The sequence below is a fragment of the Antechinus flavipes genome, chromosome 1 (assembly GCF_016432865.1).
Source record: "Antechinus flavipes isolate AdamAnt ecotype Samford, QLD, Australia chromosome 1, AdamAnt_v2, whole genome shotgun sequence".
NCBI lineage: Eukaryota > Metazoa > Chordata > Mammalia > Dasyuromorphia > Dasyuridae > Antechinus > Antechinus flavipes.
This window is the reverse complement of record NC_067398.1, coordinates 654,372,582-654,512,559: the sequence shown is the minus strand read 5'-3', so window position 1 is coordinate 654,512,559 and position 139,978 is coordinate 654,372,582. Positions and strand designations below refer to the sequence as shown.

Here is a 139,978-nt window from a genome sequence, read left to right as displayed (position 1 = left end):
ATTCCTGTAGCTTCTCTAACTTTCGCCCAGCTACCCTGACCGTTACTAACTTCTTCAAACAGGTAGGGGTGATCCTTAGGCCGAAGTGAAGCCTGGAGCCTTGGGAGCTTAGTAGGACAGATTCTCCAGTCCTTGATGGGAGGGCTAGAATGAGAGTCCAGAGAAGGCGGGGTGGGCCTGGGATGCCCAGCAGGGCAGCAGCCAGGGCAGCCTGTTCTTGGCCCATGTTGCAGGAGGGAGACCGCCTGAGCGATGAAGATTTGTACAAGTTCCTGGCAGATATGAAGAGACCGTCCTCTGTGCTACGGAGGCTTCGGCCTGTCACAGGTACTGCTTGCCTCGTTATTTCCTCTACTGTCCCCTGCCTCCTTTCTCTGTTTCTAGACCTGCATAGTTTCCCATCTTCAGACACCTTTATCCTTATCTAATAATTGGCAGATACTGTCCCTTATCCCCCTATTCCCAAGCTCCTCTTTCTCTCTCTTCATCCCCTGACATCCCAGTCCCCAGCAGTCTCAATCCCAGTGACTTTTGTCACTGTTGTGAAACCCTCTCCCCCACGTACATGCACATATTCCCATGACACCAGCTGGACTGCCGCAAGCGAAGGAGTTGTTTCTGACGCAGATGTGGGGCCTTCTGGCTAACTCTGATCCCCTCAATCCCCCAAGGCTTTTGGATCTGTTGTGTTCTCTTTGGGCCAAAAGAGTATAAAAGCAATTTTTAAGATTTTATTGGGGGAGTTCCTGAAAACTACTGCTGACTATCCCTATGCTGACTCCTTTTCTCCCTATTTTGTTACTTTTTTGAATAAAATATTTTTTAAAAATTATTACTTGTTTTGTTTTGTTTTTGCAAAGTAGTCAGGGCTAAGTAACTTGCTGAGGTGACGTAGCTAGTGTCAAGTTTCTGAGGCCAAATTTGAACTCAGGTGCTCCTGACTCCGGAGCCAATCCACTGCACCGCCTTACTGCCCCTATGTTTATTATTCTTTATCATTCTTTTCTTTTAAATTTCAACTTCCAGGTTTATCTTCTCCCTGCTTTTAACCTCTTTGCCAAGAGTACTTATTTATCTTTATCTTTCTGGACTGATTTTTAGGCTCCTAGAGAATTGCTTCTTTTTGCAGATAAACCAGGGTTTATGATTGTAGTAAAATGTTAACCAGCATCTTTGGGGTCTAGATCATCCACAACATTAACCCTGACTGCTTTGCCAAAAAATAAAATAAAATAAGAGTAATATTTTAAAAAGTAATAGGATGGGGAGCGAAATAGTCAGCAATAGTTTTCAGGAGCTTCCCCAACAAAATCTTAAAAATTACTCTTATATCCTTTTGGTCCACAGAGAACACAATAGGTCCCAAACCTAGCACTGACCCTCTTCCTCAGATACCTCTGTCCCTGGGCCTTCACCCCAGGAATCAGCACATCCAGACACCCTGTCCCCAGGTCTGGTTTGAGGCAGCTTAGGTAGAGCCATTAGCATCCAGAGAAAGCCCTCTGTGGGGCAAGGTGGTCAGGGAAAGCTTCCTTGGTCAGGAGGAGGCCTTCCCAGATGAAGGTAAAATGTTGGCAAGGACCTAACCCTTCCCTCTCCCTTGTTCCCTGCAGCCCAGCTTAAGATCGACATCTCTCCAGCCCCTGAGAACCCCCACTTCTGCCTGTCCCCAGAGCTGCTGCATGTGAAGCCATACCCCGACCCCCGTGGTCGCCCCACCAAAGAGATCCTGGAGTTTCCAGCCCGGGAGGTCTATGCCCCCTTCACCAGCTACAGGTGGGTTCCAGTGGTGAGTCCTGAGGGCTTCGCTTTATTCTGGGGGTATTTCCTATCCTAGGCCTTTCCATCCCCTTCTTGGGCAGGGCTCAGAAGCAGGTTTGGGGCATTCAGGGGAGCCTGGGCTAAGAGGTCCCAGTGAAAGCCTTGGGATCGCGCAGGTCCCCTCCCATCCCCAAGAAATGGGTCCAGGTGGCTACAGACCAAAACAATGGTTTAATGTCAGCTTTGCAGCCTGCCCGAGGGCTCTGGCCCCCCAGCGACCTCTCCTCTGGCCGCTTCCCCGCGTGCTCGGCTCCTTCGGCCTCCCGAGCTCTTCAGCCGGGGCCCTGCCGCAGAGGCCCCTCGGGGAGGGAGCTCCGGGGGCCGAACGGTCCGTCCCCGCCTCCTGAGGTCTCGGGAAGTTGTGACTTGACCAAGATTACACAGACAGTCAGTGGCGTCCGGCCTCCAAACTCGGGTCCCCCGAGCGCGCTCTCCAGCCGTCCGGTCAGCCAGGACCCGAACGCTCTCCCCTGCTGGGCCCTCGTCCAGGGCCGTCCTACTTGGGCTCAGTCTTCTCCCGAGGCGAGCTCAGGATGGGAGTGCTACAGCTTGGAGCCTGGGAGGGGAGGGAGCCGTCGGTCACCGGGGCTCTCGGGGGAGGCCTCCAGGCTGCCCCGCTGCCCCCCGCCCTCGCCGGCCCCTTCCTCACCTGGCCCGAATGTGAGACAGCTGCTGCCGCTGCTGGGCCAGCTCTCGCTGCTGCCGCTGCACGTGACCCATCAGGGACCAGATGATCTGGCTTTGTTTGTCCACGTAGAGCTGTGGGGGCGAGGTTGGCCGTTGGCTCCCCCAGCCCTGGCAGGCCGACCTGGGCCGGCAGCCGCCCTCCCGCCCTCCCTCCATCTCCCCTTCTCTGGGGTCAGCCACGGCTGCGGGGGGATTAGTGCCCCCCCTCCTCCTGCCTCCGTGGGCCCCTCTAAACTGCCTTCTCCTAGTGGGGGGCCGCGTGGCAGAGACTGAGCTGTGGCCCCCCGTTGTCCAGGGCGTCGGCGCCACGGGGATGCTCCGGCACCGCAGGCTTTCCGGAGCCGTCCTGGCGATGGGGAGCGCCCTGGCCCCAAGCCCCTTCTTAACCCTGGGGGAAGCCGTCTGAGAGCGCAGGACGGAGCTCTAGCATGTCCCTCCCCATCCCCAGGGCACTCCCAGGGGCTTTACCTTGAGGTCTTCAAGCTCCTTCTGGGGGCGGCGGGGCGCTGCGGCAGCCAAGGCCCCCTGGAGCTTCTCCACCCTTTGCTGAAGATCCCGGTGCCCCTCCAGCACTTGGCTGAGGGCAATCCCAGCCCCCTGAGCTTGCAGCTCCAAGGTCTTCCCTTCCGCCTGTGGGGGCAAGGCAGCTGTTAGAAGGCTGCGGGCAGGTGAGCTAGGGAGAAGTCCCGCCGAGGGCCCGAGCCGTGGGAGTGCCAGGAGCTGCGGCTGCCCCGGGGCCCGCCTCCCCCACGCTCAGCTACCTGGATCTCCCCCAGGCTCCTCTGCAGCTCCTGCGTCCCTGCCCGGGCACTGCCCAGGTCCTGCTGCATCATCAGCACGGTCTGCTCGTACAGGCCCAGGCTGCGGCCGGCCTCGGCCAGCTGGGCCTCCGTGGCTTTGTAGATGTGCTTGAGGGCCTGGCCGAACTGCAGGACGCCGTGGAGGAGGATGCTGACTTCCTCTTGCAGCGCCAGCTCCGGGCTCGGCTTGGGGCGCGTGGGCATAGTCAGGGCCAGGCTGGGCATCAGGAGCAGGCACAAGAGGAGGGACATGGCTGCGGCGCAGAGGAGGCCGGAGTCTGGAGGCTGAGCCGGGACTGGGTCTGGGAGCCGCCGGCCTTTCCCTTTTATGCCCTGGGCACTGCCCGCTGGCCGGCTGCCAGCTTCAGCTCTCCCTCTCTTTCCTCTCCCCAGAGATCAATCGTTAACTTGTAGCATAGGGAGGAGGCGGATCCAGCCTCAGCCTCCTCCTCCTCATCAAGCAAGCCCTGAATTGTGCAAGGCCGGCATGGGGTGAGAGGAATTGCATCAGGGGCCGGGGCCACGGGATCTGGGCCAGCTGGATCCTTCCCTAACAGCTGGTCCGGGGTGGAGGTCAGGCTGCGCGCCAGGGGGCACGGACCGAGCCACACTCCCCCTCTGGCCCTCCTGGGGCCCTGGGCAACAAGGGCCCCTCAAGGCTCTCCCTCCTCCCATCCCCACCCCCAGTGAGAGGCACTGGTCAGGGAAAGGGGGGAAGGGGCTGCCCAAGCAGCTGCCCCCCGGTCACGTGTGCCCGTCCTGCAGCCCGTGACCCGGCTCTCGCCAGCCCTCAAGTCGCTGAGGAAGGTGCCCTCGAATCCTCTCCCTCTGCTCCTCGGGACCAGGGCAGATCCCAGGGCTGGGGGCGCGAGGGAGGCAGGACTTCATGCACACTTTTTGAGTGAGAGGCAGCGCGGCAAAGCCGGTGGCCATTGAGCACTGACTGACTAAGCTAAACGCTGAGGACTTGAGTTTTAAAGACAAAACCATCATCCCTGCCCTCAAAGGAGGGGGAGCGGAATGGAGTGGGGGGTGATGAGGAAGGGAGTGAGCATTTGTGAAGCTCCTACTGCGTGCCGGACACTGCTTAGCAGAGTACAAATTCTGCCTTCCTTGGTCCTCAACCACCCTACGGAGTAGATTATGGTCCCCATTTTACAATTGAGTAAACTGAGGCAGGCAGCTTAAGCGTTTGGCCGGAGTTACGCAGCTGGTAAGTGTCGGGCTGGATTCGAACTCCATGCACTAGGCCCTATGCTGGCTGCATGACTGTGGGCCATCGCGCAAGGCCGGAGCGCTCTAGACCACGGGTCACAGAGAAACCACAGACTTGCACTGTGAGAGAGATTTTCTCACTCGCCATTCGAGACAGTTCCTCATACCGATGAAATCACAGGTCTGGTCCCTGTTTCTATCCCTGTTCCTGAATAACTTATCCTTTAGTCATTCTTTTTGTTATTCCTGAGGAATACAAGTCCCTTATCTGGAACTCGCTCTACTTTGTCCTCACCTGGCTCAGGTGTTGGGCCTCTAATTAGCTTCTGAAAAGACTTTTGGCAGTTTTCTAGTTTTTGAGAATGATTTCTGCAGTCTAAGTGTTATTCCTTCAAGTCTGCTCAGATCCCGCTGTAACTCCCTCTAGACTGGGCTGCTTCCTTCTCTGGGAGGGAAGTTTTTCCCCTGCCCGAGCCTCAGTTTCCCCATTTATCTGACGCAGACACTAGTCCCCAGCCTGCCTGCTGAGGGGAGAGGATTATTCTCTCGGGACATGGCGTGGAAGGTTCCAGTAAATTCTGGTTTCAGTAGGAGACGGAGCACAGTCTGAGAATCAGGACCCTCCCCCCGGGTCACCCAGGAGCCTACCCCCCACCAGGCGACACGGCGGGTGGGCGTGGGCCCCACCCAGGCCCCTCTGGGGGAGTCTGTGGCCCCATGAAGCTGCACCGTGCTGGCTCTTCTGTCTGGCTCTGGGCACAGGCCAGGGCCACCCCCTGCAACCCTGGCCCGGCCCAGGGCCTCTTTCCCTCTTGCCTGGACTATTGCAACAGCCTTTTCACCACTCTCCCTGCCCCCCTCAGTCCCCTCTGATTTCATCCTGGCCTGGCTGCCAGTTAACCTTCCAGGCCAGAATTTGTCACGTCCCTCTCTCCGGATCCTTCGGGCTTGCCTTCAGAATCCCTGGAGCTCTGTCAGTAGAGACCACATGGCTACTTATTGGGGTCAGCGTAGGGATTTCTGTTGGGTAAAGGGGGGACTAATTGGCCCTGAAGCCCCTTCCATTGGTGATCTGGTGACGGAAAAGCCACATTCCCGACTCATTCGAGATTTCTTATGTTTCTAGGCCTAGTATCATATTTCCCTTTTTTTTTTTAATTTAATTTTTTCAATCAATAAGCATTTTTTCCTGCTTATTTCTCCCTACCCCAACCCAGAAACTTTGTAAATATGTTTCTAGTCAAGCAAAACAAATTCCACATTGGCTGTGCCCAAAAAAGGAGAAATCCTCTTCAGCTGGAGTCTGTCCCCTCTCTTTTGGGTGGTGGGTGACAGCTTGGTCGTTGCTTAGTCCCTGCCCTGATCGGCACTCTTAAGGCTTGTGAAGCTGCTTGTGTCCAGCCTCACTGGCCCCCGAGCCTTCTCCAGTGCAGCCCATCCAGTCTTCTCACTCCCTCCGTCTCCCGGCCTCTGTCTTAGAAAGTCTGAGAGGTTTGAATCCCAGCTCGGCTGCTTAGGACTGCGGACAAGTCCCTTCTTTGGGACTCGTCTCCGCCCGGGTAAGCAGGGGCTAGGCCGCGCAGGCCCCAAGGACCCTCGCGCTACAGCGGGAAGAATGGCCACCTGGATTCAGAGGACCAAACCCCACCCCTTTTGGTGGCTATCTGTTGGCCCTTGCTCAGGTCACTCAATTCTGAATTCAATAATCAAGCTAACTATACGCACGCTGTGTAACTATAAATCTGTGTCCTCTTAGCTCCAAGTTGAAGGATTTTTCGGAACTCCCCCATGTGTCCTTCAAGGCCTAGTTCCAGCCCCCTTGGGGGGGTGAGGTGCTCTCTGACAAGCCCCCTCCCTAGTTCCTCAAGCAGGCTGCATTGGAGGCCTTAGTCAGGCCCCTTTCTGTCCTCCCCTGGAGGGCCTGACCCAGAGCACAACTGAGCCCAACATGGACTGCCCCTTTGGGCAGGGCCCTCTCTTGCTTACAAGTGTCAGTGAAATAAGGAAGCTGGACTGGGTCATCTCTGAGATACATTCCCTGCTGACAATCCCCTCGACTCCTTTATCCCTGAGTGAGTGTTGGAGTTAGGGTCAGAGGGACGTGGACTGAAATTTGGGCTAAAGTCCTGCTGAAAAAAGGGAATGGGGAAATTGGACAATTAGTTCTTCTTTCCCGCTAAATGCCTTTTGCTTCTCATTACAAAGTGCTTTGCTAATATATCTTGTGTTGTGAATGTCTCACAATTCCTGCTAATTGAATTAAACCCAAATCCCTGTAAATAAACTCAGAGTGCTGTTAATCAAAGGAAAAAAAAGACCTGAATTCAGCTATTTCCCCAGCACTTAACCTCACTGAGCCTTGATTTTCTCATCTGTAAAATGGGGACAAGACTATCTAAAGTAACCTGCCTTATAGGCTTGTGAGACCCAGGGGAGATCTGTCCGACTGGAGAATGCAGTGGGAACGTTTGTCCATTGTCACCTCCTGCCGCAAGAAGAGCCGAAGGCACCCACCTCTGACCGCTTTCTCCTCTCTCCCCACAGAAACCTGCTATATATCTACCCCCACAACCTCAACTTCAGCAGCCGCCAGGGCTCGGTCAGGAACATCGCCATCAAAGTGCAGTACATGGCAGGGGAGGACCCCGGCCAGGCTCTGCCGGTCAGCATCTCTGTGTGTGTCTGTGCCCCGTGGGAGGCAGCCGGGCCATGAACGAGCCCGGGGCCCCATTAGAGGGGCCCGTTCCAAGTCTCAGCCTTGCTCTCTGCAGGTGGATCTGGGCGAGCCTGAGAAATCCCTCCCCTCCCTGCTCTCCCAAGTCTGATTCATTATGATCCCCTGGATCGTGTCCAAGTCCAGAAACGCCATTCGGGAGGGCCGCAGGAGGGGTTCCTCGGGGATGGGGGGCGGGGATGCTCGGGGTCCCGGCCTAGCCCCAGCCGTGGGCAGAACTGCCCCTCCGGTCCTCCGAGGCCCTCGCCGCCCTAAGCCCCTCTGCTCCCCACCCCCAGGTGATATTTGGGAAGTCCAGCTGCAGCGAGTTTTCCCGAGAGGCCTACACAGCCGTGGTGTATCACAGCAAGTATGGGGGGCCAACAAGTGGGGGGCTCTGGTAATAGGGCTGGGAAGCTCGATGGGGTGACAGGGAGTGGACGTGAGGGGCCCACCTCGGCGGTGAAGAGCCCGGGTCAGAACAGGCTCCCGGCTCGGGGCTGGCCGGCCTAGGGCAATACAGGGGGGGGGCCGGGGCCCCTCGGGGCTCACAGCCCATCCCCCCCAGGTGCCCCGAGTTCTACGAGGAGTTCAAGGTGCAGCTCCCAGCCAACGTGACCGAGAACCACCATCTGCTGTTCACATTCTATCACATCAGCTGCCAGCCCCGGCCCAGCACCCCTCTGGAAACCCCCGTGGGCTACACCGTAAGGCGCGGGGCCCCTTCTCCCCGGCCCCCTCTGCCGGCTCTGCGGCCCCTCTGTCCTGAGCCCCCGCGGGTGGGGTGGCGTTGGGGTGGGGGCCGGCCCGTTCTCGAGGGGCTCACTGCTCGCTCGTGTCCCTCCCACAGTGGATTCCCCTCCTGCAGCACAGCCGCTTGAGGACGGGCCCCTTCTGTCTGCCTGTGTCCGTGGATCGGCCGCCCCCCAGCTACTCGGTGCTCACCCCCGATGTGAGTGACTCTCCTGAGCCCCCCCGACCGGCCTGGGGGCCCCGCGGCCCAGGCGGGCCCTTTTACCCCCGCCCTCCCACCCCCACCCCTGTGGCCCTGACTCGGGCCAGGTAGGCCGGACCCATCGGATGTTGCAACAGCAGCGGGGGGAGGGCGCGGTGGGGTTGCCCAGAGCGTGATCAGGCCCAAGGAGCTGGCAGCGGGAGTTCTGGGGGAAAGAGCCTCCCCCCCCCAGTCCGGCTGAGCGCCCCTCTCCCTCTGCCAGGTCGCCCTCCCCGGCATGCGGTGGGTGGATGGCCACAAGGGCGTGTTCAGCGTGGAGCTGGCGGCCGTGTCCTCCGTGCACCCGCAGGTACCCTGGCTGGGGGGCAGCGGCCGTCTCCGCCCTCGCGGGAGGTCCCCTCCCCCACCCTCGCATCTCTGGGGACTCATGTGGCCCAGAGGCCCTTGGCTCAGGCCCAGCCTTAGGAAATTGGCCCGGGGGCCCGGCTGCCTCCAAAAGTGCCAGTGACCGGAGGTAGCCCCCACCCCCAGGAGCTATTTCTGACTTGGCTGCTGACTCGGGCCCTGGCTCAGGGGGGTGGGGGGCGGGGCTCGTGGAGAGTCGCTCTGTTGGGTCGGTGAGACAGTGCCAGCCCCCTGCCCACTGCCCAGCACGGGGAGCCCGAGGGAGGCCGGGGGGGACCCCAGAGCGGGGCTTGGGCCCCGGGGGGCTCTCTGACTCGGCCCTCCCCCTCCAGGACCCCCACCTGGACAAGTTCTTCACACTGGTCCACGTCTTAGAGGAGGCGTCCTTCCCCTTCCGCCTGAAGGACGTGATCCTGAGCGAGAACAACGTGGAGGCGGAGCTGAAGAGCAGCGTGGGGGCCCTGCGGCTGGCCAGCCCCGAGCCCCTCGTCGCCTTCTCCCACCACGTGCTGGACAAGCTCATCCACCTCATCGTGCGGCCCCCCGTCATCGGCGGCCAGATCGGTGAGGGCCGGGGCCGGCCGGGCGCGGGCCTGCACAAGGCCGAGGGCAAGGGGCCGACCGTGGTCTCCCTCGCCCTCTAGTGAACCTGGGCCGCGGGGCCTTCGAAGCCATGGCCCTCGTGGTCAGCCTTATCCACAAGAGCCTGGAGGGAGCCCAGGACCAGAGGGGCCACAGCCAGCTGCTGGCCGCCTACATCCACTACGCCTTCCGCCTGCCGGGCCCTGAGCCGGGCCCCCCGGGGGGTGAGTGAGCCGCGCCCTGTCCCACTGGGGGTCCCCGTCGTCCCCCGCTGCAGCGCCCCCGCCTGGGGAGTCAGAGAACAGCGCGTTGGAGGCCAGTGGGGGCCGGGGGGGGGGGGACAGGAGGGGGCCTGGGAGCCCGGCAGCCTCACGGCCCCGTCCTCCCCCAGTGCCGCCTCCGCCCCCCGTGCAGTGTGCTACCCTGTCCCGGGCCCCGGGCCGGCCCTCCAGCCTCCACCTGTCACGCTCCAAGAGCATCAGCAGCAGCAACCCGGATCTGGCCTCCTCCCCCTGCTCTCCGGACGAGGAGGTCACCCGCATCCTGGCCTGCAAGGTGGGGGATGGGGCAGGGACGGGGGCGGGCACCCCACCCGGCCTGGGAGGGGGCGGGGGGGCAGCGGGCTGAGGGTGGGATGGGGCCGGGGAAGGGTGAAGAGAAGCGGGCGCTCCGCGTCCTTTTGTGGAGGGTGGGGGCCGGTGGGAGGCCGAGACCCCAGACCTGGGTCGGCTATTTCCTCCTCTGTCACGTGACGGCTCAGACCCCAGCGCACCCCAGGCTCCTTCCTGTTAGCTCTGCCGTTGCCCCCCACGCCCCCAGCCAAGGCTACAGCCTCGCCGAGCGGGCCTCGGGGGGCGTGCGGGCGCCCAGGGCTGGGTTTCACCCCCGTTTTCCTCTCTCCGGTGTCCCCTCCCCGCACCCCTCTCCCCGCACCTCCTCACCCCCAACCCGCTCTAGGGTGTGGACCGCTCTCACTCCTGGGTGAATTCTGCTTATGCCCCCGGGGGCAGCAAGGCCGTCCTGCGGCGGATTCACCCCCACTACAGCGCTGACCTCAAACAGGTGCCCCCCGCCTGCCCGTGCATGCCCCTGACCCGGCCCCGCTTTGGCACGAGCTCTGCTCCCCACTAACACGAGGGCGGCCCGGGAAGGCAGCAAAGGAAGTCGGGGGGACGGGGCAGCCGCTTCCTGAGGAGGGTCAGGGCTAGGCAGCTCATCTCCGCGGGGGCCTTCTCGGGGTCAAGGTCAGAGACGGCAGCTGGAGGGCAGAGTAGGGGCGGGGGCTCAGGGCCGGCCTCCAAGCACATCCGGGTCACGGGGGTCTTTCTTACTACTCTTCCCTTACCTGGAATGCCCCGCACCCCCCCACCCCCGCCCTTACCCACCTGTCACTCGGGGCCTGGACCTCCCCCGACCTCTCGAACACCCCTTCCCCCCTGGCCCTGGCCATGCTCAGTCTCATCCTGCGATCTCGCCTCAGGGGTCTGTCCCTCCGGCCACTAACAAGCCTCTCTCCAGCCCCTGCCGTGTGGGGCCGGGCTCGGTGTTAGGGGCAGAGACAAAGTGCAGCCCACCTCCCAAGGAGTCAGGAGGCCACGTCCGTGCAGGAAAAGTGCCGCGGGGGGCCCAGGGGGGCGCCAGCAGGGGGGGCTTCGGGCAGGGCCAGTTCTGAGGAGGGGGCTCGGCCAGGAGATAATGATAGCTAGCTTTTATACACCCACGCGCTCTGTACGGAGTCTGAATACACTTTAAGGTGGCAGAGTAGTTTGCGGGCAGGCCCCGGCGGGGCCGCTGTCGCTCTCCTGACTTCGGGGTGCGGGCCCGGGTCACGGCGGGCAGTGCCGCCCCCGGCGCTCCTCCGTGGAGCCGGGCCGCAGACGAGCGCCCGCACCTGCTCCCGCAGAGACGGGGAGCCCCAGAAGCCGGTTGAGGAAAGGAGCGACGCGGGGGCTCGGAGCTGCGGGATGGCTTCCGGGGCTGTGGGAAGGACGTGGGAAGGGGGAGAGAGGAGTTAGGGCCTGGGGGAGTCGGGGAGACAGAAACAGAAAGTGCGGCTCCCTGGGTCACAGTGACGCGTGGGGGTCAGTGGCCCAGCCTGGAGGTCAGGAGTCCATTTTGCGCATGAGGAAATGGAGATCCAGAAAGCTGGCTCTCCCGGGGAAGGCCCGGTCTCCTCTCGGCGGCTCCATCCGGGCTGGGAGCAGTCCGCAGGCCGCCTGGGGAGATGCCCCACCTCCATGGGGGGGACAGTGACACCTAGTGGTCGGCCGGGGCTCTGTCGGGGCAGGCGTCGCATCCCTCCCCCTGCACTGGCTGGTCTGGTTCGGGGAGGGGGCCTGGAGCCGGCCCTCGGGGAGCACCCAGTTCGGGGAGCACTTAACCCTCCCAAGGGGGCCGCTTTCTTGAGGGCGCATCTGAACCCTGGTGGTTTCTCATCCTTGTTGCCTGAGTCCCAACGAGGCAGCGGGAAGCAAAATTTTGGACCTGAAGTCAGACCCGAGTTCCAACTCAGCCTCACTTACTAGCTGAGTGACTCTGCCCGCCTTCGGGGGCTCTGTAAATGCCGGGTGTCATCAGCCTTCCTCCCTCACCAGCCCCTCAGACTTCCCCAAATAGTCTTCTCTCCTCTGGAGATGGGAACACCCGGTGCCAGCTGGGGGCTGGGCTGCCCCTCCCTGCCTCAGGAGGAGACTGGGGGGATCGTCTGAAGGCTCCGAGAAAGGCCGGACAGTCTGAGTGGCCCCCAGGGACAGGGCTGTCACAGCCTGTGGATGCACCTGGGTCTTAGGTTCCGGCAGCAGGGGCTGCAGGAGAGAAGCCAGGGGGACTTCTGGCAGAGCCGGCACTCTGGCTGAGGATTTAGGGTACGGGGGGCTGTCGGAGCCTGCCGTCGGTGGGATGGGCCCGGTTCAGGGTCTTGGACTATAGGCCCGGGGGCTCTGGGCCCAGGTGGGGGGAAGGGCAGCAGGGGGCATTTGGCCCGAGGCAGCGAAGGTTAGAACCGAGCTTGTAGGGCCTGAGAAATCCCCTGCGAGGGGAGGCAGATGCTAGGCAGAAGGCAGAGCCGCCGGGCACGGTGAGGATGGGGGGTGGGGGAGGGCTGCAGCCCAGGTAAGGCTGCTTCTACACGGATCATCCCATCCATCGCTGCTCCTCCTCCTCCTCCGTCCTCCTTCCTGTGTTCTCTCCACACTAACCCTCGGCTCCATCATCTCTTCCTCCTCCTCTCCATCCCGCTCCATTCACAGGCCGTGGATCGAGGTCCTAACCGAGCTTCCTCCTATCTCGAGGGCTCCTCGTCCCTGCCGGCGACCTCCCAGCCAAGACCCACTGGGAGGAAGGTAGCTTGGCGACGAGGCCCCGAGCCCCCCGGGTGGGGAAAGAAGGCCCGCCTCCTCCCGTCTCCCTCTCCGGCCTCGCTCTCCCTGAGCCTCTTGCTCGAACCCAGCCGGCACCTCAGCCTGTCCGGGGGCAGGGGCGTGGGTGCCAGAGGGCAGGAGCTGGCCGGAGGCGGACAGCAGCGAGGGGGTAGGGCCTGAGCTAGAGAGGGAGGGGCGGAGGCTGCCCCCATACCCCTAGGAGGAACGGGAGAGGGCGGAGAGGCGCTTTGGCTGGGATTCTCCCTGAATGGGGGGGGGGGGCACAGCCTGGGCGCCCACTGAGCCCTCCCCTCGCGCCCGCCCCCCGCAGCTGCTGCACGAGGAGCTGGCCCTGCAGTGGGTGGTGAGCGGCAGCGCCGTCCGGGAGGCCGTCCTGCAGCATGCCTGGTTCTTCTTCCAGCTCATGGTGAGCCCCGGGTGCGGGGGGCGTCTGCCCGAGTTGGAAGAATTGGGGTGGGCCGTGAAAGGGAGCTTTCAGAACTGGAAGGCGGTTAGACGTGAATCCAGTGGTTTCTTAATAGGGGATAAGGGGGAGACTGGAGCCCAAAAGTTTAAAAAATGGTTTTAGGGTTAGCTGGGGAGAATGTTAAGTGAATAAATGCGGTCAGACCCCGCTCTGATCAGAGGCTGCCTGTGGGACCAGACTTCGGTGGCCGTCCGGCCCCCCTCCATTTCACAGAGGAGCACAGTGATTTGTCCCGTTACTGGGGGTAGGCGACCAGCCGGGGTGTCACCTGGGCCTTCTAACCCAGAACTAGGGATGCCGGGAGGCAGCTTCAAAAAAGCAAACTGAGACTCAACAAAGTCTGGGAAACTAAACGGCGACCTGATGGGCCACCCGCTGGCTCTGTTCTGGGGAGAGTCTCTGGGCCGTGGGCTGGTCACCGAGGTCCCTCCTTCCTCTGAAACCGAATCCCCCAGAGCGTCATCTGCCCCCGATCTCAGCCTCCTCCCCTCCCCCAGGTAAAAAGCATGTCCTTGCACTTGGTGCTGAGTGAGCGTCTGGACACTCCGCGGAAGCTGCGCTTCCCAGGCCGTTTCATGGACGACATCTCCGCTCTGGTCAACTCGGTGGGGCTGGAGGTCACCGCCCGCAGCCACAAGGTGGGGCACGGCCGGCCTTCATCGCGTCGGCACTGGCCCGTCATCGGGTACCTTGGGGAGCCCTCCGCAGGGGGCAAACGCTGCCCGTCCCCTCTGGCTGGCGCCCCCATCGCTGCCCTGGGATGAGACGGAGGGAGCGGACCCAGGCCCGCAGTCTAGGGAGGGGGAGAGCAGACCCAGGCCCCCCCGAGGAGGCCCCAGAATCACCCCCACGGTGACAGCTCCCAAAGCATGCTCAGAGCAGAGATCAGTGCAGGGTGGTCCCGGGGGGCTTCCTGGGAGCCAGGAGAGAGGCAACAGGGACGGCCTTGGGGCCTGTGGCCACAGTGGGGAGCCATCGGAGGGGGGAGACCGTCGGGGAGGGGAGGCCATCGGGGAGGGGAGGCCGTCGGCGGGGGGGAGGCCGTCAGGGAGGGGAGCTCTCTTGCTCAGAACAACAAGTTCTAGGAGTCACCAGGATGCGCAGGGTCTAATGTCCAGCAGGAAGTTGGAGAAGGGCAGTCTAGGACTGGAGGGGAGGGTCCAGGGTCACCACGCAGGGGATGAGTAGAAGGCCTTAGTAGGGCCAGAAAGGTCGGGCTCTGAAGCTGAGACCCGGCCCGGCTTCTGCAGGACTCGGAGCTGGCGGAGCGGCTCAACGCCAGCCTGGCCTTCTTCCTCAGTGACCTCCTGTCCCTGGCGGACCGGGGCTTTGTATTCCTCCTCATCAGGGCCTATTACAAGCAGGTGTGTGCAGGGGGCCGGGCGGGCAGCTGGGGGGCCGCGGAGGGAGGAGATGGCCCAGGGCAGCCCTCCCCGCCGGCCCCACTGACCTCGGCCTTGGGCAGGTGGCCACTCGCCTGCAGACCTCCCCCAACCCCAACGGGCTGATCACCCTGCGCATGGACTTCACCAGGATCCTCTGCAGCCACGAGCACTACGTGACCCTGAACCTGCCCTGCAGCCCCATCTCCCCCCCGGCCTCCCCCTCGCCCTCCGTCTCCTCAGCCACCTCCCAGGTAAAGCCGGCCTTGACCCCGACCCCCTCCCACCCCCCCAAGGGGGGCCCAGCTCCAGCTTCGCCCTCCCGGGGGGCGAGCCCTGACCTCCCCTCCCCCCCCAGAGCTCGGCCTTCTCCAGCCACGTCCAGGACCCCAAGGTGATCAGCATGTTCGAGCTCTCGGGCTCCTTTCGGCAGCAGCACTTCCTGGCCGGGCTTCTGCTGACCGAGCTGGCCCTGATTCTGGAGCCCGAGGCCGAGGGGTGAGTGAGGGGCCGGGCCGCGGGCTGAGGGGGCCGAGGGCCTGGGGCCGCCCGCTCACCCCCAGCCCCCCCCAGGGTGTTCTTCCTGCACAAGAAGGCCATCAGCGCCGTGCACAGCCTGCTGTGCAGCCACGACGCCGACGCCCGCTACGCCGAGCCCGAGGTCAAGGCCCGCGTGGCCCAGCTCTACCTGCCGCTGCTCACCCTGGTCCTGGACACGCTCCCCCAGCTGCATGACTTCTCAGGTCAGCCGGGCCCGCCGCCGGGGGGGTGGGTGTGCTGGGCGCACCGAGGGGCCGCCCACCAGGCGCTGCAGAGCCCTTGACAATCGCCCTCGAGGCAGGAGCTCGCTCCAAGCCCCGCCCCAGACACTCACTAGGTGTGGGGTCCCGGGGAGGTCCCGGCCGGCGGCCTCTGTTTCCTCATCTGTGAAGCAGGGATGAGAATCAGTGCCTGGCTCAGACTGTGCCCAACCAGAACGTGGGAGCCTCCCCGGGCAGTGCCCAGCCTCAGCAGCTGGGGGGGAGATGGGGGCTGTTCCCTCCCAGGCCCACAGAGGCCCGAGCGTTCCTGGCCAGCCCCCCCGAGAACGTCCGGCTCCTCCCTGCCTCCCCCTCCCAGCCCCCAGTAACAGCCCTCCCGGCCTCCGCAGAGAGCAGCGGGCAGCGCTCCCGGCTGGCCTCCATGGCCGAGGTGGACACGGACATGGATGGGAGCAGCACCATCAGCCCCTCCGTGGCCATGGCGATCGCGGGGAACCCCCTCCCCCCGGGTCCGCGACCCAGCCTCCCCCTGGGGCCTCCGGCTGTGAGTACGAGGGGGCTCTGAGACGCCAGAGTGGGGGTGGGGAGCTAAGGGAGGACCCCCTTTCGGAGAAGGAGAAGGCTCCAGAAACAGCCTCAGTCTTCCTGGGAGCCGGCCTGGCAGATGGAGGGTGGAGGTCTCCCTGCGCTTTAGTCCATGACCTATTGTCTGAGCCAGGACAGGGACAGCCAGGCCCATCCACAGCTCAGCTTCTCCCCTCCAACTCCCCCCAGCCCCCCTGCAGTTAGCCCTCTCTCCCCCCCAGCCCCCCCACAGTTAGCCCTCTCTCCCCCCCAGCCCCCCCGCACAGTTAGCCCTCTCCCCCCCAGCCCCCCCGCAGTTAGCCCTCTCTTTCCCCCCCAGCCCCCCCACAGTTAGCCCTCTCTCCCCCCCAGCCCCCGCACAGTTAGCCCTTTCTCCCCCCCCAGCCCCCCCACAGTTAGCCCTCTCTCCCCCCCAGCCCCCCCACAGTTAGCCCTCTCTTCCCCCTCAGCCCCCCCACAGTTAGCCCTCTCTCCCCCCTCAGCCCCCCCACAGTTAGCCCTCTCCCCCCCAGCCCCCCCACAGTTAGCCTCTCTCCCCCCCAGCCCCCCCACAGTTAGCCCTCTCCCCCCCAGCCTCCCTGCAGTTAGCCCTCTCTCCCCCCCAGCCCCCCCGCACAGTTAGCCCCCTGGCAGCAGACACGAGCCGGACCCTGCTGATCTGTGCGCTGTGGGTGCTGAAGAACGCCGAGCGTGGACTCCTGCAGCACTGGACCAGTGACCTGGGGCCCGCACAGCTGGTCCGCCTGCTGGACCTCCTGCACCTTTGCACATCCTGCTTTGAATACAAGGTCGGCCTCCTCCCGTGTGATTTCCCCGCAGCCACTTCCCCTTCAGTTTCCTCCCTTGAAATGACCAGGTTCCGCTCAGTGACCTCCAAGCCTGGTCCCCTGAATGCTCTGGGCGGGCCCACGAGTCCCCCCCACCCCCACCCCGTGCTGCCGTCGAAGGCAGGGGCCGCTCTAGGCCTCTGATAGTGGCCGGCCCACACACTGTCTCTTGTTTTCCCCAGGGACTGGGCCCACCACCCACTCTGCCACCTGAGTTCTCCCTGTCAATCAGCCAAGCATGTATTAAGTGCCTACTGTATTCTAGGCACTGGGGATACAAAGAAGGACAATAACAGCCTCTGCTCTCAAAGAGCTCCTAGTCCAGTGGGCAAGACAACATTGTAAACAGCTGTCGCAGACTAAAAGGATTTGGTGGAAGTGGGAGGGAACTTCAGAGAGAAGGCACGGGGAGCTGGGAGGAGAGCAAGAAAGGCCTCTGGCGGAAGGGGGCGTTTGACTTGAGTGTTTGGAGGATTTAGAAGCCAAGAGGAAGGGTCGGGGAGGGATGGCATTCTAGGCATAAGGCACAGCCAGGGCACGGGCTCAGAGATGAGAGATGTACTGAAAACATAGGCCCGTGTGGCTTGGTCGCTGAGTATGTGCAAAGGAATAAATAACTGGAAAAGGAGGGACCAAGAGAAGAAGAGCTTGAGATGCCAAGGGAGGTTTTCTGTTTGATCCTGGAGATTATCAATGATTGGGCACGTGACTAAAAAAGCTAGAAAAAGAACAAATTAAAAACCCCCAATTAGATACCAAATTTGAAATTCTGAAAATAAAAGGGGAGATTAACAAAATGAAAATAAGAAAGCTACTGAACTAAACAAAACTTACGAGTTGGTTTTATGATCCTGGAGATAAAAGAAGGCCATGTTTGATTTGTGCAGCGAGTGCAGGGGGAGGTGCCTCGAGGTTGTGAATCTGGAGGACTGGGAGTACCACATTTATATGCTTGACAGTGACAGAGAGTGGGGAAGGCTTGGAGGGATGATGACGTCTGTTGCGTGTTGTTTAAGCTTAATTTCTTCCATACTGATAAACAATTTTCTCAGCCATTCGTAGCCAATAAAAAGTTCTTTCTCAGGTAAAAAAAATAATAGAAAGAAAGAAAGGTGAGAAGAGGGGCAGAGCTTGGAAGAGAGTGTAAGTTCTGATTGGATAATAGTGAATTTGAGCTACCCATTGGACATTCAATTCAAAATAAACGTGAAGCAGGTGATGATAGGAGACTGGAGCTCAGGACCTTAGGGGTAGATAAAGAGAACTGTGAATCCTTTACATAGAGGTGATCATTGAACCCTCCTAGTCTTCTCGTGGGGAGTTAAGGAGATCACCTAGCAATAGAGTGACCAGTAAGCACCAGTAGAATAAAATGAAACTGTTCGAGGACTATGGAGAGACCTTTGGTGGGGGACACTCATGTGGTAAATGTGACCTGAAGACCCAGAAAGTGGTTAGAAAAATAGCAGAACTTGAAGAGAACAATGTCCTAAAGACCTGGAGAGGAGGATGTAGCCAGGGGCCAGTGATCAGCAGTATTGAGAACTGCATAGGGATCTCTGGCACCTTTGGAACTGAAAGTCCTCTTCCCCTGCCCCGGACAATCTGTTTCCACAGTCTGTGTTAGAGACCCTCACAGGAGCTTGGGAGTGGGGGAGGGCCCAGGCAGAAAGAATTTTTTGGGGGGGTGAGCCTATCAGCCCAGGTCCCCTTTTTTTTGAGACAGTCTCCATCCTTTAACCACCACCCTGCAGGGGAAGAAGGCCTTTGAACGGATCAACAGCCTCACTTTCAAGAAGTCACTGGATATGAAAGCTCGCCTAGAGGAGGCTATTCTGGGAAACATTGGGGCCCGGCAAGAGATGGTGCGTCGCAGTCGGGGTAAGCTATGATGCTAGAAGGAGAAGGAATGGTGGTGGAAGCAGTCATTCGGGGGAATGCTACATCAGGGCCTCCAATCATTAGTGGTGCCAGTCAGTTACCAAAGCCTCCAATCACAATTATTACTATGAAGAAAATTATTATGAAGGCATGGGCTGTGACGATTACGGCTGCCCGAGAAGCCAGCCAGACCCCACCTGTTCCCCGGCTCCCAGCCATGGCTTCCGTGGGACAGTCCCCTCTACCCACCACGGAGGGGGCCCAGTGAGTCCTATACGCACCCGGCCCTTTCCCCGGCTCCCAGCCATGGCCTCCGCAGGATAGTCCCCTCTGCCCGCCACGGAAGGGGCCCAGTGAGTCCTATACGCACCCGGCCCTTTCCCCGGCTCCCGGCCATGGCCTCTGCAGGATAGTCCCCTCTGCCCGCCACGGAAGGGGCCCAGTGAGTCCTATACGCACCCGGCCCTTTCCCCGGCTCCCAGCCATGGCCTCCGCAGGATAGTCCCCTCTGCCCGCCATGGAGGGGGCCCAGTGAGTCCTATACGCACCCGGCCCTTTCCCCGGCCGTGGCCTCCGCAGGATAGTCCCCTCTGCCCGCCACGGAGGGGGCCCAGTGAGTCCTATACGCACCCGGCCCTTTCCCCGGCTCCCAGCCATGGCCTCCGCAGGATAGTCCCCTCTGCCCGCCACGGAGGGGGCCCAGTGAGTCCTATTCGCACCCGGCCCTTTCCCCGGCTCCCAGCCATGGCCTCCGCAGGATAGTCCCCTCTGCCCGCCACGGAAGGGGCCCAGTGAGTCCTATACGCACCCGGCCCTTTCCCCAGCTCCCAGCCATGGCCTCCGCAGGATAGTCCCCTCTGCCCGCCACGGAGGGGGCCCAGTGAGTCCTATACGCACCCGGCCCTTTCCCCGGCTCCCGGCCATGGCCTCCGCAGGATAGTCCCCTCTGCCCGCCACGGAGGGGGCCCAGTGAGTCCTATACGCACCCGGCCCTTTCCCCGGCTCCCGGCCATGGCCTCCGCAGGACAGCCCTCTCTGCCCACCACGGAGGGGGCTCCACGCACATCTGGCCATGGGAGGCCCCCAGTGACTGTGGGACTGTGTCCATCCCTCCGTGTTTCAGAGAGAAGCCCATTCGGGAACCAGGAGAACGTGAGGTGGAGAAAGAACGTCACACACTGGAAGCAGACCTCAGACAGGGTGGACAAGTGAGTGGCACAGAAAGGGCTGGAGGGCAGTGGACGAAGAGCCAGGGCTGGGGAGGGATGGGGATTCTGGACCTGGCCCCCCAAACTCACCCAGGAACCAGGGGCAGAGTGTTCCCGTAACCCCCCCCCCCCACTTCTCTACAGAACCAAGGATGAGATGGAGCACGAAGCCCTCGTCGATGGGAACCTGGCCACGGAGGCCAACCTCATCGTCCTGGACACCCTGGAGGTCATAGTGCAGGTAGGGCCCGGGAGCATGGCGACTGCCGCGGCCCTCTCCCCCAACTCGTCCATCTACAAATCTCCTCCTCCCTCTTTCCCCCAGACAGTGATCTTGTCAGAGGCCAAGGAGGGCCTCCTGGGGGCCGTGCTGAAGGTCCTCCTGCACAGCCTGGGCTGCACCCAGAGCGCCCTCTTCCTGCAACATGGCCTGGCCACCCAGAGGGCCCTCGTGTCCAAGGTGAGGGGGACCCGGGCAGGCCCCTAAATGCCCCTGCCCCTTGGCCCAGCGTCCAGGCCCCTGCTCGTTCCCAGGTGTGGGAGAGGGGCTGCAGAATCAGCCCGGGACCCTGGGGCAGGGGGGAGGGACTGGGGAGAAGCTTGGCCCTTCGGCCCCCAGGGGGAGGGTGCCCGGGGTCCCGGGCCCAGTGTCTCTCTGCGGCCCCCGGGGGGAGGGTGCCCAGGACCCCGGGGCAGGGGGCCTGACTTGTGCCTGGGCTTGGGGCAGTTCCCCGAGCTGCTGTTTGAGGAGGACACGGAGCTGTGCGCAGACCTCTGCCTCAGGCTGCTTCGCCACTGCAGCAGCCGGGTCACCGCCATCCGCACCCACGCCAGCGCCTCCCTCTACCTCCTCATGCGCCAGAATTACGAGATCGGAAACGTGAGCGGGCGGGCGGGTCGGCGAGGGGGGAGGGGAGGGGGCCTCGGCCGGCGCTCGCGGGACTCCCGCCCCGTCCCTGCTCCCCACAGAACTTTGCCCGGGTGAAGATGCAGGTGACGATGTCCTTATCGTCCCTCGTGGGGACGACGCAGAATTTCAACGAGGAGCACCTGCGGCGCTCACTGAAGACCATCCTCACCTACGCCGAGGAGGACCTGGAGCTGCGGGACAGCACCTTCGCCGAGCAGGTACCGGAGGCCCGCCCTCCCCCGCCCCTCGGCCGCCCTCGGCCGCCTCCAACCCCCGCAATTGCTCCCAGGTCCAGGATCTTATGTTCAACCTGCACATGATACTGACGGACACCGTGAAAATGAAGGAGCACCAGGAAGACCCGGAGATGCTCATTGATCTCATGTACAGGTGAGGGGGAGGGAGACGGGTGGTCGGGGGCTGGGGGGAGGTCCCGGTGGGGACGGACAGATGGTCAGGAAACTGCTGGGGGTGGACAGATGGTCCAGTTGGAGGGTGGGGATGGACAAGTGGTCAGGAAACAGTTTGATTCTGGGGGGAGAAGGAACAAATGATCAGGAAGCTGGGGCGTGGTGAGCTGGTGCTCCTAGTTAGGGGTGGGGATGGACAGGGGAGCCGGAGGCTGGGGGGGTGGACGGGGGGGTCGGAGGCTGGGGGGGGGCGGACGGGCGGGGGGGGCCAGTGGCTGGGGGGATGGACAGATGAGGGGGATGAGACTGACCAGGTACCTCCTGCTTGGTGCTAGGATTGCCCGTGGGTACCAGGGCTCCCCAGACCTTCGCCTAACGTGGCTTCAGAACATGGCCGGCAAGCACGCGGAAAGGGGGAACCACGCCGAGGCGGCGCAGTGCTTCGTCCACGCGGCAGCCCTGGTGGCCGAGTACCTGGCCCTGCTGGAGGACAGCCGCCACCTGCCCGTGGGCTGCGTCACCTTCCAGGTGGGCAGAGGCAGCGGGCGCGGGGGCAGGCTGGAGGCGGAGGGTGAGGAAGGACACCTCCGGCCCGAGCCCCCAACGGACGGCGGGTCGCCTTTTTGCCTAGAGCATCTCGTCCAATGTCCTGGAGGAGTCGGCGATCTCCGATGACATCCTTTCCCCCGACGAGGAGGGCATCTGCTCCGGCAAGCACTTCACGGAGCTGGGGCTGGTGGGGCTGCTGGAGCAGGCGGCCACCTCCTTCACCATGGTCAGCTGGGGCCCAGGGGAGCGGGCGGGTGGGAGGGGAGGCAGGACCCGAGGAGTCCCCCCGGTAGGGCAAGCCCAGGAATTCGCTTTTCTCCGCGGCCCAGGGTGGGCTGTACGAGGCGGTGAATGAGGTCTACAAGATCCTCATCCCCATCCTGGAGGCCCATCGAGACTATAAGAAGCTGGCCGTGGTCCACGGGAAGCTGCAGGAGGCCTTTACCAAGATCATCCACCAGGTTAGAGGGAGCCCCCTTCTCCAGCCCCGGCTGACCCAGGCCCTCTGGGCCCCCAGGACACCCTGCCCGCCTGCACAGCCAGGGGCTCCCCCTCCTCCGGCCCCCCGACCCAGGCTGCTCCCTGGGGTTCGGGGGCCAGGGCAGGTTTGGGGAGACCAGGGGGGCAGGGAGCTGCAGGCAGTGGCCTTCAGCACCTTTCACTCACTTTGTTTCTCTCTTCAGAGCTCTGGTTGGGAGGTAAGCGGAGTCTGGGTCTCTGCCTGAGATAGTCACCCCATTGTGGAGCCTGCTGGGACAGCCCTGCAACCGCCAGGGGGAGCTCACGGACCTCCGCACCCGCCCCCCACTCCCCAGGAGCAGCAGCAGCTGTGGCTTGGCAGGGGAAGGGAGGCATTAAACCCTATCCAGTCTCCACCCCCCGCCTGGCACAGCTGTGGGGTGGCCACTGCCAGGGTCATGATCCCCCTCCCCCCAAGTCCCGTGGGCAGCGCCTGAGCCCAGATGACTCACCAGGCTCTCGCTGCTGCCTCTGGGGAGTCCCCGAGTGCTGGGGGAGGGGGGCCTCCCCGGGCATCCTCCTCATGTGGGCAGTCACCCCCCCCCTCGGCCTGGCTCCGGCACTGTGGCTGCGTAATCCGGAGAGGGGGATGGAGAACAATGCCAGTATCCTGGCAGTGCCCGCCAGGGCCGGGGCTGCTGGCACCATCAGAGCAGCCCTCCCCCCAGACACCCCCAACTCTGAGCAGCCCCCAGAAACCAGGTAGCCAGTAGCCTGAGCCTCTCTCCTCGCATTATCTCACCCGTCGGCCCCCTGGCAAGGGCTATTTTTAGTCCTCTCTGGGGTTCTGAGAGAAGTTTCAGTCCTAACATGGTTTGGGGGCCACCTGGATGCCCTGGGCCTGCCCCTCCCCCGTCCTTTCTCAGAACTCCCCGCCCGCGGCTCTTTGTTGAATGGCTGCTTCCCGGGCCCCTGGGCTTGGGGTCCCCTACGTGTAAGTCCAGGCTACGAGGAAAGCACATTTGACTTCTTTCCCTTTTCTCCATGCTCCCTGCGACTCGATCTCCCCCATCTGGATGTGCCATTGGTGAGTGAATTACTCCCAGATAGCCCCCTCCCAGAAAAAACGAGCGGGGACCTCCCTGTGCCTATTTGCCCCTTCTGTGGTCCACACCCCTTGGAGGGAGGAAAGGCCGGGAAGCCTCGAGTCCGGAGGGCTAGGTTTGGGGGGCTGGCCTTGAGGAACCAGGAGGGTCTCCTTGGGGCAAGGGAAGGATCAGCTAGTGTCCATTTCTCCCTCTCCCCGTCTCTGTTTCCGGTTATCTCAGATCCCATCCTCCCCAATATTCCCATCTGTGGGCTGTTGCTGAGAGGGGGTCCCTCTCCCAGTCTGGGGGATTGCCTCCTTAACTAGGGAAGGGCCCCTGGTAACTTGGTGCCCTGGGGGAAGGGAGATCAGGCTCCCTGGGGCAGCTTCATGGTCCTCTTCTCCCAGCTGACCCCAGGACCGAGGCCAAAACCCAGGGGAAGCCACTTTCCCCAAGGAGGTGAGCCCTTCTGAACCTCCCTCCTGACCCCCAGGTCCCAGCGCATGTTTGGAACCTATTTCCGCGTTGGCTTCTACGGCTCCCGTTTTGGGGATTTAGATGAGCAGGAGTTTGTATACAAGGAGCCATCGATCACCAAACTTGCTGAGATTTCCCACCGGCTTGAGGTGACTGGGCAGTTGGGGGGGGGGAATGGTCAGGGCCCGCCCTTCCCAGAGGCAGGAGCATGGACTGAATGGCCCCATCCTGGAGGCCCCGATCCCTTCCATGCCCCGCTTCCCCCTCCCCCGTCCCATCCTCTGCAGCTCATTAGTAAGGGAACTTAACAAGGTGCGGGTGATGAGATCCAGGGGCCAGTGGGGCCTGGGCAGGCCCTGGACCCCAGTCAACAGCTTTGTACTCTGTTCCCCAGGAAGGGAGGGGGAGAAGGAAGGGGTGGTACCAGCCCGGGGCTGGGAGGAGACTGCCAAAGCTGAGGACGGAGGGGGCCGGGCGCAGACATTTGTTATCAATTTAGCGGTGGATTCCAGGGCCCAGGCAAGGTTGGGCTGCCCATGTGACGAGGGAGGGGAAGGGGGGCGATATGGTGACTCAGGGGAAGGGGGGATGCTGTGGGCTGCGGCTGGGCCGGCCGGAGCCGGGCTCGTTAACTGTCTGACCAGTCATGAAGCAGGAAATTGGGAGTTGGGGAGAAATGCTAGGTCCTCTTTGGCCCCCTGCCTTTCCCAGGCCCAGTCCGGTCCCACTCCCCAAAGTGACTCCCACACTCTGCCCCCACAGGAATTCTACTCGGAGCGTTTTGGGGATGATGTGGTTGAGATCATCAAAGATTCTAACCCTGTGGACAAAGCCAAGCTGGAGCCCCACAAAGTAAGAAGGGTCCCCTAAACACAAAGCCCGGGGCGTCCAGGAGGTGTCGCCTCTGGGGCATTGGGGGGCCTCGGCTCGGGGCAGCAGTCCCGGGGCACTGAGGGACTTTGGGGGCCATGTGGCCCCCCCGCCCCTCCCAGGCCTACATCCAGATCACCTACGTGGAGCCCTACTTTGACACTTACGAGCTGAAAGACCGAGTGACCTACTTCGACAAGAACTACGACCTCCGCACCTTCCTGTTCTGCACGCCCTTCACGGCCGACGGCCGGGCCCACGGGGAGCTCCGCGAGCAGCGCAAGCGCAAGACGCTCCTGAGCACGGCCCACGCCTTCCCCTACATCAAGACCCGAATCAATGTCGTCCACAAGGAGGAGGTGCGGGCCACGAGGGGCTGGGCCGGGACCCACCGGGGCAGGACGCGCCCGGTCCCGAGGCCCACCCAGGCCCTTGTCACGCTAAAACCGCCCCCGTGTGTCCCCAGACCGTGCTGACACCCGTGGAGGTGGCCATCGAGGACATGCAGAAGAAAACGAGGGAGCTCGCCTTCGCCACCGAGCAGGAGCCGCCCGACGCCAAGATGCTCCAGATGGTGCTCCAGGGCTCCGTGGGGCCCACTGTGAACCAGGCACGGCTGTCACCGGCGGGAACCCTGGGCTGGCGGGCACAGACACAGAGCGAAGGGGCCGGCTCAGAGACCCGGACGGAAGGGGTCTCACTGGGCCAGACACAGGGCGAAGGGGGTCTTACTGGGCCAGACACAGACTGAAAGGGGTCTCACTGGGCCAGACACAGGGCGAAGGGGGTCTCACTGGGCCAGACACAGGGCGAAGGGGGTCTCACTGGGACAGAGAACCAAGCATAAGCGTGGATGGGCGGGCCAGGGGAGAGACCAAGGCTAGAGAACATCGCGGCAAAATGAGAAGGGTGGTCTCTGGCAGGCCTCTGGGTTGGGGCTGGAGGTTGGAGATGATGGTAGAAGTCTAGGGGGTGGGGGGAGTACCGAGACGGTACCCAGGCAAGGCCCCAAGTTGGGATATTACCTCTCAGCTCCCTCTCTTCAACCTCAAACAGGGTCCCCTGGAAGTAGCCCAAGTGTTTCTGGCTGAGATCCCTGAGGACCCCAAACTCTTTCGGCACCACAACAAGCTCCGTCTTTGTTTTAAGGACTTCTGCAAGAAGTAGGTCCCCCAGTGCCCCCTGCTCCCACCTCCTGCTCTGGGCCTTCCCGGCCTCCCCTGGAGCCTGAATCCTGAACCCCCCTCCTGGCCCCAGGTGTGAGGACGCTCTGCGGAAGAACAAGTCCCTGATTGGCCCTGACCAAAAGGAGTACCACCGGGAGCTGGAGAGGAACTACAGCCGCCTGAAGGAGGCCTTGCAGCCTTTGCTGACTCAGCGCATCCCCCAGCTGTTCGCCCCCCTGGCCTCGGGCCCCAGCCCCAGGTGAGGAGGCAGCAGGGAGGCTCACCATACTTGTTCGCTCAGCTCGGAGCTCCTCGGGATGGTTCCTGATGAGGAAACCAAGTTGGGTGGGGGGTTAAGTCCCAACTCCCCCAGCTTTTTATGAGAATTAAAAGGGATAATACAGAGAAGGGGCTTTGCCAACCCTGGAGCAGATTGTTATCATAGGGCTGTACAGCTACCGAGCCCCTGTTCTTCCTGACCCCCAGACGCTGTGTCCAGTACCTTCCAGGATGTCCTCCATGGTCTGGGGGGCCGGGAGGGCAGAAAACTTAGAAAAGGCTGAAGGGAGGATAAATGGGCAAATGAATTTAGTCACTTTTACCTTTCATTGTATGCCCAGCCTGGCACTAAATGTTAGGAGCTTAATAAATGTTTATTGATGAACTGCCAGTGAAGGAATAACCCTAATGATATGGGGAGGGGGCTCCCTGGAGGGCGGAGGAACTCGGGGGTTTTTCTAAAAGGAAACCTTGGAAAGCTTCCTTCCAAGGAAGGAAGGGGGGACACTGTTACTCTGATGTATCTCTCCCCCCCCTCTTCCCACCTTAGGAACTCTTTGAACAGAACAAGTTTCAGAAAATTTGAAGGCTGATTGAAAAGGATGCCAAAGGACTGTAGCCAGCCCAGTGGGTCTGGGACCCTTGCACACACAGTGGAGGCCTGGCCTGGGGTGGCTCCCCTCCCCCCCATCCGGCCACTCTGGTGCTTTTGTCTTCCATGCCCCTCACCCTGGTCCCCTCTGGCACTGTGCCCAGTTGGGGGAGAAGGGGTCTACACTTGTGTTTACGTTTTCCTTTTTTTTTTTTTTTTTAATTTAAAGTGACTTTTCAAAAAAAATCATCCAGTGAGCATGATTCCTCTCTTAAAAGGGGTTGGTTCGGGGGCAGCTTCTTGCCGGGGAGACTACTTGTATGTCACACCTTCAGCTCCAAGCGCCCAGCCGGGAGGGGGGGGGAGCGGGTCCAAGTCGGTGGGGGGTTGGGGCGGGAGGCAGGCGCCCCTTCCTGCCAGCTGGACCCGGCTTGGAGAAAAGAAGAGGGGCACAGTGGGGCACTGGGCCCTCCCTCCGGTTGGGTTGGGATGTTTGGAGATGTTTTGGTAACTGTCTCAACGCCGCCTTCCCCACCCTGACAGCTGGCCCGCTGTGGATAAGGAAGGAGAGAGATGCACGAGTACGAGGGTGTTATCGCCCTTTGGAGAGGGTGCAAGTTCTGGCAGAACCCCAAGATGCCCCGACATTACGCCCTACACCCTCCAGGAAGGGCTAGCGGCGGAGGGGCCCCTCGGCTTGTATCCCGGCCGGCGGGCTCCTTGCGGGGGGGTGGGGGGTGGGAAGGAGAGACACCCGGAGGCGGCCGCGGCGGCAGCAGTCCTTCCCTTCCACTGGGGCAAGGTGCCGGGAGCCCCTCCCACACACACCTGTTCCGCAGGTGGAGCCCGCACCTGCCCCCCCCCCCGGGCGCAGACCCCTCCAACTCCCGCCCCACCCCCAGCCCTGGGCTCTAAAGTTAGTGGACTTGGGCTTCGAGAGGGCGGTGTTACAAGGGGACGGGAGCGAGGGGCGGGGCCGGGGAGGGGAGGGGAGGGGGGATCTCGCGCCGCCCCTCCAGCGGCCGCAGCCGGGCAGGGGGAAGAGGAGGTGGCTGCCGAGGCTGCGAGCCGAGCGAAGCCCGCGCAGAGCAGACGGGCCGGGACGGGGTCGGGGCTGGAGAAGGAAGCGAGGGGCCGAGCCAGGTACGGGGCGGGAGGAAGGAACGGGAAACATCTGGAGCTCGGAGCGAGGGCCCGGCGTCTCGAGCCTGTGTGTCTCGGACTGTCTCTCTGTGGAGGGTCTCTCCCTCTCTGTGTCTCCTCTCTATCCTTTTCATGTCTATTTCTCTGTCTCTTTTTCATCTCTATTTCTTTCTGATTTTGACTCTTATCTGCTATTTCGAAGTTTCCTTCTTTCTCTCCCTCTGTCTCTCTCTTTCATTTCTATTTCTTTCTGATTTTGACTCTCATCTGCTATTTCAAAGTTTCCTTCTTTCTCTCCCTCTGTCTCTCTTATTTCTATTTCTTTCTGATTTTGACTCTCATCTATTCTGACGTTTCCTTCCTTCTCTCCCTCTCTTTTTCATCTCTATTTCTTTGTTTTTGACTCTCAGCTGTTATTTCAAAGTTTCCTTCCTTCTCTCTGTCCCTCTGTCTCTCACTTCTATTTTTCCTGATCTTGACTCTCATCTGTTATTTCAAAGTTTCCTTCCTTCTCTCTGTCCCTCTCTTTTTCATCTCTATTTCTCTCGATTTTTGACTCTCATCTGCTACTTTGAAATTTCTTTCCTTCTCTCTTCTACATTGTGTCTCACATTTGCCTCAGTCTCTGGGACCCTCCTAGTCCTCTTTCCTGTCTCCCTGTTTCTTCCTAAGTCTCCACTCGGGTCTCCTTTCCAGCTTTCTGTCTCTATTCTACCTCGTGTCTAAGTCTCTTCCTTACGTGCTCTGTGCTCCAAAAACCAGTCTCTCTCTGTCCCGGACAGAGAGGCTGCTGGATGTGGGGCTGAGAGGCAATGAGGAGGCCAGAGGCCTCCCTGTGGCCTGGGCTGGGCTGGGGCCGGAATTGGGGAGGGAGTAAGATCCAGCTGTTTGCTATTAGCTGAGGCTGGCTAGGAGGCCCTGAAACTCCATCCTGTCTCATAGCCCCTGGTTGTCCCCACTCAGGCCTTGATCTGTGTCCTCCAATCCCTTCAAGGGGCCCAGCCCTTCTTTCTATCTTCTAGTCCCTGGTCAGGTTGGGTCCCCCAGGACCCTGGAAGCTTGGGCTGGGTAAAGAAGAAACAGGACCAAGTGCTCCCTCCAATACATACAAGCTGAAGCTCCCTCTCCATCACCCTCATCCCTAGAAAGAACTAGTTTGAGACCCAGGGTGGGCTTGTTATCCAAGGGAGGAAAACGGGAAGAAGAAACTGTCTTGTGACTGAGAACTGAACTCTGATATTCTGCTCTAAAGCTTGCAATCTGTCCTTTCCTCCTTATCTCTCCACTCAAATTTAGCAGGAGACTCCCTCTGAAAAGTTTAGATGGCCTCCTGCCAGGAAGTAGGGGGATAGAATGTGTCCCAGTGCCCATCTCTAATATTGGAGGATGGGGCAAGATTCAGGTCAGAGGGAGGTGTCCTGGCTTAGGGAGAGGACAATTTGCCAGAGAGAAAGTATCTGTGTTCTGGGAGGGTGTGTCAAACTAGGAACGCCAGTGTCTGAGCCAAGGAGAGGTTTGGGGGCCGGGGAAGCTGACATCTTGATTTGAGGGAAAACAGTCCAGCAAGAAGGGGGCATCCCTGCCCAGGTAACACAGCATCTGGATAAGAATGGGCTATTTGGCTAACAGGGAAAAGGGATATTCTGTGAACAGGCAGTCTTTGGGTCTGGGAAAGGGTTACCTACTCAAAAAGGGGGTGTGGGGATCAGGGAAGGAGGTGCAGCTTGGCCCTTAGAGGGGGCATCCAGTTCAGGTACTATCAAGTAACAATTTGCTAGGGAGGAGTTCTGATAGAGGAAAGGGCATCCAGTAGGAAGAAGTGTCTGGCCAGAGAGGGAGTGTCCAGCGTTAGGGAGGGGGAGCCACAGTTAAGGAGAGAATGGGGGCCAGGCAAAGGACATTGGACTGGAAAAAGAGAGCTTGGGAAGGGGGTGTCCAACAGTTCTGGGGCGGGGTGTCCGTCCGGCTCAGACTGAATGACCCCATTGAGGGAGGGGGCGGGCGGGACCAGTGACTGGACAATTGTTGCTTTCAGGCTCCTGTAGGAGATTTCCTCCCCCTGAGCCCCTAACCCCTGCCCCTCCTTTGCTTAATTCTGTTTGTCTCTCTCCCCCAGTGTCTCTCTTCTCCTCTTGCCACTCTGTTTCTCTCTCTCTGTAGGACTGAGGGCTCCAAAGGAGAGTTCCCACTCCCCTCCTCCTCCTTCCCTCCCCATCTGCCCCATATCCATTAGGGTAGGGCAGGAAATGGTGGTTCTGTAGATCAGAAGGCTGACCTAGCCTTTAGACCCCCTCCCCTTGGCTCCTACAAGCCCCTTCCCCCTCCAACATCTGGTTTCTGTTCCCATCACACCATCCATCTGGGGGTCTGAGTCACTGGCCACTAGGTGGGGGAAGGGAAAGCTAAAGGGGCCCCTGCTTTAGTTGCCAGAACCCTGTCCCATCCGAGTGCCTAGACCTTGACTTCCCAGGGGGGACTGAGGAGATGGGAGAAGGAAAGGTGATGGGGCTGGGGAGGCAGACTAGCGATTCTTCTCTAGCCCCCAAGCAGTGGGAAATGTGGTGGAAGCAGGAACAGTCTGTTCCCCCATATTCCAGGAACAAGAGGGACTGGAGGATGTAGACAGAAAGCCAGAGAGAGAGAGAGAAAGAGAGAGAGAGACAGAAATCGACAGAGCCGGAGAGACAGAGCGACTCGGAGAGACAAAGTGGCTGAGGAGAGGACGCCCGGCCCCGGCCCCTCAGGCCTGTCCGCCTTCCCCTTCTGTCCCAGGTAGGGGCCTGCATCGGGCGGACCTGGTGGGGTCACGGGCTTGGATATCAGGAAGTAAACCTCTGCCCGAGGGCCGTGCTCCCTGCCAGCCAATCTGAGCCTTGTCCCAAAGCCCTGGGCAGCTAGAGTGGGCCTGGGACAGGGGCAGGGGCGAGTGCACTGCCCCTCACAGCCAGGCCTGAGCAGGCTGCCTGAGCCACCCACATGGCATGGGAGGCCATGGCCCCCCACTGACCTCCCAGGGCTCCCTTGGTCTTGGGGTCCCAGGAACCGCCTCTGGTCAGGAAGGACGATGTCCTGGGCCAAGGGCCAAGGCCCTTCTCCACCCATGGCCCGAATTTTCCCTTCTCCTTCTTTTCCTTCCCTCCTCCCAGTCTGTGTCTCTTCCCTCTGCCCCCCTCCCCAGCTGCCCGCCCACCAGGCCCCCCAGTCCCTGCTTTCCCCTGGGGTGGGTGTGGCTGAGCCTTGAGCCAAGACTTGTTCTGTGGTGGCAGGAAGTTCTCATGTAGCCGAGGCAGCGAAACTGTTTATTTTTAGAGAAAATTGTTTCCATATAGGGGAAAGGCCTCATTCCTTCTCACCCTCGCTCCCTCACTTCTCTCCTGCCCTCCTCACCCACTGGCTCTGCCTCCTGGGACCGTGATCCGTCCTCCTCTTATCTCCCAGTCTTTCCTTATCCCCCTGTAAGAGTGCCCCTCTCGATGCCCCTTCTACCACCACCTTCTTCCCGATGCCCCCAGGGGGCAGCATGGGTGTCTGGGACCCCTCGAGGGGCAGGTTGGGGGCTCCAGCCTTCCCTGGAGGGCAGGATCGGGGGCATTGTTGGGAGTGGGAGCGCATTTGAGGGACTGGGCAGGGAGAAGTGCCGGATGAGGTGCTTCCCCATAGATGGGCATCTCTAGGATCTGGAGAAGGAGGCCCTTGTGTGGGGAGTAGGGTGGATGGGAATTGTGGGAGCGACTGGAATCTGTCCAGGAAAGGCTAAACAGGACAGATTTGAGGGAGGTAGAAGCAGGCAGGGCTGGTTAGCCGGGAAGTTTATGTTTCTTAGGAGATGTCCTATCATCTTCTGGCCTCTTGTCCCCATGTCTGTCCCTGTGGAATATGGCGAGCGGGTGTTTTCAGGGCGGCGAGGTGGCAAGAACTGGTTGTTCATCCGCTTCTAATTTGTTTTTTGTTTGCCCGTGCCCACCCTGATCTGTCCCACCCGAGCCAGAACAAACACCAGTTCCATGAGACCTGTGGAAAACAAGCTTCGGGTCCAACCCCCCGGGAGGGCTTATCAGACCAGCTGTTGGAATGTTCCTCCTCCAGCTAGAGATGGGCTTAGGGGGTCCCCTACCCCACAGCACCCAGGGAACCCCTGACTCATTCATCCCCTCCACACCAGGCTCCCCACACCAGACCCCACCCAGACACTGAGACAACTCCTGGGATCAGAGGATTTGGGCCTTGGAAGGATCTTAGAAATTGTCTCATTGGACTCGCTCATCATGACTAAAAAGGAACCTGAGACTCCAAGAGTCGCAGAGCTGGCAAGTAGCAGGGACAAAGCTGTAGAGTCCGAGCCCTCCACTCTCTGCTGTAGAATTGGCCATATGCCTCTGTCCCTGCCAACGGCTCGGACCACTTGCCCCCCTTTCCCCTCCCCCCGTGGCCTAAGACTTCCCTTAAAGACTCAGGGGAGAGAATCCTCATCCTCACGCCCCTCCTGTGCCCCAGGGTCAGTGCTTGCCAACCAGCCCTTCACCCCATACACGGCCTGCCGCCAGGTGGAGGGGATGTTGAGCATCCTCCCTCCCCCCACCCAGCATGGCTCAGGAGCTGCAGCTGGGCGTCCTCGCTGAAGTCCCAGGGGCAGAGGCCCAGCCTTCTCTCTGCCCGCTCCCCTCAGTGTGTACGCACTCACACACACACACACACACACTCACACGTCTCATGATTGTCCCGAAAGGAGAAAGGGGAATCAGAGGCATGGGAAGAATGTCAAGTGACCCTTGTCAGGCAGAGGGAGTGCTGCCAGCCTGGATTTCTGTCCTCCTCCCGGGGCCCTGAGGGACACTCGTGGTCTCTGACTCCCCACTGTTTGTCCTTCCACAGGAGGCTCTTGGTGCCAGAAGCTAACTCCGTGCTAACCTGCTGACCCCTGAAAAAGGCTGAAGGAGAGGAGATGGCCCAAATTCTGCACATGGAAGCTGCCTTCCCAGGTCAGAGCCCCCTCGCCCCCACCCCCATTCGTACTTTCTGGGATTCTCAAGCAGGGGTTTGGGATGAGGGAGAGAGAAGATGACTGTTCCCAGGCTGAAGGGCTCAAGCCCAGGCTGGAGGGCTCAGGCCCAGGTTCGAGGGCTCAGTCCTAGGCTCGAGGGCTCAGGTCCAGGCTGGAGGGCCCAGGCCCAGGATAGAGGGCCCAGGCCCAGGCTGGAGGGCTCAGTCCTAGGCTCAAAGGGCTCAGTCCTAGGCTGCAGGATTCAGGTCCAGGTTCGAGGGCCCAGGCCCAGGCTCAAGGGCTCAGGCCCAGGCTAGAGGGCCCAGGCCCAGGCTGGAGGGCTCAGTCCTAGGCTCAAAGGGCTCAGTCCTAGGCTCGAGGGCTCAGGCCCAGGCTGCAGGACTCAGGTCCAGGTTCGAGGGCCCAGGCCCAGGCTCAAAGGCTCAGGCCCAGGCTGGAGGGCTCAGGCCCAGGCTGGAGGGCTCAGGCCCAGGTTCGAGGGCTCAGGTCCAGGCTGGAGGGCCCAGGCCCAGGCTGGAGGGCCCAGGCCCAGGCTGGAGGGCTCAGTCCTAGGCTCGAGGACTCAGTCCTAGGCTCGAGGGCTCAGGCCCAGGCTGCAGGGCTCAGGTTCAGGTTCGAGGACCCAGGCCCAGGCTGCAGGACTCAAGTCCAAGTTTGAGGGCCCAGGCCCAGGCTGGAGGGCTCAGGCCCAGGCTCGAGGGCCCAGGCCCAGGCTGCAGGGCTCAGTCCTAGGCTGGAGGGCTCAATCCTAGGCTGGAGGGCTCAAGCCCAGGCTGGAGGGCTCAGATCCAGGTTCGAGGGCTCAGGCCCAGGCTGGAGGGCTCAGGCCCAGGCTGGAGGGCTCAGGCCCAGGCTGGAGGGCTGAGTCTACTTTCTCTGGATCAGCTCTTTAGAGCTCCAGACACTGACCAAGAACAAAGCTGCTCTAAGTGTGCTTCCGGGGAGCAAAGGTAGACAAAGCCACCTACCCAGCATGTGAAGATAAATTTGGGTCTGTGTCCATAAGTCCCAGGGCTAGATGAGACTAACCAAGGAGGGCTTCTAGGGAGAGGAAAATTCTGGGGGCGGGGGAAGGGCCACTGGAGAAGTCAGGGTCTCTGAGCCTGAGGATAGGAAATAAATAACACCCCACCATCCTTTCATACCCCTTCAGGGAAGCATGGACCCACATCACCCACAACTTTCCCAGGGAAGGATCCAGAGCCCCCCTACTCAGTCGAGACTCCCTATGGCTACCGGCTAGACCTGGACTTTCTCAAATATGTGGATGACATTGAGAAGGGCCATACCATGAAGCGGGTGGCTGTGCACCGGCGCCCTCGACTCGGCTCCCTGCCCCGAGGGACGGGCTCCTGGTGGACCTCAACTGAGTCCTTGTGTTCAAATGCCAGTGTGGACAGTCGCCACTCTGCCTACTCGTACTGTGGCAGAGGCTTTTACCCCCAGTATGGAGCCCTTGAGACTCGAGGGGGCTTCAACCCCCGTGTGGAGAGGACCCTATTGGACGCCCGCCGGAAGCTGGAGGACCAGGCAGGTGGCGAGTACAGTAGGCCGCAGGCAGGTGGGCTGGGCAGCCTGACCCCCAGTGCGGCTGGCTCCACGGGCTCCCTGGCTGGGGCCGGGCTCCCCCCACGCCTCTTGTCCACTCACAATGGTGGCACACCACTGAGCACCTCCGGGCTGTCCACGCCTGTGTCGCCCACGCCGGGCCACCTGCAGCACGTGCGGGAGCAGATGGCGGCTGCCCTGAGGAAGCTGCGTCACCTGGAGGAGCAGGTGAAACTCATCCCCATTCTTCAAGTTAAGGTGTCCGTGCTGCAGGAGGAGAAACGGCAGCTCAGTGTCCAGTTGAAAAGCCAGAAGTTTCTAGGTCACCCCGGGGCCCGGGCTGGGGTGGGAGGCCATGGCCGAGGGGAGCTCCATCTGGACCTGCCGGACCCTGCTGATCCCTTCTCCGACCTGGACGTGGATGGGGAAAAGAAGGAAAGTCGCTCTGTGGGCGTGGGGCCAGAGGACGCCAGCAGCCAGAGAAGTGTGGGGACGTGGGTCCGAGAGAGGGACCTTGGGGCGCCCGAGGGCCAGGCTGCCCTGAACGCCAAGATCGCCGTGCTGGAGACGCAGCTGAAGAAGGCCCTGCACGAACTGCAGCTGGCCCAAGGGCAGCAGGCGTCAGCCCCGAACCTCACTCCCGCCCCTGGGCTCACCCAGGAAGGCCCTGAGCTTCCCGAGGGGACAGGAGCCCCTTCTGGCCAGTATCCCCCCAGTGACTCCCGGACCTGGCCACCACCAGATGGGCCCATCAGGGTCGACACGGTGAAGGTGGTTCAGGTACAAGGGGAGCCCAAGATTGCCGCCAGCACGGCCACAGGCACCCCAGCCCAACGGGCCCAAAGCTTGGAGCCGTCTGGCCCCGGAGGGCTCCGGGCCCTGGTGACACGAAGTCCCGAGGGGAATACCTGGAAGCAGCCCTCTGCAGCTGCGCACTGCACCCGGGAAGTGGTGGAGACCACCTTCCCAGGTCCGGTCATTCCCGTCGTCCCTGCCAGCCTGACACCCAGCACCTTCCACGTGGCCAAGAAAATCAGCATTACCAGTGAGCCCTACCGAGTCGAGGAGAAAGAGCAGGAGACCGCCCCCAGCCTGGGCCCTGGCTGCAATGGGCTGGCAGGTGAGCCCCGGGCAGGCGGAGGAGGGGCGGGGGGCATCTGCGTTCTGCCTTCGTCGTCATAGCGTCACAGTTTGGCGGTCAGTCTGGAAAAGGCACTGGGGCGGTCGCGGCTTCAGGGGAGGCTGGGCCACCAGCGAGGACTCGGGTGTCTGCCGCCTGGCCCAGCCTACGGTCACCCCAGTGGAGCGTACTGGAAGGATAGGTCGAGGGGCTGTCGGGCAGGAAACCACGTTACCGACCTCTTGGGACCCCCACATGACCCAGACAGCTTCCGCTAAGCTTGAATTGTGAGGAAAGCGTGAGAGACACGGAGGCAAGTTTAAAACTGGCATAAGGAAAACCTTTTTTTTTCTTAAACAAGTAGAATTGTCTAACAAAGGTAGAATGGGTTAACTCAGAAGAGGAGCTCCCTATCTCTAGAGGACTTCAGACAGAGCTGCTGGCCGATCCCTGCTTAGGGATGCTGTTGAAAGGGATTTGTCCTCGGATGCGGGTTGGCCCAGAGACCTCTGAGGCCCATTTTTAGCTCTGAGCTTCTGTGTTGGACCCGCATGTTGAAAGGGAGGACAGCCGTGGATCGGTAGATAGTAAGAACAAGGATGAATTTGGCCGAGGGGCCGCACTTTATGGAGAGTGACGGGGGGCCCACCCTGACCCCGTCTTCCAGGCCCTGGATCCGATGCGACTTTGTCTCCCGGTCCCATTATCAGAATCTTTGACTCAGTGGATGGGAAGGGCCGTGGCCCCCCCTGCCCTGATCCAAGTCTCAGGCAAGAGCTAAAGTCACCGTTTAAAGAGGGCGTGCCGAGGGGGAGGAGGCCACAGCTGTGTTTATTTATCTTACTTCTGGGTGTGTTTATCCCAGTCTCCCCCAATTCCAGTATTTTTCCTGATGGCCTCCTAGGGCTCAGGCGGCTGTGTTCTAGGTCCATCCCAAACAGGGCCAGACATAGCTGCCTCTCTTGGGTTACAGCTCCTGCTGGCCAGCTCCTTGGATTAAAGACTCCCTGTCCCTTAGTTTCTAGGTCAGCCCCTTCCCCAGATGGGAGTATGTGGGGAGATAGCTCTTCTGGAGACAGCCCCCTCCTAAGTAATTCAGATCCCATTTCATGCAGGATGAGAGGATAACTCCAAAAAGGGAAAGACCCAGTTGGGAAGAAGGAATATACCAGTGGAGAGGATTTAAGGGTATAAATTAGGGGTCTTGGCTATAAATGCAAATGAAGTAATAATGGGGGGAGTCTGGATGGAGGCAAGGAAGGGGGTTAGGGGAATGACACACACAGAGCCCAAAGTGGTGGCAAACAGGAACAGCTGGGTTCAGCTCAAACTTCCGAGGAGTTTGGGATTTTTCCCTCCCCCTGACTGCGTTCTTCTTGCACCATGACTAATGGGAGCAGGCAGTGGTCTGGAGGAGGTGGGGGGAGCCTACAGAGTTCTTGAGGCTTCCAGGGATGGGGGGGCTAGAAGGTCGGGGGCCAGGGGGTTCTCAAAGAGCTAAGCTCTCCCCAGGGTCTCCTTGGCGCCAGCAGCCTTTTTGGGCTTGGAGCAGGAGGAGGAGGAGAAGGGGGGACCATTGCTGGGAGGGCTAGGCCATACTAGGCTTCTTTCCCAGAATGCCAGGCAGAAAAGGCAGGCAGCAGGCCAGGGCTGATCCGGCCCTGTCCCCCCCCTCCTTCCCTCCTAAGTCCTGGCCTCCGCCTCCTGCTGGACAGAAGGGGAAATCTGAGCCCATTTTTTTGTTGTTGTTCAGAGACGACCAGAGCCTTTGTCTTGGGCCTGATTTAAGATCCCGTCTCCTACTGAATGTCTTTGGGCCCTGTCTCTGTGAATGCTCATCTTTGTGGGGGAATGGGGGAAGGTGTGCGATGGGGCAGGGGCACGGAACAGAAATAATCACAGAACCTCAGGATGCCGGACCTGGAAGAGCTCCTATTTTGTTCACTCCCCTTCGTTTGCGAATAGAGATGTGGGGACCCAGAGAGAGCACTGACTTAGCCCAGCTCACCCAGGAAGTAACAGAGCCTGAGATTTGAACCTGTGGCTTCTGGCTCTCAAGCCAGCGCTCTCACACTGTCCCTCACAAATCTAAACCAACACCCCCCTCCCCTTATTTTGCAGATAAGGAAACAGAAAGGGAAGACTTCCCCAGAATCCCACAGTTAACCAGCAGGCATTTATTAATCATTTACAAAGCACCAGGCATTGAGCTAAGCATTAGGGATGCAAAACACAAGCCACCGGCCCCTGCCCCAGAGGAGGGGAGATCATCCAGCCACCACATGGGGGTGCATGTAAATACGAGGGCTACGTACAAGATATATGCAGAATAGATAGAAATTAACCTGAGAGAAGATGCTAGCCACTAAGGAGCTCCTTGCCCCCTTCCAATACAGGTCCACTGGGACAGGTCTGGGAAAGGCTTCCTACATCAGCTGAGACTGGAGCTATATCTTAAAGAAAGGCAATGAAACTCAATGGTCTAGGAGAAGGGGCACAAAAAGTGAGGATTGGAACTCAGGTCCTTGAATTTTGGTCTCAGGATTTATTTCACTATCACATTATCTAAACAGTACCAGGCTTCCTGCCCTAGCAGATGACAGAGATTTATTATTTTTTAAAATACTAATAGCTTTTTTATTTTTCAAAATACTTGCAAAGATAGTTTTCAGCATTCACCTTTGCAAAACCTTGGGTTCCAAACGTTTCTCCCTCCCCCTTCCCTTAGACATCAAGTAATCCAATATAAATTAAACATGCAATTCTTCTAAACATATTTCCACATTTATCATGTTGCACAAGAAAAATCAGATCAAAAAAGGAAAAAATGAGAAAGAATCAAAACAAGCAAGCAAACAAATACTATGGAAATATATTGTGATCCACATTCAGCCTTCTCTCTGGATGCAGATGTTCTCTCCATCACAAATATTGGAACTGGCCTGAATCACCTCATTGTTGAAAAGCGCCAAGTCAGATGGCAGAGATTTAAAGAGAAAATTATTTTTCTTGTAACTAATGCATCTGGATTTTATGGGGATGGGAGGAAGGTCACCCCACTGTAGTCAGAAAAAAGAGGTCCTAGTGATATAGATGACTTTAAGGGATCCTAACTGCTTTCCTCAGAACAACTGAGGGGCCACACATTTACTCTTCTGCATATTTTGTGACAGAGGAGACTTGGTCTTTGAGTGGTTAAATGACTTAAGAGTCATAAATGAGAGTTACAAAGGGGCTGCTGGGTCTCCAAGCCTGGAGGTCAAAAAGCCTGGGCAAGTCATTTAATCCTAATTGCCTCAGTTTCCTCATGTGTAAAATGAGCTGGAGAAGGAAATGGCAAACCATGTCAGTATCTTTGCCAAGAAAACCCCCCAAATGGGTCCATGAAGAATCAGACACAACCAAACCACAAAGTCCAAACTCTTTTTCTCTACAGAGAAAAAAATTAAGACCCAGGGGGGTGATTATTTGATCGGGATCACACCAATGCTAAATAACAAGAGACTAGCAGCCAGCAGCCAGTATTGTGTGGTCAGTAAGTGGCAGGGCTAGCATTTGAAATCAGCTCTCTGAAACAAGTCCAAACCCAATGTTCTTTTCACTGCATTTCACAATATAATTGTGAAATCTTAATGACTTCTTTGAAATGTAATTGATAGACTGTTTCTAGATGAATTATGGTGAGTTATTAAAGTTAAAAAGTATTGCTGTTCAGGTGTTTTCAGTCACATCCAACCTCATTTGGAGTTTTCTTGGCAGAGATACTGGAGTGGTTTGCCATTTATTTCTCCAGTTTATTTGTACTGAGGCGCATAGGGTTAAATGACTTGCCCAGCATCACATCACTAGTAAATGTCTCCTGAATATGGTCCAGCATTCACTACCAGGAGTTTCAGTAGAGGAAAGATAGCATAGGATCATAGGCCAAGGTTGAAAGAGACCTAAGAAATTATCTAATTATCAAACTTTATGGTCTTACAATTCCTTTATACACTTAAAAATTATTGAGGATCTTATATCCTTTTAAAAAAAAAAAGCTTTTTATTTTCAAAAAATGCAAAAATAGTTTTCAACATTCACCTTGCAGAGCCTTATATTCCAAATTTTTTCTCCTCCTTTTCCCTTGCCCCCTTCCCCTAGACAATAATTAATCCAATACAGGTTAAACATATGCAATTCTTCTATACACATCTCAACATTTACCATGCTTTATTCTTCTATATTATTAAAAAATGATTGAGGACTCCAAAGATCTTTTGTTTATATAGGTTATATCTGTCAATATTTATCCTGTTTAAATATTAAAACTATATTTTATATGAGATTTTAAATATTCATTTTAATTAATAAATCACTGCATATTATCATAAGCAGTGTTTTAATGAAAAAATTTATATATTCCAAAATGAAAAAAATTAGGGAGAATTGCATTGTTTTAAGCACTTTTTGCAAATCTCTTTAATGTCAAATATAATTTAAAACTGCTGGATTTTTAGATCTTCTTCTTAATGCCGCCTGTTTTGACATGTTCTTTGAGTAGGAATATATTAAGAAAATCCAAAAAACCAAATACAAAAATTAAAAAAAAAAAGAAAAAGAAAAAGAAAATTCAGCTTCCCACGGTTATGTGGAAAAGGAGGAAGAGTATTTTAATAGGCATATTTGACTTAATATTATTAAAATGCTAAAAGAGAGTTTTTTGGCTTTTTTAATTTATGTGTTAGTTTTTGACATTTATAAGATTTTGATTTCTACTTTTTCTTCTTCCCTCCTTCCCCCCTTCCAAGATAGCAAGCAATCTAATACAGATTATACATGTGCAATCATATACATGTGCATATACATGTGCAAAAAAGTGAAAATAGTATGCTTCAATCTGCATTCAAGCTCCATAGTTCTTTCTCTGATTGTGGATGGCATTTTCTATCATAAGTCTTTTAGAATTGTCTTAGATTATTGTAATGCTGAGAAAAGCTAAGTCTGTCATAATTGATCATCGTACAATGTTGTTATAACTGTGTATGATGTTCTGGTTCTGCTCAATTCACTCAGCACCAGTCCACCAGGCTTTTCACTAAAATAGTTTTGACTGCGGCAGCTGGGTGGCCCAGTGGATAGAGCACCAGCTTTGGAGTCAGGAGGACCTGAATTCAAATCTGGTCTCAGACACTTAACACTTCCTAGTTGTATGACTCTGGGCAAATCACTTAAGCCCAACTGCTTTAGCAAATGATAATAATAATAATAAAATAGTTTTGACTTTGATAGCCTTGGGGTCCACAAGAGTACAGACCACATTTGGAGAAGCAGCTTCCTAAGAAGAAGAAGGAGAATGAGAGAAATAGTGACTTGTTCACAGTCACACAAGGGGTAAACATCAGAGAGAAGGAAAGAAACATTTATTTGTTTCAGGCGCTGTGCTAAGCACTTTGCAGATCATGGAGGTAGAATAGAGTAGAGTGATGTCTCAGGGCTAGAGGAAAATGGCTTCTTCTTTTCAAAGAGAAATTGGAGAGAATTGAATGAGTCTTTTCATGATAGAACCTTACTTTTCTCCTTCATTTCTTAACCATTTTTGACTTCCTCCTTTACTTTCTTTGTCCCTCCCTTTTCCAGCTCCCTTTAGGGGCCTCATTAAGCCTTCAGAGATACCCCCAGTGCCAACAGCTACCCTTCCTACTCAGGCCTTGGGAGAGCCAAGAACAGTATCTACCACCCACAGCTTTTCCAGGGAACAGAGCGGGAATGTAACACTGTGTGGGAAGGAGGAAGCTGAGGAGGATTCAGGTAAGGAGGATGGGAAGGGCCTGGGAAGGAGTAGGGGGGCACCCCTGGCATCATGAAGGGCCAAGCTCAGGTACCAGAGCAGCCTGCTCCCCTGGCTCTGTGGTGGCCCACCTTGCACTTCCCATCCTCTCATCCCTGTTGCAAAGTCGGTTAGGGAGGGTATCTAACCTTGACTTTTCCCATTTCCCAGCAGCCCTACTGCAAGCGGGAATCAAGTCCATCATGAAGAGGAAGGAGACCAGCACAGACCCTGTGTCCAATAGGAAGAATCTCCAGTTCATAGGTGTCAATGGCGGGTAAGAAGAACTAGGAATGATAGTTCCTCGGCTCCCTCCCTGACCTATGAGGTGCCACTTGCTTCCAGAAGCTTCAGATCTGGCCTCAGACACTCACTAGCTGTGTGATCCTGATTGCCTCCCAAAATCCCAGCCCCATTAGGGCTATCTGGGGGGAGTGATGAATTGGGGTAATCATGGGTGCAGGCAGGGGAAGGATCATCACCTGGTATTCCCAAAGACCTCATGTTCCTGTGAACAGGGCGACAACCCATAATGGGAGACACTGGCTCTCTCCTGCGTGGTACATTCTCCCAATTTAGCATTGTTGATTTGTGATGTTCCTTCTCCTTTGCAACTGCCCCTTATGGGCACTTCCACTACAGTTTACCTGGACACCCCTATTAGGGGAGGCAAACCCAGTCCCATGTGGCTTACTACCTCCACTGTCCCCAGAGGTGACCAGTTTCAGTTAGCTTGATGATCCATTCATTCACTAAACCTAATCCTTAGGTAAGCTTAGATAAGACAGAGTCCCTGTCCTCATGTATCTTATAATTGAATAAAGGTCAAGACCCAACCGTCACTGTAATATGTAACATTCTATTCCAAGTAGGTTAGGGAGCTACAAGGTTTACAATTCTATCCAAGGTGGTTAGGGAGATAGAAGGTACAGAACTTTTTATTTTTTAAAATACATGCAAAGATAGTTTTTAGCCTTGTGTTCCTTTCAAAACCTTATGTTCTACATTTTTCTCCCTCCTTCCTCACCTCTTCCTTTTTCTAGATATCAGGTAATCCAATATAGGTTAAACATGTGCAGTTCTTATAAATATATTTCCACATTTATCATACTGGAAAAGAAAAATCAAATCAAAAAGGAAAAAAAATGAGAGGAAAAAAAAGCAAGCAAACAACAAAAGTAAAAATACTATGTTGTGATCCACATTCGATCCCCATAGTCTTCTCTCTGGATGCAGATGACTCTCTGCATTACAGGTTTATCAGAATGGGCCCAAATCGTCTCATTGTTAAAAAGAGCCAAGTCCATCACAGTTGATCATCACAGTTGCTATATACAGTGATCTTTTGATTCTACTTACTTCACTTAGCATCAGTTCATACAAGTCTTTCCAAGCCTTTCTGAAATCATCCTGCTGGTCATTTTTTGTAGAACAGTAATATTCCATTACATTACTCTAACTTAATTTAGCCATTCCCCAGTTGATGGGCATCCACTTAGTTTCCAGCTTTTTGCCATTACAAAAAGGGCTGCTACAAGCATTTTTGCACATGTGGGTCCTTTCCCCATTTTTATGATCTCTTTGGGATCAAACCCAATAGAGACACGGCTGGATCAAAGGATATGCACAGTTTGATAGTCATTTGGGCATAGTTCCAAACTGCTCTCCAGAATGGTTGGATCAGTTCACCAGTAATGTCTCAATATTCTTACATCCCCTCCAACATTTATCATTTTCTTTTCCTGTCATCTTAGCCAATCTGAGAGGTGTGAAGTATACTTTACACTTCAGAATTGTCTTATTTTGCATTTCTGTAATCAATAGTGATTTAGAGCATTTTTTCATATGACGAGAAGTGACTTTAATTTCTTTATCTGAAAATTGTCTGTTCATATCCTTTGACCATTTATCAATTGGAGAATGACGTATTATAAATTTGAGTCAATTCTTTATATATTTTAGAAATGAGGTCTTTATCAGAACTCTTGGAGGTAAAAAAAAAAATCTCCAGTTTCCTGCTTCCCTTCTAATCTTAGCTACATTCATTTTGTTTGTACAAAACCTTTTTAATTTAATATAATCAAAATTATACATTTTGCATTTCATAATGTTCTCTTCTCTAGTGCTTCTTTGGCTGTAAATTCCTTCCTTCTACATAGATCTGAAAGGTAGACTATCCCTTGTTGTCCTAATTTGCTTATAATATCGCTCTTTATGTCTGAATCATGAACCTATTTTGACCTTATCTTGGTATAAAGTGTTAGGTATTGATCAATGCTTAGTTTCTGCCATATTGTTTTCTAATTTTCCCATCAATTTTTGTGAAATAGTGAGTTCTTATCCTAGAAGCTGGGGTCTTTGAGTTAATCAAACATTTGATTACTATAGTCATTGGTTATTTTGCTCTGCAAACCTAATCTATTCCACTGATCTACTACTCTTATTTCTAAACCAGTACCAACTAGTTTTGATGATCACTGCTTTATAATATAGTTTGAGGTCTGGTGCAGCTAAGCAGCAAGACTTGTAAAAGCAAAGTGTCCTAGGACCACAGGCTTCTGATTCTTTCTGTCCACAGATGACCCATTCCCGACCTGCCTTCCCTTTTCTCCAGGTATGAATCTACGTCATCTGAGGATTCCAGCACGGCTGAGAACTTCTCAGACAATGAGAGTACGGAGAGTGAATACCATGAAGCTAACGAAGGGCTCCCTGGGACCACAGATGGAGGCCGGCCTAGGGGGTTGGGCTCCGTGGCAGAACCCATCTGGGGAGGCAAGGCTGGAACTGTACAGAGAAAAGAGCCTGTGGCTGAGGCGGTCCCCAGCCCAAAGGCAGATGATGAGATCAGGTAAGTATAATACTTATACTCCACTGGGTTCAGGCTCTCTACCCGGGGCCAAGGCTGGTCAGGATGGGCCAGGCACAAACCTGGGTACCCCGGACACACACAGGGACTGAGACACTAATCCATTGATGGCATCTGTTCATAGGTAAAGTTTGTTTGAATGACATTAAGATAGCTCATACACACACAATCATTGTGGCCCTGGACATACTTTACTGCTCCAATAATCATTATTAGAAATTCAGGAGCTAAGAGTTGAGCCACTAAGCAGCTCCTTTTTAAAAACACAGACTCAGGAAGTAAACGTGAAGTAGTTTATCAGAAACTGTCTCTAAGACAGTTTTTAAAACAATATTTTATTTTTTCCCCCAATTACATGCAAAACCAATTTTTAGTATTTTTTTTTAAGTTTTTGGGTTCCAAATGCTATCCCTCCTTCCCTTCCCTCACCCCTGGGAGAGACAGTCCTGAAAGGACAAGGACTTAGACAAGTTTTTCCTGTACTTTCCCACCTTGTGGTGGGTGACAGCTCTTGGCTAAGGAGGAGTCAGAGCCAGCTACAGGGGCTGATGTTTGCTGTCAGCCATAGGCAGTTTGGTACAAATAGAAAGGGGGCTAGTCTGTTTGTGTGAAGGCCCAAGTTCAAGACTGCTTTGTCCCTTCCTAGCAGGGTGAGACTGGGGTCAGGCAGCCTCCCTGCAAAACAGAGATAACTAGCTCTGTTCTACCTTCCTCATAAGGTAGTTGTGCTCTCGCAATGTGAGCTCTATTTGTTATCATCCTATTTGGGCAGCTAGGTGATGTAGTGGATAGAGGGCCAGGTTGGTATCAGGAAGCGCTCCCTTCAAATCTGGTCTTACTGTATGACTCTGGACAAGTCATTTTCCTCATCTGTAAAATGAGCTGGCAAAGGAAATAGCAAAACCCCAGATGGGACCACAGAGAGTTGGAGGTGACTGAAGAGGCTAAACAGCAACTAAAATCCTGTGGGCTGAGCCCTCAGATGTCCAGTCCCTCATGGTCTTTCCCCCTTCTCTCCTCCAACTCCATCATGATCCTCTCAGTTCCATACTCCTCAGTCTAAATGTCTTTCTGTGACCTGGCCTTGAGGGAGGGATGGCAGGGATCACTGACCATCTGACCAGCTGAGGAGTCGAAGTCCTGGCTTTCGGTGACTGCCTCCATCTTTCAATCCTGCCAGGTTGGAACTGAGCTCAGAGCTCATCTCTGCCTGCCTGACCCTGCAGAAGTACCTGGAGAATCCAGATGCCCTCACTGAGAAGGAGATGGTACGGAGGGCCAGTGTGGGGGACGGTGTGGGGAAAGGACAAAAGCACCGGAGAACAAAAGCCCAGACAGGGAGATGGGGACCCCCTTAATGTTCTGCCACAGGTGGGGATCTCGTGCACTTCATCTGCATGTGGCCTTCTGAAGACCTCCGAGATCCCTCTCAGCTCTGAGGTGTTGTGATGCTGAGGAGGAAGGCAGTGGGGTGCAGTGGGAAGAGAGCTTTTGTGTTTGCTAACGAGGGAGAACAAGACTTGGTCTTGGAGCAAGTTTGATAATTGGGGCGAGGAGAGAAGCACGTTTCTAAAACAGTTTTGCTTTACTTTTGATCTTATAAGAATGTGCCTCTTGTTGTGGCAGTCCTAATGGTCAAGGCTGCTCCAGGATGGAGTCAGTCGTGCTTCTTTTCAGTGGAGAAGTCACTAAACTGTTTCTTCATCTGAAAAATGAGAGGGACAGATTGCACTCTGAATCCTGTATTCTTGGACCCTATGGAGGGAAAATGGAGGGGGGGGCAAAGTGGAAGTGAGGAGATGAAAGGGAGGGAGGCAGGTATCATGCACAGCTTTATTAAGTACTGAAGGGACCCAAGGAATCTGACCTAGCCTACCTAGCCCTGCTGGTGTCTGATGACAGAGATAAGAGTCTTAATTGGTCACTACGTGCTACTCCTTGCCTGGTCAAGTCCTTTCCATTCTCTGGGTCTTAGTTTTAACTGTATATAAATGAAAAATGTTAACTAAAACGCCTTTAAAGCCCTAAGGGACTCTTCCCTGGGCAAAGGCCCACCCCAGCACAGCTCTGGCCCAACCCCAGGGGCGTGACAGGGAGCCTGATCCCTGATCCCGCCACATTCCAACCATCCTCCTCCCCTTTCCCCCACTGTGACGCCAGAAAGCAGCATACAGCACAGTGCTACAGGACTGGCTGAGGCTCTCCTGTCACAAGGATGCCCACCCGGAGGTGGTCCGCAGGCACATGGTCACCTTCCGGGCCATGTCGCCCCAGCTGCTCCAGTTCATCGTCAACATGGCCGATGGCAATGGCAACACTGCCCTGCATTACACTGTGTCCCACTCCAACTTTCCTGTGGTCAAGCAGCTGCTGGACACCGGTGAGACCATTCATACCAGGGAGGAGATCGCACACTGTGAGCAGAGTCTTGTTCCAGGCTCTGTTTGAGGTGGGGGTGGGGGGAGTTGGAGATGAGGAATTCAGAAAAAAGGCACAGAGGTAGTCATTGACCACCCCCTTCCCCCCCCCCCCCCCCCAGAGCTCAGGCTGAGAGAGAAAGGAATAAAGAACAGGTTTGATAAGGATCACTGAACTCCAGATTTCATTTGATCCTTATGATAACTCTGATGTAAGTGCTATTTGTATTTAGAAAATACCATTCCTTAAGATTTAGACAAATTGAAGGTATAAAAATGCTTCAGAAATAAAGTTAATTGCAGATTACTAAGTTATCTGGAGAGGGGAGTGAGTTCAGTCCAATTTAACAAGAGTTTATTTATTAAGCATCTATTAAAATTCAATGAAGAAAGTCCCCTGGCGTTAAAGGAGCCAAGACTCTATTTTGTTCAGCAGTCCTAGGATGAGGTGGATAAAACAGGAAGGTTCTATGAAGGCCAGTTAGGAATGCCCTGGAGTCCTGCAAAAAGCAGGAGGTGGCGGGGAGGGATCTGTGCGGCCTGCCTAGGACAAGCAATGGCCTGGGCAGGAAATGGGCCAGAAGGTTCAATGACATTTTCCTCCCCGTAGGCCTCTGCAATGTGGACAAACAGAACCGAGCTGGCTACACAGCTATCATGCTGACTGCATTGGCAGCCTTTCGGGCAGAGGGAGACATGGACACCATCCTGCAGCTGCTCAGACTCGGGGATGTCAACTTCAAAGCCAGCCAGGTGCGTAGCCATCCTGCAGGAGTCTAGAGGATGAGGTGGGAGGTCTTGGGGGGTGGGTGATCAGGACCCCGATGGGAACCTTTGGGCTCTATCAGGCTACGTGGCAAAATCATAGTGTGCTTGAGCTGGAAGGGACCCGAGCCCCTCGTTTTACAGAGAAGGAAAGTGAGGGCAAGAGAGGGAAGCCTCACAGCAAGCTGGTGGTGCAACTGGGATTCCAATCCTTGTCTTTCCAACTTCCCATCTGTTACCCTTAGTTGCACCCCCATCTGGTCCATCTAGGTGGGATAGGGGATAAGAATGCTAGACTTGGACTAAGAAGATCTCCTTTAGATACTTACTAGCCAAGTGATCCCAAGCAAGAGGTTTCCTCATCTTAAAAATAAGGGAAGTTATAAGACCTACCTTTGTGGTGGTTGTGAGCATCAAATGAAATAATATACATAAAACAAAACTTTTGCGGTGTTAGGTAATGAAAGACTTTGAATGCCAAACAGAGGATTTTATATTTGATCCTAGAAGTCCTGTAGTCACTGGAGGCAAAGTTCTCTCTGGAGGCACCAGCCATCAGTTGAGTATAATGAGAGAGGGAGCCATGAGAAGTTTAAGAAAGGTTTGGAAGAGCCTTATGGAGAGCAGGGTAGTGAGTCGATAAGGATTGCCTAATAGCAATATGTCCATTGAGAACGTATAACGTGAATTTGCAGCATACCCAGAAAATGATTTCATTAATTCTCTTCATCTTTGTTTAGCAGTACATCTGTAGTAAGATGGAAGATGACAAATGGTGGGAGTCATCCAAGGCCAAGATTTGGCTGGTAATTGGCAGTTTGATAAGGCTAAAAATACAAAAGAGGATCATATAAAGTTGAATGGATTCACCAAGGAGATAGAGAAAAGAGAGAGTAGCTAGTGTAGGAAGATGGCCTGAAATGGAAAGATCAAGGGATTGGAAGTCATAGTGGGGATGGAGAACAGAATTTTGTAAGGGAATGATGAGAGTAGATTGAAAAATCAGCAAGTTACAGTCAGAAAATGAGATTTCAGAAATTTTGACATGGAGGTGATACATTTGTGGGATGATGATATGATCATCTTTGTGTGTGGCTGAGGTGGGGTGGAAGAATAGGTCATGGGAAATGAATAAATTGTGGAACTGTAATTAGATTAGAATGTTTGATAAAGTGTCAGTATATATGTTGAAGTACATTAGTATGAAGGCAAGAGTTGGGAGGGAAGAATGTGAGCCAAATACTGAATGTCAAGGAAGGCAGGAGAGTGCTCTGATGGTCAGGAGACAACTTACCAGGATTCTGACTGAGTGGAAAATGTGAATTGTATGGACTTCTACAGAGGAGAGGTTATTGAAGAATGGAAGGTGGGGGGAGAACCTGGAAGTAGTAATGGGAGCAACTCCCCTCAGTAAGTAAAGTAATGAGTGTAGCCAGTATTGGAAAGAGTAGCTAGGAAAATGCCACTTTCCTATCAGTTTTATCAGATAACTCTTCAAACTTCCTTGGCAGTTTTATCAGATAACTCACAAAGAAGTAAAATACAAGCAAAAAGCCAAAAATGTCTAATCCAGAGGTTTTTAATCTGAAGTCCATGGATTCTGAAGGAGTCTGAATAAATTTCAAGGGAACTGTGATTTTTTTAAAAAAATTAATAACTATTTCAATATAATTGCCTTCCTTTTATTTTATTTTTTGAATTTAAAAACATTCTAAGAAGGAGTCCATAGGCTTTTGCCAACTGCCAAAGGGTCTATTATTCTAAGAGGGTTAAGTACCTTGATCAGTTAGTTTGACTTCGGAGAAGGGACTTTTTTGTTTTGTTTTGTTTTCCTGAAGCAGTCCTTGGTTAGGATGTCCATAAGGAATGTACTAACCTTGGTCTTTTCATCTAAGAGACTGTCTTCCAAAGCCCTCTCCTCTGACCGGGAGTCCTCCCCTCACTCCCAGGGAAGGCTTCAGTGTGGTCCTCCTGAGAGCCAACATTAGTATTAGATGGAGTGCTGTCAGTTACCCAGTGCCATGGATTAGATGACCTGTAAGGTCATGCTTCTTTAACAATAGTGGAGCTGACAAAGCAAAAAAGATCAAGAAAGAGACCTTCAGCCTCCTCTGGGGAGCGGACTGACCAGCAGGACACATGGCAGGCGCTGCTTCTCCTCCTTCCCTTCCTGCACCCCCCCATCAGCATGGGTTTAGGCCCGTGCAGTAGGAGAGCATCAGGGAGGGAGAGTGGGGAAAACTAGGCCCAGACCCCAGAGGCCCGGGTTTGCATCCACACCAGCCACCAGTTACCTGTAGCAGCCAGAGCTAGTCCCATCGTTCCTCACCTGGACGTGACAGGATAATATATAAGATGCTCTCAGTTCTAAATGGGTGAGCCCTGATCCCGCCACCAGGGATGGTTTCTTGGGGAAGGAGCCCTTTCTTAGCCAGCACCTGGGCACCCAGCCACCTCCCAGAGGAGAGGGCCCCGAAATGCCCGGCACCCCACCCCCTGGGCCCCGGGGAGGCGTGCCCAGCTCACTCGGGGGCTCAGACTGCCGCCCCTCCTCCAGGCGGGACAGACGGCCCTCATGCTGGCCGTCAGCCACGGCCGGATCGACATGGTCAGGGCTCTGCTGGCCTGTGCTGCCGACGTCAACCTTCAGGACAACGATGGCTCTACCGCCCTGATGTGTGCCTGCGAGCACGGCCACGTGGAGATCGCCCGCCTGCTCCTGGCCGTGCCCGCCTGCAACGTAGCGCTCACCGACCACGTGAGTCCCGCGGCACGGTGGGGGGGAAGAGGGGCTGCTTAAAGACCCGCCGGGGGTGGGCAAAGACCCTCCGCAAGGTGCCAGGGGGAGTCTGCGCTCCCTCCGGCCGGCTCCCCCAGCCCAGCCGTTTGCCTTTCAGGATGGCAGCACGGCCCTCTCCATTGCTCTTGAAGCCGGCCAAAATGACATCGCTGAGATGCTGTACACACACATGCACTTGGCCAAGTCCTCGGTGAGTCGCAGGGCCGCGGTCCTTGTCCTCCTGCCTGGGGATCCACCTCTCACAGGAACTGATCTTCCAAACCCCCAGCAGCCTCTGGGATTTGGGCTTTCGGCCACGAGTCAGGGCGGAAGCGGACGGCCTGGCCATGAGGCGGGGCGAGGCGAAAAGGCCACCCCCAAACAGAGCCAGACCCCCAAGTCTTGTCCTTGTCTCATGGCTGTGTGCCCTGGGCAGCCCAGTTACCCCCGGAGCCCTCGGGCAGCTCTAAGACCATAAAGTACATTTGGATTTCTGGAATTGGTGAATGGAGTTTGCCCACGAGGGTGAAATAACAGATCCAAGACCCCACTTCCCCCCAACAGAGGGGGGACAGTTTAAGGAGAACGGCAGTTAATGGATAAGAGAATAATTGAAGTCTAAGGTTGTGAGAATGGTGTTATGGTGTTGAGTTAGCAACTACATCCACCCCCAAACAGATCCGACACCCCTTTCAGAGGCACTACAGGCCTGTATGCAGAACTGATGAGGGGCCACAAAGCATCGCTTAGGTTTTTTGAAAGCAGCTTAGATAAATGACATTTCTTAGCTTCTTAAAAGTAGAGTGGGAATAATAAAACCTCACGTTGAGAGAGGTCCTCTGTGCTGTCAGTGGATCCTGTTACTTGGTCACAAGCAACAGCTACACAATGACAACTCTACATCTTATTGAAATGGGTAAACTTCAGTAAAAGAACCTGAATTGTAGTTTGTGTGGTTCATAATAACCACTAATAACCAGAAAAAATTCACGTTCTCATTCTGAGCAAATTTGGCCTGTACCTCAATTTCCTGTAATCTGTTGGAGTTCTGAGAAAAGCAGATTGATACATTTATTTTACCCTCAAAAAAAAACCTTTAAAAAAAAAAAAACATAGTGGGGTCAGGGGCAGAGGGGGAAGGGCAGAGCAGGCCATGGTAGCTGTCCTCCTTCCTGTAGAAGGAGAGCCAGACTTCTGCTTGGGCCCAGAGGGCAGAACCAGAAACACCGGTGGAAGTTGCAGAGAAGCTCGTTTGGGCGGTATAAGGCAAAATGTCCTGATAATTCGAACTGTCTTTAAGTCTACCTTTGGGGATCATTGAGAGCATCACTAGAGCTCTTCAAGGAAAAGGTCATTTCTTAGGGATGTTATAGATGGGATTCCCGGTCAGGTAGGTGGATTGGATGAGACGGCTGCTGTCAGCTTCTGCAGAATGCCGAGGCCGCTAGGTAGCTTAAACTCAGCAGTGTAAGCTTAAAGGCAGTTAAGCATCTGTACTAAGTGCAGTGCCTCGATGGGGAGCATCGGGAAGTGGAGAGCCACCAAACTGCCTAAGGAGGGATAAGCCAGCCCAGGCCAGAAAAATGGAACAGAATAAAGCCTTCTTATGAATTGGGATTGGGATTCATCTCTTGGGGTGAAAAATGGCTATCGTCCCTTCCCACTCTATGCTGCCATGATTCTCTCCTTCCTCTGTATTTACGAGACTTAACTAAAAGGTTTCTAATGAAAACTCCTGGCTTCTCCTTTCAGGGTGCTCCGAAGCAAACAACCATCAAGAGTGCAGCTGTTTCATCGAGCAACACTCAGAAGTGATAGGACCTGCTGGCAGGACGGGGGACACAGGATCCACAGTACCTGCCCATCAGAGGGGAAAAAGGGAGGGTGTGGAGGAAATGTTTGGGGCCCCTCGCCTGCCCTTGGGCGGGGAGCTAGCACTGTGCCAGAGTCATCCTGTCCCATGTCCCTGAGCCTGACTCCTGGCTCTATAATGCCCGTGTCCAAAGGGCATTTGGATTTTTGGAGACCTCCTTCTTCAGCCACCGAGAGACCCTCGTGGCAGGCGGCAGGGTTTGCAATTTCTTAATGCTTTTTTTTTCCTTTTTTTCCCAAAATTTGCAAACTCAAGCCAAAGCAAAGATGTCTGTAATTGGAAATGGAGTTCTGCTCCCATTATGCGTGAATTAAGCAGAAAGGATCTAGGTCTGAGCATAGGGTGTTACCCCCAGGAACCAGCTTCATAGGCACAGGAGACATTGGAGTTTTATGTAAAGCTGTGAGGGAGGCCTCTTTCAGAGAAATAAGCTTGAAATAAGGGAGATGTTTGAGGAAGTTGTGAAAGATTATTTTTTTGTTTTTAAATAAGAAAAAAAGCACTATGTTAAAGCCTGACTTTTATATTAAGGATTAAGCTTGAGCTTTCTATTAGGGTTTTATGAAGTTGTGCATGGTTTGGAATGGGATTTTGCACATCTGGCTGGCATCCCCTCTGTCTGCCTGCACGCCTGTGGCCCGTCCACCATAGAAGTGTGTTTTACAAACTTCTTTTTGTATCTGTGTTTTTATGCTGAGCATAGTAGAGTCAGTCTGTATCAGACTGGGAGGAGAACTTAGTCCTTTTCTCCCAGTCCTTTTTGCCCTTTCCCTGTCAGACCCAGGAGACAAGCCCAGGATGCTACCAGAGACGAGGACGACAGAAGTTCTGCATTCAGGGTCACGTCGAATGTGCCGGAGCTCAGCAGAGGAGCCAGAGGTAGCAGAAAGAGCTGGGCATCTCGGCACAGCACTCCATTCCTTAGAGCACTAGGCAAGGGACCTTCGAGGTCCGCTTGTCCAATCTGACAGTTTTATAGATAGGAAGATGAAATTAGATCCAGTGGCAAGACCCAGGTCACAGATACCTCACTGGAAACATTGCCCGACCAGAAAGGCAGAGATGAGAGTAGATGAGCATCAGGCAAAAAATAATGCCTTAAAGGTAAAGAGCTGTTCTTAGGTCTGCTGGTCAGGGTTTACGTGTGACTAGTGACTGCCAGGGCCCAGTGGCTCGTGGGGCCAGCTTGCCAGGCCATTTGGACAGAAAGGTTTATAAAAGATGAACGCTTTTTAGTACCCCTGCTCCTTTGTCTGTGACTTGGGTAAAAGAAGTTTGAGAAAACTAATGTTGTGGAAGTATGTGCTCCTCCACCACTTGTCCTGCCTCTGGAACCACAAGCTACTCCTTCTTCCTTGGTGATTTCAGGGGAAAAGCCTTAAGCCAGGAAACAAATTCCTCATCTATGACTGTGCCTAGTGTACAGCAGATAAACTCCCAGCCCAGCATCTGTCCTGCCATTCACCTCAGCCAATTTGTATTGAGTTATTTCACTGCCTTGGGATTGAGAGATCTGAGGACAGAAACCTCTGCCAGTCTGTTTTGGGTTTTTTTTTTACACAGCATAGTAAAGAAAATAAACTGACCAGAAATGTTGGCCCCTTTCCCAGGATCAGAGTTTCTGTGCTAGATTTAACCTGAGTGGTTAGGATTTCAAACTGACCGTGTTAAACAAGAGGTTGCCATGTGCGAGGTGGAAAGGGTTTGGGCTTTGCTTGGCTTTTTAAATTAAAACTGAAAGGATGGGGAAGTGGGCAGCCTGATTCTTGTCCAGTGTTATCATGCCCTGATGGATGTCCAACAAAGGTGACAGCCCCTGGCTTTCACTTAAGAAATGGTACGTGTGTGTGTGTGTGTGTGTGTGTGTGTGAGAGAGAGAGAGAGAGAATTTGTGTTTGTGCCCACATGGTTGTTTTAAACTCTTAGAGACGGCAGACACTTGCCTTGCAGCATGTGCCACTCCCCGGACAAGTCCATATTTATCTGTTTTGTACAGTCCCAAACAACTGGCTTGGCCCAGTGTGCTGTGGAGGTTGGCATTTTGGTTTTGTGTTCCTGCACTCAGTTATATACATGGGTCTATTCTCACTATCCTGCATTGGTATTTCCATAAGACAGTATTACACATAAATAAAGTATTCATTTTATAATCTTAAAAAAGTAAATGAATAAAGCTTTCTAAAGTTACTGTGTGTATGTGAGTATATGCAATGCTGGTTTCTAGCTTGATCCATAAGAATTTTTGTAGCTGTTATGAAGATGACCAGAAAAAAAAAGAAAGTGGCCAGGATAGGAAGGGCTATGCCTTCCTGGTGTGTGGGATAGCAGCGACCCCAAAAACAGAGACTCGGAGTAAGAAAAAGCAAAAAGGAGTTTATTACAATCTCATAAGAAAGGGCATCTCCCAGATGACAAGGTATTTGTCAGTAAACAGAAGTGCCAAATAAAAACTTCAAAACACAAGATTAAATATACCTGAATACAGAAGTCCCTCTCCTCCAGTCTGGCTTTTTTTCCCATTGTTGGAGGGAGTCTGGCTTTACATTCTAAGGTAGAAACAAGAATAAATTGCCTTTAAAAGAGATACTTAAATGCTAATTAAGAGGTGGTGGGATACCTATAACTTTTTGAGCTATAACTCTACTTGTTATTATAAAATCTGAAGTCACAATAAAGGAATAGTTTCAGGCTATATTCCCAAGAGAGTGTCTTCTCTCAGTTAATCCACACACAGGCATGGAGGAAGAGCACTGAGGCAAGAATGTCTTCTCTGAGTCTAGGAAAATACACAAAAAAAAGGTAAAAGTTGCCCTTGCCCTCAGGCCTCCTTTTACCTTTTTTTGTGTATCTTCCTAGACTTGCCCTCAGGGAGTTCACAATCTAACTAGAGAATACATGCAAACAACTATGTACAAACAAGATTTTTAAAAAAATTTTTATTTTTTGCTGAAGCAATTGGGGTGACTTGCCCAGGATCACACAGCCAGGAAGCCAGATTTGAGCTCAGGTCCTCTTGACTTCAGGACTGGTGCTCCATGCACTTCACCACCTAGCTGCCCCCTACAGACAATCTTAGAGGGAAGGCACTGGCATTAAAGGCAAGGATTCTGGAAGAAGGGGGAATTTTAAGTGGGACTTAAAGGAAGCCAGGAGGCAGAGAAAAGCAAGAAAACTATTCTAGGCTAGGAGTGTAATGCCAAAGAAACTGAGCAAGACAGAGATTAGAGACCAATAATTCAATAGTTCATTAAATGGAGAAAGATACTGGGACCAATGACTCCATGGTTGGAGAGGAAGGTGGCAGTAGTTTGAGAAGCCAGGTTATGAAGAGCTTTTAAAGCCAAATGGGAGATTTTATATTTGATCTGCTGGTAATAAGGGAGACAAGAGTTTACTGAAAAGGGGAGTGAATGGTCAGACCTATACTTTGGGAAGATCAATTTGATTCCTAGGGGGAGGGTGGATTGGAATGGGGAGGAGACTGCAAGCAAAGAGACCACCTAGCAGGGTACTGAAATAACCAGGTGCAAGGCAAAGAGCACCTGAACTGGGGGAAGGTAATGTCTGAAAAAGTTTAAATTTTACATCAACCAGACTTGGCAACTGCTTGTGTTGTGAACTCTGATCAGGTCAGTTTGCCCAAACTCTACACAGAATAACCATAATGGGAGCTTAACTTCCCATACTATTACCATAGTGAAGGCGGCCATAATGTGCCCAGAGTGCCTTGTGACCATCTTTATAATAGTATAATATTCGTCCCTGACTTTATTTCATGTTCTCAACAGATTATTATCAATCAATGCTAAAGCCCCTGACCATATGTCTCAGGTTGAAGTCTATCCCATTCTAGCTGAACTTCCAACTAACAAAGATGTTTTGAATTCCATTTAGCTCCTATCTTGTGGCAAAGCACCTGGCGGTGATTCTATTCGAACTGAGACTAGAAAATGCAGGGGGATTCACTGATCACACAAAAACTGACGAAAATTTTCTATGTTATGTAGCAATGATGTAATAAGGACTCTGTGCCCTGATCTTTGTGGAGAATGGGCCACCTGGCTTGGGGAAATTCCTAAAAATGATCACTACCCACCTGAATCTCCCAGCTTTGAGAAAGCTACCTGGTTCTCGCAGGAACCTCCCACTTCCCAATTGATCTGGGAATCACTTTGGCCTAGGAAGCAATCTGCACCCTTTATTGATTTAGAAATTAGTGCCTAATCATTCCCTAGCCCCAAACCATAGGAGGCTAATAAAAACAAGATTCTGTATCCAAATCTTTACTATCTTCCTAAATAAGAAGCATCCGGCTGAGCAAATAGTTTCTCAGTGAAAATAAACCCTTTTTTTTTTTCTTTTTTTTTTTGCCAAAAAAAGTCTCACTTGCAAATCGGGACTGAATTTTTCACAAAAACCTGAAACACCATGGGATCCCATTGCTGTTAGGGTATCTCTCATCCTCAACATTTCTCACCCCTCAAAAGCAATAAACCTGGCAAACATTTTTACATTCAAAGGGACTGATAAAGGCCTCATTTCTAAAATATATAGAGAATTGACTCAAATTTATAAGAATTCAAGCCATTCTCCAATTGATAAATGGTCAAGGATATGAACAATTTTTTGATGAAGAAATTGAAATTATGGCCCCATGAAAAGGTGCTACAAATCACTATTAATCAGAGAAATGCAAATTAAGACAATTCTAAGATACCACTGCACACCCCTCAGATTGGCTAAGATGACAGAAAAAGTTAATGCGGAATGTTGGAGGGGATGTGGGAAAACAGAGACACTGATACATTGTTGGAGGAATTGTGAACACATCCAGCCATTCTGGAGAGCAATTTGGAACTATGCTCAAAGAGTTATCAAACTCTGCACACCCTTTGACCCAGCAGTGTAAGAGGGAAAGGGACCTGTATGTGCCAAAATGTTTGTGGCAGCCCTCTTTGTTGTGGCCAGGAACTGGAAACTGGGTGGAATCCCTTTTTTCTCCTCAGGATCCTGATGCAGCCATCCCTTTTAATCTCTGTCTCATGAGAGAAGCATCAGACTCTCAGGGAGAGACAGTCAAGGTACATGTGCCTTTTTCAATGTCAAATCTCTCCCAGATTAAGGATCTTTCCTGGGGAGATGTTAATATTAAGCAATCTGCCTCAGATAAACGGAGGAAGCTGCAGAAGCCAGCTTTGGGCCCTCAAACTTCTCCCACTCAGCCGTTAGAAACAGCTTTTGGAGTCTTTAATTAGGGACCAAACTGCAGCAGAGGAGGAAGACCGCAGAGTCAGAGCGAGAAACAAAGAACAGGCCCAACTTTTGGCTGCTTTTATATCCGGGAACCTTAGGGGTTCATGCTTCGGGTATCATGGACAGGGCCATTGGGCCCAGAACTGTCCTCCGAAGAAACTCCCCAGTCCTTGCCCTGAGGGACACTGGAGGAGAGACTGCCTCCAGGGGACCCAATGCCCCGCCCTCCAGCAGAGTTTGGGGCTTGGTCAGGCTCCCCCTCACTCCCCCATGACAGCCGAACCTCGGGGATCCTCGGATGTGGCTGATAAGACCACTCACTGAATTTCTTTTTGATACGGGTCTCACCCGCCCCTCCCCCCATATAAAGGGGATGAAGGGAAACTTAAGAATTGTTTGGAGACCTTCCCTCTGCCTTGCTAGTTTGGTGACCTGTTATTTAACATTCCTTTCTTATTATTCCCTCCTGTCCTGCTCCCTTTTTGGGGCGTGATTTGATGGTGAAATTGGGAACCCCATTCTCTCTTCTCAGACCTCCAGGTGGCCTTTTTGTGCTTCTTTCAAAGCTCTCCCATATTCCCTCTGAAATCTGGGAGGAAATCGATTCCTCTGTTTGAGACTCCCTGGGCGACCACCCACACTGCCCCAGCCTTAGTCAGGCTTCGGGACCCCAGTGTATTCTCCCATAAATGGCAACACCCAATAAAAGCAGAGGCTGGGGAGGGAGTGCAACCCCTGATTGAGAAATTCCTTAAGCACAAACTTCTAGCACTGGCTAAAGATTGAAGGGATTTGGAGCCGTTTAACAGCCGTCTCATCCAGTATGTGGATGGTATCTTGATCTGCAGCCCTACCCAAGAGAGACTTCCTTAGAAGCAGCCATAAAAACTCTTAATTTTCTGGCCTCTAGGAGCTACAGGGTCCCCTTATCCAAAGCCCACATTGCCGGCCAGTCTGTCAAATATTTGGGCCATAACCTAATCCCCACTCAAGACCCTGACAACCTTCCCCTTGACTGGGGCCCCAACCAGGCCAAGGCTTTTTAAGACCCTGAAAGCCAAACTGACTTCTGCCCCAGCCCTGGCTCTACCTAATTTAGAAGAGCCCTTTATTCTGTATGTAGATGAAAGGTGGGGCCAGGCCCTGGGGGTCTTAACTCTGGATCTTGGACCGGATACCAGACCCTTTGCCTTCGCTTTTCATACTTTGCATGTTCATGGGGCTATGTGGGAAAAAAGGGGGACTTTTGACAGTAAAGAATTCTCCCATTAAATATGAAAGAGAAATTCTACAGCTGTTGCAAGCTGTCCACAAACCCAGAGAGGTCTCAGTCATATTTTGTAAAGGACAGCAGAAGGGAGATTCACTTCAGGCCAAGGGGAATAGGTTTGCAGATTCAGCTGCTCACGCTGATGCCCATTTACCCCTGACTAGGACACCTTTAATCCCCCAGCTCCCTGATTCTTACACCCCTTTCTATAGTTCACAGGAACAAGCCCTTGCAGAAGAAAGGGGATACATCCTTTCTCCTTCTGGCTGGTTTCAAACACCCTCAAGCCAACTTTTAATCTCAGAGACAAGTCAATGGAAACTTATTTTTGGTCTTCACCAAGCTACCCCCTGGGGAGAAATGCTCTTCAGACCCTGGTGAAATGCATTTTTACTGGTCACAAGCTGGGAGAAACGATCAGGCAGGTCTGCCAGGCCTGCCCAGTTTGTGCCCAAGTGAATCCTGAAGGAGCTTAGACCTCCCCCTCTCCTGAAGCCCGTTCAGAGAAGGGGCCCGCACCCAGGGGGAGATTGGCAGCAGACTTTACACACTTGCCCCTTGCAGAGGCTTCAAGTTGCTTTTGGTCTTTGTTGGCACCTTTACTCATTGGGTAGAAGCTTTTCCCTGCAGTTCTGAGAAAGCTCAGGAGGTATCACAGAGCTTGCTAAAAGATCATACCTGGCTGTGGCTCGCCTAGCCCCTTGCAGAGGGACAACGGCCCGGCCTTCACTTCTCAGGTGACCCAAAATGTGGCTGAGGCACTCACAATCACTCACCACCTCCATTCTGCCTGGTCCTCAGGCCCTGGGAAGGAGGAGAAAATGAATCGCCCCCTCAAGCAAGTCCTGACTAAACTGTGCTTAGAGACTGGAGGGGATTGGGTGAAGAACCTCCCATTAGGGCTTCTAAGAGTCCACATTGCACCTGGGGAGAACATTAAGCTGAGCCCCTTTAAACTGTGTATGGGGGGCCTTTCCTAACCTCTGACACTCCTGTAGATCCAGAGCAGCCTCTGGTCACCCAGTTTGCCACAGCTCGGAGCAGTCCAGAAAGCCCTTTCTGAATATGCATCTCCCTAAACCTGCAGATGCTCATACTCAGACTGTCACCTCTGTAAATCCAGGGGACAGGGTATACCTGAAATCTTGTAACCTCAAGATACTGAGCCTCTGGGTGAAAAGTGGAAAGGACCATATGAGGTCATTCTGGCTACTCCAATGTCAGTCAAACTGGAAGAATTCCCCAGCTGGACTCATCTTTCTAGGATTAAAAATGCTGCTTCTGTTACTTCTCCCTCAGATATTTCAGAATATTCCTGTGAACCCAGAGAGGACCTGAAGCTCCTCTTCCACAGGACCCCTGAAACCACTCTGGAGAAAGAAGAGTGAAATTGTCTGTGACCTTCTTTCTCTCAGTATAATCTCCTTCCTTACTCTTTCTCACTCCAAGGATGAGAGCTTTGTTCCTGGCATTTTCCCTCCAGCTTTTCTTGATGTCATTCTGTGGTCCCTGCCAGTAGTTAACTCTTTTTTAACCTTTCATCTAGGGAATTCTGTGGGCAGTGGGGGCGTTCAGGATTGTTGGGTGGGCCATCAGCATCCTCAACGCAACCCACAGATGGAACCTGATGCATTATTTGCAAAGGCCCCATTCCCAAATGTCCCCATCTCCACCCTGGATGTCACCCCACTTTTAACCTGCTTGCGAGATTTGTTTCCTCCAGGCTCCAAGCTACAGACTTCCAGCTACTTGTTCAGTCTGAAGATCAGGGAAGAAGTGGTTTAGACACTCAGCATCCCCTAGATATTGCTGCTATCTTCAAATTGAACACTTCCCCTCCTGGCCTGAACATTGAGCATAGGGACAGCTCTATGGCCTTTGTCAGCTTGAAGCAGCTCCAGAAGATGAAACCTCTGTCCCTTTGCCCCAAATGAATTTGGGGTGACTGCTTGAGGGGGGAATGATGTAATATGACTCTGTGTTTCCCTGATCTTTGTGGAGAATGGGGCACCTGGCCTGGGGAAATTCCTAAAAATGATCTCCACCCACCTGAACCTCCCAGTGCTGAGAAAGCTACCTCGTTCCCATGGGAATCTCCCACTTCCCAGTTGATCTGGGAATCACTTTGGTCTGGGAAACAATCATCACCCTTTATTGGTTTGGAAATTAGCCTCTAAACTCTCCCTAGCCTCAAATCATAGAAAGCTAATAAAAAACAAGATTCTGTACCCAAACCTTTGCTATCTTCCTAATCAGGAAGCAGCCTGCTGGGGAAATAGTTTCTCAGCGAAAATAAACCCATTTTTTGCCAAAAAAAAAAAAACCCTCGTTTGCAGATTGGGACTGCAAATTCTTTCACAAAAACCTGTGACACTGGCTTGAGGACTCCTGTTGTGAAAGAGTGTCTCTTATCCATCAATATTTCTCACCCCTCAACAGCAAGAAGAGATTCTTCTAGGAGTTCAAGGATGCTTCCATTGTCTATCTCTATAAAGGTCAAAGAAATAGATTGTGCTATGACAATCAGAGAGAGGTGTCTCTCTTTTAGTCACTGCTGGCATGACTCTTGCCAGAGTCCAGATGGAAGGTGGTCATCTACCCAGGAGCCATTGGCTTCAGAATGGGTCAAGTAACATTTGACATGGAGTTTGTTACCCCATAACTCCAGGAGAAATTTCAGGGGCAGAACAGAGGTCAGTAAACATTTGCTGATTTGACCAAATCCTTTGATGCTGTCAGTTATGGGGAATTTTGGGTGTCCAGTGAAGTTCATCAGTACTGTACATGTTTCACAACAGCATGCTTGCCTGAGTTCTAGATAATGGACAACACTTTTGTGTTTTCCCATTCACCAATGGGATAAATCAGGGCTATGTGCTTCTTCCATGCTTTTTAGCATGATGTTTAATTATCTTCAACAAGGACAAAAATGGCAATCAAAGTCAATTACCACACTGATGGCAAATTATTTGACTTGAAAAGGTTATAAGCCAAGACTAAAATGGAGGAAGAATTGGTGTATGATTTTTGGTTCACAGATGATTGTGCACTCAATGCAGTCTCTGAGGCTAAGAAGCAACAAAGTATAGATCAGTTCTCTGCTCTGGTGATAATTTTTGCCTCACACAAGTTAAACACTCATATGAAGGTAAGAAGTGCTACAAGGACTTTCTCAAGGTCTCTCTGAAGAACTCAGAAAATATGGACAAAAGATCACCCAGCACAGCATGTCCATCAAGGAAGGCACTGTCTCTGAAAATTAAGTGCAAAAGAAAGTTTGAAAGGAAGACCCACCCGAAGCTATTGCAATAATTAAGGCTTGAGGTAATAAGAGCCTACACCAGAGGGGTAGCAATGTCAAAAGAGGGAAGGGAGCATATATAAGACATGTAAAAAAGGAAATCCACAAGCCTTAAGAGATTGGGTATTTATGATATATTTAACATATATAGGACCGCTTGCCACCTAGGGGAGGGGGTGGAGGGAGGGAGGGCAAAAATCAGAACAAAAGCGAGTACAAAGCATAATATTGTAAAAAAAAATTACCCTGGCATGGGTTCTGTCAATAAAAAGTTATTATAATAATAATAATAAAAAAAAGAGATTGGGTATTGAGTGTGAGAGACAGTAAAGAGTTAAGGATGACATTTAGGTTGGAAGTTTCCAGGATGGTGCCTCCCTTTACAATTATGACTCATAAAAAGGTTGAGACATAATTTCTGAGCAATTAATCATTTTATTAATTATGGCGAGCAAATGATTAATAAAAGGATGGTCATTTGGTTGTCTCTCATGAAACAAAAACAAATTAGGCTGGTCTATTGAGGCTTGCATGCCCTTGGAAGAGTGAGTACTCTCAACAGACCCCAATCAACTAGGATTGGTTCATAATTAATGAGAAGAATGAATACTATAAAGACAGGTAGACTTTTTCTAAAGAGGGGCTGAGGGAATGTGACTGATTCTGTCACTTTTCTTCCAGACCACCCCAAGTTCCTGGCAATACTATTCAACTATTCTATAATATATATATGTATATATATATATATACATATATATATATAAAACATATAATATATACTCTGCTATATACATGAGAGTCTGCTATAGCTCTAACCCCAACTACTCAAGCCCTAGTTGTCATCCTTCATTTTCGAAGAGCACCAAAATGACATCAGTATGTTAGAATTGAATTGCATTATGTCCAACTGTGGCTGATCAGACCAAAACAAGCGTCAGGTTGGACACAAATAGTTCCTATGAACTAACTTTGTGCATCTCCCATTTCTTCTCAGCCAATCCAATTCTGTTTTGCTCATAAAGCCCAGCATCTTCTCTGATAAGGGCACGCCACGCTGGGCGGTCCTGTGCCAGTGTCTCCCATGTCCTACAATTGAGTTCTTGAGAATGTCCTTGTATCGCTTTTTTTCTGACCACCTTGTGAGCACTTGCCCCATGTGAGCTCTCCATAAACCATTTTTTGGCAAGTTTACATTTGGCGTTTGAGTAACGTGGCTGGCCCAATGGAGTTGTGCTCTCTGCAGTACAGCTGAAATGCTTGGCAGTTTAGTTCAAGAAAGGACCTCTGGTATTTTATCCTGCCAGACGATCTTCAGAATCTTCCTAAGGCAATTCAAATGGAAGGGATTCCGTTTCCTGGCAGGGCACTGATACACTGCCCAGGTTTCACAGGCGTGCAACAATGAGATCAGTACAACTGCTCTGGAGACCTTTAGTTTGGGAGTCAGTCTAATACCTCTCCCTCTCACACTTGCCTTCAGAACCTCCCAAACACTGAGGTAGCTCTAGTAATAGTAATCTCATTGTCATTATGGACCTTCCTGAAAAGTGTACTGCCAAGGTAAGTGAACTCATCCACAGCATTCAAAACCATTTATTGTAACTGATGGTTCCACAGATGGATGATATGATAACAGCTGATGGATAACCTGTTAATTGTTTGGTGTTTCTTAGTGTTAATTGTTAGACCAAAGTTAGCACAAGCAGCAGAGAAGTGATCCATACTTTATTGCATCTCTGCTTTGTAGCCTTAGAAGAATACAACGGGCCTTTCCAGTTGTCTGGGATCTAAACAAGATTATAAAGAAGATTAATCCCATTTCATTATCAGCCCTATTTCTCAGGGGCTGATTTCTGAATGAGGAAATAGGAAAAACCTTAGTCCTAATTCAATAATTAGTTATTAAGAAATAATCATTTCTCTTATTATAATATGAAAGTTAAGAAGAAATAGCAGGTGTGTGGGGGGGGGAATAACGAGTTTTGTTTTAGACTTTTTTTCCCTCGGTAGTATTTTACTTTTTCAATTACATGTAAAGATAATTTTCAACATTCATTTCTGTAAGATTTTGAATTCTAAATTTTTTCTCCCTGCCTCCTTTTCCTCCCCCTACAGCAAGTAATCTGACCCAGGTTATACATGCACGATCATTTTAAATTTATTTCCATTATGGACATATTTATTTTAAGATATTACAGGACATCCAGTTCAAAATGTCTGAAATGAAATTGGAGAGGCAATCATTTCCAAAATATATAGAGAACTGACCCTAATCTATAAGAAATCAAACCATTCTCCAATTGATAAATGGTCAAAGGATATGAACAGACAATTCTCAGACGAAGCAATTGAAACTATTTATAGACATATGAAAATATGCTCCAAATCATTATTAATCAGAGAAATGCAAATTAAGACAACTCTGAGATACCACTACACACCTGTCAGATTGGCTAGAATGACAGGGAAAGATAATGGGGAATGTTGGAGGGGATGTGGGAAAACAGGGACACTGATACATTGTTGGTGGAATTGTGAACACATTCAGCCATTCTGGAGAGCAATTTGGAACTATGCTCAAAAAGTTATCAAGCTGTGCATACCCTTTGATCCAGCAGTGTTTCTACTGGGCTTATACCCCAAAGAGATACTAAAGAAGGGAAAGGGACCTGTATGTGCCAAAATGTTTGTGGCAGCCCTGTTTGTAGTGGCTAGAAGCTGGAAAATGAATGAATCCCATCAATTGGAGAATGGTTGAGTAAATTGTGGTATATGAATGTTATGGAATATTATTGTTCTGTAAGATATGACCAGCAGGATGAATACAGAGAGGCTTAGAGAGACTTACATGAACTGATGCTGAGTGAAATGAGCAGAACCAGGAGATCATTATATACCTCAACAACGATACTATTGGAGGATGTATTCTGATGGAAGTGGATCTCTTCGATAAAGAGAGCCCTAATTGATCAAAGATGGACAGAAGCAGCTACACCCAGAGAAAGAACACTGGGAAATGAATATAAACTGCTTGCATTTATGTTTTTCCTCCAGGGTTACTTATACTTTCTGAATCCAATTCTCCCTGTGCAACAAGAAAACTGTTTGGTTCTGCACACATATATTGTATCTTTTTTTTTTTTTTTAATTTTATTTTATTTAATAGTAACTTTGTATTGACAGAATCCATGCCAGGATAATTTTTACACGACATTATCCCTTGCAATCACTTATGTTTCGTTTTTTCCCCTCCTCCCTCCTCCCTCCCCCCCCCCCCAGGATGGCAAGCAGTCCTATATATGTTAAATATGTTGCAGTATATCCTAGATACAATACATATTTGCAGAACCGAACAGTTCTCTTGTTGCACAGGGAGAATTGGATTCAGAAGGTAAAAATAACTCGGGAAGAAAATCAAAAATGCAAATAGTTCACATTCATTTCCCAGTATTCCTTCTTTGGGTGTAGCTGTTTCTGTCCATCATTTCTCCAATGAAACTCAGTTAAGTCTCTTTGTCAGAGAAATCCACTTCCATCAGAATACATCCTCATACAATATCGTTGTCGAAGTGTATAATGATCTCCTGGTTCTGCTCATCTCACTTAGCATCAGTCCATGTAGGTCTCTCCAAGCCTCTCTGTATTCATCCTGCTGGTCATTCCTTACAGAGCAATAATATTCCATAACATTCATATACCACAATTTACCCAGCCATTCTCCAATTGATGGGCATCCATTCATTTTCCAGTTTCTAGCCACTACAAACAGGGCTGCCACAAACATTTTGGCACATACAGGTCCCCTTCCCTTTTTTAGTATCTCTTTGGGGTATAAGCCCAATAGAAACACTGCTGGATCAAAGGGTATGCACAGTTTGATAACTTTTTGGGCATAATTCCAGATCGCTCTCCAGAATGGCTGGATTCGTTCACAACTCCACCAACAATGCATCAGTGTCACATATATTGTATCTAGGATATACTGCAACCCATACAACATGTAAAGGACTCTTGCCATCTGGGGGAAGGGGTGGAGGGAGGGAGGGGTAAAATCGGAACAGAAGTGAATGCAAGGGATAATGCTGTAAAAAATTACCCTGGCATGGATTCTGTCAATAAAAAGTTATTTTTAAAAAAAAAAAAGAAGAAGAAATTGGAGAGGCAAGATGGGAGACTGGCAGAGAGATAAATTTGAACCACGGGCAAGTTTGAGAAGGAGTGAGGAGGTCTGGAAGAGTGGAGTTGATAAAAGATGTATTATTGTAGGACTGCCAGGCACTAGAGAGGGCCCAGTGAGCCCATGTAACATATTTGCAATAGACCTAGTCAGAATGGTTGCATTTTCTCCACCTCTGCTCAGTAGCATAAGTGGGCAAAGGCTGAGGTTAGGCTAAGCAGAAAGCATACGATGAGAGGGTGAGAAATTGGCTTTCCAAGGGGTCAAGAAGGGGCAAAAGAGAGCGGCTGGTTCAGGAATGACCCGGAAGGGGTTGGAGGTGAGGGTGGGCATGAAGGATAAGCTTTTGCAAGGGAAGGCAGGAGGAGAGGTGAAAAACCAATAGGTTACAGTTGGATAAGGAGTTTTTAATCAACAAGCATTTGTAAAGCGTCTGCTGCGTCGGGGTCTGGCGTCCAAAATACAAAGAAATGAAACGTGCCAGCCGTCAAAGAGCCGCGTTCTCTAAGGGAAGGAGACCCAGTTAGGAGGCTCCGGGCTAACTCGGGTGCGGAGAGGCTTATTTTCCCTCACAGAGGGGCGCAGAGCATTTGATTAGGGGGCTCGGGATGCAGAAGGTCCCACCAAGCGGACAGCAGCCGCACGATGCGGTCTCAACTATTCTGTCAGCTGGTGAGACCATGCCACGCATGCGCATCAAGAACAGTCCCCACCCTCCCAATAACGATTGGCTCTTTTGTGCGTCTGTGGCCCCGGAAAGCCAATAGAAAGCGAAGAAAACAAACGAGGTCGGCTCGGAGACCGTTTGAGTTTGGGCGGGCTTGGGAGCGGCGGTCATTTTTCGATTCTTCCTGCCCTGGCCATGGCGGTGTTTCGAGACATGGAGGAGGTGAGCCAGGGACTGCTCAGTCTGCTCAACCCCAACCGGGCCGCGGCGCGGGTGCGGCGGCTCCTGGGGCGGCAGGAGTGGATGATCGAGAGGCTGCTGGACACGAAGAAGAACACCCACCGGCTCCTCTCAGGTGCGGGAGCGGGGCGCGAGGGGCGTGGGTGGGAAGGGCGCAAGGCGCAGGCGCAGGGGACTCGGGCGCGGGGGCGGGCCTTTTCCATCGCCTCAGTTTGAACCCGCTACTCAGTCTTCGGCTTGTAAAACTTTAACGGTTTCGTTCCAGCCTCTCTTCCTTCCTAGCCTCGAGTCCCATTGATCTGCCCCGATCAGTCAGTCAGCAAATGTTAGTGAACCGCCTGCAGAGTGCATAGGTCCGTGCCAGGTGCACGGCATGAAACGATCTCAACGCAAAACGAGCTGCAGTTCCAACGAATCTGACAAGTGTATATGTGAAAATCAATCACGTAATAGTTAATACAGTCAGAGTAATTAAATACAAGGTTAATCTGGACGGGAGGACTTGCCGCGTGTGGGGAGAGCGAAGCGGGGAAATCGGGAAATGCCTTCATCCAGAATTCTCTAAAGCAGCAGTGGGGGGAGGGGGGGGGGCGCGTGCACGCCGGCCTGGGGAAACGTGTGAGGAACGCAGGAAGGCCAGATCGGGGGCATTATGGGTGTGACTGTAGGCAGGTCATTTAACTTCAATTTGCATCAGTTTCCTCAGGGGTAAAATGGGAATAAACGTAGCACTTAGGTGGCAGGGTTGTAAAGAGAACGAAATGAAATGTCTGCAGAGAGCTTTGCTTAAAGCCTGGCACTTGGGAGGTATTGGGTAAACGCCACCACATCACTTCCTACCTGTACTATTGCTTTAGATTTCAGATTGGTCTCCCTGACTCTGGTTTCTCTCCATAAGAAAATTGATCCTCATATCTTTTTTTTTTTTTTTTCCCTTAAACACAACCTGGTCCTAAGCTCTTTCTCCATCTCACTGAAGATCAAATGACATAATAACTGTTAAGTGTGAACCTGGCCCGCAGTGGGTGCTCTATAAACACTTAATCCTTTGCCTTCCCTCTTTGTGGCTTCAGACCTCAATCCCCCCCTTCTTGTTAAACTGTTAAGTAGTAGAGTAAGTGTTTTATGCATGCTTGTTGACTAAGTTTTTTTAATTATGTATTTACTTGTCTATTATCCAAGTGCCTAACATTGAATTAATACTTGTTGGAATTTGTCATAAATTTGTCATAAAACTTGGAGCTTGAGGACAAGGAAAGAGAAGGCTATATGTATAGCACCTGTTATCTATGCTAAGTGCTATATATATTACATAATATGTATTCCTTATGAAAAATGTATTACATATTATGATACATAGCATATATTACATACATTTGCATGTTATCTCATTTGATCTTCTCAACCATTTTGTGACATGAGTGCTGTTATTATTTCCATTTACAGTTAAATAAACCAGGGTATCAGGTGTCTGAGATTTTGAACTCAGGTTTCCTGACTCTGAGTCTCAGGATACCACTCAGCCACCTTTGTGTATCTTCCAGTCCAGACTCCTGACTTTACAGTGGGAGAAAGGCATCTGTGACAGGGACCTGCTTATGTCACCCCTCAGCCAGTCAGATCTTGGCAGAGCTGGGACATCCTGACTCCCAGCCTCGGGCTCTTTCTATCATATCACCAAAGTCTTTCCCCCTAGAGTCACAAAGTAACAAAGCTGGGAAGACTCATAGGCTTATATGCTCTGAGCTGGAATCCTCTGGTCCAAACTTATTCCACAAACAAGGATACTGAGGTCCAGAAAGATTAATTTGTTTGCACAAGGTCACACAGGTAATAGTGGCAGTGCTGAGATTTGAACACGGTTCTCTGACTCCAAACCTAAGGCTTTTTATACTCTTGTGAAAAAAGAATTTCAAAGACTTGTGGGAAATTATTATTTCCCACCAATATTATTACTACCAAGTAAAAGTGAATTTTTTATCCAGATGCCTGGTTTCCTATTTCTGCAACATTTGAAAATAATAGCTAATATTTATATAGCACTTTTAAGATTTGCAAAATGCTGTACATATGTTATCTCATTTGACCCTCTGACATAGTTGCTATTATTATCCCCATTTTGGTTGTGCCCTTCATTTAAAAAAGGACCAGAACAACATCACTGTTAAGAGTTAGTGTGTCCGACTGTGACTGCTCAGACCAATACGAGCTCACAATGCTCTGCCACAGGTCGGACACAAACAGTCCCTACGGACATTGGGGCAGCTTCCCCAACTTGCTCATCTCCCATTTCTCCTGAGCTGATTCAATGATGGTTTGCTCATAGAGCACAATACTCTCTCTGATGAGGGCCCGCCATGCTGGGGATCTTGTGCCAGTTTGTTTTTCCTGATAGCAGTTGGGATTAAGTAACCTGCCCAGGTCACACAGCTACTAGTAAGTGTTAAATGCCTGAAGTCCTGACTCCAGGACCAGTGCTCTGTCTAGCTGTCTCCTAAAGTTCTGACCACCCTGGGAGTGGCTCCCTTGTATGACTTCTTTTTTTTTAAGTGCCTTCTATATGCAAGGTAATGGAAATACCAAAGCAAAAGCAAAATGATGCATTCCTCTCTTGTTTTCTTCCACTTCCAGAGAAGGATGACATATATACACTTATTTGAGGAAATACAAATATGTACAAAGTAATTTGGGGAGAAGATCACTAATAACTAGGAACCATATAAGGAAGAGCATATAAGTCTATAGCTGTGAGACTCTGGGCAAGTTACCAATTACCTCATCAAAAAAAAATTTTTTTAATGTAGCATACACACACACACACACACACACACACACACACAAGCAGTCTATAGAAGTTGTTATACACACATGAGCAGTCTATAGAAGTTGTTATCTGACCTGAACCTTGAACCTTCAGCTTCAGCAACTTTAAATAGAATGAGAACATGTTAAGCACATAAAATTTCACCGAAAGCAGGTGGGGAAAATAAAAAGATACATGTCTGGAAACCAAGTAACAGCAGGGGGAAGAAAAGGACACCTGAGGTGGGTTAAAACAGAAACTGTAGCTTGTTTCTCTAACTTGATTGTACAGCTGGTATGCTCTTCTAACTTTCAGGAGCAGAGCCTGCAGCACTCTCTTGTCAGAGTGTTGGCAAGAAGCACAATCTTTCTCTTATCACAGTGACAGCAAGAAGCCTAAGCCAGAACTTCTCTTGGTGTAGAGGGATTCTGAGATTCCAAGAAGCAAAAAGAAAAGGAGAGCGCTCTAGGCATAGAGGACAAAAGAGCACTGGATGTTTCCAGTTTTATTAACTAACAAGTAGCACACAATTTGACTGAAAGGAAAAGCATATAAAGGGGAGTAATGTTATAAATAAATGAATGAATGAATGAATAAATTAATTAATCAATTAATTAATAAAATAAAATAAAACGAAGCAAAAACCAGGAAAGGGAGACTGAAATTTGTGAAGAGTTTTAAGGTAAAGACTTTGTCTTTGATCTTAAAGGAGGGAAAGGGACTCACGTGTGCAAAAATATTTGTGGCAGCCCTTATTGTAGTGGCTACAAACTGGAATGCCCATCAATTGGAGAATGGCTGAATAAGTTGCGGCATATGAATGTTATGGAATATTATTGTTCTATAAGAAACGACCAGCAGGATGATTTCAGAGAGGCCTTGAGAGACTTACATGAACTGATGCTGAGTGAAATGAACAGAGCCAGGAGATCAGTGTATACAGCAACAAGAAGATTATATGATGATCAATTCTGATAGAAATGGTTCTTTTCAATAATGAGATGATTCAGGCCAGTTCCAATGATCTTGTGATGAAGAGAGCCATCTGCAGCCAGAGATAGGACTGTGAGAACTGAGGGTGAATCACAACATAGCATTTTCACTCTTTTTGTTGTTTGCTTACATTTTGTTTTCTTACTCATTTTTTTCCTTTTTGATTTGATTTTTGTTGTGCAGCAAAATAATTGTATAAATATGTATGCATATATTGGATTTAACATATATTTTTACCATATTGGATTACTTGCCATCTAGGGGAAAGGCGAGAGGAAACTGGAACACAAAGTTTTGCAAGGGTTAATGTTGAAAATTTATCCATGCATATATTTTGAAAATAAAAAGCTTAAAAAAAAAAAAAAACATTTGTCTTTTATGGAGTCATTGAAGTTTCATTTCATCAAGAATGCTTGAAAGTTCTCTATTCAATTAAAAATCCATTTTTCTCTTGTATATATACTCAGCCTTTCAGGAAAAGCAATTAATCTTAGTTCTAGCCTATCTTTTTTTGCTTTTTTGAATATTGCATTCTAAGATTTTTTTATTGATAGTCAAGATGGAAAGACTGATTCTTTTTTCTTTCTTTCTTTCTTTCTTTTTTTTTTTTTTTTTGATTTGGAAATTCTGGATTTTGATTATGACATTCTTAGACTATTTTCTCCAAGAGGTGACAAGTAGATTTTCTATCTTTACTTTGTCTCATAGCTGTAATAAGTCTAAGCATTTTTTGTTTATTATTTCTTGAAACAGAATCCTCAGGTTTTGAGTTGTTGTTTTTGGTGTTCAGGGAATTCATTGATTCTTAAGTTATTTCTCCTTGACCTTTTTTCCAGAGTAATTTTTAAAATATTAGATATTTTAATTTCTTCTTTTTAAAGAATCTTTTTGTTTTAATATTCTTAATCTTATAGAGTCAGATTTCTGTTTGGCCTATTCTAATTTACAATGAATCTGTTACTTGATTAAGATTTGCCACTTTCTCTTCTAACCTATTTATTGTTCCAATTCTTTCCTCTGGGTTTTTTATTTCATTTTTTTAAAATCTCTTTCATTTCTTCTAGATATTCATATAGCCCTTATTTTTTTCCTCACTTAATAGTATTTTTTTTTCCAATTACATTTAAAACTAGTTTTTAACATTCATTTTTGTAGGATTTGTGAGTTCTAAATCTTTTTGTTACTCTTTTCCCTCTCCCCTTCCTCCCCACAGCAAACAATCTGATCTAGGTTATACATGTACAGTCATGTTAAACATATTTCCATATTAGTCATGTTGTAAAAGAAAAATCAGAATAAAAGATAAAAACCATGAGAAAGAAAAAAAGAGGTAAAAATAGTTTGCATCGATTCATATTCAGTTTCCATAGTTCTCTCTCTGAATGCGGATACCATTTTTCTATGCCAAGTCTATTGGAATCGTCCTGAATCACCACATTGCTGAGAAGAGCTAAGTCTGTCATAGTTGATCATCAGACAATCTTGTTACTGTTTGCAATGTTCTCCTGGTTCTGTTCATTTCACTCAGCATCATTTCATGTAAATCTTTCCAGGTTTTTCTGAAATCATCCTGCTCATCATTTCTTGCAGAACAATAATATTTCATTATGCTCATACACCATAACTTATTCAGCCATTCCCCAATTGAGGGGTGTCCCCTCAATTTCCTGTTCCTTGCCTCCATAAAAAGCTTTGGCACAAGCATTTTTCCACATGTGCACATTATTATTACCCTTTGGGATACAGGCCCAATAGTGTCATGCTTTCCTTATAGATAATCCATTTTTTGATTTGAGTCTCTCCTCGCAGTTGTTAAGAGTTGTTCTTTTGGAGGTTCTAGGATATTTTGGTATCTCTGGGTTTATAAATTTTTATAGTTGGTGTTTTCTATGTGGTCTAACTTCATTTCCTGAATTGGGACAGAGTGCCAGGGCCAGATTTTGCCACTGCTGTTGTTTTTTGGGTGAGTGTCTACCTTGCTCAGTCTCAGCCTGGGTCATCTGTAATTCTGCACTGACCCAGGGAGCATCTACTCTAAAAGCGTTGGCAAGCTTTAGGGCTCCTCTACATCCTGCCCCCAGGTCTTTGGTGTTCAAAAAGGGCTCGATCTTCAGAGCACTGTGGTGTCTCAGGGCAGAGGTCCCTGTTACAACATCTCTGGTCTTCCAGGTTATGCACTGAGGAAGGTTAACAACCTGGGCCTTTCTTGTGGAAGCTTTTGCTCTTCCCACCTCAAAATATAGAACATTTCAGGGTACAGGTGTCTCTCACCTGTCTTTGGTCATACTGGCTAAACTTCATCTTGTTTGCTGTCCCTGGCCTTTTCTATTACCTGTAGGTTTTTGTACAATTCTGAGATAGGTAAAGTAATTAATTGCAATTCTTAATGGGATTTATTGATCATTATTTGGTATAGTGTTTTGTTCAGGTTTTTCTGGAATAGATGTGTGAGAGCTTGTCTGCCTGTTTCTATGCAAATAGCTGTTTCTTCCATTCAATCCCTCCCTAAAGTTTCTCAGCTGGGAATGAATGTGGTCAAGCATGATGGTTTTTTTTTTTTTAATAACTTTATTGACAGAATCCATGCCACGGTAATTTTTTACAGCATTATCCCTTGCACTCACTTCTGTTCTGATTTTTCCCCTCCCTCCCTCCACCCCCTCCCCCAGATGGCAAGCAGTCCTTTACATGTTAAATAGGTTACAGTATATCCTAGATACAATATATGTGTGCAGAATCAAACAGTTCTCTTGTTGCACAGGGAGAATTGGATTCAGAAGGTATAAATAACCCGGGAAGAAAAACAAAAATGCAAGCAGTTTATATTCATTTCCCAGTGTTCTTTCTTTAGGTGTAGCTGCATCTGTCCATCCTTGATCAATTGAAACTGAATTAGCTCTCTTTATCAAAGAGATCCACTTCCATCAGAATACATCCTCAAACAGTATTGTTGTTGAGGTATATAATGATTTCCTGGTTCTGCTCATTTCACTTCGCATCAGTTCATGTAAATCTCGCCAGTCCTTTCTGTATTCATCCTGCTGTCATTTCTTACAGAACAATAATATTCCATAATGTTCATATACCACAATTTACTCAACCATTCTCCAATTGATGGGCATCCATTCATTTTCCAGCTTCTAGCCACTACAAACAGGGCTGCCACAAACATTTTGGCACTTACAGGTCCCTTTCCCTTCTTTAGTATCTCTTTGGGATATAAGCCCAGTAGTAGCACTGCTGGATCAAAGGGTATGCACAGTTTGATAATCAAGCATGATGTTTTAGCAACACTATTTTGACCGATAATAAAGGCAGCTTGAAATGAACCTCTTCACTAATGCACTGTTGGAGTTGTGAACTGATCCCACCATTCTGGAGAGCAATTTGGAACTGTGCCCAAAAGGCATACCCTTTGATCCAGCAATACCATTACTGCATATCCCAAAGAGATCATAAAAAGGGAAAAGGACCCACATGTACAAAAGTGTTTGTGGCAGCCCTTTTTGTAGTGGCAAGAAACTGGAAATTGAGTGGATGCCTATCAGTTGGAGAATGGCTGAATAAGTGATGGTATATGAGTGTAATAGAATATTATTATAAGAAATGATGAGCAGGCAGATTTCAGAAAAACTTGGAAAGATCTCTATGAACTGATAGTGAAATGAGTAGAACCAAAACACACTGATTGTTGTTGAACAATGATGATGTGTGATGAACTATATTTGACTTAGATCTACTCAACAATACAGTGATCCAAGACAGTTCCAATAGACTTGTGATGGGAAATGCCATCTACATCAAGAAAAAGAATGTGGAGATTGAATGTAAATCAACATATGCCATGTTCATTTCTTTCTTCTGTTTTTTTCCTCTCTCGTTATTTCTCCTTGTTTTAATTTTTCTCTCCCAACATGATTCATAAAGAAATATCTATTAAAATAAATAAATTTAAAGTTGGGGAAAAAAAGATTATAGATCTGGATTAGACGGGACTGTGGAAACCATCTAGACCAACCCTCTCATTTTGCATCTGGGGAAAATGAAGCTTATGATGGTCAATGATTTGTCAATGTAACAGGAAACTATCAGGTGTACAATTTGAACTCCAATACTCTGGAAAAAAATTTAAAAGTTAACTAAAATAGAAACTGTCACTATTTTCATGGAGTTTATAATACAATCAGAGGAATTGTTATGTACAAATATTTAAAATAAAAATAATATATAAGCTCAAAAGAAACCTTATATCAGATTGCTTGCTGTCTTGAGGAGAGATATGGTAAAGGAGGAAGGGAAAACAAATTTGGAATTTAAAATCTTACAAAAATGAATGTTGTAAACTTTATTTTCATGTAATTGGAAAAAATAAAATACTAATGCGGGGATGAACTTCTTTTCCCATTGTTCTATGTATCTACAAATGTTCATGATTGAAAATCAGGATAATAAAAGGAAGAGAAAAAATAAAGGAATATCAATTTAGTAGCTGGATGTAGTATGGTTTGAGGAGGAGAGAGTGTGGGAGTAATAACATCTAAGTGATATTAGGAGGCTATCAATTGAATTAGTACAGGGAAGAGGTGATGAGAGACTGGGATATAGTTGAGAGGAGGTGTTACCCGATCAGAATCACCAAAACTTGACAGCTGACTAGATATGAATAGTGAGAAGGCCAGGAAGACTCAAGGATTGCACGTCTGGTTGACTGGAAGGATGGTGATGAAGTGAGGTGAAGAAGTGGAGTAGACTTGGAGAGAATGTTTTGTACATGTTGCATTGGATATTCCTGTGGGTTATCTTGATAAAGAAATAGTATAGGCAGTTTTTCACATGAAAGAGACTTGAGAGATGTGGATTTGGTAGTCTTCTGCATAAAGATGACAATTAAATATTGAGGACTGTTGAGCTCCCTGAAAAAGACATAATAGAAGAGAATTAAAGAGGATGTAAGACAGAGCCCTGGAGTAAATAAATACCTTCAGAAAGAGGGGAGGTTGGATGTGGAGGTATCCTGTTGTTTGTCCTTGGTTCTGGAAGAGCATCATGACATCAGAGAGGCAATGCCCTGACATGCAGATGAATTGGATTTGGAGGGAGGGCTGGACAAAGTCACTTTCCTCTCCAGAGCCATCTGGGTCCAGCAGCCAGAGATAGATCAGGACGACTGGAGATGGCAGAACAGTGGGGGGCCAGCGGAGGCACCCAGGCTATCCCAGGGAAGTCGCTGGTTATCCTGTAAAGGAGAATGAGAAGAAATTGTCAGAGAAGGAACTATGGGGAGAAACAGGAAAAACTCAGGGAGAAAAGATTGTCCAAAGGAGGAGTTCCTTGGTTGTTAGAACAAACAGACCACTGGAAGTAGCAATTAAGAAATCATTGATAAACTTGGGAAAAGCAGCTTCAGTCAAGTGCTGCAGTTGAAAGCCAAAATGCAGGGAACTAAGTGGGAGATAAGTAAGTAGGAACAATCAGTGGGGACAGCTTTTTTCCCCCCAGGAACTTGTCTGTAATGAGAAGGGCAAGGTGAGGCAGAGAGAGACCAAGAGACGTGGGCATATTTGTAGGGAAGGACCCAGTCAATTAGAAGAGATTGAAATTTAGAATAAAGAGAAAACGTTTCCCATTACACCATACAGAAGCTTTTGGCACATGAATCCATCCCCAAAGCATTCCCCGATGGTGCCTAGAACTCAAAGAAGAATCCAATAAAATACTAAATTTTATAAAGCAAGTCGTCCTTCAACCTGTCACTTAGCTATCAGTTCCTTTCTCTCTTCCTTCCTTCCTTGCTAAGATCAGTAGAAGTGTGACATTATTACAGCCTCGAAAATGGGGATACTTTATAAATAGGGATGATTAAAGGGAAGGAAACACAGAATAGGTGAAGGGGGGAATAAGTTAGGATCTTAGAGATTCCAAAGTGCTAAACTGGGAGTTAAGAGAAAATTGGGTTCAGCTATTGGCTCTGATACTCCTTAACTCCCAGCTTCCCTCTCTCTAAAAGTGGAGATAGTGAGTCACTATCACAGTATTGTTAGAAGACTTAAAAGAGATAATGTATGTAATATCAATCAATATACATTTATTAAGTATACACTATGAAACATTTATTAAGTGCTACAATGTACTGCACTAAGTGCTAGTGATAGAAAAAGAGGCAAAAAAAAAATGGACTCTGCCCTCAAGTGGATCACAGTCTCATCATGCAAGCACATATATCCAAAGTAAGCTATATACAGAAGAAATAGAAGATAATTAACAGACATTTTACAAACCTTAAGAGTCATGTTTCAGGCGCAGTTGTTATTACTCTCTTGTCTCCTCTTAAGAACCTTGAATGTTGGAGAACTTCACTCTCTCATGAAGCAGTCTATCCTATTTTGGGACAGCTCTAATAATTAGAAAATTTTTCCTTCCCTCTAGCCAAATTTTCTGCTGTTTCCACCCATTATTACTAGCTCAGCCCTCCAGTCCAAGCAATAGCCTGACTCCTCTTCCAAGCATTAAACTTTTTATATGCTCGAAGACTTAGAGATTCACTTGCTCATAGCTATATGGCAAGTAGAAGTCAGGTCTCAAATGCAGATCTTTTCACTCCAAACTCAGTGTTCTTTCTTCTATAAAGAGCTGCTTACCCTGATCATAATTTGTATACTGCCAACTAAGTTCCACCCACAAGGCAGGCAAGCTGAAGCAGCAAGACACTCTGAGGGAAAATCAAGGAATAGGGGATGGTAATACATATTTATTAAATGCCTACTTACATGGTCTAGGCACTGTACTAAGCACATTATAAATGTTATCTTTACTAATATTCATTGTTTTAGTAGCACTTTAAGATTTGCAAATATGACTTCATTTGAGCCTCACAGCAACCTTGGAAGGCAGGTGTTACTATTATCACAATTTTACACTTCCGGAGACTGAAGTAGACAACAGTTAAGTTACTTGCCTAGAATCACACAGCTAGTAAGTATCTAAGGTTGAATTTGAAGTCAGGACTTTCTGACTCTAGGCCCAGGTCTTTATGCACTGTGTCACCTGCCAGAAGGGAGACAGCATGTGGCAGGAGATCAAGTCATTATCATCACCTTCACCATCATCTCCCCTCAGACCCTGAGGGAGGTAGCCAGAACCTGAGCCCAAGAGCCCTAGTAATAGTGACATTAAATAATGACATCAGAGAAAGACCATCTGCTGTTATTAAGGGCCATGGAACCTTTCTATCCAGTTTACAACTGGAACCTTCCCTATGTGTGATCTTTCCCATTAGAATGTGAACTCCATGTTCACTATGTTCAGAAAATTACTAAAATTCTAATATTCTTTGACCCAGAAATAATGCTACTACATCTTTACCTCCAAAGAGAGCAAAGAAAAAGGAAAATAATTCATATGTACAAAAATATTTATATTACATCTTTTTTATGTAGGGATGCTCATCAATTAGGGAATAGCTGAACAAATTGTAGCATATGATAGAATACTCTTGTGCTGTAGGAAATAATGAAGAGGATGATTTCAGAAAAAACATGGAAAGACTTCTATGAACTGATGCCAGATGAAGTGAACAGACGTAGAACATTGTACAGAAAAAGCAATATTGTAAAGATAACATTGAAAGACTTAGCTACTTTGAACAGTACAATAATTAAACATATTTCCAAAGAACTCATGATATAAAATGCTATACATCTCCAAATTATGAACTGATGGACTCAGAATGAAAATTGAAGCATTTTTTTCCTCTTTTTCTTTTTTTCTGGAACATAGCTAATGCAGACTTTTTGTGTGACTTCATTTTTTTTTATTATAGCTTTTTATTTACAAGATATGCATGGGTAATTTTTCAGCATTGACAATTGCCAAACCTTTTGTTCCAATTTTTCCCCTCCTTCCTTCCCCCCACCTCCTCCCCCAGAAGGCAGGTAGACCAATACATGTTAAATATGTTAAAGGATATGTTAAATACAATATATGTATACATGTCCATACAGTTATTTTGCTGCAGAAGAAGAACTGGACTTTGAAATAATGTACAATTAACCTGTGAAGGAAATAAAAAATGGAGGTGGACAAAAATAGAGGGATTGGGAATTCTATATAGTGGTTCATACTCATTTCCCTGAGTTCTTTCACTGGGTGTAGCTGGTTCAGTTCATTACTGCTCTATTGAAACTGATTTGGTTTATCTCATTGCTGAAGGTGGCCAGGTCTATCTGATCATCATATAGTATTGTTGTTGAAGTATATAATGATCTCCTGGTCCTGCTCATTTCACTCAGCATCAATTCATGTAGTGATTTCATTTTGTAATGGATCTTGTATTTCTCAGTGAAGGAATGGGAAAGGGAAAGAATTTGGAAGTGAAAATTAAATTAAATTAAATTAGAAAAAGAGAAAAAGGCCTCTTGTTTGTGCTGTGCATTTCCTGTACTTGTTTGCTGAGTATTTGTTTTCCCAGAAGGAAGGGCAACCTTAGCTATTTACTATTTTTCTTAATTAAGCATCTGATATTAAATATATCCTCTCTTGTCTGTCTGCAGAGGTCCTTTCTATGGAGGAAGATGTGGCCCAGAAACTTATCGATGAGGAAGAAACAGCACAACATGTTGAATCCAAGTTACAGAAAATTGAATCTGAGCTTCAGAAGACCATTGAGAAGGATGCCAGTTTAAAGACTGATCTCCAATATCCTTGTCATTTTTTCTTTTAAAATATTGTTTTCATTTTACTTTAAAATCACTGTACCTTTCTGTTAACTACTCTCATGCCTAGAGAATTTCCCTTATAACAAATAACTAGGAATAGGGACTAGACCTATGATTTCATTGATATAGGAAATTCCTTACTGAGAAAGCGCCCTCTACTGTTATGGGCCAGAACTTGAAACAAGCTACTAAGTGGAATTGAGGAGACAATGGTTAAATCTAGTTTAGCATTGATTTAATCCTACAACAAATAATGGTTTCCTAGTAATATAATGATTGGTTTGTACTCAGTGTGAAGGATATAAGCTAGAAGCCTCAACCAGAGAGATTCAGAGAAACAAGTGTACAGAAGGCTGGAGGCTGAAGGCTGGAAACAGATTCATCCCATCTCACACCACCTTAATGGCAGGCTCTCCTCCTTCACTTCTCCACTGAAACCAAGACTCTGAAAGGTTCCCAGAAAACTAGCCGAGCCCCAAGTGAAGGAGATAAGACTTTGAAGGATTTCAACATTACATTTTAGAGAGAATATTACACTCTACCAAAGCAGGTCAGCACCTCTCTGTAACTTACAGTCTTAGTTGCCTATAGTACTGAGAGGTAAGTGACCTGTTCAGGGTCACCTAGCCAGTATATGTCAAAGGCAGGTCTAGAATATGGGCCTTTCTGGCTCCAAAAGCCAGCTCTCCATCCACTACACTAAGCTGCTCCTCTAACACATAAATGAAGTCAGGGAAAAGCTAATTAAACCATTGACCATGTCTGAAAGTTCTACATCACTCCACACTTATAATCTGCTACCTTTACTGAGAAGCAGGGAAATGGTTTCATCATCCATCCTCAGAAGTCATGTTTAGCTGTCAGATCACTAAGGAGTTCCAGAGTTCTCTGCCATTTTTCTTTACATGATTATGGTCGTTGAGTCAGTTGTTCTACTGGTCACTCTTACTTTTCTCTGTATAATGTTCATATGTGTTTTCCTAAGAGTATAACTTCTTCGTACTCTTCAAACATCCTCCAAGTGACCTTATCTACATTCCTTCCAGTTCTTTGCTACTTCAGAAAGTACTGCTAAAATATTTTTAGAAATATGAAACTTTTCCCTTTGTCTTTGATCCCCTTGGAGTATATGCCTACTAGTAGAATTATTGGCTCAAATAACTTTAGTTAGATTTTTAAAGTATAATTCTCAAGTATTCTCCAAAAGGGTTGAAACATTTTAAAGTTCCATCAGTACAGTGGTGCACTCATTTTCACATAGCCCCTCCAACATTTATCATTTTCATCTTTTGTAATCTATATTAGTTTGGAAGTGAGGTGAAACCTCATTTGCATTTATTTTATTAGCAATTAGGAGGATTCATTCATATAGTTGCTGATAGCTTATATTTCTTCTTTTGAAGCCTGTCTGGTCAAACTCTGACCATTTATCTATTGGGATGACTTCTAATAGCCTTTCCCACAAGCTTGAATTCAGAGCCAATTTCCAGCAAAATTTCTTGTCCTTTGAAATATAGAGTTTCTTGTGGATTTTGGAGATAGTCCTCATATTAGATAACAATCTTGTGATTTTGATAAGATCAAGGGGAATATTCAGAAAATGAGTAGCTCTATGACAGATATGGAAATATGTTTAGGAGAATGCACATGTTTAACTTATATTGGATTTCTTGCTGTCTGAGGGAGGAGGGAAGGATGAAGGAGGGAGGGAGAAAAATTTGGAAACCCTGATTTTTCAAAGGTGAATGTTGGAAACTACCTTTGCATGTATTTGCTATTTAAAATGTTTTTTAAAAAGAAAATGAGACCTGGAAAAAAAAAAAAAGAGTACTCTTTAACTATCTGTTGTACTCTGTTGACAAAAGAGCTGGAAGAACTCAGAGAAATGGAACAAGACCTCATGAGGACAGAGGGAGAAATTGATGAAGATTCAACTGTTGTTATCCCTTCAGCTATGTAAGTCCCATAATGAACATCACCAGGAAGCTATAGTTAAGTTAAATGTGATGTGTTTGACCATAATAAAATGGCCTCCATTTTCAGCAGAGATTTTTTTTGTTTATATTATTCTTTTTAATTTTTTGATTTATGGAATAAAACAGACATTTTCTCAACCTAATACAATTAAAAAGATGATTGTATATGAAACTATAAATCTACTATGGACAACTTGTTATTCCTTTCAAACATATAACAAAATTATCTTGTAATTTCTTTTTATTCCCCCTCATGGCTATCATTAAACACAAATAATTCTGTATGTGTAAAATTATTCTATACATGCTTTTGGCTAGCACTTCTTTGTTTGGTTAGATGCAGCTAGCATCTTTCTTCACATGCTCTTTATACTTAATTTGGGCATTTATAATAGATAAAATAACCTGTTTGCTCAAAGTTGTTCCTAAAACAATATTGCTATTACTATATACAATGGGTTTTTTGTTTGTTTATTTTTTTGTTCTTCAGTAGAGATTCTTAACATTAAATCCCATTTTGGTGCCTCATCATTGTATGGAGGTGACTGTGGGTTCTCAGGGCCATTACCAGTGAAGCAGGGACTCTGTTGGATCTCACCAGGCTGGACCCCAGAGCCAGTCATCCAAAAGATTGGCTACCACGGCTCATGAAACTCTATTAACTTGGGAGGATCATAGCAGAGCGGAAGGAACCTCGGTGGCCATCCCATATGGTCCCTCTCATTTTATAGATGGCAAACCTGAGGGCCAGTAGGTTAAGGAATCGATGTCTTTCAGTGAGTGAAACTACACCACTCCTCATAGCTTAGAACTAAAATATTAACATTTCCAGTCACCAAACTTGTTCTGTTTTTCTTTTGCAGATACCTGTCTCAACTTTATCATCGAGTCAGTAAAATTGAGTGGGATTATGAATGTGAACCGACTATGATCAAAGGCAGTATCCTTCGCTGACTGTCAAGGGACCAAGGATCCCAGTGGGAAGGGTTATAAATAGAAATTTGTTTTCCTTTACTCTGGTTTCTCAGTTCATCATGGCCCCAACATTGCCCAGCCCATTCATTTGGACAGCACCCAGCACTCTAAGAAGTTTATCAGTGACTATCTCTGGAGCTTGGTGGACACACAGTGGTGACCATCCAGAGGCCTCATTGTGTGTGGTGGTGGGGGTGAGAAAGGGACACATGAAGTGGGAGGGTTTAGGATGGGTAATTGTAAAGTTTGTTTCAACAAGACGTGGTTTCCAACATTCCTTTAAATTAAATCTATTTTTGCTTTTGCTTTGTATAAGATCATGATTGTTACCTCTGCTTTTTTTTTTTTTTTTTTACTTCAGCTAAAGCATAATAGATCCTGCTTTAGCCCTTCTCCACTTCAAGTGTGTTTCTTGTAAACAATATATTGCAGGATTCAGGTTTTTAATCTATTCTACTATCTGCTTCTCTTTCCCATTCACAGTTATGATGACTGTATTTCTCTCCTTTCACTGTTTCCTTCTTCACCAGTGTTAGAGGAATTTAGGGAGGATTTGAACCCATGATTTCACTTATAGTCAAGATAGACCAACCTGTCAGCTCCCTGAAAATAAATGGCCATTTGAGACCTCAAGTGTCCAGATTAGGCTGCATAGAAAGGGCTACGCCAACATTGGAAGCACCATTAGCAAGGGCAGGTGCAGAATCATTTCTTAGTTTCTGCTTTGCTATCCACTACTGCCAGGAGATGGCACTAAGAACAAGGTCCTGGGTCTTCTGTTCTTTCAGGGATTTTAGGTAAAGCAGTAACTAGCACTTATTCAGCACCAGCTATATGCCAGATACCATGCAAACCTCCCGGGTCTGTTGTATTTCTGTCAGCCCCAACATGGGACTTAGAGTCCTGGAAGAATAGTAATGATTTAATTTCCCAAATGGCTCTCTGCCCCAACAGGGAAGCAAAGAATTCAAACCTATCCCAAGGGACTGGGTGTTACATTAAAAACTTAGCATTTAATGAGTCCATTTTTCCTTTAACTACCAGTTTGTGAGACTGTTTCTGCTGCTTGTAAGTCATCCATTTTTGGAGGAGTCACAAGATCATTCCCCCTTCCAAGAGGAATGTCTCCCTCTCACCTCAGTGTCTCCAGAAACCCTCCACCACTGAGAAACCAGATGTCTCTATGGCTATAATCCTGTTTTTCACTCCCACTAAACTGGGTCTTAACTGTATAGAAACCAAGCTTCAGGGTCCGTGACTACAGAAAGCCCTGGTCTCAATTTGTTTCGCAGCTGCGTGTGTTCTTAAATAGTTTGGATGAGACTTGTTTTTGTTATTCCATATTAACAGTAAGAAAAGAATTAAACCTAACCCAGGGGATGTGGCCCACAGAGATATTAGGCCGGTTCCCAAGGGATGAGTTTTTTTAAAAAAGTATTCAATGTTATCAGCCTCTGGAGCCTGACTTGAGTTATGGCTGGGGATTACCTGAGCCCAAAGAACTCATGCTTCAGACTCGCACGTCCCGGCCAGGTTCTACTCCATGGAGAGGAGGCGCGCCCATCGCCTGAAATCTGCTGACTGGAAGATCAAAGTCAGGGTCGCAGGACGTGCGCGGGGCCCAGACGTGCGGAAGGCGGGAGGGCCCGGAATGTACAAGCGGCTGAGGAATGGGGCTTGGTCTCCTCCCCGGCCCCAATCTGGGAGCTGCCTCGTCCCCAAGGACAGCCGAAAGGAGGGGCCGATGTGCGGGCTCTGACTCAGAGGGGGCTGCGGACTCCCGGACAGGCTGGGGCGGGCTCCCCCACCCCCTCCACGCCTGGCCCGGGATCTGGGACTGCCCTCACACGGGGGACAGAGGGAAACCCCTGGACCCCCAAACTGGCTTCCCAAAGCCTCACACGGAAGCAGAGTTGGGCTCTCAACGTCCCCAGGAAGCGCTGAATCAGGGCGCACCTTCGGCCTGGGCAGCTGCTTCCCTCTGACTAATGTTTGTTCTGTGTGAGTCACATCCCGTCCCCGGGGGTCGTGCTGGCTCCGCCCACATACTTCAGGAAACTCGCTCTTCCTGGGGCCTGGGCTCGAAAACAGCGGGTGTAGAACTGGAGGGCTCCTAGGGGGGGCCGCTCCGTTCCTGCAGGCGTGTGGAGGGCGTAGATTATGTGGATGAACGAACCGAGCCGATGATCCGTCGAGACCGAGCCGGAGCGGCCTCGAGCCCATCGCTCACTAGCCAGAGGCTCCCCTGGGGCTTAGGGTGGCCGAAAGGTGCTCCCACGTGGCTGAGTTAGAGCCAGCATTTGGGCTCGAGGCACTGGGACTTGGGGAACCCCTTCCTGGGGTGGAGCAGGGGCCCCACGACCAGCGTGGGGATGTCCTTGCCTTCATGTCCCGTGTCTGGCTGGGGGCTGGCCTCCGGCCTCTCTGAGCTAACCCTGGGCTTGGCCAGCCGGGGTGGGGCAGGGGGAGAGTCTGGTAGGAATGTGCAACCTGAAACCTGTTTGGGCCCTCAGGAGAGGACACCTGCTTCTCTCCCCCCTTCCTTCCCCCCCAGTGTCTCTTGTCCCGGCATCGGGCAGCAGCCCGTATCTTGTCTGTTTCTCCGGCATTACAAAAAAATCTCTCTTGTAACAGATCAATGTGGGCAAGCAAAGAGAATTATTGCTTTTTTGGAGAAGACCCTCTATTGGCAGAAGTTCCCCTATTGAACTGAAAATGTTAATGGGAGGGAAAGGTGCGGAGCATTGGGGAGGGGGAGGCCCGGAGCTCTGGTCAAAGAGTGACTAGAACAAGACTGAGACTGTCAGACTCCTCGTGCCCCCAGGACCCACCTAGGCCGGCTCTTCGAAGGATGGGGTACAGACCCGCCCCTGCCCTCCCTCCCCCTCCTCCCCCCCAGCCACTAGCGTTCTGTTGCCTCAGTAGTATGGAAAGGCAAAGCTTCTGAGGAAGTGGGAGAGTGACCCGCAGAGGCCTGGGCTGAAGGGACAGTGTAGTATTCAGGGCAAAAGAGAAGGAGAGGGGAAACATTTAAAGACTCGGGGGCCACAAACAAATTCTGAGTCATTTTCTTTCTGGGGGTTTTGGAGTCACTGAGTTCTACGATGAAAGAAAGTCAGTCACTAATAGCTCCTCTTCTCCCATCTTGCTACCTTCTCTTCCACCTGTGTCCCCCTCACTCCCACGCTGAGCTCAGCCAGGAGGGCATCGTCCTCGTTACTGGTCAGAAAGGCTCCCCTGGCAGGCGCTGCCCGTGCAGGGAGATGAGGGCTCGGGATCCTGCCTTTGGCTCCGACTGGGCCCAAGCCCAAGGCGTGGCCTCCACATGGAGAGGGCCTGTCGGGTGCCCTTGTGGACCTAGAATTCCCTCCCACCAAGCACCTTTTACCACCGTGAATGACTCACCAGGGCCGGCTCTCCACATGCTGCTTCAGGTTCTGGATTTATTTACTTGGCCCTGCCCAATCCCTCAGGCAGGCCCCATTCTACTGGAACTGAGGAACTCTCACTCTTTGACCAGAGCTCCGGGCCTCCCCCTCCCCAGTGCTCCACACCTTCCCCCCTCTCCCCCATTAACATTTTCAGTTCAATAGGGGACCTTCTGCCAATAGAAGGTCTTCTCCAAAAAAGCAATAATTCTTGCTTGCCCACATTGATCTGTTACAAGAGAGATTTTTTTGTAATGCCGGAGAAACAGGCAAGATAAAGATCAGACAGTTTTTAGTGTTTTATTTGAAAGGGAGAGATATACTGGGACCAAATTAGGATCCGTGGTTTGGTCCCAGGGCTGAATGAGACGATAGTCTCTAAGAACCCAGCCTCCAGCCAGCACCCAGCAGCCAATTCAAGTTCTCCATGACATATTTATATATGGTAGCTAAACAAAGGCAAGGGGGTGGAGTTCAAACTCTGGAGAGCGGGAATCTCCAGGCAGGAACCATCAACTCGGCTCTGACAGGTGGGGGTAGGACCATAAATTCCTACTAACAGGGAGGTAAGAAAGTGTCGGGACTCCAGACACACTGTCTGGAGTTCCCCTTTCTGAGTTTACACATTGATAATTTATAACCTTAGAGCAAATAGCCCCGAGTTATATTAGTCTTCATGAACCAGAGGCAGGGTTTGCAATTAAGGGGATTGAGGCAGGACAATAAAGGAAACTGAGCCCGGACCAATTAAGGAAACTGAGGCAGAACAATTTAGGGAAACTGAGGCAGGACACTAAAAGAGAATTGTGGCACAACATTTTTTTTTAAAATTGGGGGGTAATGGAGCCAAGATGGGAGATTAAAAGCAGAAACTCACTTGAATTCTCTTGAATTCACCTCCAAATAACTTTAAAATGCCATCTCAAGTTGAATTCTGAAGAAGTAGAAGCAACAAAATATCGAGGTGAAACAATTTTCCAGTCCAGGACAACTTAGGAGGTCAAAGGAAAGGTCTGTCTCAGTGGCCTGGCAATCAGACCTGAAGCCCAGCTCAGAAAGTGCCAGCAGCAGACTTTGGAGGCAATTCACTGATGACAGTCACTTCAGGAATATTCAGAGGGGTCAAACAACTGGTCAGAAAATTACAAGGGATCCTTTGTTGGCACAGAATGCAGGACTGTCACTCTGCCTATATTCAGTTACTGATCACAGTCCCAGAGCTAAAAAGGGTACTAGCTCACCAGTGAATTACCTGAAAGCCAGGATCCAAAAAAAAAAAAAAAAAAAAAGAGCCTAGAAATCATATTTCAAGAAATTATCACAGAAAACTGTCCTGATATCATAGATAGAGGGTAAAATAAAAATTGAAAGAATCTACTCATCACCTCCTTGAAAGATATCCAAAATGAAAACTCTAAGGAATATTACAGCCAAAGGCTAGAGTCCCTAGGTCAAGGAGAAAATACTGCAATCAGGGAAAAAAATTTTCAAATATCATGGAGCCACCATTGAGATATGACAATATTTGGCAGCTTTTACATTAAAGCATTAAAGGACTTGGAATGTGATATTCTGAAAAATAAAGAAGCTAAGGTTACAACTAAGAATAATTTACCCAGCAAAACTTCATATAATCCTTCATGGGGGGAAATGGATATTCAAGGAAATAAAGTCCAGGCATTCTTGACAAAAAGACCAGAGTTAAACAGAAAATTTGACTTTCAGATATAAGACTTGGTAAGATTAAAAAGTAGACAGGGAAGAAAACTTTTATAGTGCCAGGGAAAATCTTATTCTCATTGAAACTGACTCAAAAAGGGAATAATATACACACTCAGTTGAGTATAGAAATCTATCTTGCCCTACGGGAAATTAGAAGGGGAGAAGGATAATAGAAGTGAAGGTGGATTGGGGGAGGTAGAAGTCAAAAACCAAATAGACCTTTTTTAAATTAAAGCTTTTTATTTTCAAAATATATACTTGGATAATTTTCAACATTCACCCTTACAAAAGCCTGTGTTCCAATTTTTTTCTTCCCTTCCCTTAGACGGCAAGTTTTAAACTTCTTCTATACATATTTCCACAAATATCATGCTGCACAAGAAAAATCAGATCAAAAGGGGAACATGAGAAAGAAAACAAAATGCAAGCAAATAACAAAAAGTGAAAATGCTATGTTGTGATCCACACTCAGTTCTCACAGTCCCTTTTTTGGGTGTAAATGGCTCTTTTCTATCACAAGACTATTGGAACTGGCCTGAATCATCTCTTTGTGGAAGAGGGCCACATCCAGAACTGATCATCATATACTCTTGTTGCCAGGTACAATGATCTCCTGGTTCTATTCACTTCACTCAGCATCAGTTCCTGTAAGTCTCTCCAGGCCTTTCTGAAATCATCCTGTTGGTCATTTCTTACCGAAAAATAATATTCCATAATATTCCTATGCCATAATTTATTTAGCCATTCTCCAGCTGATGGGCATCCACTCAGTTTCACCACTACAAAGAGGACTGCCACAACCATTCTTGTACATATGGGTCCCTTTCCCTCCTTTCTGATCTCTTTAGGATATAAGACCACTAGAAACTGATGATCAAAAGGTATTCAGTTTGAAAGCCTTTTGGGCATGGTTCCAAATTGCTCTCCAGAATGGTTGGATCCGTTCACAATTCTACCAACAGTGTATGAGTGTCCCAATTTTCCCACATCCCCTCCAACATTCTGCATTATCTTTCCCTGTCATCTTACCAATCTGACAAGTGTGTAGGGGTATCTCAGAGTTGTTTTAATTTGCATTTCTCTGATCAATAGTAATTTAGAACGTATGAATAGAAATGGTTTCAATTTCTTCAACTGAAAATTGTCTGTTCGTAGCCTTTGCCCATTTATCAATTGGAGAATAGCTTGAATTCTTATAAATTTGAGTCGATTCTCTATATAGCAAAACAAAGGGTAGAAGGAGAGAGAAGGCTAAATGGGGAAAAATAGGATGGAGGGAAATACAGAGTAATTATAACGATTAACTCACTCATAAAACACCTGAATAGCACAATAGGTCAAAAATCAGAATCTAACAATAAATTCTGAGGGTTTTTTCTTTTTTTTCTTATAGTTTTTTATATACAAAACATATGCATGGGTAATTTTTCAACATTGACCCTTGCAAAAACTTCTGTTCCAACTTTTCCCCTCCTTCTCCCCACCCCCTTCCCCTAGATGGCAGGTAGTCCCATATATGTTAAATATGTTAAAGTATATGTTAAATACAATATATGTATATGTATTTATACAGTTATCTTGCTGTACAAGAAAGAACGGATTTAGAAAGAAGATAAAAATAACCTGAGAAGAAAAAACAAAAATGCAAGCAAACAACTGAAAGAGTGTAAATGCTATGTTGTGGTCCACACTCATTTCCCAGTGTTCTTTCACTGGGTGTAGCTGGTTTTGTTCATTACAGATCAATTGGAACTGATTTGAATCCTCTAATTGTTGAAGAGAGCCACTTCCATCAGAATTGATCTTCATATAATATTGTTGGTGAAGTGTATAACAATCTCCTGGTTCTGCTCATTTGACTTAGCATCAGTTCATTCAGTTCTTAGGGGTTTTTTAAATTTTATTTTAATAGTATATTACATGTAATTTCCAATTGCATGTAAGGATGGTTTTCAACATTTATTTTTGTAAGATTTTGTGTTCCATAATTTTTTTTCTCCCTCCCTCCCTCCCATATATTCCTTCTCCAAAGACAGCAAGCAATCTGATATATACATGTACAATCATTTTTAATATTTCCATATAAATCATGTTGTGAAAGAAAAATCAGAACAAAAAGGAAAAATCATGAGAAAGAAATAAAACAACAATAACTAAAAGGTGAAAATAGTATGCTTTAATCTGCATTCAGTCTTTATAGGTCTTTTTCTGGATATGGATGGTATTTTCTATCCCACATGCACTGGAATTTTCTTGGATCATGATCCAAGTCTGAGAAGAGCTAAGTCTATCATAGTTGATCATCATTCAATTTTGATGTTGATGTATATGATGTTTTCTTGGTTCTCACTTCAGTCTGATAGGTGTTAGGTAGCACCCCAGTCTTGTTTTAATTTGCATTTCTCTATTCAATAGTGATTTAGAGCATTTTAAATATGATTATAGATGGCTTAAATTTCTTCATCTTTAATCATTTGTCAATTAGGGACACTAAGTTATTTACACGAAGTACACTTGAAACAGAGATACATGGAGTAAAGGTAAAGGGCTGGAACAGAATCTATTATTATCAGCTGAAATAAAAAAAAAGCAGGGGCAGCAATCATGATCTCAGACAAAGCAAAAACAAAAACAGATCTAATCAAAAGAGATAAGCAGGAAAACTAAATTTTGCTAAAAGTTACCGTAGACAATGAAGTAGCATCAGTATCGAACATTTATGCTCCAAATGATATGACAACCAAATTCGTAAAGGAAAAGCTATATGAGTTACAGTAAAAAACAAATGATAAAATGATATTAGTGAGAAATCTCAACTTTCCTCTCTCAGAACTAGGTAAATCTAACCAAAAAATAAAAAAGAAATTAAAGAGACAAATAGAATTTTTTTAAAGTTAGATAATTTAGACCTCTGGAGAAAACTGAATGAGAATAGAAAGAAATATGTCTTTTTCTTAGTGGTACATGGCATCTAGACAAAAAACGTCTGTGTATTATTAGGGCATTAAAAACCTCACAATTAAATGCATAAAAGCAAATACTAAATGCATCCTTTTCAGACAAGATAGTGCAATAAAATTATATTCCAATAAAGGTCCAAGATTAGAAGGAAAGCAAAAAGCTTCGAGGGGGGAAATTTTTGTAGCAAGAGAGAATTGAATCAAATTTATAAGATTACAGATCATTCTCCAACTGATAAATGGTCAAAGAATATGAACAGGTGGTTTTCAGAAGAAATGAAAGCTATGTGATGGAGAGCCATCTACATCCAGAGAGAGGACTGTGGAAACCGAATGTGGATCACAACATAACATCTCACTCTTTTTGTTGTTGTTCTTTGCATTTTGTTTTCTTACTCATTTACTTTCTTTTTCTAATGTGATTTCTCTTGTGCAGCAAGAGAATTATATAAATATGTTTACATATATTAGATTTAACATATATTTTAACATGTTTAACATATATTGGATTGCTTACCATCTAGGGGAGGGGGTGGATCAAGGCTATGCAAGGTCCAATGTTGTCAGATTATTTATGCATTTGTTTTTAAAATAAAAAAACTTTATAAAACAAAAAAACAAAATTTTAAAAAATGAAAGCTATTTCTAGTCTTATGAAAAAATGCTCTAAAATCATTGTTGCTTAGAGAAATAGAAATTAAAACAACTCTTAGGTACCATTTCGCACCTATGAAATTGGCTAATATGACAGGAAAAGAAAGTGACAAATGTTGGAGGGGTTCTGGAAAAATTGTTATATTAATGCACTATGAACTGATTCAACCTTTCTGAAGAGCAATTTGGATAATATATTTCCAAAGGCAATCCAATAATATCACTACTAGGTCTATATTCCAAAGAGATTAAAGAAAATAAAAAAGGAAAAGGATCTATATATACAAAAATATAGCAGTTCTGGCCTGTTTGCTTTTGTTTACTTTGAGCTTTTCTTTCCACTTATATTATTTAAAGTCAAATCCCTTGACTCTGAACCCATCCATGTAAATCTTTGCATGTAAAGTTTGTAGGGTTTTTTTTTTTTTTTAATGCACTGATGAGAGGAAAGGAAATTTTATGCAAAGAATTAGCCCAGCTTTGAAACCAATATGTTGAATTTGTTATATGCTTAAAAATAAAACAGGTTTTACAAAGTAGAGATTAAAGATTTCGTTTACAGGCTTCCTTTTCCCTAGTCCTCATATATGAAACCATTCATATTTGTTGATATTTATCAAGTTCAGAGTAGCAAAAAATAAAAATGTATAACAAAGAGAGAAAATAACAAAATCAATGATTCTCATGATAGGAATGTCTGGCTCCCTGGGAGGTCGGTGAGGAATGGTGATATTTTTTTAAGGGCAAATATCTTCCTATTCATTCCATCTATCTCTCTGCAAATTAATATGTGCAGCCCCAGGACGTTGGGAGAGAGCTTTAGGGACAGAGCCAAAACCATGCTGAATTCTTTCTTTGGCTGATTTGCCCCACCCAGGAATGCCTGCTCTCTCATGCTATTTCCAGGTCACGATGACAGAAAAGAGAACATTGCTCAGATTAGAAGGGATGTGTTTGCCCCTATATATAGTCTGTCCTTTGAACAGAGCACCCAGGATGGAGGGTCATGAGTGATATGTGGAGGATCTGGTATGAAAACTCAACTCCATTTAATCATAGTATCACATATAGGCAGTCCTTTTCTTAGATTCACCACCTGCTTTTAAAAATGTATTAATTTTTAAAATAATTTTTTCTCTTCCTCCTACTGTCACCCCTGTAAAAAAGAAAAACCCTCATAAACAAATACCCGTAAATCCAACAAAACAAATTTCCATGTGGGCCACATCCAAAAATATATCTTATTCTATATTTTAAGTTTGTCGTTCCCTGGCAAGAGGTAAATAGCCATTTCCTGTTTCATCCTGACTTCCCTAGACTTGGGTCTACCACCTTCTTCTCATCCCCTTCTCCCACTCCCAAACAGAGCCTGGTTCCAAGCATCTGGACCGATATCACTCCCCAAAGTTCTTACTAGGCCTCCATTTCTGAGACCCCTGTGGGCTAAGAGGCTGAGGTGAGAGTCTCCCAACACTTCTGGAGATCTTGCCCTAGGTTAGAGCTGGCACACAAGTAGAAGCTGGTTCCATCTGCCCTCCTGTCCCCAATCCATTCTTCAGGCCCATTATCACTCAGATGACTTCTTTTTAAAATTACCTTTAATTATTTAATTATTTATTATTTTAAATTTAAATTGAATAATAATTGTTGTTGTTATTATTTATTCGGCTTCTTTAAAAAAAAAAAAAAAAGCATCTCTTTTCTGAAGTTAAGCCTCTCCCTTGCAATTAAGTCCTTGGATTTTCACATGGGTCTCTTCCATTTGAGATGAGGAAAGACCAAGAATTAGGTAATCATTCACATCCATACCCTCACCCAGAAAGATGCCCAAGAAATGGAACAGCTAAGCCCAAGTAAGACCCCAACAGGTCAGAGCAGCTCCCTTCTATATTGCTGTATTCCTGCCACACAAAACAGGAAGCCTCAAACATCATTTTCTCTTCTTCTCTATGGCTAGAAGCAGATGTTTATATCAGCTTTCAGAACAGAATCAAATTTTCTTAGAAACTACTTTTTCTGCTCTAAATCACTATTGATTAGAGAAGTGTAAATTAAAATAACTCTGAGATACACTTTATATCTCTCAGATTGGCTAAGATGACAGGAAAAGGTAAAGATACATGATCAATGGAGGGAATGTGGGAAAACTGGGACTCTCATACATTGTTGGTGGAGTTGTGAAATGATTCATTCTGGAGCACAATTTGGAACTCTGCCCAAAAGGCTATCAAACTGTGCACTCTTTGATGCAGTAGTGTTTCCACTGAGTCTGTATTTCAAGGAAATCTAAAGGAGGGGAAAGGATCCACATGTGCAAAAATGATTGTAGCAGTCCTTTTTGTGGTGGCAAAGAATTGGAAAATGAGTAGATGCCCCTAGTTGGGGAATAACTGAATAAATTATGGTATACAAAAGTAATGGAATGTTATTGTTCTATAAAAATGATAAGAAAGCTGGTTTTAGAAAGACCTGGAAAAATGTACATGATGCTAAGTGAAACAAGTAGAACCAGGAATACATTGTCCACAGTAACAGTAAGATTATGCAATCCTCAGCTATGAAAAACTTGGTTCTTCTCAGTGATACAATGATCCAAGGCAATTCCAATAAACTTTCGATAGAAAACACCATCTGCATCCAGAGAGAGAACTATGGAGAATGAATGTAAATCAACATTCTATATCTCCTTTTTTCCCCCTTTTTCTCTTGTGGTTTTCCCCCTTTGTTCTGATTTTTCTCTCCCAACACGATTCATAAGAAATATGTATTATTCTTTTTATTAAGCAAGATAATCTTATATTTCTCCAGAGGCTAATAGTTAAGTACAATCATTGAAGACTGGGGTGATTAGTGAGCGGCTCAGGAGCCCATGAGGACTAGAATGGCAAAAGACCTCATTTAAGTGCTCAAAGTTTGTTTGGAAGAAAAGTTTCTAGAACTAGACATCTAAGTTCCCCCTACTTTTTAGAGATTTTATGTATCAAAACCACCACCATACTCCTTCAAAATTGAGAGGATTAGACAATACTCCAGTTTCAAAATCTAGATTTTTTGATGGATTTTGAGGAACTACTGCCAATAGGCATTTACTGCAGAGATAAGATCTCGCATTGGATTGTTGGCAATGGAGCAACAACCCACTGGCTCGTCATGTGTGGGCAAGCTAGGCAGTAAAAGGGGTCAGGTAGCCTCTACAGATAAGAAGCAGGCGGGATTTACTGCTTCAGTAAGGAAGGGGGATGGCTCATTCTTCTCCCAGATGTCTCTCTCTGGGCAATGTCCCAAGCACCAGCCTTCTTCTAGAGGACTCCCACGGACAAATGGAAGAAAGATAGAGATTAAGTGGAAAAGGAAACACACATTAACATAAAACTTTGCATTTAAGAAATTTAATTGATCACAGTAAGACAATCAGGCTACAAAAACATTTTGTACATAGTTGTTTAAAAAGTCTGACACCCACCCATTACAAAAGCGATCAGTGTTTCATGTGTGTGTGCAAATGCCATTTCCCCAGGAAGCATCAGCCACAGCGGTGCAAAAGTTATCTTTAGATATAGGATGAGAAGAAAGACCCCGGAAAAAAAAATTACCGTAGATGTGGAGGGGGCCCCAAGAAGTTAAAAAAAATAAATAAAGTGATTTTTAAAAAATGAGCGATAGTGGTCTCACCCAAATATACACAGAATACACAAAAAGACATATTGTGTGCAAAAAAAAATACTACACAAACAAATAACCTACTGACTGTACATGATTTTATTTACAGGCTTCAGAATGTCTTTCACAGCTTCTGGCAATAGAAGGTTGTAGTGCTTTATATCTTTTTCTATTCTAGTCTTTATGTCCTGTTTACTCCTACTTTCTTTAAACTGAAAAGGAAAGGGTCGGGGCAAAGGGTGAACAAACATTCACCAATCAGGAATGATGGGAGTTCGCCTGGCTCTCTCCAGTGTTATGTTCAACAAATATTTATTCAGGGCCCCTGAAGTGCAAGGCAAACAGTAGAAAGGCTGGCTGCTGCTATTCTTTCCAAAAGATTTCTAATTGAAAATATATAGCTCAGCATAAAGTGTGCCAGTCCTATGCAAATATTCTGGGCAAAGGGCACTGATTTAGATGTGCTAAGACAGCACATCTCCCTAAGTGAAGCAATGTATTCAATTGTGCAGTCTAGAAGGTTTGTAAGAAACACGAGGGGAGCAGACTTTTCAAATAATTCATTAGATGTGAGCTAGAAAGATAAAAGATGGCAATTTTAAACTGTATTTTAAACAACGAAGTCTTGACTTGGCTTTCCTGATTAATTTTTTCATTTGGAAATATTCAGAAGCACTCGCATACATACACACATACACACACACTCACCCCTTCTCATTTACTGAACAGTATACAAAATACTGCGAATTCACAAATACAATGAAATCTTTCTGTTGGCAGTTTGAAATTGGTCATCCTGGCCAAGCCCTCATTATTAGTCAAAATAATATATACAAAGGGAACAGTGCAAAATCATAATAAAATATAAAATTTACAAATATACAACCCTGAACTGAAAAAGTGCAAAAAAAAAAAAAAAAGAGAGAGAGAGAAGAGAGATACAAAATTCACCTATGAAAAGGAAGAAGGGTGAATGAGAGGGAAAGAAATGTCGAGTGGGGATAAAAAATCCCCAAACAAAAAACTTCATATAATGACAGACTATGAACTCCTAAGACCAAAATGGTCCAGAAGGAGTTCACCTGATAGTGTCTGGCACATTGTAGAATATTATACAATGAATGAGCAGAAAGTACTGTAGATGAGTGGTTAAGTGACAGAGGTTAGGCTCGTTTTAGCCCAAGGTAACCCCATGTTTGTTTACAAGTCACCTCTGAGGCAATTTAATGGCTTAAAAGAAGAGCACTGATGTGCTTAGAAGTTTGGGATTAGGGGAGGGTGGTGTCAGGTTGTCTACCAAGAACTCCAAGGTAGAAGTAAACACTTTCACTCCTGAGATAAAGGGACTGGGGGAGGGATGGGGTGCAGCACCTGACCAGGAGTAGCACCTGCTTCTAGCTGGAAGCCGCTGTGCTTTTAGTTCAGTCCCCAAGTCTCTACATAACTGAATCTTTTATCCAGGACTGTAGTAGAGGAAGCATCCAAATCCCACCAGAGAAATATTGCAACCTTACATCCAGAGAATCACCTCCAGCGCGTTTTCTGTTTCTCTTCTCCTTCACACGTAAGGGAAATTACCAACAAAACCCATTTGATGGGATCAAGGGATCCCAACAGAAGCTTGACTGCCTTGCCTCCAAGATGAATAAATATATAAAACAAAACCTCAAGCAGACAGTCAGCTTAGCCCAGACACCAGCAACAGAGGCCGTTCCTCTGAGGGTGACTGGGAGTAATGGCTTTGTTTGTTTGTTTTTTGCTTTCTCTTCTTTCTTTAGGTAGGAGGAATCAGTTAGGTCCCTTAGGAAGTAGCAGCAGTGGCTGCCCTGGGAGGTGAGCAGTTCATAAAGGAATAAGGAAAGAAAAGGCATTTCCCTTCCATAAATAAGCAGCAACTTTTGGTAAGAGGCACTTCTTGTGGCAACTGTTCATGCAATATCGTCTTCCAGGCTCACCATCTGTCTCTGTAAATGCAAAAAGGAGAATTTAGGAATGGCCATATTGTTTCTTCTACCCTGTTGTCAAAACTTCTGAAGTCTTTCCACATCAAAACAAGGGAAGAGGTTTGGTTCTGTCCCACCAGAAGTGGGACAAATAATCTACAGAGGCAGGATAGTATGAGGCGGAAAAGCACTCAAAAGTCCTGTATCTGTCCCAGCTCATTCTGTGAACCTGTGCAAATCATTTAATCTCCATTTATTCAGCTTCTACTATGTGCTGAGCATTGTGCTAATCACATTATAAATATCTCATTGGATACACACAACAACCCTTAAAAGTAAGTATTCGTGTTATCCCCATTTTACAGCTAGATAAGCTGAGACAGGCAGAGGTAAAATGACTTGCCCAGGGTCACACAGATAATGTCTGAGGCTATAATTGAAATCACATCTTCCAGACTCCAAGACCATTCTTCTATCTATTGCACCACTTAACTGCATCCAAATTTGAAGAGGTTATATATGTTAAAAAAAAATTATAGAAACTATTTTTGTAAAGGCCTTTCCCCCAAAAAAGTAAAGAGCTGTCCACCAAACAGGGAAAGGTTAAATAAGTTATCGTACATAAATGGAATGGAATACTAATGTGCCATAAAAAATAGTGATAGAAGAGTTTCAGAGAAACTGATGCAAAATAAAGTGTGTAGAACCAGAACAATTTATACAATTATAACAACACTCTAAAGATAAATTGCTCTGAAATGACTGATTCAATGACCACCCTTGACTGCAGAGGACTAGCAATGAAGCATGCTCCAGAAATAGAGATCAGGTTGGACTCAGGGTGCAGAATTAGACAAACATTTTTGCACATGGCCCAATATGGAAATTTGTTTTTCTTGGTTATACATATTTGTTACGGGGTTTTGCTTTTTCATCTTTTTTTTTTTTTTAATGGGAATAAAGAATAGGGGAGGAAAATCAATTTTAGTTTATTGAAAAAAATAAGTAATAAAAAATTATAAAGTGTTAAGTCAAGATGATCTCTCTCAGTCTTTAAAATTACAACACAGATTCCCCCACAGGGAAGGCAAAGTCTGTGTGCCATGTGATTTATCACAGGACCTGGCACACAGTATGCATTCAATGAATATTTATCAGAAGAGTGACTGAATGAATAAGCACGCCAATTACCGAGGGGTATGTGTAGCCATCTTGACTTCTACAGATGTGAACTTCATCCTCTGTGGTCTTTTGATAGACAGGATTATCAAAATTTATACTATTGATGTTCCTGAGTCGCCATTTCTTCCATACCACGTATGCGCCGAAGCAAATCAGAGAGATCAGAACTGGAGAAAGAAAGAAGAAACACAATGGGATACAAGCTATTTGAGAGCAGGCGTTATTTTTCATTTTGTCATTGTTCCAGAAGTCTCTAGCACTAATCTATGACATAGGGACACTCTTATATAGACTTCAAGGTCAAAAACAGAACAAGATCCCATAAATGAAAAAAACAAATGACAGCAAAAATATTTTTTGCATTAAAAAAAAATCTTACCAAAAAACAAGTAGGAAAGTAAGTGTATACCAAGTGGGGAATGGCTGAACATAGCATACTAAATAGAAAATCACTGTAAGAAATTGAAGAAATCTGCTAAGACATGTATGAACTAATGCATAGTGAAGATGTCTGTTAGAAGCCAGGAGATCAGTTTACAAAAAAAGAGACTGAAAAACTTCAGAACTCTGATCAATACCATGACCAGTCAAGGTTTCGGAGGACTGACAAGTACAGAATAAGACGTTTCTTTTTTTTTTCTTAAGAGGCATATATTTTGTCTTGTTTGGGTATGTTACCTAGTTATAAGGGAGGGTTCTATGGTGGGGGAAGGAGTCAAAGTCCCAGAGATCAAGTAAAGGCAAATAAACTTCTCTGATCAAAAATTTTCATTGCCTTCCTCCTGTCTCCCAAGTTTTAAACTCCTCAGAGTTCTCCACAACATGGCATCTCATTTCACTTCATTTTATGCTCTATCCAAACTTGGTTATTTGTGCTCCTTGAATATCCCATGTACTTTAGCCCCTCCATGCCTTTGTTTAAGTAAATGTTCTCCCAATCTCTCTTCACTTACTGAATACTGTATCTATTCATGAAAAATCAATTCAGATGCCATTCTATCCCCCACAGCTAATAGTGTGCACTGAATAAATCTGGTGACGTACATGAAATATAGTTTTTGGTGGGGTTGGAAGAAAGGTTAAAAAATGTTCTGAGACGAGGGAATTTATCCTTGCATGGTAACTGCATCTTACCTAATGGTAAAACAACGTATAGAGCTTTGGATCCACCTTGATGTTCTGGAGTGTCTTGCATGCCCATTGGATTTTGAACTGCTGAAGAGAAAACACAGGAGTAAGACACATTACAAAGCAGGGAAAGGAGAAAAAAAAAAAAACACAATGCATTATTAGTTTATCAGTGAAAGAGTGAACTATCCAATTGTGCTTCTTTTAAAAATTCAAATGATCTAGCTCCCATCTACTGAGAAAAAGTGGACTTTTAAGTTCTCAGACTAAATCCTTTAACTATCCTGTTGGGTGAAAGTGGCCAATCTACAGAGACAGCAGCAGACAGAGAGAGGGCTGGGGCCGAGGGTCAGTAAGACCCAAATCAAAATCTCACCATTCATATGAGGTGTGTATACTTGGGCAAGGGCACACAATGACTATCAACTAATAAACATTTATTAAGTACTTCAAGCATTGCACTAAGTGCTGTGTCCCCTACAATTCTCTAGGATTCCTCTACTGTCTGTAAGGACTTTTAATACCATAGAGGAAAGTGAGCCATCAGGGATGGACGGAGCAATTGCTAAGTTGCCTTTTCCCTCTGAGGTTCTGTGACAAGTCCCAAATCTTTGAGGAAGATCTCATTCACTTTTAACTGTCCTGGTGACCTAAAGGAACCTTAGATCAATTTAAAGTTCTCTTCAAAGTTGTAGAAATTTACCTTTTTGGGACATTGTAACCATTTCTGCTGTTGTGAGATCAGGAGTGCCATTTTTGGTGGTAGGCTTCCGAGTTGTTACAGTTGTTACTAACCGGGCAAGAGTGGTCGATTTAGTGGTAGAAGTAGCAGGTACAGTCGCTTCTGTAAGAGTAGAAATGTCCTAAGTGTCAGCAAGATTCTACTAAAACAACTCAGCACAGGACCAAAACTGAGCTTCCTCGAAATCCTGTGCAGATCCTGGGAGTTGGAACTTGGGCAAAAAAGGGAAACCGAGGCAGAATATCAAACCATAGTTGGAACTTGGGCAAAAAAGGGAGACCGAGGCAGAATATCAAACCGTAGTTGGAACTTGGGCAAAAAAAGGAGACCGAGGCAGAATATCAAAGATATTGATAATGGAACTTCAGACCTTTTAGCTAAAGGGAAAACCATCCCCCTCCAAAATCAGTTGTTCACTCAGTAAGTGTGCAGCCTGGGTAAGTTCCCTTGAAAGGCTAATGGTCAGGGATTCCTGAAGTCTCTTACCTTTGGTACACTTTTTCATGTCTGCAGCCAGGGCCATGCCGTCAGGACAGGCACAGGTGAATTTGGGGGAGTGAGAGTTGATCTGGGGAGCTGGAAGGCACAGATACTGGCAGCCCCCATTGGGAAGAGAAGTCTTCTCACACCAGTTCACCCCTGAAAGGCCAGGAAATACAGAGGTGAGCAAGCACCAGAACTCATTAAGCATTCTCTAAAAATACTAGGCACTGCATATGGCACAGAGAGCACAAGGACAAAAACCAAAGCAATCTCTTGCCATCATAGAACCCATGTTCTTCTTAGAAGAAACACATGGAGCCCCATGAATAAATGAAAATGGAAAGACTTCCAAAGGAGATCAGCAAGGTAAGTCAAGAAACAGAGATGCGAAGGAAGAGTTTCAACGTGCCATGAAATCCCAGAAAAGTCAGTCTAGTACCTGTAGGCTGGGTGAGGTTGTGATAGAGAACAATGTCCTCAGGAGACAACAGATCTTCTGCCACCAAAATGATATCGGATCCCGTGAGGCGATTCGCACTGAAAATGGCTTCATTCATAATATCTGTCCAGAAGACTTTATCCTAAGGGAGCATTTAAGAACAACAGTATGTTTTAACCAATGTATTTTCTCCATCAGCCATGAAGTCCCTTTGAAACCCAAACCCCTCTGACCCTCAGGTAGACATGCATATGCACAAGGAAGCTGTCAAAAAGGTCAATCTTCTCTCCTCTACAGGATGGCTTCTTTTTGTTAAGGGCAAGAATAACAGAACCCCCGATTCACTAAGACTGACTGGAGAAATCCCAAGGACTCTGTTCCCTCTGATCTCTCGTAAATAAAAATTATATCTGAACAAGGTCATAGAATCAAAGGATCATAGACCCAAAAATGAAAGGGACTTTGGATGTCTTTCTTAACCCCTCTTATTTTAGGGATGAGAAAGATTATTTGATTTGTCCCAAGTCATACAGAGGGTAGTAATAATACCAGCTAATATTTTCTTTCTTTTTTTTTTCAACATCATGAGGTTTTTATTATGTTAACATATGCCAACTTTCTTTTATAAGCAAATCATCAATTTCACATTATTTTTTCAATGATATTCATCTACTCATGGATAATGTGCTTTATCATGAACATGAAAATGTCAACATTCAGCTAATATTTTCTATAGCACTTTAAGAAGTCCAAAAAAGCACTTTTGTACATATTATTTCAGGTAATCCCACAACAACCTTGTGATATAGAAACAATTACTTTCTACATTTTATAGGAGAAAGGGCACATCAGGAAATCGAGGCTGAGATAAGTTAAGTGTCATGGCCAGGGTCACATAGTCAATAACTATCTGAGGAATAATTCATATTCTGTTCATCCTGAATCCAAATTCGACACTTTAACCAGATCATATCAGATCAGTGGCTCTTTCCACTATACAATTCATTTTCCTTTCATTAAAGGGGCTAAACCAGATAATGTAGGAAGAGCTGATATAGTTTGCAAATAATTTAAACAGAAAAAAATTACATATGTATCATGAGATATAGGTGAGGGAAAAAGGGAAAAGAAGAAGGGTTATTTAAAACTCCAGTGGGAAATACTCCCAGCCAAATCTCTGCATTAAAGCTTATTCCTCATAATTAAGCATTCAGAGCAAACCTTGTTTCCTGAAAAGAAACTTGCTTATAAGCAAAACAAGTCCCTTCCCCTGGATTATCACAATACCTAAATTGCCTCAAAGCCTCACCTCAAAGATTGCCAAGGAGAATGGGTGTGCAAGTTTGTTTTTATCCTCTAATACAATCCTCCTATTTCCACCATTGACATCCACGCTGGAGATGGAGTGGAGTTTGGAGTCAACCCAATAGAGACGTTCACTGGAAAGATCTAGAAATGAGACAGAGATGAGGTGAGAACAGCATGTAGACACCTGAACTCCTGGCCTCTTAGAGAGCTTAGAGAGCTTCTTGGCATTGAAGAAGCTCCTGCTTTCTTTCTCTTATGGCCAACTTCCAGCTACAAAAAAATGCAGAATTTCATCGGTGTGGGCATTATATTCCTTGTCACTATTAAGTGACACTTAATTAAGTATCACTTAATAATTAAGATTATTAATTAAGATCACTATAGCCTTTCTTTGCCTTGACAGATCATTTTTATGAGTAGTCCAAAATACATAATTCCTCAACTTTCTGGTCTGCACTGAGGGAGGCTGGACAATAGTCCACTCTGCTGGGCCTGAGTCAGACTGACCCTGCAGCTCATGTTTTACAGGCATAAACCTCAAGAACTCAAAGTCACTTCCATACCACAATCAAGCATCCAGAAAGGAGAATAATGGAGGTTATAAGGTTACCCCTATGCTAAAGATATCCACATAAACAGCTGTGGAAGCAGCTGCTAAGGGGTGAGATATATTACAGGAAATGTAGTTATCATATGTCTCTGCATTTCTCATCTTTAGAAAAAAATGAAAGATTGAAATTTCTGAGAAATTTTTCTGCAATTTAAACATTGTGTTACAAAGTGGGAAGAAAGTTTTGGTTTGGGGATTTTCTTTTTAAGATTTTGCTATCTTCCTCTTAGCGGTAGAGGGATAGAGAAGTAGGAGTATTCAATGGTGCCCTCACTGTTGGATGTGGTCACTGAATTAGCTGATTTGGCTTAAATATCATTCTTTGTTACAAGGCAAAAGGCATTAAGAGGAAATGAGTATTTCCCTTTCTATAATACTTTTTTGCAGAGGAACAGAACCACATACAGTGCCAGACTTTTTCAAGTGCTGGTTAGTTTTTTTTTAACCTTTTATTTTTTGTTCTTTGTAATAAAAGATGGCTTCTGGAGAGGGGGAAAGAGAAAGAGCACATGAGGAAATGAAAGCAATGTTAAAAAAAAAAAGATATATCCCAAAGAGTATTTCACCTTTTATTAAATGGGATAATAGCACTGACCTCACAGGGTTATTATGAAGATCAGATGACGAAATGTATGTTGCCTATTTTGTAAACCTTAATACACTACATAAATGTTGATATTATTATAGCATTTTTAGTTCTAGAAAATTACAATAAAATTTAAGCAAAAAATAATCAAATCTGGGAGGCTCAAAGTGGAGTGATATAGAAGCACTTTGCATTTTATCATCATCTTCTTATTTATTCCCAAACAATACCTATCTCATAAGAAATCTTTCAGTTCCAAGTCAGAGGCATTTACTTTATGATATTGTACTGGCAGAAGGGGATTGTTTTTTCTGACACGTTTCCTCATTTAGCACAACATACCAAGAGTGATTCCGTTGGGCCACTGTATATTTTCTGTCACCAGGGGGAAGCTGTCAACTCCATTCAGACCACTTTTCCCAATTTTGGCAGGGGTTCCCCAGTCTGTCCAATACATGAAGCTAAGAGGGAGGAGGAAAAAAGAACAGACATTAAAACTGAGAGAATCAAGCACTTCAGAATTAAAAGAGAACTAGAGGGACATCTAGTACAACTTACATCTGAATAAGAATCCCTTTTACCACACACCCAGCAAGTTTTGCTCAAGGATCCCTACTGAGGGAAAACTGACCATCTGACAGTAGCCCATTCCATTTTGGGAAAACTTTATTTAAATCATAGTTCATATTAGAATTATAGATTTCAGAGCTGGAAGGGAAATTAATATTTAGAGAGGAACTCAACTCTCAACTAGTATAAAATCCCTTTTTTCCTCATAATAAGCCTGGATCTGTCTCTCTGCAATAAACAGACATCGCATTCCTCCCACATCTGCCTTCTGGAGGCAAACAGAACAAATCCCATCTCTCTCTGCATTAGCCCATCAAATACTTGAAGAAAGCTATTAAGCCAACCAAGTTTTATCTTCTTAGGGTGAATATCTCTACCTCCTTCCACAGATTCTCCTACAATAAGAGCCAGCCTGCGGATTTCACCAAGTAGGGGACAGCATGACACCTACCTATAATGGCCAACCTACAGCTCAGTGACTCTGAAAACTGCAAAGCAGGAGGCAGGAGGTAGAATATTGTTCATATTTACTCTACTATTCTGGTATCCTTCAGTTACTCCTACTGCCCTGCTCTATTTAAATCAAGTGGATTCTAGAATTTCAGAGCCATTTTAGAGCTTATCTGGGCCAACATCTGGTGCAACATGCAAGAGCTGTCTATAGAACAAGGCACAATCTGCCTTTGTCGGAACATTTCCAGCAGCAAAGCTTTCCACCTCCCAACATAGCCCATTCCTAGTTTGAAAATTCTTTCTTAAATAAACTTAAACTGAAATCTCTACAACTGTCCCTAAACCATCATGCTCTCCTAAGTCATTTCTTCTCCAGACTGCTCACCCCCTAGTCCTTTCAACTCTTCCTCACAAGACATGAAATCTGAATACCCCAGAGGCAGCCCTCTAGTCTCTCTCTACTAGACATACCCTAACGCTGTTCAAAGGGAGTGCTAGGAATGAATCTGACTGTGGTCGGATCCAGCGCCAGTACAACAGGACTTCTGTTAGTAGGATATGATTGGGCACCTTCACCCCCGGCTACCTCCACCTTAGCCGTCATCCCCAACTCCTTCCCAGGGGAACCTTGAAATCTAAACCTGGGACCACCTGAGCTCTGATATTGGAATTTCCATTTGATCTTGTCTAGAATTGGGCCTCCACTCTACTTTCCATCCATCTCTATAACACAACACTGTGCCCCTTCTCCCCAGCTCCCTTGTATGTGATGTCTTTCCTCAAAGAATGGAAGCTTCTTGAGATCAAGAACTATCTTGGTTGCTTGTATATTTATTTCCTGCATTTAGCACCGTGCCTTGTTCATAGGAAAAGTAAAACTGTTTTCTCTGTCTATGGCCAGGACACAAAACTTGTGTTAGTGCATCCTAAGCTGCACTCCAGTTTGGGGGGATTTTTTAGGGAAATTTAAACAGTGGTATCAAACTAATATGAAAAAAATATCAAACCAGTCTCTTGTATTTGTACAAATGACTCTTCAAAATGAAAGGAAAAACTAATTCCCATCAATTGGATGGCTCACTTACATAAAACAACAGAAGCCAAGGAAGTCTGAGAGAAGGGCTCTTGGCTGTGCTACTGATTGTTTGTGTGGATTTGAGCCAAGCACTAAATCTCTGACCTTCACTTTACTTATCTGTAAAATGAAGGAGTACACTAGATAACTCTTTAAGATTCTTTCTACTTTTAAAATTCTATGATCCTAAAAAGGAATCTTCAAAAGAGTCCAACTACTTTCTGTGTACTAGATGGCTGGGTTCTCATATAGTGGTATATTCCTAGGAAAACACTGGATATAACCCCCACAAATCACTTCATAAAAGGCTAGTTTTGCTTTTCAGGACAAGGTCTCACCTATGGGAAAAATGCAATTACTAGAAAGTTCCACCTTCTTTCCTTTCTCCCAATATCCCCTAGAACATCATGTCACATTTAGAAATACACACCCATGAACTGGGTCTACCACAATGGCCCGTGGTTTTGCGCCTTCCTGCTTGAAAAGTGTCTTCCTCTTGGAGCCCTTAGTATTGGCTACAGAAATGGTACCAAGGACAGAGTCTGTCCAGTAGAGATTCCCATGGATCCAGTCAACTGCAATGCCATCTGGAGCCTGGATATCCCCACTGATCACGGTGTCATGAGTGGAAAAACTGTGGGCACTGTCAATCTCAGAGCTAGAATGAAACAAAGAGATCAAAGGAATTAGGTAAAGATGTGAGTTTCTTTTTTATTCCAAAGTCTTTGGGTTTGTTTATCTGGTGAGGAAGTCTTGAAGGTAAAAGGGGATTTACTAAAGAAATTATGTAATTTAAAATTTTTTTTAATTTTTTAAAATTTTTAAAATTTTGACATTTTGATTTTTTAAATTTAATTTTAATTATTTTAAAACTTTTTTAATCTTTAAAAAAAAAAATCACATAAAATCCACTTCTCTTTTACCTATAGATCTTCTTCTGTGAGAGGTCAGACCAGTAGATCTTATTGCTGGCAACCTCCATGTCCAAGGCTACAACATTCTTCAGGTTTGGAATGAGGCTAATGTATTCACTTCGGTCCAGAGTCATCTTCCTCACTTCGTGGCGGTTGGTGAAAAAGAGGTAGGCAATGGTGCCTAGGACATGAGGAGAAGCAGATTAATTTGAGAAGAGGGATCCTTTGGGGCAGCCAGATGGCACAGTAGATAGAAGTCAGGAAGACCTAAGTTCAAATCTGGCCTCAGACACCTAACACTTACTAGTTGGGTAACCCTGGACAAGTCACTTAACCCCAGTTGTCTCACCAAAAAAAAAAAAAAAAGAAGAAGAAGAAGAAGAAGAAGAGGGTCCCTTGAAACTCCATAATCTGACTCAAAAATTCCATACGCAAATAAAGATGTTTTCTATCTCTGTCCAATATTTGTGAGCAACAACTATTTCTAAGGGTGAGTAATACCCATTAGAGGAAAACTGGTAATAAATAAATATTTATTTAGTAATAATAAATTCTAATTTAATAAATTAATAAAACTCTACAGAGCTCAACATTTTTCTCACTTTTACAATCAGAAGAAAAAAAGCAGAGAATGAATAGAAATGCAAGGCAATGGTTTTTTTAAATATTTGTCATATTTAACAATCTTATTGAGGAATAATCTGACTCTCATTTTATAGATGAAAAACCAAGGTCCAGCTTTATCCAAGGCTACACAGTAAGTACAAAGCAGGGCCAAAATTTGAACTCAAACTCAGAAAATCCCAATCCAGTGCCCCTACCCAATACACCATTGATCTCTCCATGGAGAGAGCCATGATTTCTTAAGATTTCAGAAATTTCAAACTTCAGGATTTTCATACAGAAGTCATGAAATGAAAAGATATCCCTGACAAATGACCAGTGAGTGACTAGAGATATTTTCTATTCCTTATATGTACCAGAAACTTCAGTAAGTAACCTGCTACAGAATCTTATAAGGTGACATTGTGTAACAAAGAGCTGTTGGAAAGGAAGTCAGAAGACATGCAATCTCCTGACTACTCCAATATAGATTACTATCTATATAAACTTGGGCAATACACTTAAATCCTTTGAGTCCCAGTTTCCTTATCTGTAAGATAAGAATAACCTCCTCCTTGCCTGTCTTCCCTCTCTCATCCTGTGCTTTTAGGTGGCCCAAGTGACATAACAGACAGTGGAGGGCACTTTGCAAAGTGCAAAAAGCCATCCACATGTTAGCAGTCACTGTTAAATGCTGAAATGTGCTTTATCCAAGGCAAGCTCCTGAAAACAAGTTCAGTCAGGGTGCTCCCCGGGGGGGGGGGGGGGGGGGGGGGGGGGGGGGCTGTTCATTAATTGCTCAACAGTTTTCAAGAGTGAACACTCCTCCCGGTCTCACTTTGATCTGTTTTTTCATTTTGAGTTTCTATGACAAAGTTCAGGTGTTGAAATCCCTTGTTCCCCAGAGCCATCCCCAGTATTTCTCACTTGTTCCTCGGTCGTGTTATCTCCCCACACCCTCCCACTTCACTGCAAAGATCAAAAGCTCTGGGCTCACCAATGGCCTTGCAGGTCTTTGTGATCGGGTCAGTTTGGTAGCCTTCATTGCATTCACATTTGTAACTTCCCTGGAGATTCACACAGAATTGGCTGCAGATGTCTGGGTTCTGACATTCATCAATATCTGAAAATAAGCATAATAATAACAACGATGATGATGATAATAATGGTAACAGTAACAATCATGGCCAACATTTATATAAAGCTTTAGTTTTAAAAGGACATTACAAGTTATTATTCCATTCAGTCTGCATAACACCCTGGAAGGTACATGTTATTATTATTTCCATTTTTAAAATGAAAAAAGAAGGAAAAATGTTAAGTCATTTTCCCAGTTTCATACACAGCTAGCAAGTATTCAAGGTTAAATGTGAACTCAGGTCTTCCTGACTCCAGTCCCAGCATTCTAGCCCACGTGTCACCTATCTGGCAACAGGAGGAAGAGAACAAAGTCAAGGGATGATGTCATTTATATTCCAGAGAAGGTGAAATTATCCATGTGAGCAGAAAAGGGTTCAGTCAATTCCAATCCTGTAGCTCCCACTTAGCCCAAAAGTCAAGGACTACTTATTGGAGAAGAACGATCCATACTGGATTCTGCAGGATCCTGCCATTTGACCCAAGATGGCTAGAAATTCTGGGGGAATAATTTCAGTGTGAGTGTAATTTTTATTTTGAATTTCTCAAGCTGGGGTTTTATTCTTGAGAGAAAGAAAAAGTTCTTAGCAAGTGATTAAAAAAGAGACAAGAAGAGGGACTGGACCTCTGATTTAATTCATTACAAAGAACATTCCCTAAGGTGAGCAAATTCCCTTCAAAAGAAATGGGTACCTCCTCTGAAATGTATAATTTTAGAGAGCTGCCAAGGGCACTGAGTTGTTAATTGGCACAGCCAAATATGGAAATGTTTTCATGACTGCACATGTAAAATCATAGCAATTTGTTTGTCTTCTCAAGGCACAGGGAAAAGGAGAGAAGAAAGAAGAGAATTTGGAACTCAACATTTTGAAAAAGGCATATTAAAAATCGTTTTTACAAATAATTGAGAAAAAAACCATTTTTTTTTCAAAATGGCATAGCCAGTGTCATTCGGAGGAGGAATCTGAGCTCAGGTGTTCCAGGTTCTAAGGCCAATTCTAAGACAGTTCACTACATTACCTGTCAATGACACTAGGAGGAGGGGAGAAACTTAACTTGCAATTTCCTCATCAAGGAAACTCCCAGGTGAGGAGGATCCCTCTACATCCTCCAGAATTGCTAATTGCACTGAGAGGTGAGATGAAGTCACTTGCCCAAAAATCTCACATTCACAGTATGTGTAAGGCCCTTATATTTGTTTAGCATGGGCCAGGAAGATTTGGTTCCAGTCTACTTGGCTTCAAGCTCTTTAAACACACTAAGTTGTCTCTTAATGCAGTATCAAAAATATTTATTTTATACAGTGATTTTTTTTTTCCCATTAAGACAACTGAATTTCCTCTATTCAAGCCCTGGGGAACTAGCATTTACAGTTTTGTAAATGTTTCAAACCCAGAAGACTTCCTTAGATTAAGAGAATCACATAACCTAAGATATGGAAGGGATGGATGGTATGATCCACATCTGAACAAGGATCTCTACATCTTCCCCAACAAGTGGTTGTCCAGATTTTTTTTTTCTTGGAAAGGCCTCCAACAAGGAAAAAAATAATAGCTTCCAATATATTCCACTTCTGGACAGTTTTAATTATTAGGACATTTCTCTGCTGTCCAACATAAATTTGCTTCTTTCTAACTCCAAGTTTTGCTCTACAGGGCACACAGATTAAGTTTAAACTTTCTCTTTTGTGACAGTACTTCATATACTTGAAAATAGCAATCATGGCCCTCTAAGTCTTTACTTCTCCAAGCTAAAAACACAGTTTTTTCCACTCAATCTTTATATGACAGAGACCTCCACTGTCCTGGCTGCCCATCTTTGTGCTCTACAGCTTATCAATAGCATCCCTAACTGTGGTTCCTAGAACCGAACAGAGTGTAACATCTTCCATGACTTGCAATTATGTTTAATCTCTTAATGTTGCTTAAGATTACATTAGCTTATTATGAGTTCTTAGCTCATTTAAAAAAAAAAAAAACAAATCTCTTATAAATAAACTTACTTTCCTTTAACCTCACCTTCCCAACTTGAGAAGTTGAGTTTTTAAGCCCAGATAGGAGTCTTTACATTTATTTCTATTAAATTTTATTTTACACAAGATTCTGTCGCATCAAGTATTTTAACTCCATCATTTTTTCCCTTTAATCCTAATGTTATCATCTAGTAAGTCCACCAACCTTTCCAGTTTTGTATTATCTTTCAGTGATAGTGATATTTCAATAACACTGATAATAATGCTAAATAATGCTAAATAGCATTGATTAAGGTCTATTATGAGCCAGGCCCTATGCTAAGCACTTTACAATTATTATCTCATTTGATCCTCACAACAATTCTGGAAGGTAGGTGCTATGACTATATCCATTTTATAGATAAGGAAACTGAGGCATGGGAAGCTTATGTGGTTTTCCCCAAGTTATACAGCCCTAGCATCAGAGATGTAGAGCTGAAAGAGACTTCAGAGGCTATCTAATCCAACCTCCTCATTTTAGAGAGGTTAAATAATTTGTCTAGTGCCATAGATAAAAGTAACAAAATAAGGATTTGAACCCAAGCCTTCTAGTTCTAAATCCAGATCTCTTTCCAACTTCAGCAAAAATATTCTCCATGAATCTACCATGGCAAATAAATATGAATGGGGGAAAAACATTCAGCATCTTACCTTCACATCTTTTCTGGTCAACCAGCCGGAAGCCTTCAGGGCACAGGCATTCATAGCCTATCTTGAGGTCATTACATATATGTGAGCATCCACCTTTGTTGTCCAGACACTCATTGGTTCCTAAACAAAGACGACTCAGTGAAATTTAGGGCCCAAGATTGTCCCCTTTGAATGTTTTTGTCATTTTAGATTTTCTGAACTCTTCCTCACGCTTAAGGGTTTCTAAACTCTCTACTGGCTTCAGGTGTGTTAAAGGGGAGGGGGGAATTTCAAGGCAGACACACGTCTGCAAATTTCTTATACAGGTGAATAGTCAAGTTAAAACAAACAGCAAGAACAACATTAGGGATGAAAAGAAGTCATGAGACTGTTTGGGAGGAAAGCAGACCTGTCTCCTTTCAGAATTAGAACTGAGGAAGAAAGTTAGCAACAAGTCCACTAGAGTCTCAGACACATTAAGGATCCCCATCTACATCTGCATCTTTCCTTCTCTATCCCTCTCAGAGAGAAGGCACTCTCCTCCAGCTCTTCAGGCAAACTCTAAGCCCAACTCCCAGCCTCTAAAAGCCAAATCCAGGGATTTCTGTCTTACCACACTCCTTGATGGGCTCATCAGACCAGTCCCGGCAGTCTCTGGGTCCATTACACACTTTGTCAAAAGAGATACACTCTCCACTGTGACATTTAAATTTGTCCGGGCCCTCACACAGTGTTACTGTAATTAATAAAAATAGAAAAGGAAAAAAAAAACCCATTAAACATAGAAGAGTTCCTGAAACTTGGAGATCTTTCTCATTTGCATTGTCTAACCTCAGTAATAAACCCCATCTCAAAAGACACGATTGCATAGTTGGGAGAGAACCAGTCCAAGAATCAAAAACACGCTGGCTGAATTCATGTTCCTTGACATATACTGACTCTCTGATCCTTGGCAAGCCCTAAATATTTAACCTCTTAGTGCCTTAACAGCTAAGACCGAGCAGCAGAGCTGATACCAACTCATTGGCAAATCCCTATGTGGATGAAATCACCCACATATAAAAAAATCATCAGAAATGCACAATTCTCTTGCCAAGCACCAATGCCCTCCTCCATCAAGGATGTTCCTATGGAGAACTCCTTTGGAGCAACAGAGACATTCTGCTGGGTCTCACCGTTGACACAGCCCATCTCATCGCTCATGTCCTTGCAGTCATATTCCTTGTTGCACTGTCGGCTCCCGTGGACACACTCCCCATCATTGCACTGGAACTCATCTGGGCGGCAAGTGGCTTTGACTGGGAACAGGAAAGACCAAGAGATGTTCGTTTCTAAATTGTTATCATCAGTGTAGAAATTCCCAAAAGGAGAATGATATTTTAGTTTTTTTTTAATTCTTTTTTTTTAATAAGAGGAAGTACAGTAACCAGAGGGAGAGCAAGAATATTTAGATTAAAAAAAAAAAAAAACAGTGGAAGATGTCATGATATTAGGAAAATGTTTTCTCTGTTTTCCAGATCTAAGATCTAGCCAAGCAAGCTGTGCCCTAAGTTTGGTATAACAACAATACTCCATGCTCACCCTCTGGATGATCATCCTCTCTGGCAAAATCATAGAAATGAAGTATTGCTTTGATCAGAGGCAGGAGTGCTCTAAACTCATACAAGTTCTGGTCAGGGACCCTGCTGTGAATCAAACTTGTCACATTATTACTGTGACTCCTCATTGTCAGGGCTACAGTTCACTGCATGACCACTGATGGAAGTACTGAGATCTTCCCACACTGCCTTCTGTCCCGTCACTAGGGATAGAAATTAAATTTCTGTCCTAGCCTGCTCTGTTTGGCTCCAGGCATCCACAGGTTAGAAGCCGGTTCCAGTCTGGTTGACAAAGGTTAACGCTGTAGTCAGAGAAACATCACGCCAACTTCAATTCTTTTTTTCCAGTTCAAAAAACACCAGGCTGGGACATACTGTGCTGAGTTAAAATATACCATGATAAAATAGGTGAAATGGGGTTGGGCAGATTAATCATTTGCCACTAAAGCAAATTAAGAGAAGGAAAGAAGAAATTATTCTTTGACTAAGAAAGAATGGTCATATTTTTTCATTTCAAGTAGAAAGGGTCTTAGTTCCCTTGTGGACAAAACTCAGCAACATTTACAAAGATTGCTTTGTGAATGGTAATAATTTGTATCTGAACTGAAAATGATATCTAAAATCAACAACTTGAAATAATAATAATTATTTCTTGATGATAAAAATAATCATTTGATAATAATCAAGATGAAAAGAGAGCAGAAGTTCCCAAGAGGAGCAGCTCTCCACACTTCCAGTTTATGTCCTGGAGAGAAAATGGAAAGCCTCAGTGTGGGGGAAAAAAGAAGAAAAAGAGTCCGAAAAAATTCAAGAAAGGAGCCAACAGGAAAAGCCAAGGTCTCAAATAAATGTACAAAGTAAGGTTGTGGGACAGCTAATTGCTGTAGTGGATAGAGCACCAGCCCTGAAGTCAGGAGGACCTGAGTTCAAATCTGACCTCAGACACTTAACACTCTCTGGTTGTGTGACCCTGGGCAAGTCATTTAATTTCAATTGCCTCAGCAAATAAAAAAATAATAATAATAAGGATAATAAGCAAGATGAACCAAAAATGCTAATGCAGGAAGATGAAACTGACATCATGAGGATCACTGAAACTTTGTCAACTAAGACCCAATACTAGAATATAACTTTGTAAGGGTACACTGTGTTTAAAAGAAAAAGAAAAAAGAAAACATCCTCCCCTGTGGAAAGGATGGCAAATATCATAATAAATACTAAGATGTGGACATGAGGAAATTCAGAAACCAGAAGCAGGAAGCACAGTTGAGAACATCTGGGCGACAGTCAACAAAGGAAGAAGCAGAAATGACTATTTTTACTAGAGGATACTACAGATCACCTAAAGAAAAAAAAAAAACAGTTGAGGAATTTAGCGACGGACAAGTTAAGTACTTGATCTGAGCAACACTTTGAGCAGTCTTTCTACTAAAAGCAAAACATATAACAATAACTTCCTGCCTTGCTTTGATGATCAGTTCTTCCACCAAAAGATGTAGGAAATAAGGAAAGACACTTCTATTCTGGCCCTAATTCTCACTAAAAATGAGGAACTTTCTAGTGAGGTCATGGTAGTTGAAATCTTGGAAGGATGTGAACTGTCCACCTCAGAATATAAGAGAAAAGGAAAAGGAATAGGAATACGGGACCAGTCTGACATATACTGTAGATTTCAGAAGAGCAGTTTTCAATGAGTTCAGAGAAAGAATTGATAGGGTTTCATAGACAAAAATTCAATTGTTTAAGTCAGCCCAGAAAGTGGGGAGGTTTCAAAAATAGATGAGGAAGGAATAGCTAAGTATCGGTGGATAGAGCACCAGATCTGAAATCAGGAGAACCTGAGTTCAAATCCATCCTCAGACACTTAACACTTCCTCACTGTGTGACCTTGGGAAAGTCACATAACCCTCCCTCTCCAAAAAAAAAAAAAAATACATGAGGAAGTTGATCAATTGATTTCTTTCAATCAACCTGTTGAGATTACAGGATCTGAGTCTAAAGGAAGATTTATGGAAGGTAGGTATGCCCAGTGATGCTCAATGACACCCAGCTTAGAGATCACAGAAAACTCTATGATTGGGGCTGTCTCCAAGATTAGCAAAGGCACTTGCACCTTGCTGAGAGAATATACAGAACTCCTGATCACTATCTGACAATGGACTCCAACCTCAGACACTTAAAGATTTACTAGCTGTGTGATCCTGGTCAAGTCACCCAATCCAAATTGCCTTGCAAAAAAAAAGAAAGAAAGAAAAGAAATTGTCTAAGAAACCAGTGTGGATGCATGCATATGCAAAGTGAATACAAAGGAAAAATAAAAACAACCCCTACCTTTAAGAACTTAACATTTAGATGGAATATACCAATGGACTATACTTAAGAGAAGGCAGAATCAATATTATAAAGAAGTGTTTACCTTCAAGGGGGCTTAGCAGAGGCATTAGACTTTTATACAAGAATCAAAGTGACAAATGAGGATTGTCACACAATGAGTGATAAAAGAATCTGGGAAAGAATCAAGGAAGACTTCTGTGAAGGAGGTGATAAAGAGCTGTAGACACACTGGGGCAATACTTCCTCCCCTAAAGTCCCATCTGGAAATATCCTTTCCTTACATTTACTCCCCTATAGCTTAGCATTTCATAAGGCCACATGACTTTTTATGGAGCCTCAGTAATGTAAAATTTCTTCCTAGGCCTTCATGTACTTTCCTAAGAAGCTTATTAAAAAAAACCAAAAAACACTATGAGAGATTGGACTCGATGATCTCCAAGGTTCCTTCCAATTCTACACAAATCCTGTGTTTTGAAAGTTGAAAAGAGAACTCCAGACAACTGGAGAAGAGAATAAAAAGGCATTTCAGAGTAGGGGACCAAGGAAGGAGACCAAGGTTGGGAAGGAAACTCCAGAAAACTGGAGAGGACAAAGAAAAGGCATTTCAGAGTAGGGGACCAAGGAAGGAGACAAAAGGGGAAAGGCAACAGTCAGATGCTTATTATGCATGCACAGGTAGAAAGAGAGAAGGGAGACAGATTGGGGAAGACCTTCAGTGCCAGGCTGAAGAGTAGATTTTTCCTTGTTGGCACAAGGGAGCCATTGAAATTTATTAAGCAGATGAATGACAGAACGGCAAATTACATTTGAGGAAAAGTTACAATTATCAATGGGAAATTAAGCTTTGGGAACCTACCACATCCTTCTTCATCAGACTTGTCCTTGCAGTCAAAACCGCCATCACACTTCCAGCTCATGTGGATACACTCTCCACTGCCACAGTGGAACTCCAGAGAGGAGCAAGGCTTGGACTCCTTGACCAAGTTGTGTCCCCCACAGTTGTCAGGCCATTCATCGGAGCCGTCCTCACAGTCCTCATCACCATCACAGGCCCATAGCTTCGGGATACAGATAGTGTTGTTGCACTGGAACGTGGCCGGATTGCAGGTGGGGTCTGGACAATTCAGCTCATCACTCCCATCCGTACAGTCCCGGTCCGTGTCACAGACAAATTCTTGGGAGATGCATTTTCCATCATGGCATCGGAACTGGTCATGGGCACAAGTCTTAGGGGCTGGAAGAGGAAGAAATCTGGTGATCTTCAAGCCTATCTCCTCTGCCCCAAATTCCTCTTAGAATACTGCCCTGTGAATTTTCTTATAATTGGGACATAAATGAGTCATGCAGCAACCAGTATTTATTAGGAAGTTACTAAGGACTCAGTATTGGAATAGACACCTTTGGGACAAGGGAATTGGTCTAGGGCAGTGCTTTGTCTCAAGGAACTTGCATCCTGGATGGGGAGACAGGATTTATAGGCTTGAAGCAATTAAGGGATGGGTACAGAAAGGCAGGCAACCAATAAGCATTTATTAAATATTTACTATGTATATCAAGCATCTCCTTAAGTTACAAAAACACCCAAAACAAATAAAGTATGGAAGGGCTATATATAATAGTCCCTGTGAGGGGAGTGAGAACACCTACTGATGAAATCTGAGATATGGCGGGGCCCAAGTACCGCTCAGAAAGGGAGAGATTAGTATGGGATGGCAGAGGGACAAAATAAAAGCTTCCTGGAAGAGGAGGGACTGAAGAATGGGGGAATTTGGATTCTGAATAGAAAAGGGAAGGGAGGGCATATTTCAGGCAGGAAATGACTAAGGGCAATATTGGAGAGCTGACTGGTGGGGTTAGGGGTGAGGATGGGAGAATGACACTAAATACTTCAGCAGGTAAATTCCTAAATAGTCATAGTTGGTGATTTCTGAGCACTTTTACTCCAGAGTCTGCATATTCTTGAAAACCACACTGGATTTTAATTAGCCAGCATGTGAAATCGGAAGTTAATTCGAATGGATTCAGCAAGTTCTCACAAGAGCCCTCCCACTGCCTCCAACCCCCTCGGCCTCTTGCCATACTTACGGCAATCTTGTTCATCTGAACCATTTTCACAGTCATCATGGGAGTCACATTTCCAGGTGGAGGGAATGCAGCGATTAATGCGGCCACCGCAACTGAACTCTCCTTGTTTGCAGGTCACAGATGCTACAACAAACAGCAACAATCTTCGTTTAGACAGAAAAGGAGCAAGACTAAGAGACTGTGTGCAGGGGGAAGTGGGGAGACAGAGCCACTGGACTGGAGTTTTGACTCATTTAGAAATCATTCTTCTCCCCACTCTTGAGCCCCAACTTTTTTATTTGTAAAATGAGACAAGTATCTAATGATGAGTCCTTCTGGCTTTATGATGCAAAAAGCATTATACAACAAAAATATAAGAAAAAGCAAAAATATAGGAGTATTAAGAAGGATGAAGACCTGAATTTGAATCACATCCCAGATACTGGCTGTGTGAACAAGAAAAACTCTCTTAACCTCTCAAAGCCTCAGTTACTTCCTCTGTGAGATGGGAATCTCAATTCTGTCCCTCAAAGTTGTGGTGAAGAAAACTCTTTGTAACTCTGTAACTTCACTATAGAAATGAGAATGGTCCCAGAAGTTCAATTAATAGCAGCCTCCCACAGCTGCTGTGAGAACAGCATCTTGCAAACTAGACAAATATGACAGAAGTGTAAGGAATTAGTACCACAGGTACCAGGAGGCAAACAGATGATTCTCCCTTTGGAGGGAGGAAAATCTAGATTCAAGCCCCATCTCTGTCATATATTTAGCTGTGGAACTGGAAGGTAAGTCACTTAAGCTCATCACCTCGGTTCTAAGTGACTTGTTGACTAATATTCTAAGTAACAGAGCAAGTATCTATCTATATCTATGGAAGGGTCTAGACACAGAGGTATAGACAAAAAGCAAACATAAAAATACACACAAAAAAACTCCAACCAATCCTTCCCCAATTCCAAAAGGAAACACCCAATTACTATCTTATGAGACAAAATGGTTCCAAGCTATTGTGGTGTAGTGTCATTTAGTTGAATGAAATCAGTTCACATTTAATGAATGGATTACGCTCCAAGACATCTAGGACTACCCATGCACCCAGAGCCCATTCACACATTCCCAGTTCCTAACCAAGATCAATAACTGAGAGCCAATGATTCCCTTAAATCCTCTTGTCTTTGTTTTCCCCATCACAGAGAGATCATCTGCTTTAGACTGAACAAAATTCTCACAATCACTTGGTGAAGGCAAGTTGCTACTATTATCCCCATTTTACCTGCAGTTCACAGACCCTTACAGATTTCAGGAGGTCAGTGAATTTAGAAGGGGAAAAAAAAAAATCACATCTCAATTTTCAATAACTTCTCATTGAAATTTAGCATTTCCTTGAATTATGAAATGATGGGGGCACCATAAACTTTACCAGATTGTCAAAAGGAATTAATAACACAAAAAAAGCCCCCAACAAGCCCTGTTTGAGGTCAGAGGTGACTTACAGCAGGTCTCCAGAGTTTCGTCTGATCCGTCCTTACACTCAGCAGTACCATCGCAGACCCACTTATAGGAGATGCACTTTCCATCCAGGCACTGGAATTCATTCCTCTCACATTTGTCCACTGCAGCAAAATAAAGACAAGAGGGGAAGATAGAGAATGAACCAAAAGCTTAACAGGCCGCCAAACTGTCAAATCAATACCAGTCATGACTACCAAGTAACAATACTAATAAGAAACTCAATTAATCCAATTATCACTAGCTATCATTACCATTAATTTAACTCTGACAAAAGTATCCAGTTGGGTTCCAACCTAAGGATTATCATCAGATGGTTCTGCTTCCTCTTCTTAACTATTGTTAACTACAGAACTGGATCTGGGACAGGGGTCCCAAAGTTAGAGAAAGTCTTAATCACAAAGAAATTAAAGAGAATAGTAAAGAGTTAAAGAGGAAAGTAAAGAGAGGGACAATAAACAAAGTAAGTAAATTAATAGTCTCTAACCTATTATCTGGCTTGTGATTATCCATACAAGAAAATTCAAGTGGATGGATTTCTATTATTTTGGACTTTGATAAACAATTGGATATAAAGCTCACCCATCACTTCTTAAATTTTGAACAGACACTACAAATGAGTTGTACCATAGTGCCTGTCACACAGTAGACATTTAATATATTCTTGCTGACTTCAAGAGAATGAGATTGCCTTTGGGAAACTGCAAAGTCCTTTTAATTAATCCAAGCTTCTCTCCAAAACCAAGGTGCATATTTTTAAAAACAAGTATTCCTATAGTGACATCTTATGACTGTGCATCATGAGAAATGAATGTCCCAAAAAATGTTTGCCGAGAAACATCCAGACAATGGAGGAAAAGCAAGGAAGGAAAGTATTTGATAAATGCATGTTGGGGGAAAAAAGGATGGGCCAATCAATTAATGAGGTCAAAGGACAACTGATGAATGACCCAACTGATCAATTGAGTTCTTTGGTGGATTTATGATAAGACATGGACAAGATAAAAGCCAAATAGGATAGGTAGGCAAGGATGGGTTTGGCCTGTATTGCTAGAGAAAATACTCATACTCACGAGACTAAGAATCCATCAGGGAACTGAAATGGGAACTTCTCTAATTATTTATGTAATATGGCTTATGAAGGTTGCGTTGGCATCTAACCTCCCCATGCTACCTCCTACCCACTAGACTATGAATCCCAGGAGTTTAAGGACTCTGTCTTAGCTAAATTCTTTTCAAAAAAAGAAAACTTCCCACAAACAAAAGGAGGACCTTCTCAAGCACTTGATACATATTTCCCAGAGATAAGCTGCTCATTTTAATTTAACCAAGAAAGAAACAGTTCGAATGCAGACTCTGCTCTTTACCAGCTATAGAAGCTCAGGTAAGTCTTTCTACCTTACTGAATCCTACCTTCCTCATCTATAAAATGGTTAACCTGGATTAAATGACCATTCAGATCCATTCCAACTTTAAATACATGATCCTAGGATAGTAAAAGTTGAGAAAAACTGGGTTAAAATCCTGATCCTGATACTGGGCTATTTTAACCTCTCTCCAACTCAGTTTCCTCTCATCTATAAAATGAGAAGTTTGGATTAAATGACCTTTAAATCTATGTTCTTATCATCCCATGATGCTGTGAGAGGGAGAAAGGAATAAATGTCAATGGCCCTAAGGAAGAAGAGAGATCAGCATGGCAGAAGACTCACTTTTCCAATCCTTGAGACCATAGGCAACTCAATTAAAGAATGCTTTTTGAAATGTCTATACATTCTCCAGAGTGGAGAAGTTGATCAATTCTTGTACAGGACTGAGATGAATTAATTTCAGCACACCACCAAATGGACAAAATGATAAAGACTGGAGTAATAAGGAGTGATAGGGATACACGGGTTTTTTAATTGTCTGCCTCAAATGTTACTACCTCCAAACAAAATATATTTTCTATGCTTCTGATTTACTTTAAATCAGGAATATTTTTTTAAAATATCTGTTGTACACAGTAAGTACTTGATAAATGCTCTATCTAGTCATCTATCTGTTCCTTGTATCTACTTGTTCAACAGGAACGTAGGGATAGTGCCTTTTACTTAAGAGGCATTTAATTAAAATAATCAAAATAATAATAAAATAAAATCTATTGAATGAATGAGATAGAAAAGGCACACTACTCGAACATATCTTTCTGTATGAGCATGGACAAATTGTTATCCCTTCTCTGAGTATCAAATTTACTTTTCTGTAAAATTAAGATATTGAACATAGTTTCCTCCAGGATCCTAATGAAGCCTGGTGATCTCTTTTTAGGATGTTTCTAAAATACATAAAATCATGCTGAAATTTGAAATATAATTTGTTTTCCCATTCACGTTCATGGACCCACTAAAATTACCCAAAGACCACTGGGTGAAGCTGGGTTCATTAGATTAAAATGAATCTAATCATTCAGAGATTAAGAAACTCAGATTTACCAGATGAAGTGTAAGGCTCCCCTTTCCTCCTCCTGGCTTGACTTACTGGGAATAGATCATTACTTCCAAGGGATCATGGATGTTTACAGAGCTAGAGATCTCAGGGATTATGCAGACCAACTGCCTCATTTTACAAATAAGAGAAATCATTTCCCCAGTCACATCAAAGATTTCATGCCAGGTTCCCAGACTCCAAATTCCAAGTACTTCCCTCTCCCCGACATTGTTTTGGGCTTCCAATTATTCAAGGCTCAAAAAAAAAAAAAAAAAAAAACCACTTTCCCCTCATCTAAAAAGAAGAGTGGCCATATTCATTTATTCAAACAAAACTAGTGCAATTCATCAGCTCTTTTAAGGCAGTAACTTCTCCAGGTAACTTAACCAGAAAACTAGGGTTTTACTCAAGACAAAAGAATTTGTATTCTTCAGACCTGAGCCAGTACAGGCTAGTGAGGTATTTTACTGGTATTGAGTCCCAAGGAATCAGTCTGTCATCTCCAGAGGCAATGGACAAAATTCAGGGGAAGCAGAGAAGATCAAGCAAGCATAATAATAATTTGTTGTTCAGTCGTTTTTCAGTCCATCTGACTCTTTGTGACCCCACCATTACTTTTATTTTATTTTTATTTTTAGTGGTTTGCCATTATTTTCTCCAGCTCATTTCACAGATGAGGAAACTGAGGCAAACAGTCAAGTAATTTGCCTAGGATGACACAGCCTCTGTCTGAGGCCAGATTCGAACTCAGGAAAACTTGTCTTTGTTTCTCCAGGCCCAGCCCTCTATCCATTTCACCACTAATTAATAATAGCTAGCAATTATTTAGCACCTACTATGTGCCAGGCACTGCACTAAATATACTTTACAAATATCATCTCAATCCTCACAATCACCTTAGTAAGTAAGTACCATTATAACCCCCATTTTATTGGTAAGAAAACTGAGACAGAGGTAAAGTGACTTGCTCACATAGCTAAGATGTACTTGATGCTGCATTTGAACTCAGATCTTCCTGAATCAAGGTTCTGAGATGTATTTACTGCTCTAAGTGCCTTATTTTTCCTTAACAAAGAAGTCACCTGAACATCTAGGTGGCACCAGCCCCAGTTAGGAAAACTTGAGTTCAAATCCAGCTTTAGACACTTGACACTTACTAGCTATGTGACCTTGCCTTGCCAAAAAAAAAACATACACACAAGAAGGAAGAAAAGAAAGAAGGAAAGAAAAAGAAAGAAAGAAAGAAGAAAAGAAAAAAGAAACAAAGAAGGAAATGAGGGGAGGAAGGAAGAAAGGAGGAAATGAGGGAAGAAAGGAGTGAGGGAGGAAAAGAAGGAAGGAAAGAGAGAGAGGGAGGGAAGAAGAAAGCAAGGAAGGAACGAAGGAACAAAGGAGCAAAGGAAGGTCCTAGACTAGAGGGTTTAGTGACTTTCTACCAGATGGAGAATTGATCAGCTACCGGAAACATCATGACTATAACATGGGGATGACGACGAGAGAACTATCTATGATGGAATTTAATGTTGTTGGATCTCTCAAAAGAGCTCAAATGGCCAGGCTTTAATGGAGATCAGACTTCAGCTAAGCCTAACAGAACTTATAGAATATAATAAACATAAAGAAGAAAAGAAAAATTAGAAAGCATAGGTGAGAAACTAAGGGGAAAGAGCCAGAGGCTAACAAATGTGTGTAAGAAAAAGCAATCATTAGTTTTTCACGTTTGCTTAATGTTTTAGAATGAACAAAATTCTGTCTCACTGACAGCCCTGTAAGATAGAAATTTAAGTGTATGCATGTTACAGATGAAGAAACTGAGTTGCAGAGTGGGAACATGGTTTGGGCAACTTAGTATCAGAGCCGAGACCCAGGTTTCTGACTCCAAGAATTAGGAGTTGTGATTCCAAGTTAAGTCCCTCCCATACCACACTCTCTGGCTTAGCTAAGTACAGTTTGGGTGAGCAGTTGAAACTAGGGTAGGGCCAAGAATGAAGGCTCTTGAATGCTAGGGAGAGGGCTTTCACTTGAGCAAGGTTCCAAGAAAACAAGATTAGGACTGACTGAAGGGAGGAGGAAATGGATCAGCCAGGGAAAGCTGTCACAATTGTCCAGGAAATGCTAGCAGAAATGGGAGAAGGTCCTTGGAAAGATAAACTGACATCTAGAGAGTGAATTAAGACAGTTCCAAGAAATAGGAGAAAAAACATCATGGTGTAGGGGATAGTACTGAAATGTGAATCAGGAAGACCTGCCTTATGGTCTCCGATATTTACCAGCAGCTGTGTAACCTTTGGCAAGTCACAGTATGAGCTTCAGAAATGAACCTCTACTTCTAAATTTTTGTTCCTAAAGACCTGGGGTTTGGACAGATTCTGTGTGGTTAAACTACTGCAACAATGTTTTCATAGTGGTGAGAATGATGAGTTCAAATCCAGCTCTGGCTCTTCCTAGCTGTTGAGATGATGGGTAACTTTTCTTCTCGGAACCTCAGTTTCCTCATTTGTGAAATGGGGAAACTATTGCTTGTCTACGTATTTCACAGGACCGTTGTGGGGGAGGGTAGAAGGAAACCCTTTGTAGCCCTCATTCAACAACTGTAGGACTATACATGGAATTTAATGATCATTTCTGTAAATATCATATGCCACACTCTGGAGAGACCAATTGATTGATTTAGAGATTTATTCACATTTCTGATCTTCAAAGTTTTGAAAGAAGAAAATTGGAACTTTTATACCACTCCCATTTCTTGCACAAGAGAATACGGGTACCGACTTCCATTTACTTATCAGCTGTGACTCAAGAGAAAGTCACTTCCTCTATCTATTTTTTCCTAATCTATAAAATGAATGATTAACAGATGGAAGAGACTGGGCTTCAGGGAGGGGAGAAACATCAAAACACATTTTAATTAAATTTCATAGCTCTTTAAAATAAATATAGTTTCATTTTTATGGTTTTATTATTGCTAAAAGTAGTAACTTCATCCCTTTAGCACTTTTAAAGCTAGCGAAATGATTTCCTCACAATAATTATAAGATGGAGAATATGGATATTATCTTCACAAAGTCAGGAAGATCTGAATTCAATCTAGTTTCTAGCTATTAGACCTTGGCAAGCCATTTAACCTCTGCCTCAGTTTCCTCATTTGTAAAATGAATATAATAATAACCACCTATCAAGGTTGTTGTGAAGAACAAATAAAATAATAATTGTAAAATGCTTAGCACAGTGACTAGCACATAGTAAGTGCTATAAAAATGTGAAATATGCAATACTTTAATTATCAACTACAATTGACTTATTTAGCTCTTCTCAGCAATACAATGACCTAAGAGAGTTCCAAAAGGGTCATGATGGAAGATGCTCTCCACATCCAGAAAAAGAACATCCAAATGCCAATCAAAGGATACTATTTTCACTGTCTTTCCTTTTTTCACAGTATTTTCCTTTTACAAACTGTTTCTTTTTTCATAACATAATTAATATGGAAATATGTTTTACATGATTGTGTATAAACTATAGCAATTTTTTTACTGTCTTAGAGAGTGGGAAGGATGAACTTGGAAATCTAAACTTAAAAATAAATGAATGTTAAAAGTTTTGCTAGAGTAAATGCTGAAAACTATTTTTGCATATATTTTGAAAATAAAAAGCTATTTTAAAAATAAAATAACAACTGAAAAAAAAAAGGTTTTGCAATGGTGAATGTTGAAAACTATTTTCCATGTATTTTGAAAAATAAAAAGCTACTATAAAAATAAATATCTTTCACCTAAAAAATGAATGTTAAAAATTTTCACGTAATTGGGAATATAAAAAACTATTATATTTAAAAAGATTTTTTAAAAAAAGAAACATTAGCCATCACCATCATTATTATTTTATAAATGAGAAATTGAGCTGCATCAAGAGGAAATTATTTGACCCAAACAGCTGCAGAAGTATCAGAGCCAGGAATGAAAGCACCAAGTATCTAGTATTTCTGCCTATTGGTTTGTAGTTGTTGTAAACTGTTACAGGGTTTAATATAATTTATTTATTATTCACTCTGGAGGACAAGATTTGAGAAAAGCTGTCAGCAGAGACATTCTACACATCTGAAACTTCCAGCTGCTCAGGGACAGGAAGTCCTGAGCAAGGACATTGTTCATGCTTTGTCATCAAAGGAGGAGCTAAAGTCACTCCACCGATTCAGGCTCATTTCAGCCCTTCCTGTCTGACGATGAAGAGGAAGCACAGAAGTTGGTAGAACTGGTCAACTGGCTAAAATTGGTAGAACTGGTTCTTAAAACATTTGAACAAGGATGTGTCAAGTAAACAAAAACTTCTATAAGGAGAATTTGCAGGGGAAGGGAAAGGAAGAGAACAAGCACTTATTGAGTGCCTTACATATGCCAGTAACTGTGCTAATCACTTTTATTAATGAAAACTGGGAAATAGTAAAGAGAAAGGAAGGAAGGGAACTTCTCTAGCATCCACCTAGCCAACTTAGGAGGACATTTTTCAGTCTAGCCATGGAACTGATACATACTCAAAGCTCCAAATGCTATCAACCAAATTAGCTGAAAACATCAGGACTTCAAAGGACCTGTACTGAATACTGGTTATGATGTGGGGAGAAAAGGAATAAGCACTTATCAAATGCTTATTCTTCTTGATTTCATTTAAGGTTTACTTGGCAGAGATACTAAAATGATTTGTCATTTCCTTCTCCAACTCATTTTACAAATTAGGAAATCAAGGCAACAAGGAGTAAATGACTCCTCCAAGGTCACACAGCTAGTCAGTGTCTAAGGCTGGACCTGAATGAATGTTGTTCTTAATTCCAGGTCCAGTGCTCTACCCACTGCATCAACGTGCTCCTGTTTGACACGTTGTTTCACCTGCCTGTTTCTTTAACTGTAAAATGAGGAGTGAGGTTGGACTAGATCAACTCTAAAATTCCTTTATCCTCTAAATCTCTCAGCATCCTCAGGGTGAGACACTACCAAACCTGACAGTGAGTAAGGAAGGATGAATAGGTGCTTGCCCACCATCCCCACAACCCCGCTCCAAGGGTGCCTGTATAATTCTTGGAAAAGGGGAACCAAGAAAGGACATTGAGCAGTGCTACAAGTGCAGTTTCTAATTGGTTAGCAACAACAGCAACAACAACAACAATAAAAAACCATTCCAGATATCTCATGCATAACAGATGAAAAAACCCTGAATTTCTGCTTTTTTGCCCTCATGCAAATGAAGAGGTAATTGCTTTCTATGATTTTTTTTCCCTATATCACCACACTATCACCCATCAAAGCAAATTAAGAGGTTTTAGTTTCCTAAACATATGATGAGCTAAACCAGGGTTTAAGCATCCCTTTAACCTTATACTGGCTGTGTACCAAAAAGTCACTTGACTTCCTAGAATTCTGTGGGACCCCAAGTGGCATAGCAGCTACCAACGGGAGGCAATGCCTTCATCTAGGACACCCTAAATAAATGAAGTCACAGGTCTCCCCCATTCCCCACCACCAATGGGCAAGTTCCAAACTAATTCTCAGATTCTGTGTCTCTATCTCCTTTTCTTCTTTTTTTCTCTGCCTCCCCTCCTCTCTTCTCAGAATCTGGTCATCCATGGCAATGACACACACTAACTGCTTACTTCTACAATCTCTTAGCAACTAACTGTCAACTCACCTGACAGATAGAGGCCATTAGCAAGCTTAATGTATACTTTGGATGGATTTCAGAGGGCTTTAGGCTACATCTGGCCACTGGGGAATGCACTAGAAGCCCAAGGATGAAAACCAACTATACTTTAGCCTAATCTCCATTTTTAGAACAGGAAGGTATCTTAGAAGGCATTTGGTTTTCTACCCTAGTGACATACCAAATAAGTAAATACAAAATATTCAAGAGGGAATGGGAGTGGAGGAAAGGAAAGGAGAAAGGAAGGGAGGAATCCAGGACCAACTCCCATCTCTCGCCTTAGTCAGTTTAATGCTGCCGGAACTCCAAGGGACCAGAGCAGGATAAACTTATAGTGTTCTAAGGTTTAACAGGGAAGTTTTTTTTTTTTTAATTTCCCTAGGTATAGGTGATCTGAATATGAACCAAAAACACTCATTAGTGACTTTTGATCAAGAATAACTATTTTCAAGTCCAATATGGATGGGCATTAGCAGAATTTCTCAGAAATGCCAATGCCAAGTGTTGGTTATCTTATGGATCATCTACCTGAAAAATAAAAAGAAAGGAAGCATTGCCTACCAAAAGAAACAAAACCCTGCAGGATAAGTAAGAGAATAATAACTGATGATAAAGTAACAAATGTCTCTCAGATTTTTCAAAGCCTACTGGATATGACCCTTTCACAAAGGTCCTTTATCAAAAAGTAAATTATAACGATCAACAATCTCTTTCTCACATTCAATGTCTCTAGAGTCAGGAACCCAGGTTCAAATCTTTCTTCATCTACTTATACAGTGTATTCTACAGAGCTGTGCTGAACAAAGATAAGATAAGGTTATCAGTTCCATATACACTGTTATCTCTATGTGAGCTACCACAATTATCAGTGTTTCCTTGGGTAGTTACTTAATCTCCCTGCCTCTATTTTTTACACCTGTAAAATCAGGTGGTTGGACTAAATGACCTCTAAGGTCTTTTTTCACTCTAAATCTAACAAGGCATCCTGATTATTAGAGTCCAAAGATAATAAGATGAAGTCCCTCCTCTCAAAGTGAATATGCAACGTTTGCTCAGGTGAGGATGATGTGAGCAAGTCATTCTAACTTTCTGGATCAGAAATAGTCCCTGCTCAAAACAACTAGATGAGTTATTGATACCACTAAGTATAGAAATAAAGGCCTAATCGCTGATTACCAGATTATCAGACTGGCCACAGTTGAAATCTCAGATTAACATGTTGCTCAATCAGACCTACAAAAACAACTCTTTTTTTCTCCCATTAAAAACGCAGAATTTTTTAATTAAACTAATAAACAAGCATTTGTTTCCTTTAAAGCCTATAATCTTTTTACAGTCTCAGGCGGCCAAGAGGGGGAAGAGGATCACTTAATTCTTAAAACTATTATTCTTATTATCCCTCACAAGTTCTTAAAACATTACACTTTTAAAAATTGCAACAGAAAAAAAAAGGGAGCGCCTGAACTTCGTACCTGGCGCTGTTATCTGAACATTCCCGATCCTCAGCTCTTACCAAAGCCAGAATTTCCAAGACAGATGTGAAAGTCCTGCAAGTTTGAGCTTTTAATCTCAGAGTCAAGAACTACCGTTCTTGCATGTAATTTTATGATGGGAAGAAACGCCAGTAGCTTCAAGTTGACCCTATTTTTTTTTTTTAATCAGTATCTGCAACGATTAAGATTTTAAAACTCTGTAAACTGGCCGGGCTTTAGCATTCAAAACGAAATAAAGAGCTGTTAACAAAGTGTTGGCTAAAGTTACAGGTTTTTTGGAACACTGGGTCCTGGGAGAACTGGCCCTAGGATGCGTTGGTTTTAAGGGAGGTTCTGAGCTGAGCAATCCTTTTGTCTTTAGGAGGAAATTAACCGCAGTGGCCATAAAGTGGCTTACGGTCTGAAGACTTGGTTCTAGAGTCACTAAATGATCTGGGTTTGGGTGCTGGCTCACGTGTGAACTTAGCCAGGGTTCTTTTCCTCTCTGGATCTCAGTTTGGACATCTGTTTCTCCGGTGCCTAACATTGCCTCATGCAAGGTAGATGCTTAATGTGCAATTGAATTGGATGGCAGAAAGCGCTTTTTTTCATGATCCCTTTAAACTCGGAACCCAGTGATCAAGCAGAAGGAGATGGCTTTTGAGGATTTCGATCACTCCAGGCTGGAACCAGAAGATTAGGAGCACAAGGGGGCAGGAGCAGATGGAGGAAAGCCAGGAACCTCACCCTTCCCCCAACCCCTCCCCGAGACTTCCCGGAGGTTCCGAGTGACGGGAGGCTGGGAGGTACCATGCGGAAAAACCCACTTCCCTCACGCCGTTCCTGGCCCCTATTGGCCAAGGGGAGTGGCTCGAGGATCGCCAGTTCCAGAGACATCCAATGGGAAGGGCCCCACCCTTCCCCCACCAACACTACGCGAGGGTTGGAGTGGGATGGACCGGAGGAAGCCGAAGGTTGGGCCTCGGAAGCCCTCGAGGACAGCTTGGCCGAGGCCGCTGCAGCAGCTTGGAAGTCGGAAAATACGCTGGGGGAGGAACTCCAGAGGCCCCTGGACTAGGCAGGGCCAGGCTGGGGGGAGAAGCCACGGTTCTTCCACTGGAAGGGGGCGGACACCCGCCAGGTCGGTCCCGGAGCCACCCACGCCGGGTCCGCCCCTAGGGATTACTCATCTGGGCGGGAGGAGGGAAGGGGCGCGAAGTTTTCTAAGAAAGGGGCGGACCCAATGCGAAAGAGTCATACCAGATGGAATGTCAGACCCCCGAGGTCAGCAACGTAGCCCAACCCTCCCCCAACTTTTACCCAAGAAGAAACTACTCCCGAGAGCATTTAGACCTGGAGGGGTCCTCGACACCACAGATTCCAGATAAGCAAACTGACACCCAGGGAGCTTTAAGTACGTTAGCTAAAGTCACTAGGAGGGCATGAGTATCAGCGGAGGGTTGGAACCCGAGTTATCAGCTCCGGTTCCAGCTGGCCCAAAGGCTTTCCGGGGGACCATACCAACCAGCTCGTCAGAGGCAAAGAATGGAGAGAACCGCAGGTTTGCACCATGCCTGTCCCGCCGTCCTCTGCCTACAAATTCCACTTCGTCCATTCGCTGAGACCAGCGGGATTCTAGCGGATAGCATCCGCCATCCCCATCCGGAGTGATAACCAACCGCTACTAGCTAAATCCCCATGGTCACTCCATCTGGCGAATGAATGAGCAAAAGATGTCCAAGTGACAGTGAGGGTGGCGAGCTACTTCGGGCTCTGAGTGCGCCTCCCTCCTGTAGGTTTTGGCAGTCTAAAAGGCCGCCCAGAAAGAATGAATGGAAGCATGAGGGAGCGGGAAGGCGCGCGGACAATCTCTCTCCTCTGGAGATTGTAGGGTTAACTATCTCCAGAGGGCAGAACTACACTCCACCTCAGCGAATGGGAACCGTATGGTGGTGACTAGTACAAATCCCACCCCTCTCCCTCTTCCATTTCTGACCGGCTTTCTGCGAACCACGAATATCAGAAAAACTTTATTCTTATAATACCATCTAGCCCTATCTAAGCCGTCCGTTCACGATAATGACCACTCCTAGATAAATCACAATTTCCGCCACTAACTAGCGATCCTATTAGCCTTGTAAACTCATAAAAACACCCTATTGTAGCTAGTTTATCTTCGGATCTCCATCTCGAGCCTTGGCACATGGCAGAAGCTTACCAAAAGTATTGGTCCAGTTGCAAGGCAAAAAACTGGCTCCCAATTAACTGATCTTTCCAGTAAAGAGAAAAGGTTAAGATGCGCTTCGCAGCGACTGTGAGAACGACTACCAGAGCCAGTGGATTCACAGGCATAAAAGTAAGGATCCATTAATTAACAAACCCCTCTCTCTAACCAATCAACCGGTAAGAACTTTCCAAGTCCCAGTCAAAACAAAACAAAACCCCTTACCTGCATTCGTAGCAGTAGGTAGAATCAGAATGACAAAGAGCCCTGAACTCAACAATACATCTAAAGCTCGTGGTACTTTCATGCTTCCTTCTCCCGGTTTGGGCTAGCTTCCTTTCCCCCGGGTTCTATTGTGTCCTATTCCCACAGTTGGTCCTAACTGGGCTTTAAATTTTCCGATGAAACCCAGGCGTGACTTAGCACGTCTGTATGAGAAATGCTTGGGAGGCAGGAGTTATTTGCAGAATTTCAATGTGCGGCTTCGATGAGGGGGAGGAGTTTAATGTGGGGTGATTTTCAAAAATCTTCACCTCACAGAAAGGAGGAGGAGTTTCCAACGCATGATGTGACATAGGCACATTCTTTAACCCGTGAAATCCTGACTGCAACTGGACAACATTCCGGACCCCCTTCGCAACCCTCACTGAGTCCTGGAAAACAATTCCCCAAACGTTTCTTATGTATCTGTCTCAGTTCCTCGATACCGCTATTCACAAACTCAAAGCAGTTCAGCAACATCTGTACTCCTCAAACACTGCAGTCATTGAATCGTCTTCCCTTAGGCTCATCACGAATGTCCAATAACTAAGGCTGTAGCTTTTTCTCCGTTAAATGGCCGCAGGTCTGATCCTCGCGAAGGTACTCTGCATGGCCTTCGGAACTCCAGTCTGTGGAGTATTTAGCCCAAAGCCATCGCGCCTGTGAAGCAGCGAGATGTTTTCCAATTTTATAGTGATACATGCGTGTAGGGTTCCCTCCGATCTCCTGCATTGTGAGAAAAGCCACACCCTTCTAAAAACAAACAAATAAACAAAATGCTACCCCCAGCTCTGTGCTGGATCTGGGATTCGGAACTAAATTCTTTCGCTTCGTTTGAAGTGAAAAAGCCCGTAGGTGAAGTGAGGAGTTGAGCTGGCTATTTACGCAAATGAAATTAAAACAAAAAGCAACCTCTCATCGCTATTTCCCCCCAGTTGAAAGTTTGTCCCAGGCTACTCCGCTGCTTATTCAAAACAAACCTAGTTCTCTTCCTTCTTTTCTCCTCTTTCCCTCTCTCCCCACTCCTTACTTTGTACCTAGTCACCTCACCTCACCTCACCTCCCCAGAATGTCAACTTTTCGAAAACAAGTACTTTCATCTTTTTGTCTTAGATTCCAAGTGGCCCAGAATAGTACCTGGGATTTAGCAGTCAGTTGATTAATAAATCTGAGATCCAGAAAGAACCTAGATCTAGATCTGGAAAAGATCTAGAGGCTAGCAGACAATAAGCATTTATTAAGCCCTTACCGTGCACTGCGCTAACTAAACTAGAGCCGTTTGTTGGATTGAAAGTAAGTTATTAATTAGGCCAAAGGAAACTTATTTGAGGGGTGCAAATGCCGAGTCCCTTGCTCAAAACTCCTTTGGACCTCGTCTGGGATGAGAGAAGCTCATGAGGTCTGTCCTGCCAACTGAAAAGAGGGCACACTGCAAGCAATAAAGGGGGGCACGGTGCTGAATTGAATGGATTGCCCTAATCTCACTTATGAATGCCCTTTCTTCTGTAGACTGAAAAAAGAGGTTAATAATACGGAGTATATTTTGGTCTCCTTTTCCATAAATGGCAAACAATAAAGAGGTGAGGTTAATCCCTCTAGATGAGTTAAGATTCATTCAGCTCTTCTTCCCTTTCATTCTGTAAGCCCAGAGCTCCTATAATCACAAAAGAGGTTTTGATTTCATTTGTGTTACTTAAGCATCTCACAACAAAAAAAATGTAACCCCAGAGCATGATCCTCCTCCCCCTGGGACTTCTCAAAGCACTTTGTTTCAAATCTCTCAGCTAAACACCTCACATTATCCTGTGGATTCTAACTTTGCTAGGATCTTCCTGAAGGCAGCCATCTTGTCTCATTTGAATTTTGGACCTTGCCTTGTACACACAAGTGGGCATTTACTGTTTTCTTTTTGAATGAATGAAAAATAACCGCAAATTTAAGGCAAAGTAGTTAAAATGTAGATTCCCAGACTTTGAAAGTGCTTCTATTCCTTTGTACAAAAGTCAGGCTAAGAAAAAGTAGAAAAGTACTGGTGTTGAGTTTATCTTTCCCTCTCCACAATGTCAAGGATTTGGAAGGGAGAAGAGGGGATGATATTAGGGTTGGCAAAAAGAGAAAGGAAGGGGAGTTCCTGAAGCTTTTTTTTTTTAAGTGAAAAGAACATAGAAAGAAGGAAACTCAAGCAGGATAGTTTGGAAACATATATTGGTGTTATTATACACTTAAAAGTAAAAGCAAGTTGTATGGAATAGAGATTTGCAGTTTCATATACAATTGTTTTACCTGATGTTGAGCTGAGAATAGAAAAAATAAAACTTCAAAACAATTAAAGGTAAAAGTGTTGTCTTTACATAACAGAAAGGAAAATAAACTAGTTGTGAGTATAGGAGACCTGAGAGGTATTTGCATCTCCTCCACTTGAAGATGTGTGTGATATTACTTGAGTCCCACCCCCTCAGCATATTCGTAAAATCTGGCCTTCATTACCTCACAGAATTGCAGTACAGCACCAATAACCCTGGATTTATTATTCATCAAAAGCCTTGCCTCAGATCCCAGGTCTGCTTCTCAGTGATTTGGGGCAGTCAGTACTTTGAACTTCAGTTTCAACAATCAGGGATTGGACTACATAATCTCCAAAGTTCTGTTCAAGTTTAAGTTCCTAATTTGATCTCCTGAAATCTAAGTGAAATAACTGTTGTGAAAGCAATTTATCATAAGGCATTATTCAAGTTTAAATGAATGATATGATCTTATTAGTTACATAGGATAAAAAAAGTAACAAGTCCCTATGCTAATGGTTCTCAAACTGTGTACTTTACAGCCTGAGTTCTTTATTGCAAAGGATCCAAAACCCATGTATGTTCATCAAACATCTTTTTGATTTTTGAAACATGAAATTTGAAACATGAATAATGGCTTTCCACATTCAGATTTTATGTGATCAGATGAGGTTTGATCATGTTATGCATAGATCCAATCAAAGGTGTTTCAATTTGCTTAGAATACAAAGTAGCTTAGAGTGCTTGAGTTAAGATTGTAAACCAGTAGGTGGCTATTTACTTGAGCCTTTCCCTTTCTAAGGTTGCACATGCAGAGTATGGCCAGCCCTTTTGCAGACCTTAATAATCCCCTCACACATCCCACTGATTTCTGGTCATTTTCACCTTTTCTTTTTCATCACTGCAGCAGCCTGAAACTCTTGCATAATGTTACATTGTTATAAAGCTACCATTTCCCAAGTCCTGGTCTAAAAGAGGAGATATAAATAAAACGTTATAGTAGAGAAATTATTATAATTGCCCTAAGTGTGATTCATACTTTTGATTTCTCTTCTTGTTATATTCAATAAATCTGACACATAGTATAGAAATCACTGCAGTTTTAATAAATATGTTAATATCCTCTCACACTAGTGGGTTGAGTGCAACTTTGACACCTTTGGCAACTGCTACTCAATTTCTAGAATAACCTGTAGGCATCTTCTTCCAAAACTGTACAGCTCATATCACACACACACACACACACACACACACACACACACACATAAAATGCTGCACCTACCATTAATAATCACACATGGGAGTAAAGTAGGATGCAAAGTCTCTTCACTATTATTTGATATAGTTCTTGAAATTCTTGCAGAAGAAATAAGAAGAAAAAAAGGCATAAAAATAGGTAAATAAGAGATGAAAACCATAGAAATTGGTTGATGATATGATGGTATGCTTGGAAAATCCTAGAAAAATATCAGAAATACTAATTAACATAGTATCTTCAAGAAAGTTGTGGGCTACAAAATAAACCCTCAAAAATCAACTGCATGCTACACCCAAAGAACGAACACTGGGAAACGAATGTGAACTATCTGCATTTTAGTTTTTCTTCCCGGGTTATTTATACCTTCTGAATCCAATTCTCCCTATGCAACAAGAGAACTGTTCGGTTCTGCAAACATATATTGTATCTAGGATATACTGCAACATATCCAACATATAAAGGACTGCTTGCCATCTAGGGGAGGGGGTGGAGGGAGGGAGGGGGGAAAAAAATCGGAAAAGAAATGAGTGCAAAGAATAATGTTGTCAATATAAAGTAATCATTAAATAAAAAATAAAATTTTTTTAAAAAAATCAACTGCATTTCTATATAATAATAGTAACTTAATCCAAGAAGCAATAATAGAGAAATCCCATTCCAAATAATACAAAATGCATAAAGTATTTGGGAATAGATGTACCAAAGCACACAAAAGACTTGTTTATATTTGATTATAAAGTTCCATTTTAAGAAATCAAAAACAACTTAAATAGCAAGAGGAATATTCAGGGCTTCTGGCTGGGTCATGTCAACATAATAAAAATGAAAATACTACCAAAGTTAATTTACCCTTTTAATGCTATATAAATCAAATTACTAAGAGGATACTTTCTTTCTTTTTTGAAGAATCAATTTTTTATTATTATGAACTTTGAATAAATGCAAACATTCTGAAATACAAAGAACAAAAAGAGGAACATGCACAAAACTGTGAACTTCTGTTATGTAGTTAGTTTTCAGGTACACATTAAATTTAACAAGTTAATAACAAAATTGCCCTATTATCCCTTTCTGGATTTTTTTCCCTCTGTATATTTTTTAATAGAAAAAGTTATGTCTTTCTTTGTGTGATGTTCAAAATCAAGTTTTAATTAAACATTAAAAAGGAGACTTTAATCTGAATTTTTCTTCATTTAAAAGAAAGAAAAAAATTGGAGACAGCTATATGGTATATCGAATAACATTCTGGGACCTGAGTTCAAATTGGACCTCAGATATTAACTGTGTGACTCTGGGCAAGTCATCCAACCTGTTTGTTTAATCAACTGGAAAAGGAAATGGCAAACCATTCCAGTACCTTCCTCCATTCCACTTTTGCTCTCCTTTCACCCTGTCCCTCCTCAAAAATATTTGCTTCTAACTACATCCTCCCCAACATGCCTTCACTTCTTTCATTCTTTTCCCCTCCTACTTTCCCATAGAGTAAAATAGAATTGAGCATATATTATTTCTTCTTTGAGCCAATTCTTCTGAGAGTATAGTTCATTCATTTCCTCTTAACTCCCTCGTCTTCCTCTCCACTGTAAAAGCTTTTTCTTGCATCTTTCATGTGAGATAATTTATTTCATCCTATTTCTGTCTCTTCCTTTCCCTCTCTCCCAGTACATTCCTTTAACTTCATCTTTTTAGTTTTCATCCCTTCACATCTAACACTTGTACCCTCTGTCTATATATAATTCCTTTAAATGCTCTAATAAAGAGAAAGTTCTTATGAGTTAACAAGTAACATCTTCCAAGGGGATACTTTCTAGAACTCTATAGAATAATAATAAAATTCATTTGGAAAAAAAATCTAGAATATCACAGAAAATGATGAAATAATGAAAAGAGGTAGAAACAAAGGAAGAATAGCACCCAGAACCTCATACTGTATTATGAAACAGAGGTCATCAGAACTACCTGGTATTGCTTAAAAGAAAATACATAGATCAATGAACAGACTTTTTAGAAAAGGAAGAATAAAAAACAATAGAATTCATTAACTCACTGATAAACTGGGAACAAATTGCTTAGGAAAGAACTCTTTATTTAATAAAAAATACTGGGAAACACTGGCAGCGTGGCAGAAATTAGGCTTAGACTAACACTTTACATCTTATTCTACAATACAATTGAATACATGGATACACGGACCTTACTATTAAAGACTCTATAATTTTAAAAAATCAGAAGAGAAGCAAATTATAAATCTCTCACAACTATGGGTAGGAAATATATTCTTACCCAAACAAGAGAAAGAGGCACTTATAAAAGATAAAATAGGTTATTGATACAGACAAAATTAATTCACATAAAATAAGAAAGGAAGAGGTCAAATGGAAAAAAATACATTGTTTTGGAAATCAATTTGCAAATAAAGTAACTGAACTATCCATATCCTTTGAACCAGAGACTCCATTATTCCAAGGAACACATTTATAATAAGAAAATCCCCTTATATAACAAAATATTTATAATAGTGTTTTTTGTGATAACCAAAAACTGAAAACAAAGCAGATGTCCATCCACTAGGGAGTGGCTAAACAAATTAGAGTTCATAAAGTCAGTAGGATATTACTGTAATATAAGAAATTATATATGTCCCTTTGATCCAGCAGTGTTACTACTGGGCTTATATCCCAAAGAAATCTTAAAGGAGGGAAAGGGACCCTTATGTGCAAGAATGTTTATAGCAGCCTCTTTGTAGTGGCCAGAAACTGGAAACTGAGTGGATGCCCATCAATTGGAGAATGGCTGAATAAATTGTGGTATATGAATATTATGGAATATTATTGTTATGTAAGAAATAACAAGCAGGATGATTTCAGAAAGGCCTGGAGAGATTTACATGAACTGATGCTGAGTGAAATGAGCAGGACCAGGATATCATTATATACTTCAACAACAATACTATATGATGATTAATTCTGATGGACCTGGCTCTCTTCAGCAATGACATGAACCAAATCAGTTCCAATGGAGCTGTAATGAATTGAACCAGCTACACCCAGTGAAAGAATTCTGGGAAATGACTATGAACCACTACATAGAATTCCCAGTCCCTCTATTTTTGTCCACTTGCATTTTTGATTTCCTTCACAGGCAAATTGTACACTATTTGAGAGTCTGATTGTTTTTGTACAGCAAAATAACTGTTTGGACATGTATACATATATTGTATTTAATTTATATTTTAACATATTTAACATGTATTGGTCAATCTGTCATCTAGGGGAGGGGGTGGGGGGAAGAAGGGGAAAAATTGGAACAAAAAGTTTGGCAATTGTCAATGCTATAAAATTACCCATACATATAACTTGTAAATAAAAAGCTATAATAAAATTTAAAAAATTAAAAAAAGAAATGATGTATGTGATGAGTAGAGAACTATGGAAAGATCTATATGAAGTGATGCAGAGCAAAATCAGCCAAGCCAAGAAAATAATATATACAATAACTACAACAATGTAAATGGAAAGAAAAACCACACAGACAAAAACATGAAATAGAACAAATTAATATAATTCAATATTGACATATTAAAATTATGAGGATCAAACATAACTTACATGAAGAAATTTAAGAAGATACTCCCAACTTCATGCACATGAGAGATATACAGATGTTTTACATTGTACATGTTTTTGAACTTTTTCAATATATTGATCTTCCTCTTCTTTTCTTGTCTTATTAAAAAAATATTTTCTATTTGAGATGGTTCTCTGGGAAGGGGAGATGGAGGGTTACTGGGGATAACTACGATGATGTAAAAAAAAGACATTAATAAAAACATTTCAAAATAATAAAAATTAAGATAAAAAACAACTATCTAGTAGATACATTTTGCTCTTAACAAAGACATGCACTAAGACAGCATAGCACAAACAAACAAATATAAAACATTATCACCAAAACCCCATTGTTCATGTATCCTATAAATCCACACAGTTTATATGGGAAGAAGAGCAGATGCTAAACTTAGCCACTATATGTGTTATTGAAACACACATATAGGGAATGCATATAGTCAAAATTAGTCACTATTCCAGTATTGCAGGTGGGAAAGTGCTTTCCCTCTTTGTAGAGTCCTCACACAATATCCCAAAGAATGACATCTCTGCTGAGTTCTTCTCTTCAGTTTGACTCAGTTACCAGGCTGGCTTTTTGAAAGGCAAAGCTGGCTCTCTTGGGCCCACTCTTGGCAACTTGATTCATCTCTTGACCTTCCTGGCTACCTTTTATTCTTTTTAATTTTCTTTCTTTTTTTTAAATTGAAGCTTTTTATTTTCAAAACATATGCAAGAGGATGAATACAGAGAGGCTTGGAGAGACCTACATGGACTGATGCTAAGTGAGATGAGCAGAACCAGGAGATCATTATATACTTCGTCAATGATATTGTATGAGGATGTATTCTGATGGAAGTGGATTTCTATGACAAAGAGACCTAACTGAGTTTCAATGGATAAATGATGGACAGAAACAGCTACACCCAAAGAAGGAACACTAGGAAACGAATGTGAACTATTTGCATTTTTGATTTTCTTCCCGAGTTATTTTTACCTTCTGAATCCAATTCTCCCTGTGCAACAGGAGAACTGTTCGGTTCTGCAAATATGTATTGTATCTAGGATATACTGCAACATATTTAACATATATAGGACTGCTTGCCATCTGGGGGGGGGGGTGGAGGGAGGGAGAGGAAAAAACGAAACATAAGCGAGTGCAAGGGATAATGTAAAAAATTACCCTGGCATGGATTCTGTCAATACAAAGTTATTATTAAATAAAATAAAATTAAAAAAAAAAAAAAAAACATATGCAAGGAACTTTTCAACATTGACCTTTTTTCTTCCCGGGTTATTTTTACCTTCTGAATCCAATTCTCCCTGTGCAACAAGAGAACTGTTTGGTTCTGCAAACATATATTGTATCTAGGATATACTGCAAAATATTTAACGTATATAGGACTGCTTGCCATCTAGGGGAGGGGGTGGAGGGAGGAAGGGGAAAAATTGGAACAGAAGCGAGTGCAAGGGATAATGTTGTAAAAAAAAATTACCCTGGCATGGGTTCTGTCAATAAAAAGTTATTATTTTTAAAAAATTGACTTTTGCAAAACTTTGTGTTCCAATTTTTCCCTTCTTCCTTCCTCTCACCTTCCCTAGATGGTAAGTAATCCAATATTTGTTAAACATGATAAATAAATAAATATAAATATATATATATATCCAATATAGGCATACATATTTATACAATTATCTTGCTCTGGCTATCTTTAAATCACGACTTAAATCCTATCTTCCACAGGTTGAAGAACCCTTCCTAATTTTAGTGGTTTTTCTCTGTTGTGTCCTATTTATCCTTCACATAGTTTGTTGTCTCCTCCTGAGATTGTAAGCTCTGTGAGGGCAGGAATTGTCTTTTGCCTTTTTTTTTGGTATAACTAGCACTTATTATTGGACTTGACACAGGTTGTTTGGTCATGTCACTCTTCATAGCCCCATTTGGGGTTTTCTTGGCAGAGATACTTGGAGTGGTTTATTTCCTCCAACCCATGTTACAGATGAGGAAACTGAGGCAAATGGGGTTAAGTGATTTGCCCATAGTCACACAACTAATAAGTAAGTGTTTGAGAACAGATCTGAATTCAGGTCTTCCTGACTCGAGCTGGCACTCTATCCACTGTGAATTCCCTCTCGGTATGTATAGTTCGAAATCATCTCTGCACTGTGCTGGATAGTGTCTGGTTGCTCAAGTCAAAGAGGAAGAGAAGGGAAAGATCCCCTTCATTAGCTCAGAAAGTGATTCCCTCTCAGGAATTGGAGTCCTTTACTTCTGGATCAAACTAATGGCTCTGCTAGAGTTTAGGGATTTAAAGCCCTGAAAAAGTATGTAAAATTTTTGCTTATATAATGAGGTTGTTCCTCGACTTTTTTAGTCTATAGGGGTAAGAGGTTCTTTTGTGTATAGCTCAATTTTACCCATAATTTAACACATTAATTAATTAAACATTTAGTTTTATAGAAAACTAAAGCTTAAGATCTTTGACTAAATCCTTGTCTACTGAGCTTCTCTTCTCTTCTCCCTTCTCTTACACATAGAATTAAAGTGATTAGGAAACAAACAGTTCTTTTAAAACACGGCCTGGAGAGAGGTTTTGTTATCTCTCCCTTTCCCTTCCTTATCAGTGTGTCCGAGTGTTTGTAAACATTCCTGGCACATCAAGCTAGGGAGTGTGGGCTTCAGCTCCCTTCTTTAGGAATGAAGGAATCCAGATTAAATCAAAAATCTGATTAATCTGATTACTGCATAATTCTGAGTAGTTTCCAGTGTTCAAGAGAGACTGGATGGATCTTTGATGATCATGATACCGTGCC

At 45.9% G+C, this 139,978-nt stretch overlaps 5 protein-coding genes across 13 annotated transcripts in view; 3 read left to right on the top strand and 2 right to left on the bottom strand.

Moving 5' to 3' along the window:
- DOCK6 (dedicator of cytokinesis 6) overlaps positions 1 to 27,153 on the top strand; it is a 50,285-nt gene extending 23,132 nt beyond the window's left edge. For 2 of the 6 annotated variants that reach the window (XM_051971557.1, XM_051971556.1), the window contains exons 12-50: positions 1 to 62; positions 234 to 327; positions 1,614 to 1,776; positions 7,068 to 7,185; positions 7,536 to 7,606; positions 7,805 to 7,943; positions 8,087 to 8,188; positions 8,454 to 8,540; positions 8,929 to 9,160; positions 9,241 to 9,402; positions 9,570 to 9,733; positions 10,136 to 10,240; positions 12,427 to 12,519; positions 12,869 to 12,964; positions 13,522 to 13,662; positions 14,275 to 14,388; positions 14,490 to 14,660; positions 14,765 to 14,904; positions 14,980 to 15,149; positions 15,557 to 15,711; positions 16,358 to 16,540; positions 18,334 to 18,460; positions 19,584 to 19,668; positions 19,813 to 19,909; positions 19,994 to 20,128; positions 20,396 to 20,548; positions 20,638 to 20,796; positions 20,868 to 20,968; positions 21,324 to 21,516; positions 21,620 to 21,763; positions 21,867 to 21,998; positions 22,221 to 22,235; positions 23,585 to 23,710; positions 24,324 to 24,413; positions 24,554 to 24,790; positions 24,898 to 25,041; positions 25,488 to 25,594; positions 25,689 to 25,856; positions 26,427 to 27,153. The exon at positions 1 to 62 is cut by the window's left edge and continues 63 nt beyond it. In XM_051971557.1, coding sequence (XP_051827517.1) covers positions 1 to 62; positions 234 to 327; positions 1,614 to 1,776; positions 7,068 to 7,185; positions 7,536 to 7,606; positions 7,805 to 7,943; positions 8,087 to 8,188; positions 8,454 to 8,540; positions 8,929 to 9,160; positions 9,241 to 9,402; positions 9,570 to 9,733; positions 10,136 to 10,240; positions 12,427 to 12,519; positions 12,869 to 12,964; positions 13,522 to 13,662; positions 14,275 to 14,388; positions 14,490 to 14,660; positions 14,765 to 14,904; positions 14,980 to 15,149; positions 15,557 to 15,711; positions 16,358 to 16,540; positions 18,334 to 18,460; positions 19,584 to 19,668; positions 19,813 to 19,909; positions 19,994 to 20,128; positions 20,396 to 20,548; positions 20,638 to 20,796; positions 20,868 to 20,968; positions 21,324 to 21,516; positions 21,620 to 21,763; positions 21,867 to 21,998; positions 22,221 to 22,235; positions 23,585 to 23,710; positions 24,324 to 24,413; positions 24,554 to 24,790; positions 24,898 to 25,041; positions 25,488 to 25,594; positions 25,689 to 25,856; positions 26,427 to 26,469 — 5,018 coding nt within the window. In that variant the 3' untranslated portion in view covers positions 26,470 to 27,153. The remainder of the gene's footprint in view (positions 63 to 233; positions 328 to 1,613; positions 1,777 to 7,067; positions 7,186 to 7,535; positions 7,607 to 7,804; positions 7,944 to 8,086; positions 8,189 to 8,453; positions 8,541 to 8,928; positions 9,161 to 9,240; positions 9,403 to 9,569; positions 9,734 to 10,135; positions 10,241 to 12,426; positions 12,520 to 12,868; positions 12,965 to 13,521; positions 13,663 to 14,274; positions 14,389 to 14,489; positions 14,661 to 14,764; positions 14,905 to 14,979; positions 15,150 to 15,556; positions 15,712 to 16,357; positions 16,541 to 18,333; positions 18,461 to 19,583; positions 19,669 to 19,812; positions 19,910 to 19,993; positions 20,129 to 20,395; positions 20,549 to 20,637; positions 20,797 to 20,867; positions 20,969 to 21,323; positions 21,517 to 21,619; positions 21,764 to 21,866; positions 21,999 to 22,220; positions 22,236 to 23,584; positions 23,711 to 24,323; positions 24,414 to 24,553; positions 24,791 to 24,897; positions 25,042 to 25,487; positions 25,595 to 25,688; positions 25,857 to 26,426) is intronic. The other 4 variants (XM_051971561.1, XM_051971560.1, XM_051971559.1 and 1 more) reach the window with 2 other exon arrangements.
- On the bottom strand, positions 1,974 to 3,794 carry ANGPTL8 (angiopoietin like 8). Its single transcript, XM_051971565.1, has 4 exons — positions 3,270 to 3,794; positions 2,977 to 3,138; positions 2,471 to 2,580; positions 1,974 to 2,377 (listed from the first exon to the last, which is right to left on the bottom strand). Exons 1-4 carry the CDS (start codon positions 3,558 to 3,560, stop codon positions 2,350 to 2,352), a joined length of 591 nt encoding a protein of 196 aa, XP_051827525.1. The 5' UTR covers positions 3,561 to 3,794; the 3' UTR covers positions 1,974 to 2,349.
- Positions 27,154 to 27,470: 317 nt separating the features above from the next.
- On the top strand, positions 27,471 to 53,977 carry KANK2 (KN motif and ankyrin repeat domains 2). Of its 3 annotated transcripts, none has more exons than XM_051971564.1 (13): positions 27,471 to 27,611; positions 30,209 to 30,383; positions 32,484 to 32,590; positions 33,767 to 35,281; positions 40,898 to 41,068; positions 41,262 to 41,364; positions 43,702 to 43,938; positions 45,137 to 45,224; positions 46,117 to 46,336; positions 46,984 to 47,126; positions 49,696 to 49,896; positions 50,036 to 50,128; positions 51,670 to 53,977. In XM_051971564.1, exons 3-13 carry the CDS (start codon positions 32,554 to 32,556, stop codon positions 51,730 to 51,732), a joined length of 2,871 nt encoding a protein of 956 aa, XP_051827524.1. In that variant the 5' UTR covers positions 27,471 to 27,611; positions 30,209 to 30,383; positions 32,484 to 32,553; the 3' UTR covers positions 51,733 to 53,977. The 3 variants fall into 3 exon arrangements, with proteins under 3 accessions (XP_051827524.1, XP_051827522.1, XP_051827523.1); XM_051971562.1 differs by having other exon boundaries at positions 27,472 to 27,611; positions 41,259 to 41,364; XM_051971563.1 differs by lacking the exon at positions 30,209 to 30,383 and having other exon boundaries at positions 27,472 to 27,611; positions 41,259 to 41,364.
- A 12,624-nt stretch (positions 53,978 to 66,601) lies between these two features.
- SPC24 (SPC24 component of NDC80 kinetochore complex) lies at positions 66,602 to 82,476 on the top strand. Its single transcript, XM_051971555.1, has 5 exons — positions 66,602 to 66,813; positions 79,044 to 79,188; positions 81,060 to 81,164; positions 82,048 to 82,124; positions 82,213 to 82,476. Exons 1-5 carry the CDS (start codon positions 66,654 to 66,656, stop codon positions 82,317 to 82,319), a joined length of 594 nt encoding a protein of 197 aa, XP_051827515.1. The 5' UTR covers positions 66,602 to 66,653; the 3' UTR covers positions 82,320 to 82,476.
- Positions 82,477 to 94,296: 11,820 nt separating this feature from the next.
- On the bottom strand, positions 94,297 to 130,790 carry LDLR (low density lipoprotein receptor). Of its 2 annotated transcripts, none has more exons than XM_051971554.1 (18): positions 129,984 to 130,790; positions 117,887 to 118,006; positions 116,415 to 116,537; positions 115,186 to 115,563; positions 111,573 to 111,695; positions 111,011 to 111,133; positions 110,419 to 110,538; positions 107,617 to 107,742; positions 106,026 to 106,197; positions 105,533 to 105,760; positions 103,347 to 103,465; positions 101,810 to 101,949; positions 100,501 to 100,642; positions 100,065 to 100,217; positions 99,540 to 99,680; positions 98,843 to 98,920; positions 97,718 to 97,875; positions 94,297 to 96,547 (listed from the first exon to the last, which is right to left on the bottom strand). In XM_051971554.1, exons 1-18 carry the CDS (start codon positions 130,063 to 130,065, stop codon positions 96,512 to 96,514), a joined length of 2,562 nt encoding a protein of 853 aa, XP_051827514.1. In that variant the 5' UTR covers positions 130,066 to 130,790; the 3' UTR covers positions 94,297 to 96,511. The 2 variants fall into 2 exon arrangements, with proteins under 2 accessions (XP_051827514.1, XP_051827513.1); XM_051971553.1 differs by having other exon boundaries at positions 98,843 to 98,923; positions 129,984 to 130,789.
- Positions 130,791 to 139,978: the final 9,188 nt, after the last annotated feature.

Bases quoted from the DNA above. Each gene is read 5' to 3' on its own strand.
- ANGPTL8 (XM_051971565.1), bottom strand. From the start codon at position 3,560: ATGTCCCTCCTCTTGTGCCTGCTCCTGATGCCCAGCCTGGCCCTGACT. The intron at 3,139-3,269 runs GTAGCTGAGCGT...TTGCCCCCACAG, and splicing joins GGAGCCTGGGGGAGATCCAG to GCGGAAGGGAAGACCTTGGA. The intron at 2,378-2,470 runs GTGAGGAAGGGG...CTCCCCTCCCAG, and splicing joins CTGTCTCACATTCGGGCCAG to GCTCCAAGCTGTAGCACTCC.
- KANK2 (XM_051971563.1), top strand. From the start codon at position 32,554: ATGGCCCAAATTCTGCACATGGAAGCTGCCTTCCCAG. The intron at 41,069-41,258 runs GTAAGGAGGATG...CCCATTTCCCAG, and splicing joins GGAAGCTGAGGAGGATTCAG to CAGCCCTACTGCAAGCGGGA. The intron at 45,225-46,116 runs GTACGGAGGGCC...CTGTGACGCCAG, and splicing joins CCCTCACTGAGAAGGAGATG to AAAGCAGCATACAGCACAGT.
- SPC24 (XM_051971555.1), top strand. From the start codon at position 66,654: ATGGCGGTGTTTCGAGACATGGAGGAGGTGAGCCAGGGACTGCTCAGT. The intron at 66,814-79,043 runs GTGCGGGAGCGG...GTCTGTCTGCAG, and splicing joins CACCCACCGGCTCCTCTCAG to AGGTCCTTTCTATGGAGGAA. The intron at 81,165-82,047 runs GTAAGTCCCATA...TTTCTTTTGCAG, and splicing joins GTTGTTATCCCTTCAGCTAT to ATACCTGTCTCAACTTTATC.
- LDLR (XM_051971553.1), bottom strand. From the start codon at position 130,065: ATGAAAGTACCACGAGCTTTAGATGTATTGTTGAGTTCAGGGCTCTTT. The intron at 115,564-116,414 runs GTAAGTATGGCA...TTCCTCTTCCAG, and splicing joins TTCAGATGAACAAGATTGCC to CCCCTAAGACTTGTGCCCAT. The intron at 100,643-101,809 runs GTGAGGCTTTGA...ATGCTCCCTTAG, and splicing joins TCTCCTTGGCAATCTTTGAG to GATAAAGTCTTCTGGACAGA.